This window comes from Girardinichthys multiradiatus, chromosome 4 (assembly GCF_021462225.1).
Source record: "Girardinichthys multiradiatus isolate DD_20200921_A chromosome 4, DD_fGirMul_XY1, whole genome shotgun sequence".
NCBI lineage: Eukaryota > Metazoa > Chordata > Actinopteri > Cyprinodontiformes > Goodeidae > Girardinichthys > Girardinichthys multiradiatus.
This window is the reverse complement of record NC_061797.1, coordinates 41,648,831-41,770,726: the sequence shown is the minus strand read 5'-3', so window position 1 is coordinate 41,770,726 and position 121,896 is coordinate 41,648,831. Positions and strand designations below refer to the sequence as shown.

The following is a 121,896-nucleotide window of genomic DNA, read 5'->3' as shown; positions in this document are numbered from 1 at the left end:
CCCAACGTCTGCCCGCACCTCTTTCACATGTCACGCTAAGGTGACTTTCAGGCAGTTTTTTCCACTTTTGCGCACAATGTCGGAGCGCCACAAAGATGCACATCGAGGACGCAGTGGCCAAGCGGACCGCCCAGGCTGTGCGTGAGGACATACGCGAACTGTCAGGTAGTCTAATTATCGGAATGGGTGTCTCTCGTCTGTTTCAGGGGAGTCACGGCTTTTCTTGTCATGTGTAGCGGGATTTCAGGGATTCAGATTAGCTCCAGTCTAATCGCTCTCTCAAATTGATGCGGGGCGCGGGGATGCTGGCTGTGTTCGTTACAATACAACCTGGATTTATTTAATTTCCTCCCCTGTGTCTCAATGTCATAATGGACAGGCTGCACTCCTCCATGCGTAAAAGGCTCTATAGTTTGCCACAGCACATTGGACATAAAGCAATGGGGGAAGGAGAAGACGCAGACAAGGACACCCGGAGGAAGAGTATCAGGATGAAGCCTTTGCCGTCGCCGACCTCTGGGGGAAGCTGCAAAGGCATCGGCGAGACCAAAAGTGGGGAGTCCGTGATCATGGAGACGGACATGGGGAGACCACTGAAGACTAGCTCAAATGGGGACTGCCGGAGATTTCGAGGCAGCCTCTCGTCCATCACCAGTCGGCATGCGCATGACTCTGACTCGGCCGAGGCGAGACGCCTCATCACCGAAGGGGATGTCACCCCGAGCGAAGAGAGCCCCCCTGGGGCGATCGGCGACGAGCAGCCGGGTGAAGGTGTATTGGGTGCCAGCGGTGGCGCCCAAACCGACCCTCCAGACCAGCAGGCGGGTTTTATAAAGTTGGAAGGCATTGATCAAATTCTACCGGACGACGCTGGATTATATCAAGCCGGGTTCATACACAGGCAGCTGGGAGCAATGCTTCAACCTGGGGTCAACAAGTTCTCCCTGAGGATGTTTGGAAGTGAGAAGGCGGTCGAACGAGAGCAAGAGCGAGTCAAATCGGCCGGATTTTGGATAATTCACCCATACAGTGATTTCAGGTAAATTTCAGAAACCTCGTTCGCTCTTCTGCAAAGGTTTGAAATGAGGCTGCACGGTTGTAATGTCGATGCCTTGCGCAGGCCCAGATGTTTGTTTTGCCCTTTTCTTCAGGTTGCTGTGATTCATCAGTCCAGGTGGAGCGCGTTCATTCTTAAATTCAGGGTTGCACCATCTGCATGCTGAAAACTAATCATTTTCAAAGTTGTTTTAAAACAGACATAAATAAGCCCTCTAACAATTAGGCAGTTGATTTTAGCTCAGTGTCCTTGGATTTGTTATTACCCTCATCTCTGTTGTTCTGGGCTGTATGGAAATGAGTAGCACCTAATGGACTAATCTTTGGTTTCTGAATTGTATTAGAATTTTGTACAACTTGGTAAATTATACGTCCTTTTCAACATGCCGACGCATACATAAATGTTGTAATTTTGTTGGAGAGGCTTCCTAAAATGATTTGGGTTTTTTCTGGAGATAAACTGTAATGTTGTTCTTGAAATCAAGCACATTGTGGGTTAAAATAAATCTGTTTAGAGTCTGTAAAAGCTAATAATGTAAATAATGAACCTTGTTGTTAACAATTGGATCTTGCAATTAATTATTTCATAAAAAGACAAATAGAAATAACTATAGTTGTACTGCCTTACAGACTGCGTCACCCTTGGGATGTAAGGTATTGGAATTATACACACATCATGAAGATGCTATCAAAAATCTAAATTGTGATAACAATTCATGTCATGTTATATTGTCCCTTTCTGTGACGCTGATGTGTAATTCGACAGGACCATCTAATTAATTGGCAATTATAGAATTATAGAATTATTATCAAATGTGTGTTTCCTACCTTATAAAAATTAAAAGCAAAGCCTCAAAGGGAATGTAAGTTGATCATAGGCTAGGAGAGTGTGTTAGTAAGGCAAGATAACCTTGTTCTGAGAATAGAACATAGATACATTTATCTGACCTCTCTAGGTGTTTTCTGCTTAAATCTGTTTAGTGACTGCTTAGTGACCCAAAGCCAAAACGCTAAGGGGAGGATTTTACTTTTATTTGAACAGTATGTGATCAGACTGTAACAGTGCCTTACAAAAGTATTCATACCCCCCTGAAATTTTCACTTTTCTCATGTTACAAGCACAACCAGTGTGTTTTCGTACAATGGGCAAACATAAGCAATACAAACAGCCGGGTAGAAGAGAAGAATGTGACACCACCACATGGTTTTCAGATGTTTTACAAATAAAAACAAAAAAAGTATGGCGTGCAATTTTCGCCCCCTTTTACAATCCTAATTGCCTTCTGAGTCAAAGTCACTTATTAAGTAAATAGAGTTCAACGTTGTTCTGCACAACTCCATAGTTCACTGTGGCTTTGCAGCAAGAAAGTTCCCATTTGAATTCTGGTCTTGGGTGTTTCTGCATGGAGTTTTCAAGCTCTTTTCAGGTACTCTCGCCCCCACAACCTTTGGTCCAAGAACATGTATGTTATATTATTTTGTCTCTCTAAATTGCCCTTAGGAGTGATTGAATCAGTGAGTGAAAATCATGTCCAGGGTTTTCTCCATCCCTTCTCTTAATGACTGCTGGAGATAGGTACCAGCCCCCTAAACCAAACTTTTTGCACTTAACCACAAGACATGTAAAGGGTACAGCTAACATGTGTAGAGGGCTGCTCTAGTCAGATTGGACAAAATTCTATCTTTTTGGTCTACATGCAAAATGCTATGTGTGACAAAAAACAAAAACCCTGAATGAACAATCCCTATAGTTAAACATGGTGCTGGCAGCTCCATGCTGTGGGGATGCATTTCTTCAGCAGGGACAAGAAAGCTGTTCATAGCGGATGGGAAGACAGATGGAGTTAAAAACAGGGCAATCCAGGAAGAAAACCTGCTGAAGGCAGCAAAAGACTTGAGTCTGGGACAAAGATTCACCATTCAGCTGCCCAGTGACCTTAAAAGTACAACCAGAGCTACAATGAATTGGTTTAGTATAAAGCGTATTTATGTGTTATGTTTCGACTTGACGTGCCTACCTAAATCCAATTGAGACTCATTGGCAAGCCATGAAACTGTTTGCAGATGCTGTCTATTCAGTCTGACTGAGCTTGAGCTACTTTGCAAAGAAGAATTGGGAGACATTTCAGTCTTTATAGTACAAAGCTGGTAGATATACCCCATATGACACGCCTCAAAAGCTGCAGCCAAAGTTAGTTCTGCAAAGTATTGACTCAGAGGGGCTCAATATAAATGCACACCACTGTTTTCAGATTTTTATTATTTCTTTAAATTGAATACCATGTGCCATTTACCTTCAACTTCACAAAAAGGCCTTATTTGGTGTTGGTGTATTTCACAAAATCCGAAGAAAACACATTAAAGTTTGTGGTTGTTCCGTGACAAAATGTAGAAAGGTTTAAGGGGCATGAGATTTTGGAGGACACTGTAAGTAAGTGGTTGGTAAATGCAAGAGCATTTTCCCGATATGGAGCTACAGCAGAAAGACGCCTTTTAAGCGAATCTTAAGACTTGAAGTTATAACTAGACTTATTGTTGGCCCTTTTCTTGAATGATTCCAGTCTTCAGTCAGTTTCACATGAACTATCTGAACATGTTCATACTATGTTTGTCTCTGATAAACAAGCTCCAGCCTCTCAACCACATTTGAGATTAACATTAATATATAAAAATGCATAACAAAGTGTGGACATGCCAGTGCAACAAAGAAGTAGAAAACATACATTCTTGCAGGGAAATAAGACATACATCCCATTTCCCTGCTCTCCTCCCAGCTGGTTATGTCTCCTATGTCCCCATCTGTTCCTTTGCTCTCTGTGTTAAATGTCATGAGGAGGGGTGATTTGGGGCTTGGGGAGACTGTCCTGGTACTGAAAGGTCAGAGATTTGGCGCTGGGTTTTGGATTTGAAGTGTCCTCGAGCAACATGCCTAAAAGAGGACATTGTTCAGCGACACATTTAGTGAAACAGATGCTTGTTTAGATTTCTTTCTTAGTTATGCTCTGCAGGAGAAAACTTTAAAAAAAAAACAAGGTCAGGCTCATCTTTGTTTGGAGAGGATACTGTTTATCACCACAATTAGTATTTTGACTATTTTAGTCACTCATCATTATATTTTTAAATCATGCATTTGCACAATGACAGCGGTATATACCGGCCAATATATGTGGTGTAAGAATTTACACAGTGAATGATAAAAAGACCAAAAAATATTAATTTGTTAATTTTGTCAATATATTAAATAACAATGACAGAATTGAAGGCATGAAGAAAAATAATGTATTTCTTGGCTACATTCATCCCAATCTGTCAGAAAAAGAGGCCAAAAAGATAATTACAAATAGAGTTCCCAAAAATAAGAGTGGTTATATTAGACCCTGATAGGGAAAAGGTTTCAGTGAGAAAGTTGTATTTCTAAGTCTGCATCCAAGTTCTGGCTCCATAAGCCCAAATTAGAGTGTCAAAAGGAATCACAGAGTCATCACTGCAAGCAGAGATCAGCAAAATCTCCTCTTGTCAAGTTTTGTATAACGCTAAGAAGCAGGGGAGGAGCAATATCTTGCAAGGGGGCAAAAAAGCAGATTAAACATGGCATCATAATCCAATCTACAGCCTCGATTCCAGATTCAGAGCAGAACTGCTTCTTTCGGTATCCTAACAAACTGCTTACTGTGAGCAGATGTGGTCAACTAAGCAGAGGATCACTTTTACAACAGAGAAATAAAATTAAGACAAGAACGAAGAAACTGGCTGAATGGGCTACATGAGAAATACTTTACACGAGTGCAATTGGTACCTTTGCACTTTGCTTCTCTTATAAATAAATGCAGATGTCCTTGAGCTCTTAGATTTATACTGTCTCTGTTTCAGTGTTTTTTGTATGCATACATCCACAAAAGGCATATCAGTGGAAGTGGAGGGACTCAATTTAGACAACGGGAAAATGATTATTACTACCACAATGACAGATAATAAAAATAATAGTAATTATAATCATCATAATAATAATGATATTTAACATTATCATAAAAAGGCACATTAAAAGTGTGATAAAAGTAAATCTAGTATAATAAAACTAATGCTACTACAGCTACTATCATCATTTTAGTGCTTGATGAGCGGAATGAGGCTCCTTAAACACAGGACTGGCTACAGATCTTCATGATGAATAGCAGGTGATTGTTATTTTCCTACCTGTTTGCACAGAGCCTTTTGAGTGTGTTATGTCAGAGCAACTGCTTTGTGTAGAGTTTCTAGACAAACGATGAGGCCTAATATTAGGATGCAGCCCTCTATTCGTGAAGAGCCTTTTAATTATCTTGTGATACATAGCCCAGAGGACACATCTGTTAGAAAGTCCCCTGAATTTCCCCAGAGTGATTGAAGTGAAGATTTTGCACATCAGAACTTTAGTTTTTTGTTGTTTTTTTTCAGTTAAGGCTCGATCATACTTAATGTTGTTGCCAGCCGTCAGTCAGTTTAATCCCTTCACAGCAGTAACCCTTCCATCCTCTCACTATAAAGTGTTATTTCTCCTAAAAATACAATTTTACATTTGTTTCTAACAATATATTAAGCTAAAATAGAGATGTTTTACCGAGACAGAGATTGAGATATTGCCAGTTTGCAAAACTCTAAGCTCATGTTTCCAATTTTAGGCAAGTCTGATATCTCTTTCAGAACTATAAATAACCAAATACTTTTCCCTGCTCTATGATCGAACTAAAACTTAAGCTGTCTTGACGGTGAAATTATTAATAATAAAATAAAATAATTATTTCTCAAAAACATCCCAAAGATAGAGAGCCTTCTCTCTGAATCACAGATGATCTGCAAGATCAAATCCTCTAGGTTATAGCATAGCAATATATATGTGTATATGTATATATATACATATATATATATATATAGTAAATAGAATTGCAGTATCTCCTTCACTTCTTCAAAAGACAGACCAACTTTTCATACATTTTTCTTTTAGCAAACCTTTTTTTTAATGATCATTTAAGTATAAAGCGGCATCCAATTTAACATATGAGAAAACAGCAGTGTTAGAATGTTTAATCATTTACTAATTTATTGTAACTACACAAGAGCCTTAAGGAGACTTTCTTTTGTAAAGAGTTGTCTGTTATACAGCCCTGCAGTTAAACACAATTTCATTACATGATAACAGAGTTGAAATTTTAAACTGTCTTTAGCATCTTATATTTTCGATTAGCATGTTTAGAACTGGTAAATGCATTTTCCTTGTTGAGTACCTCTTACTTTAAGTGTGAGATTCCAAAAACACCAAATCCTGCATGTTCAAAGCAAACAAAGCAACTCTGGTGTAATACTCTTAGCTTCCTGTTAGCTGCTGAAGTCTCAGCCTGATTAGAAGTAGCAGGCCAAAGGAGCAGCTGACATGTCTCTTTAGAAAATCCATTTTCCTTTCAAGAAGCTTCTTCCAGCTTTTGTGCTTTGTCTGTCTTCTGTTCTAAACATCTCACTGAATACTCAAAATGTGTTTGGGCTTAACTGTAAAGGGCTGGACATTCTCCACTAGAACAGAGAAATATGTTATTTTATTGGAGGTGGCAATAACAACAGCTTCCCTACTGACCAAAATATTTAATACAACACAATAACTTAAGTACAGAACTCCTGGGAAGTTGTCATATATCCCAAACACTGCAGCATTTGTCAGTGTGGTAACCACGCCCACATTTTTGACCAATCACACAACATTTGTTGGACATGATACAATAAATAAATTCTTCCCTGAGGATATAACAAGAACAGGCAACAAGAACTTCCAAATCAAGGCTGCAAGAACAGAATGATGTAATTTTGTTCTCGCAGCCCTGGGAGAGAACATATTTCTCTGTTTTTGCAGAGTGTGTTGTATAACTTAGTATCCTTTATTCAGTCACAATCTCTACTCCGAGAAGTGTTGTCTGTGCGACTTGGTTCACTTATGTATGGCATGTTTTCTAATCGGAACAAAGATCAGACTTTTAGTTTGTGACAATTTGTTCATGGATCAGTGCATAAAATCATGCGATTCTGGTCATGAACCAATTTCTCTGTACATCTCTAATTTTAGAACTATAAAATTAAACTGTTATATAAAAAACAGGGATTTTTTCCATTCATTAGTTGTATTTGTCATCCCTTTATTAAATACTGAGTCATTGTCATTTCTTTAAAGGCAGTCCTTGTGTTCTCTGAGACATTAGTAATATTACTGCCGTAGCCTTCAATAATATATATTTTGCACCCATATCTTGTATGTACAACCACTTAAGGCTACAATGATACAGTAATTACTGTACCAGAATGTTTTTTGTGTGTATGTGTGTTTGTGTGTGTAATATGCTTGTGAACAAAATGTGATCAGTGTCCTCTGTTTCAGTCAGGTTGATTACAGTTGATTCGAGAGTGTTTCTGGGTATTGATTTGTTTGGTTTGCAGGGGGAACATGCTTTCATTGACAGAGCACCATACTCTGTAACAACAATGAATTTCTCTACTTGTTTTTGATCGAGGCAAGACCAAAGGTGAAGTAGGCAAAGGTTAGCATGAGCTCATTGAAAAGTTTAAAGTGGAAAGTATTAGCATGAACCATATTTTCTTGTCATGCAATGCTAATTTACATTGGAAGGGAAAAAAAAGGCAGTTTGGAGCTGCGTAGGATGAATAGCACCCTTTCCTTTTCCATCTCCATTAAATAATTCCTTCTTTAATGTAGCGAGGGCAAAACATGGGGATTACAGATGGTTCTGGCTGGGTCTGAAAGTGGGGTAATCAAAATAGGCTGTGCTCATCTACCAATATTAAGAGCCAAGAGATTATTACAGCACAATTTATTTAATGGAGGGAGCCCAGGGAGAATGTACATGGCCAAAGGGTGGAAGGTTGCCTGTTGCAGGGTGGAAGGATAAATTGTAGCATGTGGCCTTACCAGGCACACTTAAGTGACAGAGAGACATTAGCACACAAGATTAGGATATATTTTCTTTTTTCATCCTTTTTTTATTTCAGGTGCTCTTTTTTATCCCAAGCAGTCTGTCATTCTCTACTGTTTATTTTATTGAGCAGAGAATCTAGGTATAACGTTGACAAAGTGATGGCAATCTCGAGGTGTGATTAATTTAATTGATTAGAACTGATGTGGATTTTGTAAATCGAAATTCCTTCTTTAAATATTTTCTGTGCAAAACGTCACCTGGCTCACATTTTTGATTGATTATGGTCACCTGACAAATGTAATGCTGCGTGTCTTTTCTGCTTCACAATCCTTCGCATTACAACATAGATTTATAATCTCTCCAGGTGGACATGCCGCACTAATCTGCCAAAACCAAATCTGGAATTTTTGCTTTTTGAATATCATTTTGTGATATTATTAATTGTTTAGCCACTGCATAATCTGCTACTGTCCCACTAACCAAGGGTAAACAGTAACTTGTATCATAAATCAGGCAGATGAATAGCAGAGAGTTGGATTGAATTATATTTTTCAACCTACCAACATGCAATAAAACTGCTCAGTAGAAGGGGGATGCAAGTAAACAGATCCTATACACTAAATTTACATTGCCATGATGTTGGTGATTCAATATATTCGTACTCATACTCGTACTCGTCGTCTTCTGCTTTATCCGGGACCGGGCCGCGGGGGCAGCATACTCAGCAGATACACCAAGACGTCCCTCTCCCCACACACCTCCTCCAGCTCCTCCGGGGGGAGCCCGAGGCATTCCCAGGCCAGCCGAGAGACATAGTCCCTCCAGCGTGTCCTGAGCCGTCCCCTGGGCCTCCTCCCTGTGGGACATGCCTGAAACACTTCCCGAGGAAGGCGTCCAGGAGGCATCCGATATAGATGCCCGAGCCACCCCAACTGGCTCCTCTTAATGTGGAGGAGCAGCGACTCTTCTCCGAGCCCCTCCCGGATGGCCGAGCTCCTCACCCTATCTCTAAGGGAGTGCCCAGCCACCCTACGGAGGAAGCTCATTTCAGCCGCTTGTATCCGGGATCTCGTTCTTTCAGTCATGACCCAAAGTTCATGGCCATAGGTGAGGGTAGGAACGTAGACTGACCAGTAAATCGAGAGCTTCGCTTTTCGGCTCAGCTCTCTCTTCACCACAACGGACTGGCACAGCGCCCGCAGGACCACGTCATCTGCAAAAAGAAGAGACGAAATTCTCTGGTCACCAAACAAGACCCCCTCCGGCTCTTGGTTGCGCCTAGAAATACTGTCCATAAAAGTTATGAACAGGACCGGTGACAAAGGGCAGACCTGCCGGAGTCCAACATGCACCAGGAACAGGTCCGACTTAGTGCCGGCAATGCGAACCAAACTCGTGCTCCTCTTGTACAGAGACCGGATGGCCCCTAGTAAAGGGCCCCTGATTCCATACTGATGGAGCCCCCCCAAAGGGCTCCATCACCAGTTGGGCAAACTCCCATGAACCCTTGAGTACCCTGTAGAGGGTATAGAGCTGGTCCAGTGTTCCACTGCCGATACGAAAACCACACTGCTCCTCCTGAAGCCGAGGTTCAGCTATCGGCTGTTCTCTCCTCTCCAATACCCTGGTGTAGGCCTTACCAGGGAGGCTAAGGAGTGTGATCCACCTGTAGTTGGAACACACCCTCCGGTCACCCTTCTTATGAAGGGGGACCACCACCCCAGTCTGCCAGTCCAGAGGCACTGTCCCCGACCGCCACGTAATGTTGAAGAGGCATGTCAACCCTGACACCCCCACAACATCCAGAGATTTGAGGTACTCAGGGCAGATCTCATCCACCCCCAAAGCCCTGCCACAGCGGAGCTTTTTAACCACCTCGGTGACTTCAGCCTGGGTGATGAAAAAGTCCAACCCCGAGTCCCCAGCCTCTGTTTCCACCAGGGAATGCGTGATGGCAGGATTGAGGAGATCCTCAAAGTACTCCTTCCACTGCCTGATAATGTCCCCAGTCGAGGTCAGCAGCCTCCCATCCATACTGTAAACAGTGTTGGCGAACCACTGCTTCCCCCTCCTGAGGCCCCGGACGGTTTGCCAGAATGGCTTTGAGGCCAACCGGTAGTCCTTCTCCATGGCCTCACCGAACTCCTCCCAGGCCCGAGTTTTTGCCACTGCCTGGGCCATGGCACGCTTGGCTTCAAGGTACTCGTCAGCCGCCTCAGGAGTCCCACAAGCCAACCACAGCCGATAGGACTCTTTCTTCAGCTTGACAGCGGCCCTTACTGCTGGTGTCCACCACCGGGTTCGCAGACCTTACAGCCACAGCTACGGGCAGCAGCATCGACAATAGATGCGGAGAACATGGTCCACTCAGACTCTATGTCTCCAACATCCCTCGGAATCTGGTCAAAGCTCTCCCGGAGGTGAGAGTTGAATACATCCCTGGCCAAGGGCTCTGCCAGAAATTCCCAGCAGACCCTCACTATGCGCTTGGGCCTGCCAAGTTTGTCCGGCTTTCTCCTTCTCCAACGGATCCAACTCACCACCAGGTGGTGATCAGTGGACAGCTAAGCCCCTCTCTTCACCCGAGTATCCAAAACATACGGCTGAAAGTCTGATGATATGACAACAAAGTCGATCATTGACCTCCTGCCTAGGGTGTCCTGGTGCCAAGTGCACTGATGGACACCCTTATGTTACCCTTATGAACATGGTGTTCATTATGGACAATCCGTGACTAGCACAGAAGTCCAATAACAAAACACCGCTCGGATTCAGATCGAGGAGGCCATTCCTCCCGATCACGCCTCTCCAGGTGTCACTGTCGTTTCCCCCGTGGGCGTTGAAGTCCCCCAGCAGAATAATGGAGTCCCCGGGTGGGGCACTATCCAGCACCCCTGACAGGGACGCCAACAAGTCCGGGTACTCCGCACCACCGCTCTGCCCGTAGGCCGAAACGACAGTCAGAGACCTGTCCCCAACCCGAAGCCACAGGGATGCGACCCTCTCATCCACTGGGATAAACCTCAACATGAGACGGCTGAGCTGGGGGGCAACAAGCAAACCCACCCCAGCCCGCCGCCTCTCCCCGTGGGCCACTCCAGAGTAGAAGAGAGTCCAGCCCCTCTCGAGGACATGGGCTCCAGAGCCCACGCTGTGCGTGGAGGTGTGCCCAACTATTTCTAGTCAATATCTCTCGACCTCCCGCACAAGCCCAGGCTCCTTCCCCCCAGCGAGTTGACATTCCACGTCCCTAGAGCCAGCCTAAGCCCTCGGGGGGAATCGGGCTGCCGAGGTCTCCACCTTCGTCCGCCGCCCAATCCTCTTTGCACCAGTCCCTCATGGTTCCCCCTGCATGTGGTGGGCCCACTGGGGGATGTTTCTCGTTCTTGCTTGGTCCGGCCGGGTCCCGCGAGGAGCAACCCAGCCACCAGGCGTTCTCCGATGAGCCCCAGGCCTGGCTCCAGGGTGGGACCCTGGCTCCGCCGTACCGGGCGACGTCTTGTGCCTTGATTTAGTAGTCGTCATGAGGGGTTCTTGATTCAATATATTGTGCAGCTCTATTTGCTATAATAATGGAATACTAATGGATGAACATTTTTGTGTTTTCCGTTTCTGTTTTCTGTCTTCTCAATCAGTCTATTGCATCGGCCTACAATAAGTCAGGTTCTGCTGCACATTTATTGTTGTTGACAGGGAGCAATTTTTCTCTGGTGCCACATGCTTCTTTGGGAGGAGGGATTGCAGGAAATGACCTGGGGAAATTTCCCCTTTGAATTGACATTGACCCAACTGATGCAACTGACTGGCTTCCTTTGATAGATAGATATATAACTTTATACCAATTTACATTATATGATCAACTGAATTTGACCGCATTGTAGTATGGTTATGATCAAAATGGATGAAATTGCATTTAACTGACTCTGAGCCGGTCCATAGCATTGTATAAGGTTGTATTGTATAGGTATGAATTGGACCTATTTGATTGTATTTTGTTGGACGCGTTTGTTAAGTGCCTTGAGGTAACAGTTGTTGAGAACTGGCTTTATAGAACTAAAGTAAACTAAATTAAAACAAAATAATTCTGCCTTTTCACATAGTCATAGGGTGGGTAATCATATTAATGAATATTTAGCATGTTGTACTTATCAATGTACAATAATAAAAACAAATTGTGAAAATAACATATACACATTAGCAATCACAGAGGGATCCAATTGCAGTTTATTATGAATTCGACCCAAGACATTTTATGGTAAAATATATCTGGGCATCTCTTGGAAATATTTCATTCTTTTTTCAAGAATGGTCTTTTTACACGGGTTTAGGTGAATTGCAGTTTTTTGCAGTTTTATATTTATTTTATTTTGTTGCAATAAATGTACAAAGTATTGTCTGTTTTAACATATTGTCTTGTATGTCTATTTAAAACAGGTTGCTCTTGAAAAAGGGCTTTGTGCCTCAAAAGATTTATTTGTATAAATCAAGGTGAAAAAATGTCTTCAGAAACTGGGAATTTACCAGTTGTTTGCAACTTTAAATAAGAATTTATTGTATAATAGATTTCAACTATAATTTTTCTTCATCTGGACAAAAAAGGTATATTCAGAGACTGAGCTGTTTTAAGTTCCTCAATAAAACACATCTTTTGGGCTTAAAAGTATTGTGACCTAAAGTTGACCTCTGTATATGTCCTCCAGTCATTCTTGTGCCAAGACATTCTGCTGTATCCAATACATACAAGTTGACCGTTTGCAGGCCTGTCTGTGTTTCAGGTGGAATCCCACACCCTCTGTACTTCTGAAATTGGATTGTTCTTTTTCCTGTCTGCCAAGATGTGAAATTGCCGAGATGTGAAACTGGCACCAGTTTGCTGCTCCAGGGCTCAGACACAACAAGAGGATGATCATATTAACAAGCATTTAAATGTAATCTAACCCACTCAATGTTTCAAAGTAAGCTGCACTTGTAGTTTATTTAGTTAATGTTGGAGCCAATTAGTTGACTTTGCCAAAAGCATGTGTAGGTAAGCCTTTCTTGTGTCCTTGCGTAAGAGTGCTAGTTAAATTAATCTCTAAATATATTTTGTTTAATGCAGACATGTTTTTTTTTATTTATGCTGGAAAGATAATAGTGCTTCTGCATGCAAACACATTTTCCCTGACTGAGTGGTGATAGTAAACCACTCATGCAGGTATAGTGTTGGAGGTTTTAAGTTGGTTGTTGCTCTTTTGAAACGTTCTGGTCTCTCTTTTCGAAGCAGGCATGCTAAAGGTGAGGGGTGCAGTCCTCTTTGGCACAACATGGTTTTCAGTCGAGCACATAAATGATCTCTTTGTTTGTGCATAGAACTGTTAAATGGTCTGTGCAATACAAGGCCAGGAATACCTGCCCAATATTCAGAGAACTTTCTAATCATGTCCCTTTCCCTTATTTTTTCGCTGGTTGAGTGTTGACACAAAACTGTACAGCTGGTAGTTGATCAGTATGTCTTGATCTAATTTGTCTGGAAAACAATTCTCCAGTTTGATGGACATGATGCCTGTTTGGTCAGTTAGCTTCAAAGTTTTGAAAAGAAGCTTCCTTCTGCTGGTTTTATGATAACATCTGTGCCATCATGGATTCTTGCTTTGCAAACTTTGGGAAGAATTTCTTAAGAGCAGTAAAAATTACAGGCCACCTCTAATTTTTACTTGGTTAAGTTTACTGTTTAACCTGTTAAGCCAGGCCGGCCCACCGGCGGGCCGAAAACAGTGACGTTCATCTTTCGCCGTCTCTAAAAGTAGGTCAAATGCCAATTTTTTTTTTTTTAAACCCCTTGATGAAGATGAGTCTTTAATGTTTCTAAAACGAGTCGCCAACGTAGTTTTTGACCAATACGTTCGGTTTTGCAGCAGTTTAAAAACAGAAGATGCTATTTAAAGCTGTCCAACCTCCAAGGTTCCAACAAATGCATCCTTCTTTTCCCCAGATTTGAAGGATGGGTCCGGTGTATCCTCCGTGTCCCACCCTATACCACGATACATTGCGGGTTGGAGTAGATTGTTCTACGGAAGAACAAAGGCTTGAGGACAGAGAAAAGTTGTGAATAAAATTGGATATATTGCGCTTTCTGTGAAACAACTGAACTTTTACAATGTTTTTAGACAAGAATGTAGTTGTGTAAACCTAAAATATCTGATCAGTTTATCAAGATATCGCTTAATTGCACAAATGTGTTCATCCGCTGCCCCAGCAGCCGGCTTGCCTCGCCAGCTATCAGCTGACCGGGTGGTTGAGGTGCGCTAAACCCCGAGAGAACAGCTGACTCCCGGCACATTGTTTTCAAAATCCCACTGGGTTTCCCCAATGGGTGGAAGTTAAACAGATATAATTCAGTTTGATGAAATCTAATATTAATGTTTGGTTTATTTACAATAACAATAATTATTATGCTCTGCAAATAAACTGATTTAAACTTTGCTACTAAAGTTAATATGTTAGTGTTTCAGTTGTTGAAAGCTTTACAAATAAATTAAACAAATGGTATTTGTCATCAATGTATTTTATCTAGCGTTAGATTTTTATATCTATGAAGACAAAAACAATTTCAACATTTTAAATGGCTGAATAATGAACAAGATCATAAAACAATAACATTTTAAAACAAAACAGCATTATAAGCCATCAGCAATATGTAAAAGGGTAAATAAAACCCATGTAGTCATTTAAAGTAGAGACAGTGTTATTAACCTTCAGGCTCCATTTGTTCGGCTTCACAGCTCTGCGCTTCATGCTAGCACTGTTGCTAGGCAACAGAAGTTACGCTGAGGTAAGGGCAAGAGAAACGTAGACCGACGTCACACCGGCGGCACACTATGCTAATCTGGCATGTTTAGCTAATAGCTACAGGTAGCATAAGTGTTACTGTTTGACCATCATTTGTTTACATGACGCTTCTTGTAGATGCTTATTTGACTTGGTGATTGACATCCGCCAAGCTCATAAATGCTGCACTGCTCCAGCCCAACATGCCGTAAAGGAAGTTTAAACTGATGTGAAACGTATATCGATGAATCTGTGTTTGATTAATCTGTGGCTATCCTCTAGGACCCGGATGTGTGACACAAAAAACTGAATTTTGGAACTGAAATTGAATTTCAGACTTGAAAGGGAAAGTAGTCAAACTGAATTTTTAATACAACAAAATACATTTTAAAAGCCAAAGAATTCAGTTTCAAACAAATTCAGTTTCAGTTTAGTGAAATTCATTTTCAATCCAATGCATTTAATTTCAAATGATAAAAAAACAAATTCAGTCAGAGCAATTCAAATTCAGTTTCTGATGGCACACGTTTCTTCCCATAACAGTATGTTTTACGCACGGCTCCAGACAACGCTTGGCGAGTTGTTTTTGACATATCTTTCGGTGGTGATTTTTTTCCCTTGAACGCCAATATTTTTAATGGCACATAAGAGGAAAATGACCATTTTTGAAGCCTTAGAACAACTGTGGAACAACAGTGATGTTGAAATAGAAGAATCATCGGACAGCAGCGAGATTTCTGAAGAGGAGGAAGAAGAGGAATCTTTTCTTATGGACCCAGTTCACGAGTAAGTTATACTGTTACTTTATAATAAATAATAACTTATTACAAAATAATAAATTCTGAGACAATTTATTATCCTGTAATTGCAAAACTTTGCAAAAAACTACCTCCCCATCCCCGCGTGCAGAACAAATTGAAAACATTTACCTGTATGTGGTATTGGTTCAAGGAATGTTATGAAGCTGTTACATCATTGATACTTTACCAATACCACTTTACTGTTACAGCAATACAGACTTGTTTTTGTTTTTTTACGTTGTTTAGTTATGTTTGCTGTACAATAATAAATAATTTATTATCTTGTAATCAGAAAAAGAACGACCCTATTTCTGTATTTTTACAGCCAGGAGCAAGCAGGACCATCTGAAACTCAATGGACCCAGCCTCCCACCACTTCGCTTGAGCCTTTATCTTCTTCTTTGAGGTGAGACGTCTATTCTGCTCACCATTGTAGTTACAAAATAAGCCTGATGTATCATTACAGTGTTAGGATTAGGGTTTTCAACATTTGTTTGCACAGTTTTTTACACATAACTGCTTTTTGCACATTTGTTGACATTGTTTTCCATTGAAAATTCTTGTTTTCAATAAAATCCCGTTGTTTGGAGATGAAACTATACAATTCAACTTGTTTTTATTCATTATATTGATATTATGCTGTGCACAATGATACATTTGATGATACACAGGGTAAATGTCATTCCCAAAGGCTATGTCATATGCAGAATGACTCCTACAATGATAATCAGTAATTTTATTTGACCAGATTCCCTTTTATGAGGTTAAAAACACATTTGGCACAGTTTTGGCACATTTGGCTAAATTGTGCTGAAATCCCAGCTCCACCTGCCACATTGCCCACTAAAACCTTTGTGGAACATAAATGCTTCAACTGATTCAGTCCAAATTTGCTGCAGTTATAGCCAAGATGTTGATGAATACAACCTCCTCTCCTAGGATTTCCAAAGCATTTCCATGGTGTTTTACAATGTTTATTTAGAAAAAAATTAAGGCGAGGGCCAAAAAATAGAAAATAATCTGTGTTTAATCATGAATAAATCAGACATAATAACAGTTGCAACTGTGGTTCCACTGGAAATATATTCATTTAGGTGTTACTTTTACACAGGTACCAAATGTATGCATGTAGTCCTTGTAGTTGTGGAGCTATACGTGATTTATTTAAGGTATGTAATTTCAGGCGGAAATTGCTCTAAAACCTCTTAGGGCTTAACAGGTTATTACTATTGCAGTATGATTAAACTTTATTAATATTAAGAAATCAATAGTTCTTGTAATCTCAAAATCAATCAGAAAAATTAATTCCTGGCCTACATTCAGCAGTCTTTATTACAAATAAAAGAGGCAAGAAGATTTCTGTATGCTTTCAGGATTAAGATTGATTTCAGATCAAGAGTAAAAATTAAGTTTTGACGAAAATTAAATCCGGAAGACTCCCTCCTACCTCAGCCGGTCCAATGGCTCCTCCATGGGTCTCCACCCATTCAATCAGCGTTAAGTCCGCACCTTCTCTTCAGCCAATCATCTCCAAAGTTTCGTTTTAAAGATCCTCATCGGCAAGATTCTCTCACTCTTCCGCTGAGCTTTGACCCACCTCCTCCCCATCTCCTCCTTCTGGACTCACAACAACCCGATCCTTCAGGCCTCCACTCCACCACCAGTTGGATCCCGAGGGGAAGACATCTCTAATTTAATCCTAAAATGCTCATTCAAGCCCTCATCATTTGCAGCGTTCAGGTCTTCCCCCGGAGTCTGAGCGCCAAAGAAATGTATGTAAAAATAAACTTCTCATAGCGCCCTGCGATGGACTGGTGACCTGTCCAGGGTGTACCCCGCCTCTCGCCCATAGACTGCTGGAGATAGGCACCAGCTTCCCCGCGACCCACTATGGAATAAGAGGTAGAAAATGAATGAATGAATGAACTTCTCATAGCCTTTCTTTGTGTTTTCCATTTGTGAGTCTTACAGGATTGAACTAATACTTCGATGATTATAAGAGAATAAAAGGGACTAGTCATCATTTTTAGTTTTTTTTTAATAATTAATGAGCTAATAAATATCCACTAATGATTAGTTAAGCATAAAGAAAAATGAAAAATAAACAAACTAAATTACCAATAATAAAGATAAACACCACTAATTGTTCTTCACAAATATATGTACAGGCTAATCAAAGAGTTTTTATGGCTTGAAAATGAACATTAAAAAGTCTAATCCTCACCTTAATCTAGGAGGGGAAAGAAAACTAGAAAATGAACTTGGTTTCAACCTACTTCAACCCATCTGTTTTCAACACCAGAACGGCCCGTTGCTAAATTGGGCTGTTGTCTAAGTTGGTTGTTGGTCTTTTGAAATGTCTATGGTTCCATGTCTTTAGTTTCTTGGTTTGGATGATGGGAAACCTCAGCCCAAAAAAGTGTTGTCTTTGCTGAAAGGTCTCTCAGACTGGCAGGCTGTTGGCTCTAACCCAGATCATTGCATGTGTTGGTGGTTCCTCATTTTGTCTAAAGAACTGGGTTGGATACAGAGAGGATATGAAATGGCACTCAGAGGTATCACAACAGATCTGTTATGTAAGCAAGGCAAAAAAGGGGTTGAATAATGTTTTTTGTAAACCACATACTTTAGGTTAGGTTGTGAAGGGACCTAGAGAAAAGCAGTTAAAATATATGAAAATGAAAACCTGGTGTTTCTGTTTGCACTAAAATATACCACGATGTTTTAGGCAAGAGAAGGCAAGTTTATTTATGTTGCACCTTTTACACACAAGGGAATCCAAAGTGCTTAAAAGAGAGCTTAATATGTCATAAACATAAAAACACTGCATAAAAGAACAGATGTGCAAATACAGATCTTGAAGGCAAATTTAAGAATAACATTTAATTTAAGTTTTAATTTAGTCATGAACAAGAGGCATCAACTTCAACATAATTACACTAACAATGTGTTTTTTTTTTCATGTGCAACATTCCTAGAAAAACATTAATTGATAGCATGATGTCTGGCTTATTTCTGTGTTCAATTTGTGTTGTTTTGTCTTGAGCTTCTCCTATATTGTTTTACCTTTAAAAAAAACTATTTCTAGTCCTATGTTTTACCCGGTTGTGTTTTCAAAATACACATGATTACAATTAGACATTTCCATTAGGAGAGCTCTTCACAGTTTACATTTTACTAACGTCTGGAGAGGGTGAAATGCTTTAGAACAGTGGGGTCTCCACTCAGAGAAGACCTAAGATCATAGTGCAGATAAATAAAGAGGCGTGTTTGTGTGAGTGTATGTGTCGGTGGGTAGCTGTCGCTGTTCACAGGAAATGCTTACTTGGATCAATGTGTTTGGCCTGGTCATACCACATGCTGGGTGTCTAGTAGACAGACAAATATCCTGATTATTGGTCAAGCAGCGGTGAGAGACAGATCATTCTGTCTCCTCTGCGGCATGGTGGCACTCCTGACTTATCTTCTCCATCTTCATGGTCAATAGTTTGTCCTCTTTTTTTTCTGCATGAAGGTTTCAAATCAAGTTGGGCGGCCACCACAAAGCTGATGTGTAATAATTTAAATCCTGGCTGTGTTCAGCCCCAAGAATCTAGAAATTATAGAGCTAATGCATAAAAAAGTACCTTTTAAGATGCTACCTATGTTTTCAACTTTGATTGCATAAGGAAGATAAATCAAACATGGAACATCTCCTTAAGGAGGTTTTTTTATCTGACTTAAAGCTGAATGAAATACAGTCTGTTTGCCTATATACTTTAAACTCATGAACCTTTAAGAAGGTTCTGTTGCTCTAGAAAAATCTAAAATGCAAAGTCTAAAATTAAACTTTTTGCCCTACATGCAAATTTCTCTGTGTGGCAGAAAACAAACAATGGGAATCTCCTCCATCACACCGATGGCATATGAAACATAATGGTGTCAGCAAGCTGTAGCAATTCTTCATCAGGGGGAGGAAAACCGGTCACAGTCTCACCTTCCAGCAGAGCAAAAATCCTAGACATACATGCCATGCAAGTCAGGTGTCTTCAGTCAAAGCAATACAATACAAATTAAACAGTATAAACATATCTACAATATAATATAAATATATGTGCACAGTTTTAAGTGAGTGAGAGTAAATATAGAGCAGTATAAGATGCAAGAGCAATACAACAGTGCAGATGATCATTGTGCAAGTAAAGCAGGAGTCCAAGCTGAGCGTTAATGTAATGCATCGAGTTACAGTTTACAAGTGTCCTGTCAGCAAAAAAAAAAAAAAAGGGGGGGGGGGGGAAGAGTGTCAGGGTGATTTCCGGGCTTTGTTAACAAGGCTGGTGGCAGATGGGAAAAAACTGTTCTTGTGGCGTGAGGTTTTGGTCCGGATGGACCGCAGCCTCCTGCCAGAGGGGAGAGTCTCAAAGAGTCTGTGACCGGGGTGGGAGGGATCAGCCAGAATCTTCCCTGCCCGCTTCAGGGTCCTGGAGGTGTACAGTTCCTGGAGCGACAGTAAACTGCAGCCAATCACCTTCTCAGCAGACCAAATGACACGCTGCAGCCTGCCCTTATCCTTGGCTGTAGCAGCGGCGTACCAGATGGTGATGGAGGAGGTGAGGATGGACTCAATGATGGCTGTGTAGAAGTGCACCATCATAGTCTTTGGCAGGTTGAATTTCTTCAGCTGCCGCAGGAAGAACATCCTCTGCTGGGCTTTCTTGATGAGGGAGCTGATGTTTGGCTCCCACTTGAGATCCTGGGAGATGATGGTTCCCAGGAAGCGGAAAGATTCCACAGTGTCAATTGTGGAGTCACAGAGGGTGATGGGGGCAGGTGGGGCTGGGTTCTGCCTGAAGTCCACAACCATCTCCACTGTCTTTAGAGCGTTGAGCTCAAGATTGTTCTGGCTGCACCAGTCCAACAGATGTGTCCTGCTACAGTACAAGAATCTTTGAAGTTCTGACATACACAACACATTTGTGGAAGTGCATCAGAAAAATGTTTGATGATCTTCAGAAAAATGTTTGATGATCCTTATCAGACTGGAAAGGGTTAGAAAATGATGTATCTTAAGACAGTTTATGTATGAACTTGCAGGATGAAAATGTAGGACCACTGACATCTTCTACACAAGTGATTGAGCATCAAAACTAATCCTAAGAACAAGGACTCTAGTGGTCTGTTTGGTCACAAAGTGACCCTACAGGCCTAAGTTCAATGTTCTCTTCTCCAAAGAAATGTACACAGTGTGGAATGTGCTTTTATTTTATTTTATTTTTTTGGCTTGTTTTACTACATCATGGTCAGGATGGTATAGAGTTTTTCAGAATGTGAACCTCTAAAGAAAGTTGATACAAAAAACACAAGTGCTCAGGTGGATTTATCCAAACATTTTTCCTGCAATTTGGCAGGAAATCTAATGACTCCAACTCTTCGTGGATTTGAAGGTCGTACGCATCTACTTTACTTAACCACCCTAATTTTTGGTTGCCCTTGCCTGTTGATATTAAAATCTTGCACAGTCCTATTATTCTAAATACTCTTTATTTAAATTTTTATTGTTGCTTTGACGTCTCTTCCATTGTATGTTTCTCCACCTTTGGTATCAGCCTGGTGTTTTGAAGAAATGTGTGGAAAAGCATTGTGTCTGTTGAAAACTGCCGACATCAGCACTGAAGAAGATAATGGACTTGGACTGGTGCAGTTTGCAACAAGGCTATGTGATGATAATGTACACTGTGACCAGATCCAGGTTGTGGGTATTAGCTTAGCATTTAATTTGTATTGAGAGGGCCCTCCATTCCATCTTTCCTTGTCTTGTGTAACAGTTATGTCTGAGCTGCAGCTTGTTGACGGGAAGATTTTTGAAGGGAAAGATAGGCTGATGTTTCCTCAGCAAGACTCGGCAAGAGTCTTGGCTGCCATTAGACAGGTTACATGATAAAGCCTTTGAGCAAGATAAAATGGTATACTAATAAGTTAGTGGCAAGATAATAGGCCATCCGGCAGATAACTGCCACTAAGCAGAATTCTGTCACTCACTGTAACTATACTTTGTTTGCTGACTATATTCTGCATTGTAGCCTGGTTTTGCTCTGCAAAGCTGTGAAAACTCGGTTGAGTTTCAAATTGTCTCCTGAAGAAACTAATTGGTATTCCCAGTTGTAAATGCAACATGACACCAGGACTTAGTTACTACAGAGGCATTGATCTTAGTGAGTTACCTGATTGCAGCTGTTCACATTGCAAAATAAATTTAGTGACTTATACATGTAGTGGTGAAGCTTTAAAGGGCATACCAATGAGCTGTTCAAACATCGTACTGTACCAAATTTAGCCTTGAACTTAAACGTAAGATTGAGACTAAACCATTGGAGTGCATCTTTTGGTTGGCTGGGTTAGAGACTTCTAATTTGCTGCCTGTTCTATCTCTGAATATGAATAGAGTTCGTTTATAATAATATTATTGCTTAAATTGTATTTATAGTTCGGATTTGAAATTTGAGAGCAGAGTGGTGTGCAGGTTAGTTCTGTCGGTCATTTTTCCCACAGTGTTAGGTAAGAAGGTGCTTCCTAATTGACAGGAGGAGTTGTTGCGCCATGACAACTGGAATTGGTTCCAGACTTCCCATGACCCTGAATGGGATAACACCAAGTGTGGAAAATAGAAGAACAGTTCAAATGTTATAGAGAGGCCATTATGGATGTTTTTTGGAATAGGGGAAAATAAATAAACATAATAAAAATTGGGCTTTGTCATGGTAATGACAAACTGTAATTGATGATGTTTGCAACACTGCAAGCATAGTTTGGATTGTTATTTTTTCACATTTTTCTACTGTTTCCAAGACACCATCAGTAATTAGCAATATATTTTAAAGATTGATTAAATGCAATAAATGTGTACTTTTTAGCCATACAGTTGCACAACCTAATGTAACTGGTGTACTGAAGTAGCCTGTTTGATAATGGGTAATTTCTATTTTTAGAGCAGTATTTGTGTTGTGGAGTCTGACTGTATGCATTGAGAGATGTATTGCAAAAAGACTGATTCAATTTGAGGCTTTTAATTGTATTATTATTATGACTGTCTATAATAGAAACTTTAGATAAAACATGAATGTTTTCTCCTAATTGTTAATGTGATTTTCCTGTTGAAAATGTAAATCCTGTTGTAAATGCATCTTAGTAAATTTGTTTGTCATTGATAAATTAAATGAATAGTTATCTGAAAAGAGGACTTTAGAATAGGTCTCCAATGTCCTGGAAATATCTTGTGTGTGGTGGCTCTTAAACCACTGACTGCAGCTGCAATTCAGGCCTTGTGAATCTTTCCCAACCTCTTAAATGAGTTTTGCTTCACAATCCTCTCAAGGTGTCAGTAAACCCTGCTTGTGTATCGTTTTTCCTTCCACTCAACTTTCCACAAATGGGCTTTAATACAGCCCTCTGCAAATAGCCAGCTTTTTTAACAGTGACCTTTTGTGACTGACCCTCCTTGTGGAGGGTGTTAGTGACTGTCTATTGGACAGCTGTCATGGCCGCAGTAGTCCCCATGTCTGTATTGGCACACAGTTCAGCACTAAATATCCTTTTTTATTGGTCTTTTTGAAATTCTAATTTTCACATATACTGAATTTTGGATCAATATTAGCTGTAACCCATCATCATCAGAATTAACTATAATAAACACCTGAAACAGACAGTATCACTATATGTGTAAAAAACCAATCTAATGAAGGAGTTTCACTTTTTGAATTTAGTTACTGAAATAAATAAAATTTGCAATAACATCATGGTTAATTTGAAACTGTCATAGACAAGAGGGCACAAACTGTGTTGAATCATAACCCCCATAGTAGATTTTGCACTTTAACTTTATTGCAGGTTATATTTAATTCACATACAGTATGACACAAACACAACTCTTACCTTAATATCGCACCAGCAGTCAATGTTTAATCTTATAAATGGATCTCTTTAAGCTGTGTTTGGTAAGGTTGGCTCCTTTCAATAAATTTTATTTCTCTTCTCTGGTCTAAGAGCAGTTAGTAAATCCCACTGTTTTCTCTTAGGCTAAGGTTGGGGAGATTTTACTCAACCCCTGATGAAATCTTCTTATCCTAGGTTAGATAAAGCAGTGTGCTTCTCCTAAATATAGACACTTATGACTGCATAGCCCCATTGTCATTGATGTGCTTGCACTGTGCCTGTTGGCTGTGCAGGGTAAAGACAGAGCTGTTATGACAGTTTATTGGAACTTGTGACAAACAGAAATAGGATTAACCCTTTTAACCTGATTTCTTTCAGCTAGACACCTAACTCTTGCTGTTTGTCAGATCACTCATTTCAACCCAATTGGTTGCTCTTTTATTGAAGCATAGAGGAGTTTTTTTTTAAATACAGATGTTTTCAGGTTAAGTGTGATGCTTTATCAAAGATTGCCTCTCGCTGTGGCTAAGTGCATCTTATATAAAATTACGTTATTCCTTTTTCTCCCAAAAAACCCTTTGTGTTTAATTTTTATTGTTCATTTTTATTTATTCATTGTTGTGTGGCAATGGGCTTAAACGGAGCTGTGGTTTTGACCACTATTATTCAAGTTTGCAATTTTTAGCTGTTGTCCTTTGACGTTTACAGCCTACGTACCATTATACAGGAAATCAAATCTGAGAATGCAAATAATTTGATCAAAGTGATTAAAATCATGAACTTATATCTGGATTAGGATTTCGAAAACCATGCAATACATACAGTTCTTGTCAGAAGTTTCCATCCACTCATCATGGACATAAATGTCATTAATTCTGGACATACAGTGAAGCATCAAAATCACAGTTTTTATCAGTGTGGAAAGATTATACAACATGCAACGTCAATGATTTAAAAAACACAACTTGGGCACACCAGTTCTAATTTATTATAAGTTTTATCTAACTGCGCTATGATGCACTGCCGACCTTTTCATGGTATAACCCACCTCTAGCCCGAAGAGACAGGGATACTCAGCAAATCAGAAATGTATTTGTGCAAAAGACCATTTAGTGATTTATAGACCAATAGCAGAATGTAAAAATCCATTCTTTGATAAACCGGGAGCCAATGCAGTGAGTTTAGTACTGATGTGGTATGATCTATTTTGGTTCAAACTTCCTTCGGCAACAGCATTTTGGATGACCTGCAGCTCCATGATTGTTTTTTGATAGAGAACAGTAAAGACACTGTTGAATTACTGTATAGAAAATGGATGAATGGTGTTTCTCTTACGCACACAGTGTGAAAATTAGACATGAATGCTCTAATATGTAATAATATTAATATTTTCTTCAACAAAATGTGAATGATAAAAATGTTCCTTAGTTAACCAAAAAAAAAAAATGAAAACAAAATGCCACGCACCCCAGAGACACTGAGACACTGAATGTGTCTCAGTCGGCCACTAACGGAGCTGTTCAGCTCCTCCACAGTATGGTGTAGTGAGTGACAGGTTATGTACATGATGGATCTGAGCTTGCCTAACATCCTCCTCTCACCCACCACCCAAGGAGGCAGCCAAGGACAGAGCTGGCCCTCCTAACCAGCTTGTTCATTCTCTTCCTGTCCCGCTCTGTGCTATCTGGGCCCAGCAAATGACAATGTACAGGACGGCAGAGGCTACCACAGTGTCATAAAAAGTCCTGAGCAAAGGCCTGCACACTCCAAAGGACCTCAGTCTCCTTAGAAGATGGAGGCGACTCTGGCCCTTCTTGTACAGGGTGTCAGTGTTATAGGACCAGTCCAGTTTATTGTTGAGGTGAACACCCAGGTACGTAAAACTGACTCAATGTCCTCCACTTTGATGTTTACTAGTGAGTGAGGTGGTGTCCTTCTCCTGAAGTCAGTCACCATCTCCTTCATCTTACTGGTGTTCAAGCACAGATTGTTGCGCTCACACCAATCTACAAAATCCATGATGACCGACCAGTACTCTAGCTTGTTCCTCTCAGACACACAGACCACAATGGCTGAGTCATTTTTCCTTTCCATTTCTGTCTCCGTGTCCGTAACAACTGAAATAATCCCAAAGCAGTTTCTAATAAAGTTTATTTTATAAATATCAAGCAGAGCTTCAAAGCGTTAGCTGTAACATTCCACTTGTGAAAGTAAATCTGTTGGGCTTTTTCTTGGCACTCGGACAATTGTGAGCGCTACTCTGCCGGACAGGACAGGGTAAAAAAAAGAAAAAGACTGATACAATGCACAGTCCAAAGACATGCCTGTTAGGTTAATTGGTCTTTCTAAATTGCCCTTAGGTGTATGAATGAGTGTGTGCATGGTTGTTTGTGTGTTGCCCTGCGATGGACTGGCGACCTGTCCAGGGTGTACCCTGCCTCTCGCCCACAGACTGCTGGAGATAGGCACCAGCTCCCCCGCGACCCACTATGGAATAAGCGGTAGAAAATGACTGACTGACTGACAATGCATGATGTCAATAATATGATAATAAGGCACTCCTGTCCCTCAGAGAACCCAGGGATAGCATCTGATACTTTACACGAGTAATAGCTATATGTAGAAGTGATGCAGAATTTATCTTCTTTACTCAGTGCACCAATGAGAGCAAGTAAAGTGATACAGGTCATTTTCAGAGTATGAAAAACCTTTTACCCTGTAAAAAATTTGCTAAAGCAGGGCATGTCCAAAACATATGGATTTGACGATACTCATTACCACTACTGCTGTCACAGCAAGACTCCATTCCTGCTATCTTGGAGTTGATGAGGTAGGCTCTCTGAACTGCCCTGAACTGTAATAGATACCTGCAGGTATGAATTGATGTTGAATTTACCAAAGTAAGGATTTAATGCAAAACACCAAATAGTCTTTTTCCCATGAAAGTTTTTGAACTAAGTTGCTCTGCATAATTTATTGTGAATAAGAGAGATTAGACCTTTGCCTGATGCTTGTAAATTAAGCAAAAGGACCATTAGAAGAATTGGACAGATGTTTTGCAGGTGCAAGAGAACCTCTTTTGTGATATCTCACAAAAGAGGTTCTCTTGCAGAGGGTCCTCCCGAGACCCAGAAGAAAAAAGGTTTTGGTATTTGGATTTTTTTTGATAGTATTAAGGTTGAAAGAAACATATTGCAATATTTGTTTTTCATAAATGTTATTAATTTAGATTGTATCAAATGTCTCTTACACTGGACATTGTGTCTTGCTTGGTATAAATGTTTTCTTCACTTAATGAGCATTTAAAACTGATAAATTCCTTTTCTTATAATTTGCTAAATGCTTAAAACAGATCAATCCTTTTTTAAATGTATAAACATTCAGAACAGTTGAAGGAATTGCATTAATAACTGCTTATAAAACCATTTAGCTATCTGAAACACATCTAAACATAAAAAAATCAGCACCATGATAAATGTGCTGCCTCTAACATGTTTGGCAAATGGAGACACCCATATCTTGTCATTATTCGGTTGGGGTCCAACATGCCTTCTCTTAGTATTTGGAATGTATTCTTCATCTTCATTGCTCCTCATCATCATCACTGGCCACCTTGCCAGCATGCTGACCTAGACTACCCTGTGCCTGAGCAATCAATTATTCAGCCAGAAGCAGCTTGAAGTCAAAATATTGTAGCTTCTTTCTTTCTGGTTTCCCTGACACCTGGTGGTTTGACCTCCAATCCAGCTGTTTGTGGCTGCCAGTTCAAAAACATAATAGTACGAAAAGTCAATTTTTTAATGTGGCTTGACATTGGATAAAAGCTGATCATCCGATCATACAAATCAACCCCACCCATGTTTTTGTTGTACTCAGCTACAAAAGCAGGTCTGGGCACAATAATGTGGCACCTCTCTTTTTCTGACCATCCCCTGCAGGTATCCTGGGGATCCATAGCCACTTGAAGCCATCAGAACCACCTTATTGTCCTGCCACTTTCTCACTGCAACCCCTGATGGTTTTTGGACAACCATTTCAGATGTGCCTCTGCCTTGTTCTTGAAACGTTTTAGTTATTTTTAGTGAGACCTCAACTTCCAGAGGATGTCATTCTTTTTCTCCTCCTCAGAGACATCATTGTCATTAGTGACTTTGATGGTCTGCCTAATTTTGAAGAATCTGTTACGACACTAGCTATAACAGGGACCCTTGTCTTTGCTGCCCAGTACATGTGGATCCTGGGGTATCTGAGACATGCCATATACATGGAGATACCAAAGAAGGTTTTGAGCTCTTCCGGAGTGGTGTTAAGGGTGCTTCCAGAGATAAGCACCTCTCACTGGTTTGTGTATTCCGCCATGTTTTCAAAAATGCAATTATCTATGACTGTTTAAAGTCATTAATCGGCTTCTAGTCTTGATGATTGTGCCTAGTGCTTTCCTGCAAGGTATTCTCCTCCACAACATGGTTTAAACTAAGTTGATGAAAAAAGATGTATAGTGTAACATGATGCAATATTTTATATAATTGTTATTACAAAGTTTTAAATTGTGTGTATGTGTTCTCAATTAAAAAAATATAAGACTTTCCAGTGCAGACACTATTTCCAATAAACTCCACAACCCTAGCTTACACATTGCTTTTCATCCATATTGGTTGGCGGATGTCTTCACTTTGTTCCTGTTCATTCTCCTCAAAAGCTGTTATGCCTTCCTCTGAACCTTCACCTTTCTGCTCTATCTGGCCTTCCTCATCATCATCTCCTGACAGTTCTATGTCTGACTCTCATTCCACAATTCTCTTTGAGATCATCTCTGCCTCACTCAGCCCTTTGTTTCCTGAAGCATGAAAAGTGGTTAAAATAGTCATTAGCAAGTCCCGCAGTCCCCCACAGTTGACACTGGATAAAACTTGTATTTTGACAGGGTCACCATTATTGTACATTTCTTAAATGTCACCAAATTGTGGTGAACACTTTCATATTGAAGAGAAAATTTTATTTTTAGCAACAGACATAATTTTTGAAAGAAAATTGACCACTTACCTCCTCTGCTGCCATAAAATGTGGATGCAGGGATTTCTGCCATTTTGAAAGAGAAGTGCATGTGCTCTGTTAGCCACACCCCCATAACTGTTGTATCAGTAGAAAGCCCAGGATGTCCTCTTTACAGTACAGTGGGACTAACATAGGTTGCAAATGAGATGTTTAAATTATAGGGCTGAAAATCATGTCCCCCACAGAGGACAAAAATGGTCTCAGGAGGATAAACAACATTGGATAAATTTTCGACAATTAATGTATCTGCTGTAGTGTTTAACGTTAATTTACATCCATTATATCAAGTCAAGTTTATTTATATAGTTTATTTATATATATATCAGTGTGAGTACTGACTTACGGCAGTCATTAACAGAGGATTGCTGCGTAATAAAAAGTTACATGTTTTGGGGTAAGGTATTACGTCTTCAACAGAATGACTTTTAGTTATATTACTTTAAGGCTGACTGGAATGGTCTCTAAGGAAATCAGGAAAGAAAACCTGCACAACTGACACCTGAAGAGAGAAGAAAGTACCTCATGTTCTCTAACACAGCAGCAGATTGTGGAGTCCCTTAGTGTCAGTTGGTTTCAGAATCAGAATCAGCTTTATTGCCAAGTTCGTACATACAAACAAGGAGATAATTAAAAGGTAGGTAAAGGTAGTTTGAGGTAATTAAAATGAATTAGAGCTCTGTGAAGCTAAAACATAATATATTTTGAACTATAATGTGTTGGCCCCCTGTGAGTCAGTACTTCTGAGCTGAACTCCTAAAAGCTAATCCAGTCTGGAAAGTTAAAGTGGGAGAAAACAATCTGACACACATACATTGATATTCAAATTTTAATCAAAGCCAAATTCTTATGCAACAAAACTGTAAAATTGCAAACATTTAATGAGGTCAAATTACTTTCACAGTGCTCATATTTTGGCTCTTGTTTAAATGAAAGATACTAAGACATTCATTTTCTTTCCTCATTTAATCAGCATGTTACAGGGACAATGCTGTCACTACATGAGAACAGATGTCTCTGCTTTCTAATCGTTTGGCCAAGAAAACTCCAAACAATTTACATACATTCACACGTGCATTTGCAAATAAAGCATATACTCCCAGTATATTTACCTCATATTTGATCAATTCCCTTGTATTCCCTGCAACTCCTCAGTTGAAATTTAGGCTACTCTAAAAGACAAACCTGTGTCTAGGTCGGGCTGTTTGTGGGAACCCTCATAGTTTATTTCAGGTAGATGACTAGCAGGGTGAGGAAAAGGAGAGAGGCTTATCGTGTAGTTAGAGGCACTCTAAGAGTGGCAACATGTTTCTGCTGTCCCTGGTCACTTCACTGGAGTGTAGAGTGGGCTGTGGCTCTATCTCTTCAGACAGTAAAATGTCAGAGCTATTGAACATCATGGCAAGATATGTAGGAGCTGTGGTCCTATTTTGCAAGCTCGGCCTTTATTATGGTACCTTATTTTATAAAGGTTATTTCTTTAATCATATGATAGTCTTCAATAGGACATGCTTTACTTAGAATGTCTGTATATTCATAAGTATATTCACATTTTTATTTATTTGTTTATGGGTAAATTGTTTAGTGTGTTGAGCACTAATGGAATGAGTAACTTCTGTGTTAAGTCATTATGTTGGTACTGAACAGATCAGATAAAAGTAGACTTCTGTTTACTACCTCTACATTTTGTGTGTGTGTGGTTTTGATTAGATTTGATGACAAGTGGTATCCAGTCTCAATGCTAGACCCTGGGATCTGAAGTGAACTTAAAGATATGGGTTTGTTTAATGCTTTTTTGCCAACTTTTTTCTTGCCCAGCTGTATTTATAGAAGAAGGCTCCTCAGTATCAGGGTTTCACAGCATAATAAAACACAGTAAATGGATCCCAGCTGTTTGGTTGGACTGACCTCCATTAAAAGGTAACTACAAGAGTGAAAAGAGAGAAATCATGGGCATTCTCTCTGTACTGTGTGCAAACATATAGGCACTCTTATATGCACACAAACATGTGGAAGTGAGTCAGCAGGCACACTATAAACACACATAAGCTGCGTCCCAGTTCAGGGGCTGCTTCCACAGAGGGCTCCATTTAAAGGCGCATTGCATCCCAGTGGTCATCACTGTTTTCAAAGCCCCTCCATGTGCAGTCCAAATACATGTTCTTCTCTTCCCTGGAAATGTAGGCAGCACAAGAGAAGTCGCTTGCTGCATAGTACATTGTACTGCATAGTACAATAATTACTGTGCAACTCTGATGGATAGAATATATCAAACATGATACACTTGTTCTCTGTGAAATAGAAAACCTTAAACTGTTTCGTATTTTTTGTATACTCAATATATAATCAGGAACTTAAAAGGACAGGACAAATAAAGACCGACTTCAAATTTTCTGATTTGAAATATTGTTATACTATAAGCTTAAATTTTGTTGTTAACTGTTCTGTTTTGTTCCGTTCAATTCAATTCATTTCAGTTCAGTTCAGTTTATGTTCATAGTGCCAATTCAGCACAAATGTCCTTCCAAAGCACCTTATGAGACAAGCAGGTCTAATTTATGAGCAGAAATGTAAAACTAGAACAAACAAATACAATTTAATCATACAGATAGATTCAAATGTTTGCAGCAAGATGCTGCATATCTTCTATAAGTCTGTTGTGGACAGTGTGATCTCTTCTGCCATTATCTGCTGGGGTAGCAGCATCAGAGCCAGGGACTTAAAAAAGCTCAACAAGCTGATAAAAAAGGTTGGCTCTGTTCTGGGGACTCCTCTGGAGATCATTGTGCAAAGAATGATTCTTCATAAAATGAAGAACATTATGAAAAATTCTGAGCATCAACTTCATGAGACTGTCCTACAACAACAGAGTGTCTTCAGTCAGAGGCTTTTTCAGATGTGCTGTAAGACGGAACGCTACAGGAGATCCTTCCTGCCCACAGCCATCAGCATCTACAACGGCTCTTTGAAGAAACCAATGAGCTAAAACAACATTTAATTTCCCTTTGGGATTAATAAAGTATTTTTGAATTGAATTGAATTACATAAATTCTAATGTGACCATAGTTGTAATACAATCCAGTCAAATTAAATTTATAATAGCAATTGGTGAAAGGTTAACTATCTGAGGAAGCCCATTTTGATTGCATTGAGTTATTGATTTTGCAGCAATCCCTCCTCCTGAACAAACATACCATCTGGGATTGAGAGGAGAGAGCAGACACACAAAAAGCACGGATGCAGGTATCCAGGAGTTCTTTCAGTATTAAAGAAAAACCGTTGTCCTTCTCAGTCATTTTCTAGCCAGTGATTAGAAACTCTCTTGAATGGGTGGTTCTGAATAATGGACCAGTCAGTCAGTCATTTTCTACCGCTTATTCCATAGTGGGTCGCAGGGGAGCTGGTGCCTATCTCCAGCAGTGTATGGGTAAGAGGCACGGTACACCCTGGACAGGTCGCCAGTCCATCGCAGGGCAACACAAAAACAACCATGCACACACTCATTCATACACCTAAGGGCAATTTATAGTTACCAATGAACCTAGCAGGCATATCTTTGGACTGTGGGAGGAAGCCAGAGTACCCGGTGAGAACCCACACATGCATGGGGAGAACATGCAAACTCCATGCAGAAAGACCCCAGGCCGGAAATTGAACCCAGGACCTTCTTGCTGCAAGGCAACAGTGCTACCAACTGCGCCACTGTGCAGTTGTATATTTTAACAATTGTAATTGTATTGAGTTAAAAGTAGCATTGATGTCAAAAATAAAAATTACATACAGTTCATTTTTCCAACTTTTGGCTTGCTTTTCTATAGATTTTACAAGATACACTTAAAGTGTGTAATTCATTGTCCAGCACTTGAATTGGAACACACTATGTACTTGAATAGCTCAGCTGTCACTCCATAAGGTCTTTGTCTCTGTTGGAGTTTTAAGCATCTTTATACCCACACATTGCATTCTGTAGAGAAACTACACCTGTGTATTTTAACTATAGCGAATCAATTTATTTCTCTTGACAGTCAAACATTTAAACATATTAAGGCAGTAAATAAGTTATAAAAACCTTAAAATCATATGTATAATTTCATTCATTTCAATAATATTTTTCCACAATTTCATGTTACACCCTTTTTTCATTTATTGTGGTTTTATTCCCCATCTGGGTTGACACTCTTATAAAGTTTGATAGATATTGACCCCTAACCAAAACCATTCATTGTCTATACCCGCTTGTCTTTGCAGGGTCGCAGAGTAGCTGGTGCCTATCTTCAGCGGTCATTGGGCAATAGGCAGGGTGCACATTGGACTGGATGCCAGCCCATCACAGGGCAAACACCCATGCATACACACACTCACACCTAAGCCCAATTTGGAAAAGCCACTTAACCTAACTGTCATGTTTTTAGACTGTGGGAGAAAACCCAGAGAACCCACGCATGAACGGGGAGAAAATGCAAACTCTATTCAAAAAGACCCCAAGCCTGGATTCAAACCCACCAAACCCCTTCTCACTGCAAGGCAACAGTGCTATCAAAAAATGTGTTATTATGTATTATAATTTGGCAATATGTAAAAAAACGTTTTATGACATTTTTGAAGATATCTGTCTGGGGGCACATACAGGGGTTGGACAATGAAACTGAAACACCTGTCATTTTAGCGTGGGAGGTTTCATGGCTAAATTGGACCAGCCTGGTAGCCAGTCTTCATTGATTGCACATTGCACCAGTAAGAGCAGAGTGTGAAGGTTCAATTAGCAGGGTAAGAGCACAGTGTTGCTCAAAATATTGAAATGCACACATTATGGGTGACTTACCAGAGTTCAAAAAAGGACAAATTGTTGGTGCACGTCTTGCTGGCGCATCTGTGACCAAGACAGCAAGTCTTTATGATGTATCAAGAGCCACGGTATCCAGGGTTATGTCAGCATACCACCAAGAAGGATGAACCACATCCAACAGGATTAACTGTGGATGCAAGAGGAAGCTGTCTGAAAGGGATGTTCGGGCGCTAACCCGGATTGTATCCAAAAAACATTAAACTACGACTGCCCAAATCACGGCAGAATTAAATGTGCACCTCAACTCTCCTGTTTCCACCAGAACTGTCCGTCGGGAGCTCCACAGGGTCAATATACGGCCGGGCGGCTATAGCCAAATCTTTGGTCACTCATGCCAATGCCAAACGTCGGTTTCAATGGTGCAAGGAGCGCAAGTCTTGGGCTGTGGACAATGTGAAACATGTATTGTTCTCTGATGAGTCCACCTTTACTGTTTTCCCCACATCCGAGAGAGTTACGGTGTGGAGAAGCCCAAAAGAAGCGTACCACCCAGACTGTTGCATGCCCAGAGTGAAGCATGGAGGTGGATCAGTGATGGTTTGGGCAGCCATATCATGGCATTCCCTTGACCCAATACTTGTGCTAGATGGGCGCGTCACTGCCAAGGACTACCGAACCATTCTTGAGGACCATGTGCATCCAATGGTTCAAACATTGTATCCTGAAAGCGGTGCCGTGTATCAGGATGACAATGCACCAATACACACAGCAAGACTGGTGAAAGATTGGTTTGATGAACATGAAAGTGAAGTTGAACATCTCCCATGGCCTGCACAGTCACCAGATCTAAATATTATTGAGCCACTTTGGGGTGTTTTGGAGGAGCGAGTCAGGAAATGTTTTCCTCCACCAGTATCACGTAGTGACCTGGTCACTATCCTGCAAGAAGAATGGCTTAAAATCCCTCTGACCACTGTGCAGGACTTGTATATGTCATTCCCAAGACGAATTGACGCTTTATTGGCCGCAAAAGGAGGCCCTACACCATAATAATAAATTATTGTGGTCTAAAACCAGGTGTTTCAGTTTCATTGTCCAACCCCTGTACTTTTTCACTACACTGCAAATGCTTCTCAAAAGTTGTCATAAGATCTCAGGCTACCACCTCCAACAATAAATTGTTTTATGTAGACCTATTGTTCTACAAGCCAAGTGGTTAAATGAGGTTAAAGTTCATATCTAAGGAAGGCAGGCAGGCAGCTCCCATTTATACCCAAAAAAGTCATATATAAAACAACCAAAACTGCCAAAGTACAAAAGGATAACATATGCAGCACCCCACATGCTAACTGATACAAAAATAAACAAAGAAAGTAGAGCACATCCATTATCAAACTCCATTTTAATGTTAACAGGATTTTAAGTCTGTAAGTTTACACAGGCCACATTTAGTGTTACGCAGATTAACTAAATCTGAACACAGCATCACTAAGAAATGCTGTAGTTTTTGGGTTTACTCAGTCTTTCTTTATGCTTTGTTATGTAATGTGCAATGTAATATGCTGTATTTTATATGCAGATAAATTTGGCGATTTTGTGACTCACTCAAATATATCAGTGGTTTTTCAGTTGGATGATTGGGTTTTAATCGGTGCAACATGTTCAGGTGCTTTTGGTAAGGGTCGCCTATATAGACTTATGGACTTAAGATTTTATGATGATTTTGTGGTATTTCTTGTGATAATGATAAAATTGGTGATAAAAACTATTTGGAGCTTCTTTGCTGTCTGTTTTAGGCAATTGTATGGCTGTGATTACATTTCACAGCAATGCTTCTCTTAAAAAATTTACCCATTTTTAAGAAGGCTTCCTTATGAAATCACTTGCGTAAAGAAGTGTGATTTGTATCACTATACACAGTAATTGTATTTAATCATATTTTGGAATTCTTGATATTTATTGATGTTCTCATGGAACAAACAGTGGGGAAAATTGTAAAAATAACGATTCCAACAATACCTTCAGTTTTTGGGGTTTTCAAACATCATTAATTGGATTTTATCATTGCCACAATTAATTCAAATTCTTATCATGCTGAGAATTGTTTTATGATATCAACAAGCGATACGATAAATGCCCACTCCCGGTTGCTAGGCAAGATGCTGGTTCTTCTCTGCCACCCACCTGACACTCATTTATTGTCCTCATTATTCCTATTCACTGCTTAATTTCTCTGTTGTAAGTCACTTTGGACAAAAGCATTGTCAAAAGTGAAATTATTTTAGAAAATTAATTTAAAACGTGAAACTCTGTTAATTTTGCTGATTATGGCTTAGAGCTAGTAGAAAACCCGGATTTCTGAGAAATTGATACGTTTTTCAATGATTTTCCAATTTAGTAAATCCACCACCTGATAGAAATAATCAGTATTTTAACTCTAGGTGACATAGAATTTGTCCATGGCGAAATGCAAGGCAACAATGACAGAAGGAGATTAAAAATATAAACTGGTGATGCTCTGTTTTATTGTAATGTACAGGGGTTGGACAATGAAACTGAAACACCTGGTTTTAGACCACAATAATTTATTAGTATGGTGTAGGGCCTCCTTTTGCGATCAATACAGCGTCTATTCGTCTTGGGAATGACATATACAAGTCCTGCACAGTGGTCAGAGGGATTTTAAGCCATTCTTCTTGCAGGATAGTGACCAGGTCACTATGTGATACTGGTGGAGGAAAACATTTCCTGACTCACTCCTCCAAAACACCCCAAAGTGGCTCAATAATATTTAGATCTGGTGACTGTGCAGGCCATGGGAGATATTCAACTTCACTTTCATGTTCATCAAACCAATATTTCACTAGTCTTGCTGTGTGTATTGGTGCATTGTCATCCTGATACACGGCACCGCCTTCAGGATACAATGTTTGAACCATTGGATGCACATGGTCCTCAAGAATGGTTCGGTAGTCCTCACAGTAATGCGCCCATCTAGCACAAGTATTGGGCCAAGGAAATGCCATGATATGGCAGCCCAAACCATCACTGATCCGCCCCCATGCTTCACTCTGGGCATGCAACAGTCTGGGTGGTACGCTTCTTTGGGGCTTCTCCACACTGTAACTCTCCCAGATGTGGGGAAAACAGTAAAGGTGGACTCATCAGAGAACAATACATGTTTCACATTGTCCACAGCCCAAGATTTGCACTCCTTGCACCATTGAAACTGACGTTTGGCATTGGCATGAGTGACCAAAGGTTTGGCTATAGCAGCCCGGCCGTGTATATTGACTGTGGAGCTCCCGACGGACAGTTCTGGTGGAAACAGGAGAATTGAGGTGCACATTTAATACTGCCGTGATTTGGGCAGCCGTGGATTTATGTTTTTTGGATACAATCCGGGTTAGAACCCGAACATCCCTTTCAGACAGCTTCCTCTTGCGTCCACAGTTAATCCTGTTGGATGTGGTTCATCCTTCTTGGTGGTATGCTGACATAACCCTGGATACCGTGGCTCTTGATACATCACAAAGACTTGCTGTCTTGGTCACAGAGGCACAGGCAAGACGTGCATCAACAATTTGTCCTCTTTTGAACTCTGGTATGTCATCCATAATGTTGTGTGCATTTCAATATTTTGAGCAAAACTGTGCTCTTACCCTACTAATTGAACCTTCACACTCTGCTTTTACTCGTGCAATGTGCAATCAATGAAGACTGGCTACCAGGCTGGTCCAATTTAGCCATGAAACCTCCCACACTAAAATGACAGGTGTTTCAGTTTCATTGTCCAACCCCTGTATCTCATCCAATGTCAAAGCACTTTTAAAGCGGAAATATCCTTCTATCTGAAATATCTTACAAAATACATATATTGTTTTGTATACATATTCATACCCCTCTAATTTATTCACATTTTGTTGTGTTAAAACCACAAACCTCAGTGTATTTTATTAGGATTTGCAGATCTGTGGACTGAAATCTTTGTCCATTCTACTCTGGAAAATAGTTGAAGCTCAGTATTATTCAGTGTCAAGCATCATGAACATGTGACCATTTTCAACTTGTCCTACGGATTCTCAATTGCTTTAAGCTCTGGATTTTCGATTTTGAGCCTTTTTAACACATAAACTTGCTTTGATCCAAACCATTCCATTGCAGCTCTTGCTGTATGTTAAGGGTCATTGTCCTTCTGGAAGGTGAATCTCCACCCCAATCTCAAGTGTTTTGTGCCATCCATCCTCCCATCATGTCTGGTGAGCTTCCCTGTCCCTGTTGAAGAAAAGGATCCCCACAGCATGTACTGTTATATTTCTTCCTCAGACAGTGTTTTGCAAGTAAGCCAAAATGTTAAGTGTTTGTCTCATCTGACCAGAGCACCTTCTTCCACATGTTTGCTGAATCCCCAGGATTGCTTTTGGCAAACTGCAAACAGGCTACTTGGCTGCTTCTCTGAATTAAGCTCTTCTTGCCAAGCCTGTCAGTTTAGGTGGACAGCCATGTTTGGGTAGGTTTGCAGTTGTGTCATGCTCTTTCCATTTTTGGATGATTGATTGAATGCACTGTGAGATGTTCAGAGCTTTGGATATTCATTTTGTTTTGTTTTTTTACCTTACCCCTGCCTTTAACTATATACATGTGTCAATTTTCTAAGTTGATCTTCTTTTCTTTTTATTAACTTAATGTGCATTTTCTTTAATTTTGCTTCATGTGTAATGTAGTCCTGGCCTAAATGTTAGTTCTTTTTTTGTTGTATGTGTTGGTTCTAGTCCATGTCCTTCCTCCTTCTCCGCCTTTTCTGATTTTAGTGTTCTGCGATGGATAACATGCCACAACAAGCATTTTCTGCTCTGTCTACAAGAAGAAAATAAAAGCTTATTTGCTTCTATCCCCCAACCTCTGCCTGAGCTTGAATTAGGGTCCTTATCTCTCAGCTACACTGTTCAGTGACAGTGGGATTCCGTATAGCAGCAGTTCAATGGAAACCCCTGAGTTATTTACTTCAGCACACCATGCATGAACCAAGAAATCAATACACATCAGCTGCACAAGGATGTAGAAAAACAGTAATTGCAAGCTTCATCCTAGATGTATTTCAGTAGAGATATATTTATCACTTATCTCTGGGTTTGTAAAGGCATGGGTTCTCAGTTTTTGCATAATGGTTTATTCTTAATATTAATTTTGAACAAATATGCTTATGGCCTAGTTGAAAGAGAAAATCTCACAAGATCAGTGGCCCAGGGTATTATGCAGGTATTTATCACAGCCTGTTTCGTACACAGAATTGATCATAAATCCTGTTTCAATTACCAGGCCAGCAGAGAAGGCAATTTATATCCTAACTTTCAGGCTCAGAAGACAGACAAGAGCATTTTTCCTATTGTAATTAATAGTTAACCCTAAATTAAATATGAGTTGTATATAACAGTCTGAACTCGGTAAGGAAACATGTAGGTATTCAGAAGTATTTCACTGTGAGCCTATAGGTTGTTTTACCATCATTACACTGTGTACATATAGTGTTTGCTTTTAGCAGATGTAGAAGTGCATATCAGTAAAATTAATAAAGGAAACATATTAAGTAGCTCTCAACAGCCTAACCACTGAATGTTGATAAGTGTTTGTCCAATAGTAAAAGTTTGTTTGTGCATGACTGTGGTTTCATGTATAAAATGTTTGCACTTTGTAAAGATAAGGTGGTATTTAAACATTATCTACAACAAGAACCTATAATTTAAATGATGTAAATACTGTACTCAGTGATAAGTGCAGGACATTTTAGTTCAATTTGTACAAGGCTTTCAATAGTTTTACAAATGAAAATCTCTAAAGTCTGAAGTGTATATGTGTTCAGTTATACAATGTGTTCAGCTGTACAAAGTTAATACTTTGTAGAACTACCACATCTTTGCACATATAGAGACTGAAACTGTTGCCCAGTCCTCTTTGCAATATACCTCAAGCTCAGTCAGATTTGATGGAGAGTATCTGTGAATATCAGTTTTCAGGTTATGCCACAGATAGGCTGTCTTCCAGGATTGCAAAGTATTTACATTCCATCTTTCTATCAACTCTGACAAACGTCCCAGTTGTTGCTGAGGAAGATTATCCCTACAGCATGATGCTGCCATTACCATGTTTCTCCTTGGGGATGTTCTGTTCATGGTATGTGCAGTGGTATTTCCTCTACATGTAGCATTTCAAATGTAGGCATAAAAGTTACATTTTTGTCACATCTAACCAGGGGACCTTCATCCACATGCTTTCACATCTTTATGGCCTGTGGCAATGAACCTTTGTGCAGCTTTCTTTCAATAATGGGTTTTTCTTGCCACTCTTTCATAATGGCCATATTTGTGGGATGCATGATAAATACATGCTTTCTTTGCCTAGCCTGTGAGTTTAGGTGTACAGGCAAGTATTATTAGGTTTGCAGTGCTATGCTATTTACATTTTTTAGATGATGGATTGAACTGTGTTTTTTGAGATGTACAAAGCGTTGGATATTGTTGCATGATTGTTGCAATCCTGTTTTAAAACTTCTACAGAATGGTATTATTGACCTGGTTCCTATGTCTCTTGGTCATCATGATGCTCTCTAACAAGCATCTGAGGCCTTTACAGAAGAGCTTGATTTATAGTTTGTTTAAATTATACACTGACTCAAATATACTAATTATGTGACTTCTGAATGCAATTTATTACACTGGATTTTGTTTAAGGCTAACTAAGGTGGCATAATATAAATGCATGCCACACTTTTCAAATTTTTATTAGTAAAACCAAAATTAAAACTGTTTTCTTTACATTCTACTTCACAATTATACACTGCTTTATGTTGGTCGATTAGACTAATATCCAATAAAATACTTAGAGATGTTTGCTTGTAAAACCTTTGCAGGGCACTAAGCATGCAATGAATAAGACAGTAAATTAACATAAACATAAATATTACAACAAAACACAAATGAAAATGTTATCAGCCAAATCGTTCCATATTCTGCTGGAAGTAAAATAAAACACGTAGATTTTTTCATCTTATACATCCAAGTTTCATCCATGACATCTCTATCCTTTCTGGATTTTTTTATGTTTTCATTATCCACCCGTGAATGTGTGCATTTTATATGGTTTTACATGCAGTAAGTTATTTAATGGCTTAACAAAACCTAACTTAGACTCCTTTGTTAGCTGTTAAAGTTTGGAATCGTTTGACCTCAGTAATCATTATATGTTCTGTTTTGTTTTTCTGAATCAAGGTTTTACTGGGACCTGACCATGCTGCTGCTGATGGTCGGCAACCTCATCATCATCCCCGTGGGCATCACGTTCTTCAAGGACGAGCACACACCCCCATGGATCGTTTTCAATGTTGTCTCAGATACATTCTTCCTCATGGACCTGGTCCTCAACTTCAGGACAGGCATAGTCAAAGAAGATAACACGGAGATCGTCCTGGATCCCCAGCAGATCAAGATCAAATACTTACGGAGCTGGTTTGTGGTAGATTTCATATCCTCCATCCCTGTGGACTACATCTTCCTCATTGTGGAGACGCGCATTGACTCGGATTTCTACAAGACAGCGCGCGCTTTGCGCATTGTACGCTTTACAAAGATCCTCAGCTTGCTGCGACTCCTGCGACTGTCCCGACTCATTCGTTATATCCACCAGTGGGAAGAGGTAGGAAAGTTCATCTTAGTGTGTTCAGCTTGTTTATTGTCCGGTTTCCTTTTTGTAGCTCATGTGAAATGTGTTGAGTTGCTTTTGGGAAATCTTTTGGGTTCTCTGAATATCTAAAGGTAGGCTAACATGATAAAAAAAGCCATACAACGAATAACATTTCTGCAGCTATAATTTGATCAAGCTAGTCAAGATTAGGTTTTGCTTTCTAAATTTATTTACAATCTAAATAGTATTCCTATCCTGGGGTGCTACTGCAAGCACTTTTGCTGTGTACATTCTCCATATTCTCCCCAAGAGGGAATAATATGGATAAAAACTGCTTCTGATTGCATCCCCCCTTGAAAGGAGTGAAGAGACTCTTTTGCTGTACGTGAGTCACCAATAAGTTGATGAAGCTGGGATGTTGATTAGCATTTTACCTCCATGTGCCCATCCGGAGAGCAATGGGACCACAGACCCACAGAGCCAATGCTGCAGTACAAGCATGATTATAATTATAATTGCAGCAATAATTAGAAAAGTTCCCGTTGCTCTCTTTGGGTGGATTGTTGTTTATTCTCCTGGGTAAAGGATGCAAAGCAAGGTGTCAGAATCGCAGTTTGAAGTCAACAACAAGGCACACCATGACATTATTTTAGTTGACATTAGGATGAACTTTTAAAGCAGTACAAAGTAATGTTAGAGATTATTGGGATTAAATAATTTAAGGTTGAGAGCGTAGTAAAGTATGCTGGAATTTAGCATGTGTTATGAAACCTTGCACAGTGTGTGATAATTTGACTTGTGTTTTTTTCATTCCAAAATGGAAGTGCTGATTGGAAACTTTAGGTTAAGTGTCTTGATATAGAAAACTGGATAATCTAGTGCAAAGGCATAATACTGAAGGTATTTTAGCAGCTCTGCAATTGGCATTGTGCTGTACCCTGCGCAAAGCATTATTTTTAGTAGCAAATCAGATTGTGTACCTTTAATCAAAGAATCAATTCTGTAACCTATTTTAGCAAAGCAACTAATGAAATTACCTCTTGCCTCTATTGAATTTTGTGCTCGAAATTATTTTCAGTAATAATTGTTCCACTTATGAAATGACTTTATAGTTGAACATCTTACATAGAAAAGTGAGAGATACAGGTTTAACTAAAGTGAAATTCTATTACCTACTGGTAATGTGTAAAATCATGGGAAATTCTGAAAATTAAAAACAAAAAAATTAAAACAGCAAACAAAATGAAAAAGTAAAAACTGCTTCTAAAAATAATTTTATTTTTCAGCTTTTTATTAGTACCACTTTAGCTGATGTCCTCTGACAGCAATCATTTTATTCTTCCAAACAAAATCTTTAAGTTACAGGTTTTGCATCACTTTCATGGTAGATCAAGTTTAACTGCCAATAATAGCTATTTTCTCTTTTTATTATTACTGACAATTTTTCTATTGATCGCTTTGTCTAAACAGCATTTTGTTCTCCACAAAAAAGTCAGTCTATTTAATTTCAGTTAAATTTACAACAGTGAAATTAATTATTTATTGTATTATTCAAATTATTTGCACATTAAAGTATTGCAAGTTTTAAGTGATATTAGCCTTTATTTCTGGTAATTATGATGATTTTCTACTTACAGCTTCTGAAAACACAAATTTTTTTTTTTTTTATAAAATTAGAACATTACATCTGACCAATCAAAAAAGTCAATTTAAAACCTGCTTAAAAATTGTTATTTTAAAAATTTCATAAAAGGGCCTGTAAGGATGCCATCTAATTTACAAATGACTTGTAATATTTAGCCGTATGTATAATTCATAAGTTTGCCAGGATTAAATTTGATTAATTTAGACATTATCTAGTATGCATGATCATAAGTTGTATTAGTGTTTGCCTGTGGCAAGATGGCGCCTGTGTTTGGCCACGCCACTGCCGCTGCTCGTCTCCTTTGCAAGTTTTTATGTACTGTTACAGCAATATTTGTGGTTATATCAGCACGATTGTCACCTGGATATGTTTCTGCTCTACTGTTCTATGATCGTAGCTCTCTTTTTGGTATAAAGGAGTCTATGGAATCTCTTTTTGGTGATTGGGGAAAGTACAATCAAACTTTTCCTCCTCCTTTTGTTGTTTTGCCCGACTCACCTGAGTACTTGTTGCTGTTTCGGGCACCTGGGAGGAAACGCAGGAAACGTGGCTCCAGGTCTGGCGTCCAGGTAAAATGCAGACATGCTTTACGACTATTTAGTCCCGGTCCCTACCAACATGTCAGGTGGCTGCGGTGGATTTCTCTCCTCGATGTGTGCTGGGAGACCCGCAGCTGATGCTCAGGAGCCAGTGAAATGCTGGGATTGCGACTGGTGGGATGCTCCGGGGACGTGCTTTCCCATGTCCACGGCAGCCATACAACAGCTGTTTTCCCGACCCAGCTGGAGACTGCGTGACCTGTCCTGTTGATGCGAATATTGTGACGTCATCATCGCTTCGCATTGGTCTTCCAAATGTCCGTTCAGTTGCAAATAAATAATTTTTATTGGATGCACTTTTTAGCAGACGAGACCTTGATTTCTTGTTTTTTACGGAGACTTGGCAGAGAGAAGGGGAGTTCAACTCTGTCCTGATGGATGCTCAGTCTTCGGGTTACCCCGCTCGAGACGTGGAGGGGGTCTTGCGGTGGTATTCAGTGACAGTTTCACCTGTAAGATGATGAATATGCAGTCCTTTTCTTCATTTGAATTAATGATGGTCAAAGTGGGCTCCAAAGACTCTTTCCACTGTGTTCTGGTCTATTGCCCTCCTGGCCATGCAGCTGTCTTTTTAAAGGACTTTTTATCCTCGATAATTAAGTTGGATATTGTTGTATTAATTGGTAATTTTAATATTCATATTGATAATAGTGCTTCTAGTGAAGCTTTGGAATTTTTAACATTGACTGAAACGTTTAATTTTGTGCAACATGTCTCTGGTCCCACCCACCAAAAAGGCCATACCCTTGATTTAGTTTTTTCTCTTGGCCTTAATATTGCCAATCTATCTGTGGAGGATGCCCTTATAAGTGATCATTGTTGTGTTTTGTTTGATGTATTCTTTTCTCCGGATCTTAAGCCTACTTTAATTAGGTCCCAGAGGCGTATTATCTCTGACAATTCAGCTACTAGGTTTTCTTCTATATTTGATCCAAAATTGTTTGTGGAATGTCATGATGTGGACTGTTTTCTTCTTACCTTTAACAGTCATTGTGAGGCCATTTTGGATCAAGTTGCTCCTGTTAGATCTAATTTGGCGACTAGGAAGACCATACGCCCTTGGATCAATGACACCATTCGGGAGCTAAAGCATTTATGCCGTAGAACTGAGCGTTTGTGGAAGTCCCATAAACTTGAGGTCCACAGATTGCGCCTCAAGGAACTTATGTCTTCTTTAAATGAAACCATTAAAAACTCTAGATCTGATTATTTTCACCAGCTGATAATTTTGAATAAGAGGAGACCACAGGTTTTGTTTGATACCATCAGCTCTATTGTGTGTCCCACTGTTCCTGTTACCCCCGTTTTTTGCAAAGCAGACAGTAATGGACTTTTAAGGTTTTTTGTCTCCAAAAGCCAGGATATTACATTTTCACCTCCAGCTCAGTCTATGCTTAGCACTGCTGCTGTTGAGCCTGCTTGTCATAACTGGTCCTCTTTTAAGCCTGTATCTCAGGCTGATATCTTAGCCCTGGTAGCCAAGATGAAGCCTTCTTCTTGTCCTTCAGATGCTCTTCTTTTTGGACTATTTTTAAAAGTATTTGATGTTATTGGCCCCTGGGTTACCAAGTTAATAAATTTGTCATTATTCTCTGGCATATTTCCCAGCTTTTTTTAAGCATGCCTTTGTGGAACCTCTTCTTAACAAACCCAATTTGGACCCTACTGTGTTAGGTAATTTACGGCCAATTTCAAAACTTCCGTTTTTGTCCAAACTTTTGGTCTCCGAAAAATATATTGTGTTCTTAGAAAATTCTGAGATTTTTGACCATTTTCAATCTGGTTTCCGTAAGCACCATTCTACGGAAACTGCCCTGATCAAAGTATCAAGTGACATTATGATGGCTGCGGATGCTGGGAAATGCACTGTTTTGGTCTTGCTGGACCTCTCTTCAGCATTTGACACTGTAGTTCATGAAATCCTGTTGAGAAGATTGCGTGATCTGGTTGATCTAACAGGATCTGTACTAGCATGGTTCTCGTCTTATTTGTCCAGTAGGAGTTTTAGTGTCTCGGCTAACCAGTTTATTTCTGACTCTGCAGATTTGGTGTGTGGAGTGCCCCGGGGTTCTGTGTTGGGACCTATTCTATTTTTGTTATATGTTCTTCCCCTGGGTAATATTTTCCAAGAGTTTGCTGATGTCTCCAATCATCTTTATGCAGATGATATCCAGCTATATTGCTCCTTTAAGCCCACTGAGATTCAAAACTGGACTCTTTAAAGAACTGCCTTGTGAAAATTAAGCAGTGGCTTGGCGATAACTCTCTGCAGTTAAACTCCGATAAGACTGAGGTGCTGGTGATTGCTCCAGACGATGTCGTTCCTGGAATCAACCACTATTTGGGTGACTTGAGCTCGTCTGCTAAACCAAGCCTAAGAAATCTGGGCGTGATTTTTGATAGAGATGTCACTTGAGCATCATTCAAAGCAGCTCACTAGGAACTGATTTTTCCAGCTCTGGAATATTTCGAAACTAAGAAGATTTGTTTCCAATGATGATCTTGAGCTGATCATTCATGATTTTGTGTCTACTTGTTTAGACTATTGTAATAGCCTTTTTTCTTGTCTTAACAAAAAGGAGCTGTCTCGTCTGCAGCAGGTCCAAAATGCGGCCCTAGGGTGCTGACTCGCACCAACAGAAGGGCTCATATTACCCCAATTTTAAAATCTCTTCCAGTGGTTTTTTGCTTTAATTTAAAAATCCTGGTTCTGACTTTTAAAGCTCTCCATGGTCAGGCTCCCCGATACATTAGAGCCCTGTTGTGTCCGTATATCCCTTCTCGAAGGCTAAGGTCATTGGATCGGAATCTTCTTAAGGTCCCTTACACCCGTTTTAAGACCGGAGGAGATCGTTCCTTCCAGGCTGTTGCGCCAAAGCTTTGGAACGATCTCCCGCTCTGGTTACGTTCTCTTGATTCTGTGGACGTTTTTAAGAGCAAACTTAAAACCTATCTCTTTTTTGCAAATCTTTTTAACAATTCCAGTGCGTTGGATGTAGTTATGCTACTATAGGCTTGTGACTATTATATTTACCACTACCCTCATAGTGATGGTTTTTATTACATTTTTTGTGCCTTTATTGTTTTATGTTAATGTCTAATTGTGCACTTCTGTAAAGCACCTTGTGACCTTTAATGTCTGTGAAAGGTGCTATATAAATAAACTTTTACTTACTTTTACTTACTTACTATATAGTTAAGCACCGTTAAAATTGGAAGAAGTAACATTAATTCTGCACATTAACACACACAGGTATGGAGTTAATCCTTTAAAAGTACATCTAAACACTTCAATAAATATTCATTCAGCAGACAACGTAGCAGTCAGGCATGTCTATCTACATAGGGAGCCTTCAGCAGCTTTAAAAAACTTATGGTGGCTTTTACTGTCAACCCAGTAGTTGCCCCTGGGTGTCGTCTCTTCAGCTTTTCATCATGTATGTCGCCTGTGCTGCTCTGGTACACAGCAGAGCGTCCAAACCACAGTTTACAGAACTAACACACGCAAATACCCCTATAGTGTGCCGACAGGGGCTTCTCCTCGGACTCCATTCAGCACTCCATGGTAAATGGACTAGTTCTTATTTTCTTATTTTCTTAGTTCTTATTTTGAACAATAGATGGTGCTGCAGATAAGATCTATTCAACAACAGGAAGCAGAAGAAGAGTTCCTAATGCATCTCTAACAACAAAGTTTAGCCTAAGTTTTACATTTTAGCTGTTTTACAAGTCAATAAAACATTTTGCAAAATTTATTTCCTCAGTTTTTTTATATTGAAACACACATATGCTAGTAAAAACTAACATGTTTACAGTTAACCTTGCTACCCATCCTGTTTGATGAGCACCACTCGCATGGTGCGTGGACTCAAAAGCAGTGCACTTGTACACTGATGGTGAAAGACACTGCATAGGCACATAAACGGCAATAATAAACCAGGTACTAGAGTTCATAATAAACTTGTATCTTAACTAAATTAGCTGTCAAGGAACCAAAGCAGGTGAAAGGAACTGAGGAAATGAGTAAAAGGATGGGAAAGGGAAGGAATACATAAAGACCTAAATCCCCCAGGGCCTATAGCCTGTCCTTTTGTTGGAGATAACTGACCACCTCTTAAGAGTAGTGCTTTGTTTTAGAAACAAGGCTAAAAAGAGGGATGTGAGAAGACAAAGGCAAGTGATTCATATTCATACTATAAAAAAATGCAAGGACATTTTAAGACATTGACTGCTCCGCCATGTACAACTGTAGCAACACAACAAAGTGAAGGAGCACTACACTCATAGAGAACGTACCTTTTACATGGTGTGTGTGTGTGTGTGTGTGTGTGTGTGTATGTAAAGGTTCTGATGAATACTAGTTAGGCAGACAGAGTGAAAGGCCCGCCTGCCTCTGAACCATAGCACTTCACATGCAACCTAACATAAATGTCATCTGTCACTGCAAAATAATTTGTCACCAACATTACACTACCTGCCGAACGTTTTGACTTTTCCTGTTAATGCTGTGCTTCAAACATACACTCACTGACAACATTCACTTACAGCAATTTGAGTTACAGGGTCCAGAAGGAATATGGTCTGATTTGGACATCATTTACAGCAATCATGCACTTAAAAATAATTAATTCTCCTGTAGTATTTTCATAGATTTATCAAAGCGTGTGATATTGTGAATCATCCAAATTTATGGAAGTCAATGGAGTATACCAATGCATTTCAATATATATATCTTATTCAACTCATCAGAGTCCAGCGTTCCATCTTCCTAAGTATCAGTACAGCAAAAGTGAATTATTTTCCCACTTAGCAAAAGGCAGGCCTTCTGTGAAAGGTTTGTCTGTAAAAGGCATCTAAAACTGTATTTAACTGATGAGTCGTGATTGTGATTTCTGCTGTTGTTTATGTATTTTATTTCAGAATTCAGTCATATTCATGATTGTAGTGCTTTTATATTTGTTTCATATTAATGCATTTAACAATTTATGACTAAGTGAATAGACATTATTGTATTGTTTGGATTATTTTAAATGAACATAAGTAGAAGTAATACAACAAAGCACCGATGGAAATATATATATCTATCTATATATACAGATAGATATAGATATATATCTATATACATATATATATATATATATATATAAATATATCTATAAAGATATATATCTTGAAAAAAGTTAACCAAACAGTGATTGTTTAAGTGGTTATTTCTGTTAATTTTGCTCATTATCATTTGCAGTCTATGAAATCTTTTAAATTCAGTTTCTCATCAAATTCGAATATTACATAAGACTAATGAAAAAAATTTTTATACAGAAATGTTATCTTATGGTATGATCTTTATCCTTTTAATTATAGTTAGATGAGGAAAACAGAATTGCAGCATCCACTCTAATAAATACCAAAGGTGTTCAAGAAGGTTGAGGTCAGGACTCTGTGCAGGCCAGTCAAGTTTATCCACACCAAACTTCATGCACCTGCAGCCAAGGAAGTGATGGGAACACTGGAATTATTTGATTTGGTGTTGTGATCCAATACTTTTGGCTATATGATATAAATCACCCCATGTGTAAGGATTCCCTATAATTTCTGAGTTTCACTCTTTGAACTTAATTACTGAAACAAGTGCTAAGTATTCCAATTTATTACTATGCACCTGTATACATTGCATTAGTTTATGACAAATTTAGCTTTCATGGTGTTTAGGTTAATCATTTTCTGCTTCACATCCTCACTTGGAGACAAATTGTGCAAGTATGACCTGCACTCTCACAGCGGCAGGCTGCTCAGATGCATCATAAATCTGTTTTATAATCCCTTGGGGACAGTTAGCTAACACACACACACACACACACACACATAGGACTCGGTCACAGACCCAGTACAAGTGAAATAACATTTCTTGGAGATATAAAGGTGCTGACTCCAACTGAAGCCTCCATTAGAAAAAACAAACAAACAAACAAACAAACAAACAACGGTGTTCTAGGAGGTCACCTTAGATTTTGTTTTCAAATTTCCCATACAGGCCAAGAAACAATTTGTGATCTTTTGTAGAGCTGTTCATTTACATGTATAGACATATGTATTCATGCATGTTACAGTTGCCCATTAGTTTGTTTACAGATTTTAGCTGGCGGTGTTGACACTGGCACTGTAATTGGACTTCCTCTGAATATACTGCATCATAGCCAGAGGCTCAGACATGTTGGCACATAACCACCAGTTGATGGAGTGTCCTTCGGTCTGAATATTGATCCCTAAACTGCTCCCCTGAGTCTTCTCAGAAAGGAGCATTGGGGACTGCAGAGCTACATCTTCATATGAATCATCAGCACGCACACTGCAGCTCAACTAAAGCTGGTAACGATGAGGACTCCACATTTAACAGGGGACAGTTTGAAATCAAGATAGGTTGTTTTCCTTCACAAGATCTTTGAATCTCTTAAGGAGCTCATGCTTCGTACCCTTCAGGATTTCTGAGCAATTTCTGATTTTTAAAGCTGCAGTCTTTACAAATCAATCATCGTCTTTACCTTCTTTAATCTGATCACTACTAACACCATCAGTATTTTTTTTTGCATAAGTAAAGCAACGCCCTGATCCCCTGCCAGCTCATGAAATCTTCTTACACTGTTTTTTCTATCAAGGCCATAATTTAGCATTGATTGCTGCCTTCCCCTTCCAAACTCTAGATGTGAGCGTTTTTCGCATCCTGCAAGCTGATAGAACCTTGTTTACAAACAAGAAGGTTTTAGTGGTTGTGGCTTCATGCCAGTGATAACACTGTCATGCATAATGGCGTTCAGCATGGTGTGCAGATATGATCAAGCTCTAACACACAAACCCACACACACACTAAACAGACTGTCAAAATGGTTCTTTTTCCATCTCTCTCTTGTCACTCTTTATCTGGATAAAAATAAGAGTGTGACGGGATATTCTCCTCATTGGTGTTGCTAACTTTAGTGAGATTAGTCATCTCGTTAAATCAGATTTAAGGCAGTCTGCTAATGACGAAGCTAAGAGGAGTTTCCTCCCAACTTGCCCAAAGCTCACAGCAAAACTGTCTGTACTGGCCAACTCAGTAATTGTTGACTTCAGTGAGCTTGGAGAAATGTTTGCGTGACAAGACAAAAAATGCTGGAAAGAAAGATTGAAGGATGTGAGAATAGACCAATGCTAAAAGAGAATGGCAGATCATGACAGCCAGTCGTATCATAATGAAGCTTCACAGGACCAAGAATGCGAGTTTCCCCCAAATAGACAATGTGAGTTATACTTAAATGTTGTATTAAAAAAGAACAAAACCAAAATAAATCACATAATCAAAAGATCAAAAGTACTAATGTCCCCTGTATGCTTATTTGTTTCCAGCAGAGTAGCTGCCGACTCAGGCTGTGAGGTGTTCAGCCTGAGGAAAGAAACTCTCTTTGGCAGCAGATTTCTTTCCACTAGAGTCTATAGACATTAACCTAAAGGTAAATGTGTAGACAGTTTGTGTCCAGGATGTGTGGGATTGGCAGAGACGTTAGGTGCCCTTTCCCTGACCCTAGACTTGTACAAGTCAGGGATAGAGGGAAGGTCAGCCCTGATGATCCTCTCTGCAGATCAAATTGTTTGCTGCAGTTTGGAATTGTCCTGTTTTGTTGATGAGTCAAACCACACAGAGATGGATGAGCACAAAACAGACTGAATGATGGCAATGTACAAGATGATCAGTAGCTCCTGTGGAAGGTTGTACTTTCCGAGTTGACACAGGGGCTACAGTCTCTGCTGGGCCTTCTTCTGAACAGTGTCTATGTGTGATGACCACCTCAGGTCCTGAGAAAGGGTGGAAAATAAACCCAGCCAACTGATTTCAGAAGTCAAAGTTTTCAGTAAATCAAGTTTACCTCTGCACAATATAATGTCAGTATGAATACTGTTGTTCTGTGAAAGCCTCAGGGGTTTGTGAGAGAACATTAGTAAACAAACAGGATCATGAAGACCAATGAACACACCAGACAGGTCAGGGAAAGAGTTGTAGACAAGCTTAAAGCAGGGTTAGGTTGTAAGGCAATATTTCAGACTTAATTTGATACAACTCCAAATCAAGTTGTCATCAACCTCAACCAATTCTCTTTGGTCAGGCAAAGAAAGCATTATTCAGAGAAGCAGCAAAAAAGCCTGTTGAATCAGTCGACAAGACAGTGGTTATTTGTGTACACCACAAATCCATCCTCTATGCAACAGTGGCAAGATTACTTAATTCTTTAAAGAAATTCTTAAGAATTCCCCCTTTGGAGTTTACCACAATCAGTGTAAGGGACACAGCAAACATACGGGGAGGCTGGAAAATTCTGGAAGGTGAAGGTTCCTTTCAACATGATAACAACATTAAGTAGACATCAGCTGCAATTGAATGGTTAAAATCAAAGCTCAAAGTCCTAGCTATTAAACCAATTGAGATTCTTTGGCAAGAGTTGAAAACTAATGTTCACTGAAGACCCCATCTTCTCGAGATTAATGAATTTTAAGAAGGAGAATGAGCAAAATTTTCTCTCTACTATAGATGTGCAAAGATGGTAGGGAATAAACTTGCAGCTTTAATATGCCTAAGGCGATTATTTAAAGTATTGATTCAGAGGGGGCTGAATACACGTGCATGCTGCTGATTTATATTGGAAAAAACTGAATACCATGCTTCTGTGTATCATACTACTTTCTGTTGTTCTATCATGTAATATCCCTATAAAATGCATTGAAGATTGAGATTATAATAGACAAAATGCAAAAAAATGAAGGTATCAAAACTTTCAATAGGAACTGTAGTTAATGATACAATATGCAGCTAAATGAACTGAGATGCATGAAGTGTAGCTAGTTTAACACATCCTGTTTTTTTTTATTTTAAAAAAATATATCTCCATCAAAATTGCCAGTATTGATTATTGAGATGTGTGATGCTGCTCGCCCTAGTGGCTTTGTGCATCGGGTATGAAGAACCAAACAAAACTCTGAATTGCTGAAGTCCATGGTGTCCACAGAGAGAGCGAGTGAAGCGCCTTTCGTTTCCGCCCAGTAATTCCATACAAAATATTTAAATAAGGCAGATCGGCTAATCAGCTCCCCACTCAATGACCCATTACCTTAACTCAAGGACTGGTATTTCACAGATAAGCAAAACAGCAATAATAGACCTAATGGGCTATTATAGAGTTGACAATGAGGCTTTTCAGCTACATTGACAGCTCCTCGACACTTTGAATGAGCTTTGTGTGTTATGAATACCCACAATGGACTTGCTTAAAAAAAACAACTACTACATCCCAATATGTAATCTAGCACAACCCATTGTTGCATCCCTGTTTGAGGTGGAATCTGTGGGTTTTGTGATTTGAACCCTCCAGGCCTGTTTAGACAGATGATGGAAGGGTGTTCCCTGTGGTCCATTCCCAGGCCTGCTTCTCATTCTCCACATGTGCTTCGTCCACAGTGACAGAATGCATGAGTGTGGCATTTACCAAGAGGTATTTACAGTTGGAAATCTAACCTCTGGCATAAGTCTGCTCCATGAATTTACTATAACAGCACATGATTGAAAATAACACTAAGGCATGCATGAGTTTATACTGTTCTTGATCGTGTTTTTTATGAATGCCAGGGAACCTTTGTAAAGAGACAACCATAATGATTAGGACTTCCTTAAGCTGACCATAAGAATAAATATAGGAAATGTAGCTAATATGAACAAATTTTAAACCTTGGAACTTCATGCAAAAAACCAACACAAAGAAGTGTAAAGAAAATCATAGATGGTTTACTTTTGTTTTTACAAACAGAAATCTAACACTTTGATGTGCATTTGTATTATATTGTATGTACTGCCATGGCAATGGCATCCTGAGTAGATCTGCTGGCACGGTATACATGTTGACTAGGGTCAAAGTTGGCTTTTAGGCTGGTTTTGACGGGCTGCAGAATCACTCTAAAAGCACATCATTATCCTGTAGCTGTTAAGATCATTGTCGGTGGCAGGCTTTTTTGGCACAGGTACAATGGTAGAGGATTTCAAACAGGAAGGAAATTTGAATTGTGAAAGAGAGAAGTTTAAGTATTTGTGTGAAGACCACAGCATGTTGGTTTTCACAGTTCTGAAGCACCTTTACGGGTACTAAATTAATATGCTTCTTACTGCCATATTGATTTTTTTATTGGAGGAAACACAAACTTTTTAAACTTTATTGAACTATGAATGAATGATGTACTAGCATTAAGCACACCTGTCTCTCTTTTAGACGTGTTATCTGATAATATCTCTACAACATATATGATTCTCTGCAATATATATGAATAGAAGAATGCTATAATAGATAGACATTGTTGTGCAGAGATATTATAGCAGTTATTTTTCTTTCCATATAAAGTATCATCCAGAAACACAACGACAAAGGGAAGCATCCATCATCATTTTTTTAGGGTCTGAAAATTGTAACTTATTTTGTTTGGTTGCCTAAGTAGCTTACACCTTACATCTAGTTGAATCTAAAATGCTGAAAGATTTAATTTTAACCTCGTTATTTGTTCTGGTCCAAATCTAAACGGAGGCCGCAGTAAAGTTTGGTCTTTTGAAGCTCTTGAAGAAGATTGCAACATAGTTATATGATAATAATGAAAGATGATTCTTTCATAGCCAATTTAGTTTGTAGTATTTGGTTTACAAATTGTACATCAATACACCAACAAGGCTGGTCTGCATGTGGCCAACAGCAGCACAGCCTGTGAAAAAAGCCTAAGCCTAAGCATTTTCTGTCACAAACTGCTGTGTTTATGTCTGTACCCTCATCAATCAAAGCTTGCATGTGAATGCTGATGGTAATATAGCTATGCCCGCCTTGTGTTCTTATCAATTAAAAGAAAGTAGTAAGCAATCCATCATCATCTTTGTGCCGCCATGTTCGTTATTGCATTCCCTTGCAATGTGCATACACAAACTGCATGCAGATTGATGTTATTGTGGTTGTATTCACATGCAGGTTATGTTGTTACTGAAAGACACAAAAAACCTGTGCCTGAAAAAGACAAACTTCCTTTTTTACAACAAAAAGAGTGTTCCTGCAGTATTTGAACTGATTACAGCTTGTTGGGACCACAGCCATGGGTTTCAACACTAAAATTCCGGTACATACTTTCCTGGAACTTTTCAAAATAAAGTGCATTAACCTTCTTCCAGCACAGCCAGGAAAGGGGGTAACTGCGGACTTCCTGTGGCGCCATTACCCAAATAAAAGCCCCCACCTTTCCACAAATCTTTCTCTTCCACGCGGCCTTCCAGAGGAACCGGATAGGAGAGGAAAGCGCGCTGATGTCTTTTAAATTCAACTGTATCCAAAGCCATACGATCATCGATCATATGCAAAGTTAAGTAGATTGAAATACTGTCTGTTTATCCGGTATTTTCATTCATGAACGGGGAAATTAAGGTGTAAGAGTTGCTTACATTTTCTCTCCGAGGCCCCACAGAAGCAAAACTGTATCGAGGAGAGATCCCGGTGGAGAAGCTGTTTCTACAAGCCGAGCCGCAAGGACGGACTACGGCTTGCACTACCGTGTTACGGTACCGAACAGCCGCCCAGCCCTCCGGAGCTAACGCTATTGCTCACAGAGCGAACGCAGAGGTTAGCTGAAAACCAACCGCTTGTTGACTGTGGACGTTTATTCGAACTTCATCGCCCTTGGACAACGTTTACTCACCATGGTCAGAGGTTAGGTGTGGGCAGATTAACAGTTAGGATGAAATGATCTAAACGTTTTCATTCTATGAAGTTTGTTTTGTGGAACCTGGCGATCTTTAGTGCTAGTGGGCTAGCTACGGCACGCGCCGGTTCCGTGTTCTTTGTATGTTTTAAAGTTCAGATAAACTTTATTTAAAGGGTGGTTTTAACCAGAACATTGCTCATAACGCGCCGTCCGCGCTTATGCATTTTAACCCTGGTATTTTAAAGGTATGTGTTGATTTTGATGCTAAGCTATCTTCTAGCTTAGCACTTTAGCTAGCTTCTTTGTTAGCCCAACGGCCAGCCGGTAAGAACACGTGTGCTAGCATTAAGGCCAGTCAACAGAAAGGTTGTTAGTTTTCAAGCTAGTGAATAATAGTCCCTGAACATCATTTGCAAGAGTTGATAACTAAGTAAACACCATTAAGCCCCATTTCTCCAGAAAGATTTGGCTCTTTTCCAAAATACTCCCTTAATAATATTTCTTCAAATATTATTTTAATAAATAAAGGCAGTTAATTAGACACTGTTGAGAATCCAGGAGGTTGGTTTTATTCAGCAGATAATTATTTAAAACATTATTTTATTAAAATAATATTTAATCTGATCTTGCATTGTGAAGGGTTGTCTAAATGTTGCTGATTATTTTCTACTTAACTTCACTTCCAGATTCTTCAAGATAATCCTTGGTTCTCAAACATAAACATTGCATGGTAATGTTGCATCACTCTTTTTGGTCATGATTTCTAATCATCTTTAATCAACTTGTTTATATTGTACATAGCCCATTAGTCTTCATTATTCTTTAATTCTGCTTGGTAGTTTAGTTGGATTGTTTTAGCATAGTAAAGAGTTTGTTGATTGAAATATGTTTGACTTTGAGTTGACTTATTTTTGTTAATAAATTCTTGTATTTTAAGAAATTGTGTGAATTCATTCCATATATGTGCAGAGTTTATGCTGTTCAATAATGCCAGAGCTTGTCTCACACCTTTCTATTCTGTCCTAATACCATCGTCTTACTGGGCTGGTATTCACAGGACAATCCTTAACAGACCGGAATATTTAGATGTTGTTCTGGGTTCTTTTGTGAAACTCTTGAATGATTCTTTAATGAGTTCCTGGACTAAACACTATGAAAAGTTCACCACTGTTCCATGATTTCTCCATTCGGGGATAATGGTTCTCACTGTGGTTTGCTGGAGTCAACTTCATGTTGTCGGAGAGGCTCTATGAAAGAGAGTTCTTAATTCTAGGATTTAAACATGCATTTAGCTAATGAAAGTGAACTCAGCTTTTCAGAAAATGTGGTTAGTGACAGTTAATATTTGATGCAAGAAACGGTGTGGTTAAGTTCTCAAAATTGGCCAGGTTTTTAATATTTTCCCATTATAAACGTAAAAAATAAAATAAAAATATAAGCATCCATAAACAAAATACAAATAATGTTTATATTATTGTTTATCCAAGAATGTGTTATATATGTGGGGCCTATTTCCTCCTCGCCACACCCCGACACCGGTGGCTGGTGTCTCTGCCCGCTGGTGTATTTGTGGTTCTTGATGTTTGGAGCTGGGTGCTTTGGTGTGTGCTGGTTCACTCCTGATGGCTGTTTGCTGGGTCCTGGACTCCCTGGCTCTGTCAGGCCTCTGCTTGAGGGGTGATGTGCCCAAGGGTCTTGGGTCTCTGGGTCCATGGCTGCATCTGCTCCGGCATAGACGACTGCAGGGCCTGTGAGCTCGTCGCTGCAGCACCCTAGTATTCTCCTCATCCTTTTTCTCTGCTCTATTCTTTTCTCCTTCCCTCCTTTTTTTCTTTTTGCCCAACCTCTCTCTTTTTTTTTTTTTTTTTCTTATAAAGTATTTTTTATATTAATTAAGCGCAGCATTAGAGCGTTAGCCGTAATGCTCCACTTGTGAAAGTACAGTAAATCTCTTGGGCTTCTTCTCAGCACTCGGCCAACAATTCTGAATGCTGGACAAGAGGGTCCGCCAGGGATTTTGGGCCCATAAAAAGAAATCTTACTGGTCTTACTCAGGCATGGTTTATAATTTGTAAATAGTACAATTATATTTAGGTTTGACCCACTTCAGCCATTGTGGTACTTAATATTATTGTAGTTCAACTTGAGTTTTATCAACTTTTTCCTGCACTACTTCTTCGAAAACTCTCATTTCTCCTGGTCTCATGGCCAATCAGTGAACAGCAATCTGCTCATATCACATGTAGTCCCTATTCAGCCCTGGTCATACCTGCTTCGGAGCAGGGACGAAAAAAAGTTGGTATCTGTACGGGAAAAACAGCAATGGAAACACTCGCGAAGCGGGTGAGTGGAGTGGAGGCGGCCTAAAAGCCAGTGGAACGGGCATAACTGATGACCTACACTGCGAATCACATTGTCTCATCCACACTCCCAAACACACACACACATATTCAATTCAATTTAGTTTATGTATATAGCGCCAATTCACAACACATGTTTTCTCGAGGCACTTCACAACAGTCAGGTACATACATTCCAATTAATACTAACAATTGAACAGTGCAGTCGGAGTTAACTTTTTATTCAAATTGGATTCTTACAATGATACACAAGAAATGAGAGTCAAATCAACAGTTTTCCTATAGTAAGACAAAACTCTTCCCCTTCTTCCCAAATGAGCTTTTGTACATGAAGTCGGCATCATAGAACCACTGTAAGGAATGTAGTGGAATTCAGCAAGTGTAATATAGAGCGCTACACATAAAATGTGTTGGGCATCTCCCTTTCTAAAGGGTTAAACACAATGATTTGTCTTGCATCAAAAAAATATGCCTCTGTTATTTTTCCTTTTCCCAATGGGCATGTGCTGCTGAGAGAAGCTACAGCTTGTAGTGGCTTTACCGTTTATTTTTTTTCCAAGCATCAATAAAGAAAACTACACATGGCTGAAATCCAGTGATCTGTTATATGTTCTCACACACCTCAGGTCTGTCCAGTGTCTGTTAATTGCGAGAACTGATGTGTGCCAAATGACTCCCTGCATTGTAACAGCCCCGTGTTTTTTTTTTTTTTTTAGTCCAACAGCCAGTTAGTTGCGCAGACCATCTGTCCTCTTAAGTTATATTGTCAAGCTGGCTTACCTCACTTGGTGACTCAGAGGCGTAGTTTGACATTAACCCCACCCTACCTCGTCTTTTCAGAAATCACACAGACACGGACAGAAAGTGTCTTGGTCATGGCTTAAGGTGTTTTCTAAAACAGTAAGGCAAGATACACAAGAGAGCCAGAATTGATACAGTAAGAACATTATCTGTTCCATCCTTGACATCTTTAAAGCAATTAAAAACACAGTCAAAGTTTTCCATATTGACGGTCTGAATCTTAAGCTTTTGGTTCGGAATAGGCCTCAAAATGTATGATGCTAAATGCTGCATTTATTTAATTAAGGCTTGATATGTAAAAATCTTAAGTCCAGGAACAAAAGTATATATATCCAAAAAATGTGTTTTACACAGGAGCAAAGGTTTCTATAACTGGAAGAATATGTAGACCGTTTACAGGCACATTAAATCTCAAATGCATCCTTCCTTAAATCTAACTTACTGCTTTTATATAGAGAAGCATTTTTGTCTTAGAAATAGCTAAGACAAAATAGCTTTTTTTTTCTCCATAGATTTAAAAGGAGAGTGTGTTTCTTTTCCTGGCTGGAAATATGATTTCACAAATGAAAAATGTATCAGTGCACAAGATGGAGAGGGGCACTTCATGTTTTATTAATTTACCACTGAGGGAATTTAACACTTTAATGTTATGGAATTCCATTACAGCTCCTTGAGGAATTTAGACATCACACAACACAGTGGATTAGTGACAATAATGTATTTGTCTAAGTAATATAAGAGGTTGGCTGCCTGGAGAAACAAAAAACAAGTGTACATTTTCTATGCACTCAAACAAAAACTGTGGAAAATTAAGCAGTTCAAGTGTCTATAGTTCAAGTGTCCATTTCCCTGAAAGCACCTCTTACTGCATTGTAGTTTATTACCAGAAATAAATTAATGTGATTTAATGTTGCAGCAGTACCCACACTTAGAAACACTTGTGTCAGCCTTCACACGACCATAGAGAGAACACACAGTTGCTCGTTTACATCTTTGGGAATTCAGCTGGAAACAAAAAATAACCGAAACATTTACACACAAGGACTGAGATTAAACGCCTGTGGTGAGGACACCTTCTCCTTCCTTCATAACTATCACCTACTGCTGAGCAACAAAGTGAAGGTGGAATATCTCTTCTCACTCACAAGCCCTTTAAAGGCACGGAGTGGATTTTAATAAGAAGCAGAGGGGTTCGCAGTGCACCGTGTGGTCTTCAATGGGATTAAAAGCCTTTGAATGTTGTAGGCCATTAAAGTCTAGAAGTCCTGCAGTGTGTTATAAGCATGTTTATCACAAGGATTAACAAGCCTAGCGAAAGCAATCACCCCAGGAGCACATGCACCTCTACTTGTACTATTGTCAGGCTTTGCTGAGCAGCTGATGATAAGAGTGATTCAGCAGCCCTGGAAGGTAAAGCTGTGGTCCCAGAACTGTTTGCCCATCATCCCAAATGTACTCTCCACATCTGCTTTCACCAGCTCATTTTCTGTTGAACAGTTATTTTTTTCTACAGGTTAACTTAACCGTTGTTTAATTAAAGCATCAGCGGTCATCTGTAAAAATAGACCCAGAGGACATTATGTTGCTTGTTGAGATAGAAAAATAAATCTGGTTTAAAGTTGACAATGTTTTTCTTTTTGTTGTATTTCAACCAAAAATAATTTTTGTTGGAGGGGATTTTAGGCGATAGACCAATGTAAAGTAGAACATAATTATGTCTTGGAATAAAAATTATAGTGATTGCATACATCCTGGGATATTTCTCCCTCTGTCATTCTGGCTGCAGCCTTTAGCCAGAACGTTGTGTTATCAGATGAGTGCCAAATATTGGGTGTTTTGTCGCAAAACGCTCTCCTGGGTCAGCAGTGATGAGTAGCTGTTATTTACCCTGCTTCTGGCATCCAACTGGATATGCTGCCTCTTTTACTCTTCGGACCACCTTCATCCGCTCACTTCTGGTCAGTCCCATTGCTGTTGGTGGCTTTCAGGCTGATTGGGCAGGGAAACCTTTGCATCCTATCTCGACTAGGTATAATTCAGGTTTGCCAGCCTATATCTATGAAGTCCTGTATCAGACCTTTGTATCACTCATCACATACTTTCTCCTAAGGTACTGCAAGTCCCGCTACAATGATCTTACTTTCATGTGTGGAGAGGAGAACTGCATCAGGCCTTATGGTAGTATGAACATTGTTCATACTATCCTTGCTTTGTGAGGTTTGTTAGAGGACGTTAGTTTAACATGAAGCATTATGAAGAGAGGTCAGTGATAAGATTGTTTAAAACAGGGTCAGATTATCAAACGGTATTTGAGACCAGACGGATTCACGGATGCACTGTTGAATCCACCATCAGAAAATGGGAACATGACACAATTGCAAAGGCCCATGGAAACTCCGGTTTAAGAGGTGTACAGAAATAAAATATAGCAGAAAATTTCACACAGACTAGATAAAAAAGAAGACAAAAACAACATATTCAAAACCATGTGTCCTCTTCCTTTTTTTTACAAATATGCACTAATTCATCAGTCACTCAAAAATCCATAAAATACACTGGTGTTTGTGTTTCTAATGAGAAAAACATGGAGGATTCAAGGCAATAAAATACTTTTGCAAGGCATGATAACTTTACAGTGTACAGTGGGATTGACAGTCAGCTGTTTGACTCATATCCTGCCTTCATTTTTTTTAGATCTTCCACATGACCTATGACCTGGCCAGTGCCATGGTGCGGATAGTCAACCTCATCGGTATGATGCTGTTGCTCTGTCACTGGGATGGCTGCCTGCAGTTCCTGGTGCCCATGCTGCAGGACTTCCCAGCTGACTGCTGGGTGTCCAAAAATAAGATGGTGGTAAGTGCTCTTCCTGCACAGACTTGTATGCCCTGTTCAAATCAGATTACACTCAAGTCTTATCTTATCCATCACCTCCAGTAATTACTGCACTAAAACCCCTTTAGCTTCCTGGGAAAGACTGCAATGCATATCTATCATGTTAAACCCCAAATTAAATAGGTTTATCTGCTGCACTGGTAGACATTTATTTAATTTGTTGATGACTATATTTTTAGGAGCTCTAGACCATTTTGCGAGAATTTTGTGTTTCTGGAACATATATTTCTCAGTACCGGCAGCCCTTATTAATATAACCTTTACCATTGAGCTGTGCATGTGCTTGTGCCTGCACTTAGTTTTAGTTTCTAAATGTTTTTATAACATAAGAACATTTAGAAATATGTTAAGAAAAAATATAAGACTTGAAATGGAGCCTTTGCTAAAATCTGTCTAGTTAAAGAGCTCCTTTTAAGTAGTTTATGCATGTTCAGTGTCACTGCTGACAGCCCTATGTGAGCACTGAGTGTTATTTTTCAGGTTCTGTAATTAAAGATGAACAGGCCTCAATTTAAACAACATAGGTCCAAGTCTTATTCCATGGAAAAATCGGTATAGAAGAAGAAGACGGAAGGTCCAAGTCTTAAATAAAACAGGCTCCCTGACTGATAACTTACCAATACACATCAATATAAGAGCTATCATGGCCATCTTCAGGTCTTTGTGTAATGGAATAAAAGACTGCATAAGTGAATATGTGCCTTGGTGACATTTCTAGAAAGCATGTGCTGTCTGTTAGCTTGTTGCTCTCTGGCATTCGCTGCAGTGTCCACATATACCAATGGTATCTGTTTTAACCATCTTTTTCACAAAAATGAACATTGTATAGCTTATCCATCTAATCAAATCACTTTGTAAAGCAACATGCTCACTCAGGACAGTTCAGGGAGATCATGTTGATATTTTCGGCAGACGGATGTTAGATTTAGACCAGAAAAAACTCCCAGTTTAATGCAGGTGCACATCACAACATTGAATTGAATGTCATTGAAAGGTTGTTTTGTTTTGGTTATTCAATTCAGAGGGAAACTCATATATTAAATACTGTAAATTTATCACACACAAAGTGATATATTTCTGTTAAGCAGTGTCTCTTTAGCTGCTGTAGTTAAACTCCCTGTACCAGAACGGATGTCACATGGGTAGTTATGTCTCTCAAGGTATGATTGTGATTCACCACACCTCACTGGTTCCATGACAGGCTCGCTTGTTTCACTGAGTCTGCCTCGCTCATGTTCAAGCTGCACAATAGGCGCAAGTAGAAAACTTGTTCCCTTCAGATGTTTCAGACTTTATCTAATTTTGGTTGTACTTCCATTCATTTGTGCAGAGATTTGAAGTCAGGTGGGAGTTGCTGCTCAGGCACCGTTTCATCACTTGAGATCAGACTAGCAACTATTTAATTGGAATTACATAAAACTAAATTGCAGATTTTGTGTTAATCCAGTTTAATGCTCCTTTTTATTTGCCATGAGCACCATACACGTTTACCCAGAGATTGATTACCCAAGTCAACTTGCTGGAAATTATATTAAAAACTAGAAGACGGGATAGATAAACACATACACATACAGAGTAATGTAATATTGGTCTAAAACAATCAAAAAATAATAACATGTTAATTTTCTTGTAATAAATACTGGTGAAAAATCTATACAACTTGTTTTAGATGATTGTTAAGATGTATTATATTTTGATTAGATTAAGCATTTTCTTACAACCTTACCTCATTTTCTTTAACCATTTATGGTAGTGGCCTTCATAACAGGCTTTGCACATCTGATTTTTATTATTTTATGATTTTGTGAAATTACATAATTCGAATCCCTGAACCAAAATGTAGAACATGCAATTTAGCATGCTTTTTTCAGACGTTGCTTGAATGACAGAAACAAAGCAAGAGAACTGATGTTAATTACCAAGGGAGTGTGTTAAAAAATATTTGTCCTTTGTGATGGATTCCAGACAAGGACCTAAACCTATAACCACTAGTCTGGCATTATATACACATGTGATGTTATGAAATTTTAATGTATTTTATTTTTGTGTTTTTGGAAAAAAAAAAATCATTAATTCAAATGTACTATGCACATTTAGACTTAGACACCAAAGTAGCTTAAATCTACTAGTAAATTCAAAGATATGAGTCTGGAAATGTGTAAAATATGAAATGAAAATTATGAAGGAAGCTCTGAACAAAACGCTGTTATTATTTCAGTACATATTTCAGGTTAATAGTTAATATTTGCATTTATGTCTAGAATGTGCATTTTATAAGCAAACAACATTTTCCCATCAAACCTTTTAACTTTTTTGGGAAATATGAACGTATCTTTTAAATGTAAAGAAATATCACTTTTGGAAATGGCTTCAAATGGCACGCCTTTTCATAGGTTATTTTCATGTTGCTATATTTGGAGTATATTGTAGAAATCAACTGTTATCATACATGTTTTCAGAATTTATAGCGCTTATCATATTTAGGTACTTAGAAAGGTTTTGTGTCACAGACTAATTATTTCTAAATATGTCTTTCTGATCTTCTGAAAGGGAGTGCTGATAGGCTCAGTCCTTTTAAGTTCAATTCACATTTTTTGAAGATTTATTTTAAAGATAACTCCCCCGTTGTCTTGCATAGACCATCATTTGACTCTTACCATTTTTAGCTAAGCAATGATAAAATTGCTGTCTGTCTTTGCTTTTCCTCAGTGGAAATGAGTTTGAAAGCAATTTGGACATGTCACACCCAGGAGAGAGTTAATATTGATTTACCATGAACAACCATTGGGATTCAAAGGAAATAGGGGCAATTTATCAACAAATGAGAAAACTCACACAAAAATCTAATTTTTCTAAGTACCTATGCTACTTTATCGCATGTGAGCCTGCAGTGTCTCTCTCTCTCTTTCTGCCCATTCAGGCTTCTGCCCAAACATCTGCTGGCTCCAAATGTTTGCATATTGTTAAGTCTGTATTACCCTGGCAGCTGCTCTCCACTGAACTAAAATCTTTGAAAGTTGCAGCCGCCAGTAGCTCTGTCCCAAGTGAGAGTAGCTGTGATGTTAAAACTGACCTTTCATGTGCAATCAATGCCATCATTTGAGACAGCCCAAGCCAGGAGCTGTTTTAATGTATTCAACCTAGCTCACCTGTCCTGTTCTGTTTCATTTAGAACGACACGTGGGGACAGCAGTACTCTTACGCACTTTTCAAAGCTATGAGCCACATGTTATGCATTGGGTACGGCATGTACCCCCCAGTGGGCATGACAGACGTCTGGCTGACCATTCTTAGCATGATTGTGGGCGCTACTTGTTACGCCATGTTTGTGGGCCACGCCACTGCACTCATCCAGTCTCTGGACTCATCTCGGCGCCAGTACCAGGAGAAGGTGAGTCAAAATTACTTAATTTGCATTCTTGTAGTAGTAAACATAGATTTATCTTTTGCATTCTTATTCCATATTTTTTGGACTATAGAGGTCTACTTTAGAACTCGATCATAGCCAGAATGCAACATTTTGTGTGTTTGCTTCCTTTGAAAAAATCATTTGCTACCAAATGTAACTGATATATAGTGCATTTCAAATTATTCATAACCCCTTAACCTTTTTCACATTTTGACATGTTACATACAAAGACCTATTTGTTTTTGATTAGGTATTGATATCATAGACCAACACAAAGTAGTGAAGTGAGGGAATGCCCATCACTGTTTTCAGGTTTTTAGTAATAAAATTGAATTGAATTGAATTGAATGGAGTTGAATTGAATTGACTGAATTGAAAATCACAATCATGTGCTTCTTTGTGTTGGTCTATTGCATTAATTCCAAGTAAAATATTTTTGTAGTTGTAGTCAGACAAATAGAGGAACAGTGGTATGAATACTTTTACAAAGCACTGTATAAATTGTGCAATGGAGTATGCTGTTTAAATAGATCATCATATAATTACTAGTCTGTTCTGAGTTTATTTCTTCTGCTATAATCTTTAAAAGTAACTAAACTCAAAACCAAAATATTGTCTTTGAAGACACTCCAACAAGCATATAAAGGACTGGGGCTAAAATCTAAGGACACAATTCATTGGTGTGAGACAGTTTTTACGGAGACCAAAAAAAGGTTCTGATGGCTGGCTGTGAAGACCCTAACGTGTTCCATAGTGACATGCCCTCTGTAGGCCCAGCATGGGCAATAATGAGCTGAGCTCTAGGCTCCCTCAATGCCCACTCTCTGTGGCGAGGTGCAGACAAGAGAGACTGACCTCTAGAGAATGGAGGCAGAGGCTCGAGAAATCTCACCTAAATGAAAGAGGGAGAGTGGGAGTGAAAGAGTGCAGGAAAAAGAGCCAGACACACAGCAAATTAGCTGATGTGACAAGTGTGTGGTGGTACATGTTCGAAAGGAGACTATGTCTACTGGAAAAATGCGCTCATCACAAATACAATATGAGATAATGGATTATTATTTTTTTTTTTTTACAGTTACAAGGAAAGAAATTGCATAGGAAATCAAATAAATGGGTTAGGGACTTAGGATGGATATGTTTAATGAGAGTGGTACAAAACAAGCAAGCAGCTCAATATACTACTAATGCCAGCTCCTCTGCTCAGAGATGCCTGTCTACCATAATAACTGAACAGCTGGCCTGTCTCAGCACCAGTCTGTTTGGGCTGATGACCCAGTGGCTTACATTCCCAGGTTTAGAACCCTAACAAGCCTTAAAAAGACAGAAAACAACCTCATGCATGCTCCTTCACAGAGTGTGTGTATGCAGAAAAGTAATTTCTGCAGAATGCAATTAATTTTTAAGATTGTGGACTCTCTTTTTTACAGATCTCAGTGATACAACACAATGAAGCTCTACAATGTCATTTCCTGCTTATTACTATCTATGTTCATCTTTAATGCTCTTTAGTCTCAAACCTTCAAAGATACTTCGTGACCCCTCCCTCAGCTGTGTGACAGTGGTTCCTCTTCTTGCTAAAGATGTCCCTCTGCTTTTCCATCTTAGACAATCCCTGGAGTACTGATAAAACAGGTGGCATTTTTCAAAAGTCCACTAAGCAGCCATTTCAGGGACAGGTGCTTCTGTCTGCAGGAATTTAGACTGCAGAGGAACCTGCTGAGTGAACACCCAGCACAGGTTTCAACAGCCTACGGTATACAAGGTTATAATGCACACCTGTTTGTTTGAGTGAGCCCACACACATTTATTATTAATAAATAAATTGGACTTTGTTAGGATTTTATTAGCATTTTGAAAACACTGATTATATCTTTGTAACCATTGATAAACCTGACGCAATGTTCATATGCCAGCACAGCAACATCAATATTTATGATTCTTCTTTGAACAAACACACGTCTTTGTGACAGTGCATGTGTTTGAGTTGATCTATTATCTCAGCACACACAACAAAGTATGAGTGTTTATGATCTGACCCACAGTCTTACCATTTAATCGAAGTACAAGGAGGCTGCTATACTGACTTGAAATATCATATAATAAGAGAAGACAAATAACCTTTTCACACTTTTTCACATTACCACCACAAACTTCAGTCTGTTATTGAGATTTCTTTTGTGGTAGTCCAAACAAAGTAGCACATAAATGTGAAGTGGTAGGAAAATAATACATGGTTTTCAGATGAATCCTAGTTAGCAAATACAGAGTCCACCTGTGTGCAATCTCACATATCTCAGTATAGATATAGCCGTCATGTGAAGACCTCAGACGTTTGTTAGAGAACATTTGTAAACAAACAGGATCATGGGAGAAAATTAACACATTGTAAATGTGTTAGTTTTGTAAACAGGTAAAACACTGTTGTGGGTAAATACTATGGGGTTAAAGGAGAGATTGGACAGGCTAAATATAGGGCAGTAGTTAAGTAATACCTGCCAGGGGCTGCAAAAGACTCATGACTGAGGTGGAGGTTAACCTTCCAGCAGGGCAACAGCCCATGACATATAATCAGAGCTGCAGTGGAATGGTTTAAATCAAAGCAGATTGATTTAGTTGGGCCATTCAAGTCCAGATCTAAATCTAGATGAGAATCTTTGACAAACTTGAAAATTGGTGTTCATAGGTGCTTTCCATCCAATCTGACCTAGCTTGATCTGCAGTATTTTAAAGAAGAATGTAGAAAAATGTCTTTAGATGTGCAGAACTGGTAGTGACATACCCCAAAGACATGCTGTTGTGACTGCAATCAAAGCTTTTGTGACAAAGTATTGACTCATGGTGTTGGATAAAAATGCACATGACACCAGAAAATAGAAAAACATATATTGCTGTATGAGAAAAAACAAATTTATGAAGATACTTTGTTTCAAAAAATGTTAAATAACACAAAAAAAATCTTTTAAATTACCTGACTGATTTTATACAATGTGCCGTTTTGAATTTAGTTCCCACAACGTTTTAATGTCTAAATGTGCAGTCAAGTCAACCCCTGGATAGTTGCAAATTATAAATGTCAGTACATTACAATGCCTGTTAGTAAATTACACTAGCAGGAAATTGCCATTTTTTTTCTCTGGTTATTTATGAGTTGAAAGGAAGCTTCAGATTTTTATATGGAAGCCATTTATACCCATGCTGTTTGCCATAATGTGTATATTATGCCATAATGTATATACCATATACAGGGGTTGGACAATGAAACTGAAACACCTGTCATTTTAGTGTGGGAGGTTTCATGGCTAAATTGGACCAGCCTGGTAGCCAGTCTTCATTGATTGCACATTGCACCAGTAAGAGCAGAGTGTGAAGGTTCAATTAGTAGGGTAAGAGCACAGTTTTGCTCAAAATATTGAAAAGAACACAACATTATGGGTGACATACCAGAGTTCAAAAGAGGACAAATTGTTGGTGCACATCTTGCTGGCGCATCTGGGACCAAGACAGCAAGTCTTTGTGATGTATCAAGAGCCACGGTATCCAGGGTAATGTCAGCATACCACCAAGAAGGATGAACCACATCCAACAGGATTAACTGTGGACGCAAGAGGAAGCTGTCTGAAAGGGATGTTCGGGTGCTAACCCGGATTGTATCCAAAAAACATAAAACCACAGCTGCCCAAATCACGGCAGAATTAAATGTGCACCTCAACTCTCCTGTTTCCACCAGAACTGTCCGTCGGGAGCTCCACAGGGTCAATATACACGGCCCGGCTGCTATAGCCAAACCTTTGGTCACTCATGCCAATGCCAAACGTCAGTTTCAATGGCGCAAGAAGTGCAAATCTTGGGCTGTGGACAATGTGAAACATGTATTGTTCTCTGATGAGTCCACCTTTACTGTTTTTCCCACATCCGGGAGAGTTACGGTGTGGAGAAGCCCCAAAGAAGCGTTCCACCAAGACTGTTGCATGCCCAGAATGATGGTTTGGGCTGCCATATCATGGCATTCCCTTGGCCCAATACTTGTGCCAGATGGGCGCGTCACTGCCAAGGACTATCGAATCATTCTTGAGGACCATGTGCATCCAATGGTTCAAACATTGTATCCTGAAGGCGGTGCCGTGTATCAGGATGACAATGCACCAATAGACACAGCAAGACTGGTGAAAGATTGGTTTGATGAACATGAAAGTGAAATTGAACATCTCCCATGGCCTGCACAGTCACCAGATCTAAATATTATTGAGCCACTTTGGGGTGTTTTGGAGGAGCGAGTCAGGAAACATTTTCCTCCACCAGTATCACGTAGTGACCTGGCCACTATCCTGCAAGAAGAATGGCTTAAAATCCCTCTGACCACTGTGCAGGACTTGTATATGTCATTCCCAAGACAAATTGACGCTGTATTGGCCGCAAAAGGAGGCCCTACGCCATACTAATAAATTATTGTGGTCTAAAACCAGGTGTTTCAGTTTCATTGTCCAACCCCTGTATGTATGGTCCAGAACTTCAATGTGTTAAATCATAGTTGAAGCATAACCCACCAAGGAAAAGCCAGCTGGTAATAGCACAAACTGACTTGCACCATAGTCCCAATGGTGTCACGTAGAAAGAGTGGTGTGATGGGGGATCACTAATGAGCCAAGCAGAACCATTGCCAATGTAATGCCTCCTTCTGGGTTGGATGTGACAGGGGTTGTGTATTCATTCGTTTCAAATGAGGCGTAACAAAAATAGAAGATAAAGCTCTTACGACTATATGGCCAAGATGAGAGACCATCTGTCCTGCCGGCATGCAGAGGTGATATCCAGGTTACTTTTATATTTAGATGGGAAAGGTTTCAATAAAACCCCTGTGAGGGACGATTACAAGGTAAGCCAGCCTGTAAAGGATTCTCACAAGTGTACAGATGGCGGAAAGAAAAGGTAGGGAAAATAGCTCTTTCTTTTAAAGATAGGGAAACTTCATCTCAGAGCTGAAATGAATAGAATTCTATTAAAATATAACACAAAGTGATAAGTGTCTCAGGCTTTCAGAATCAAGCAAGCAGAGTTAAATGAACTATTTTGAATGAGGCAGCACGTTATGTATTAAACAAGGCAGAAATCCAATCACTCAAACATCTTGATGGAGATGAGGTGTGGCCCACACTGAGATGAAAAATCACTTTAATAAATCGATTTTCACCCTGCTAAACAAATAATACTGTCACAATTCCAACAGAGGAGTTATAAAGCTTGTACTTTCTGCTTGTTTGCAACTCACTTTCTTTCACTTGAATCTGAACTAATTTAAGTTAGGGCAAAAATGTATCTTAAAAAAGGATACAAACATTGAACTGTGATTGGTTTAGGCTTCGCATAAAGTGATTTTACTGTGGAATCTTATTTTAAACTTATTACTTATTTTAGGTGACTTCAATTTTTTAAATATATTTTGTCCGTGGATATTTTTTCTTACACATCTGAAAGGTTCAGCATAAAGTGTGTTTAAATTGGTTGAAGTCAGGGCTTTGGGAAAGCATTTCCTTAAGCTTAATATTAGCCTGCTTTATTCTTGTTTCATTCCAAAACAAAAGTTTTGATGTGTGTTTGGGATTGCTTTCCTGTTCAAATACCTCCTCCCACTTGTCACAATGGGAGTAAGCTTTTTGATCAAGTCTGTGTGCATCAGGCTCTGCAACCCAGCTCCTCCCACCAATGAACTTGCAGCTCCAGTACGGACAAAAAAAAAAAAAAAACACCACACAGACAACAAAGCTCCAGATCCCTCACACTTGTGTCCATATTTCAACTATATCACTCAGACCGACAACCTCAGATGAAATGTGATTGGTTGAGACATTCAGGAACAACCAAAGGAACCATCAAGGCTCAAGCCAGCCAGGAACATAAACCTGTGACAACACCTGTCTCACTGCCCACTGTTAAGGATGTTTCAGTCCAATAGACTGAGACAGTGCTGACCAAGAAAGAAGCAACTGCTCCAAAATCAACATATTAAAGCCTGACTAAAAATTTCAACTACTCACACAAAAATGCCATCAGAAGAAGAGTTTCATTGTCAGATGAGACAACAACTAGATTTTTTGGGCTCAACAATGAGAACTGTGTTTTCAGAAGGTGGGACTCAGAATTCAAAGATCAGGACTCAATTCACAGAACACTGCAGTTACTGTCAAGCATGGAAGCAGCAGCATCATACTGTGGGGGTGTTTCACAGTCAGGGGTGCCTACAAGTGGATAGAATACTGAAGAGGAAGGACTACAGCTAAATTCCTCAAATTAATGGCTGACCAGTTAAAATGTCACATTATTAATTATTTCAATTGGACAATGATTCCAAACAAATATAAAAACTACATTTGGAAAACGTAAACTAATATTAAGCTTTTGGAGTGGCCTCCCCTAAAACCCCTAACTTCAGTCTGCCTTCATGATATTCAATCCAGGTTTACAAAACAGGAGTCTCACCTTAATGCCCTGGTGGTGGATTGTAATGCTTCTCATTTGCAAGCCTATTTTCTTGTTGATACAGTACATTCTTACACACGTTGAATGAGAAAATTTGTTATATTTTATTCAAACATCTATTAGTCTTTATTAACAAAATATGTGCTTTTAAAAAATTAAATGAAATTGAGATGTTAAACCTATAATGCAACACACCATTTGGATGCAGGTATTTTTAAGACAGCTACTTCTTTAACAGGTTAGCACTCCCACTCCCAAACCTACTGTATCAAATACTTTGCCTGCCTTATGTTCTTTTCAAAGATCTATGTACTGCAGATGCAAGTGCCACTTTTAAGTGTCCAAGGCTGTGCACAGATTCTAAGTAGTATTTAAAGGAGTGCAAAGTCGAATTTTAAAAATATTTACAGTAAGTAAAATAAGACAAAAGCTGGTTATTTTTTTATGAAAGTTTAATACTCATACATTAACAAATAACTTACAATACCATATACCAAAATAGAAATGGCAATACATCGTACTCGTACTTGTCGTCTTCCGCTTCATCCGGGACCGGGTCGCGGGGGCAGCAGGCTTGGTAGAGACACCCAGACGTCCCTCTCCCCAGACACCTCCTCCAGCTCGTCCGGGGGGGATCCCAAGGCGTTTCCAGGCCAGCCGAGAGACATAGTCCCTCCAGAGTGTCTTGTGCCATCCCCTGGGCCACCTCCCGGTTGGGCGAGCCTGGAACACCTCCTGAGGAAGCAGTCCCGATGCCCGAGCCACCCCAGCTGGCTCCTCTTGATGTGGAGGAGCAGTGACTCTACTCCGAGCTCCTCCACGATGGCCGAGCTCCTCACCCTATCTCTAAGGGAGTGCCCGGCCACCCTACGGAGGAAGCTCATTTCAGGTGCTTGTATCCAGGATCTTGTTCTTTCGGTCATGACTCAAAGTTCAAGGCCATAGGTGAGGGTAGGAATGTAGACCGACCGGTCAATCGAGAGCTTCACTTTTTGGCTCAGCTCTCTCTTCACCACAACGGATTGGCACAACGTCCCCATTACTGAGACAGCTGGACTGATTCGTCTGCCGTTCTCCCGATCCATTCTTCCCTCACTTGTGAACAAAACCCCAAGATACTTGAACTCCTCCACTTGAGGCAGGAACTCCCCTCCAACCTGAAGAGGGCAAGCCACACTTTTCTGATCTAGAACCATGGGCTCAGATTTGGAGGAGCTGATCTTCATCCCAGCAGCTTCACACTCAGCTGCAGACCGCCCCAGCGCATGCTGTAGGGTTTGGCTAGAGGGGGCCAGCAAGACCACGTCATCTGCAAAAAGAAGGGAGGAAATCCACTGGTCCTTAAACCAGACCCCCTCCGGCCCTTGACTGTGCCTAGAAATCCTGTCCATAAAAGGCACCGGGAACAGATCCGACTTAGTGCCGGCAATGCGGACCAAACTCCTGCTCCGCTTCTACAGAGACCGGGTGGCCCTAATAAAGGGCCCCCGACTCCATACTCCTGGAGCACCTCCCACAGGAGACCACGAGGGACACAGTCGAATGCCTTCTGCAGGTCCACAAAACACATGTGGACCGGTTGGGCAAACTCCCATAAACCCACAAGTACCCTGCAGAGGGTGCAGAGCTGGTCCAGTGTTCCATGGCTGGGACGAAAACCACACTGCTCCTCCTGAAGCCGAGGTTCGACTATTGACCAGACTCTCCTCTCCAATATCCTGCCGTAGGCATTACCAGGGAGGCTGAGGAGTGTGATCCCCCTATAGTTGGAATACACCCTCCGGTCACCCTTCTTATGAAGGGGTACCACTACCCCAGTCTGCCAGTCCAGAGGAACTGGCACGCGTTGTTGAAGACGCGTGTCAACCATGACAGCCCCACAACATCTCATGACAAGTCAACCTCAAGACTTGAGGTTCAGGGCGGATCTCATCCACCCCCGAAGCCCTGCCACTGCGGAGCTTTTTAACCACGTCGGTGACTTCAGCCTGGGTGATGAAAGAGTCCAAACCTGAGTCCCCAACCTCTGCTTCCACCAGGGAATGCATGACAGCAGGATTGAGGAGATCCTTGAAGTATTCCTTCCACCGCCTGATAATGTCCCCAGTTGAGGTCAGCAGCTCCTCACCCACATTGTAAACAGTGTCGGCGAAGCACCGCTTCCCCCTAATGAGGCACTGGATGGTTTGCCAGAATTGCTTTGAGGCCAACCGGTAGTTCTTCTGCATTGCCTCACCGAACTCCATCCAGGCCTGAGTTTTTGCGTCTGCCACGGCCCGGACCTTCCCCTGCAGAGGCAGGGGAAGGTCTCATCCACTGGGGTAAACCTCAACACGAGATGGCTGAGCTGGGGGGCAACAAGCAAACCCACCCCAGCCTGCCACATCTCCCCGTGGCCCACTCCAGAGTAGAAGAAATTCCAGCCCCTCTTGGGGAGAAGGGTTCTGAAGCCCAACTATTTCTAGTCAATATCTCTCTACCTCCCGCACAAGCTCAGCAGGCACCTCCCCCCCCCCAGCGAGGTGATGTTCCATGTCCCAAGAGCCAACCTAAGCGTCCGGAGATCGGGCCGCCGAGGTCTCCACCTTCGTCTGCCGCCCAATCCTCTTTGCACCGGCCCCTCATGGTCCCTCCTGCAGGTGGTCGGCACACTGGGGGATGACTTTGCGTCTCTCGCTTGGGCTTGGCCTCGCCGGGTCCCACGAGGAGCAACCCAGCCACCAGGCGCTCTCCGATGAGTCCCGACCCCAGGCCTGGCTCCAGGGTGGGACCCTGGCTCCGCGGTACCAGGCAACATCACGTGCCTCAATTTTGTGGTCCTCATGAAGGTGTCTTGAACCGCTCTTTGTCTGACCCGTCACCTAGAGCCTGTTTGCCATGGGAGACCCTACCTGGGGCATTTAAGCCCCAGACAAAATAGCCTCTAGGATCATTCGAGCACTCAAACCCCTCCACCACGGTAAGGTGGCAGTTCAGGGAGGGGACTGCAATACATGTATAACTTAATTTGTACTTGAATATAATGTACTTGTTTTTACTCAAAGCAACGCAATTTAAATCTGATATTTTCTTACACCTCTGTTTTAGGCCAGTTATAATCACAAACATTTTTTCTACTTACTAAATGCCTGAATATAGACAGCTTTTTTAATTTCCTTCAATGTCAGAGGTTGAATTAAAATTACTATGTCATTAGGCTATTAGGGAAAACCCAAATAACAATGTCATAGTTCTGTCAACGTCTGATCGGTTTATTCACAACATCTGAGTTAATTTGAGACACACCCATAGATGTAATTTCTAGTAACACGGCAAACAAAATAAATTCATATTCAATAAATTAGAATATGCATTCTGATGAGGCTCCTTTAAGCAGATACCAAACTTTACTTTTCATTAAGCCCACATTTCTCTATTGAAAATGTATATTGGTCTGACAAAGCCCTGATCTCATTCACACAGAGGTGAAAAGGTTGGAAAAATAAGGCAACCTTCAAACCTGACTCAGTTACAGTAGTTCTGGGAGGTGGAATGGGCCATAATTTTAGCAAAATAAGTTGTGTTTGGATACCCCAAAAAGGTTTAAAAGACAATTTTACCAAATACTAAGGAAATATATGTAAACGTCTGATTGTGGCTCAGTAGTCCTGCAGCCGGAAAGCTGGTTTGATTCCATTCTCCCCCTGCCACATGTTACAAGGCACTTAACCCCAAGTTGCCTACTCATCTGCGTATTGGTGTATGAATGTCTGTGCATTTGTGAGTGTGATTGGGTGAATGTAAATGTGTAAAATGCTTTGAGTGGTTGGTATGTCTAAAAAAGTGATATATAAATTCAGTAAATTTACCATTTGTGTTTTCCTCACTTCCTTTTTGTATATTTATGTCTTGCCATATTCAGTTCATTTGCCTGTGTTCATTATTGTTAAGAAGATGTTTCCAAACTAGCTCATTCCTTTTTGTTATTTCCTTAGCTTATTCCTGTGTTCTGTTCTTTGAGCTTTTCAGTGTTCAGTGTTAGTTTCTGGTTTTCATTTGTTCATCAGTGGGTTCTTCCATTATTCCATTGCTCCATTACTCTACCTTTCCTTTCTCTGTTTTTCTGCCTGTGCTTGATGACCTGGACTCCCTGCAAGTTTCCATTTAGGTTCTCCTTATTTTCACCATTAAAGCACTCAGTTTAACCAATGCCTACATCAGCACGTCCTGTCTCAACCTACAATCATGCCATTGTCAGGCAAGGGCTGAACCATTCAATGCCGTGCTTTTATATATAAAGCTAAATTATAGTTTTTGCCTAGCTCTGTATTTACTGTATGAGTAAATTTGCAGTAATTATGCAGTGTCGTTACTTCATTGCTAAAAAAACTGGCTTCAAATAACTGGAATTCCACTTAAGTAAGATTATAGTGCAAATGTTGCATTCACAGCAGTATTTCACTGTCTGTACAATTACGTTCGGTCAGTCTGTAAGAACATTCTAAGTTGAAATTGGTTAAGCATCTGACAATTTTACCTAATAATCCTTCCCTCTTGTCTCAGGCTTGTTGAGAACTATTATCACAGGAGAATTACATCAGCCCAGACAAGGAGCTCATGATGACTGCACAATATATACAGCAAAGGGTATGCCGCTCCAGCTCTCTCTAAATGGCTTATATCTCTCCATAGCTCTTCTCTGTGGTAATGAATACCATGCATAGAGAAGGATAAATGGACACCAAACAGAAGAACTGTTTCCACTTATCTGCAGGTGAATGTGATCCTTGTTGTCTTGCATCCAATACATAAGATTTCTCAGGATATAACTAAACATTGTACTGTTTGCTGTTGGCAACTGGTGATTAAATCAAGGATGCCCAGGAGATAGCATGTTGTGGCAAGCCAATCCCAAATGGCTTCAACAGTAAATGGCAATGGGATGCTGCAGGGCCTCCCATTACATCTCTAATTAACACTTGGTAATTAAACATTACTCTTAGGGGAAAAGTTAATAAGAGGCCCAAGGCGGATTATTTGGGGGTTTAAAGGCCAAAGGGATCCTTTCTACCCCTAATTCAATTCCCCCAGTCAAGCCTCTTTGGGAAAGCAGTAAACAGTTGTCAGAGAGAAACTATTTACTTTATGGGACTGCTTCTCAGATTGGTTGGTCAAAAGGAAAGACAAGTAATACAATTAGGAAAGTAATAAAATATTTCCTGTTGGTGTTAGAAAGTGATTTTGGGCAGTTTGAAAACATTGGTTTCATGGAACAGAAATGACTTGGTGGTTCCCAGTAGAGGTTAAGTCAAGATTTCCCCACACAGGCAGCCCAAGGAGCTGAGCAGTGATTTTGGTCCACAGTAAATGCACTTCTGAGTAGTTTATGATCAGACCCTTCTACAAAATTGTTTGCTAACATTTATTGCTGAGTCAAGAACTGTTCACCTGCCTGATAGAAGTGTGTTGAAAGGCAGTTATCAAGATGTTAATGTAGTTTATTCTAAGTAAACCAAATTATTGCCATGTTTCTAAAGAGTAACAAAATTCTAAGTTGAGCTGATTTATACCATTCATACAAACAAAATTTCCATTACTCTGACTGCAGTGCAGTGTAACTCCAGCCTACTTATTTCATTTCACATTAGCAATGTCTTTTGAACAGAATATACATTCAAAAATTCACATCAAGCTGGGGTTTGGATGTTTTTGTTCATGTTTGCCATGCAAAACGATTCACACTCTTTAAACTTCTCATATTTTGTCCCATTACAATTACTAACCTCAAGACATTTATTTGGATTTTTTTTAATGACAAACACAACGCATAGTTTGATTGTGAAGTGGAAAGAAACACATGCAAACAAAACCTGAAAATGTGCTGTATTCTTTTATTTTTATTCAGCCCCTCTGAGACAATAATATTTGTCTTAGAAACACCTTTTCTTGCGCCTATTTTTCAAGTAACTCACCAACTTAACCATCACTGCTGGAAGAAAAAAGCATTGTCACATATGATGCAGCCTCCTCCATGTTTCACTATGGGAATGATGTGTCATTTTAATTTTTTACTGTGAAGTTCAGTTTTGGCCTTGTCTAACTGAAGCACCTTCTTCCACGTGTGTGCAAGCCCATCTATCTAATCCCTCAAGAGTCACTCTGAGCTCATAAGTCTGTAAAATCTTTAAATAATCTATCTATAGATGTTTATTGGCCCAGTCTTGGCATTCTATTTCTCTTGCTCAGTGGTTTCAGTCTTCCTTACCTTGTGAGCACTGAACACCTTCTACTTCTGAATCCTCCAGGTAGTTGCAGTTCTGAAATATGAGTGCATTGGAGAAGAATGGGTTCCGGGTAGCTTCACATTTGATTCTTTTCAAGTCAGTAAAATTGCATCTCTTTTCTCAAATCTTTCTTGCCAACTATTTGCAACTAAATGTTAGATGGTGCTGTGAACACTACCCAAAATCTTGGCAATTGGTTCTAAAATCCCTGAAAGACGTTTAATGATTTTTGACTTATAAAAGTGAGTTTCTATTTTGGCACATTTTGCCTGAAGAAAAGAACCTGCCTAGTAATTATGCACACTGATATGAGGATGTTGATCTTCTTAGGCCACACCTTCACTCGTTACAGAAATATAAATCTTCCTATAGGCTAAAATCCAATTATCATTCAAATTTATATGACTTGGACTAAGGAAATATGCATAAAATGGTGGCTCTACATTTGCGAAGTAATGATGCGATACATGAACAGTTGTACATCACATTGACTGATTGTTTCCATTCATTTTACTGGAGGAATCTCTTACCCTCATCTTACTCACAGCCTCCTGCAAATACAACAATACAGAAAAAGCAAGGGCAGTTATTACTTACCAGTATAATAAATACAAGACCAAGACATTTCCAGTCTATTTTTTTATATCGTTTTCTTGTACTCATCACCTTCCGCTTCATCCGGAACTGGTTCGCAAGGGCAGCAGACTCAGTAGAGATGCCCAAACTTCCCTCTCTTCAAAAACCTCCAGCTCCTCCGGGGGGAGCCCAAGGCATTCCCAGGCCAGCCGAGAGACATAGTCCCTCCAGTGTGTCCTGGGCTGTCTTCTGGGCCTCCTCCCTGTGGCTGGAACTTCTCCCGAGGGAGGTGTCCAGGAGGCAACCAATCCCTGACCCACCTCAGCTGACTCCTCTCGTTTTGGAAGAGCAGTGGCTCTACTCCAAGCTCCTCCCGGATGGCCGAGCTCCTCCCAGATTGCCAATCTCCTCACCCTATCTCTAAGTTAATGCCTGGCTAACCTGTGGAGGAAGCTAATTTCAGCCGTGTGTTTCCGCGATCTCATTCTTTCGGTCATGACCCAAAGTTCATGCCCATAGGTGTGTGTAGGAACGTAGACCGGTAAATCGAGAGCCTCACTTTTTGGCTCAGCTCTCTCTTCACCACAACGAACCGGCACAGCGTCCCCATTAATCTGTCAATCTCCTGCTCCATTCTCCCCCAACTCTTGAACAAGACCTCGAGATACTTGAAGTCCTACACTTGAGGCAGGAACTCCTCTCCAACCTGAAGTGGGCAAGCCACCCTGGTCGAGAACCATGGCCTTGGACATGGAGGAGCTTCATTCCAACCGCTTCATACTGGGCTGCGAACCACCCCACTGCATGCTGTAGGTCTTGGGGGCCAGCAGGACCACGTCATCTGCAAAAAGAAGAGATGAAATCCACTGGTCCCTAAACCAGACCCCCTCTGGCCCTTGGCTGCGTCTAGTAATCCTGTCCTTGAAGGTTATGGACAGGACCAGTGACAAAGGGCAGCCCTGCTGGAGTCCAACATGCACCATGAACAGGTCCAAATTAGTGCCAGCAATGTGGACCAAACTCCTGCTCCACTTGTACAGAGACCGGAAGGCCCCTAATAAAGGGCCCCCAACGCCATACTCCTGGAGTGCCCCCCACAGGGCACCATGAGGAACACAGTCGAATGCCTTCTCCAGGTCCACAAAACACATGTGGACCGGTTGGGCAAACTCCCATGAACCCTCGAGCACACTGTAGACGGTATAGAGCTGGTCCAGTGTTCCACAGCCAGGACGAAAACCACACTGCTCCTCCTGAACCCGAGGTTCAACTATCAGCCAGACTCTGATAGATGAACATGGTCCACTCGGACTCTATGTCTCCAACATCCCCCGGAATCTGGTCAAAGCTCTCCCGGAGGTTGGAATTGAATACATCCCTGGCTGAGGGCTCCACCAGACATTTCCAGCAGACCCTTACTATATGCTTGGGCCTGCCAAGTCTGTCATCCTCTTCCAGCTAAACAACTCATCACCAGGTGGTTATCGGTGAACAGCTCAGCCCACCTCTTCAGCCGAGTGTCCAAGACATGCGGCCTAAGGTCCAAAGACACGACTACAAAATCGATCATTGACTTCCTGCCTAGGATGTCCTGGTGCAAGGTGCACTAATAAACACCCATATGTTTAAACATGGTGTTCAATATGGACAATGCGTGACTGGCACAGAACTCCAATAAGGAAACACCACTCGGGTTCAGATCGGGGAGGCCATTCTTCCGAATCACACCCCTCCTGGTATCTCTGTCGTTTCCTACATGGGCATTGAAGTCCCCCAGCCGAATGACGGAGTCCCCGAAGCGGGCACTATCCAGCGCCTCCAATAAGAAGGCCGGGCACTTCGCGGCTCAGCCCACAGGCTGAAACGACAGTCAGAGACTTGTCCCCGACCCGAAGGCACGGGGGTGCGACCCTCTCATCCATCAGGGTAAACCCCAACATGAAAAGGCTGAGCTGGGGGGCAACAAGCAAACCCACCCCAGCCCGCCGTGTCTCCCTGCAGGCCACTCCAGAATAGAAGAGAGTTCATCTTCTCTCGAGGAGCTGGGTTCCAGAGCCCATGTTGTGGAGCCCAACTATTTCTAGCTGATATCTCAAAAGCTCAAGCTCCTTCCCCCCAACAAGGTGACGTTCCATGTCCCTAGAGCCAGTTTAAGCATTCAAAGATCAGGTCGTCGAGGTCTCCACATTCGTACAGTGCCCAATCCTCTTTGCACCGTTCCCTTATGGTTCCCCCTGCAGGTGGTGGCCCGACCAGGTCCTAAGAGGAGTAACCCAGCCATCAGGCGCTCGCCGATGCTTCCCAACCCCAGGCCTGGCTCCAGGTTGGGACCCCAGCTCCACCGTACCAGGAGACGTCATGTGCCTCGTTCTAGTGGTCCTCATGAAAGCGTCTGAAACGCTCTCTGTCTGACCCACTGACCCATCACCCAGAACCTGTTTGCCATGGGAGACCCTGCCCTGGATAACATACCCTCTAGGATCATTTGAGCACTTAAACCCCTCCACCATGTTAAGGTGGCGGTTCAAGGAGGGGTGGTTTTCTCTTTTCTCTCCTTGTTTTCTATCACTGAATTACCTTGGGTCTTATGTAAATCATCATCAGTTCCCATTTTGATAATATTACCCTCTTTAAATAAGGGTTTTGTTGGATCTAGATCCATTGCCCATGGATCCAAAGTTTAGGTGGACGAGAAAGATGACAGAGGAGAAAAATACATGTTTAGAAAGTCTAATTAAGTGGCTGACATGTCTTTGGGGAAATGAATTATTCATGTTTTATTTGTTAAGAATTTGCATCTGCTTGGAGATTTTCTTTAGAGGGAACAGAATTGGGAAAAGAAAATGTGTGATAAAAGAGTTTGAGGGCAGAACTGGATGAATGGCTGCCTTAAGAGCAGCCTTGTGGATAATTATCACACAAAGGAAAGAAAAGGCTTTATGATATGGTTAAAAATGGAGAAGCAGTTCTCTTGAGCTCAGGGCAAAGGATGCTTCCATCACAATTTGTCTTTTTTACTAATGGTCAATAGTCAATACTGTATCACACTTAAGGCAGTATATATCTTTATAGTATACGCCCAAATCATAACTCTTTTGAATAAAACAGATACATTTAAAATCTTAAAACATGCCAGAAACAATTCAAGAAATGTAATGTATTGTAGCGAGATTAAGCTTTGTTAAATATTTTAAGCTTGTAAACCAATCACCCTCTGTTATATGAAGAATTAATTAGTCTCATTATGTCAAAGTCAATCAGTAGGATTAATTTGTGACTTACCTTTGGGTGATCTTTATCAGGGATAGTGATATATCTACCAAGATCCTGAAGAACAGGGCTTTATGACCCTAATTTTGAAAAGAGAAAGGAAAAAAAGATAAAGAAGTAAACGTCTCTTGATCATCTGATATTTGGCTAATGTTTCAGTCATAGAATTACAGAAAACTTCTGCTTATTCGATTCCTCATTTCCTGTCTACACCAAACACAAACTGTTGCACAGACATCTGTTGTTGTGGCTGTATGGCCTCTCAGACTGGCAAGCTCTGGCCCAGGTCATTGGATGTCTTACTGGTTCCTCACTTTGGATTCAAGCTGGGATGGACATGAGAGGAAATGCTCAAAAAGGAAGTGACACTGAACACACGTTCAGTGGATGGAGGAAAGCTGGTGCCTATCTCCGATAGTCACTGGGCAAGGGGCAGGGTGCACCCTTGACAGGTCACCAGTTCAAACCAGGGCAACACTGAGATATACAGGACAAAAATCATGCATGCACATACTCACACATAAGGACAATTTAGAGGCTGATGAACCTAACATGCATATTTTTGGACTGTGGGAGGAAGGAAGCCAGAATACCTGGAAAGAACCCACACATGCAAGGCGAGAACATGCAAACTCGATAAAGAAAGAGCCTAGTCTCGGATTTGAACTTGGGATCTTCTTGCTGGAAGGCAACAGTGATGACTACGTCACATTAACTGCACACACAAGCATTTATCAGAATTGGATCTCAAAAGTGTGAAATATTGGAGCAGGGATCTTCATGGTAGAAACATGATGGTGACTTCATGGCAATAAGATAATTTCCTGTCAAAGGGACTTTTATCAGCCCATCACAGAGCTACCCCCATCTGGTCAGACTCTTTGAATCACTGTCAGATTTTCTCTGTGGCTCAACAGTGCTAAGTATATTTGAAATGATTTGGTGAGGCTTAGCTTTGTACCATATATAGTATGAATGGAAGTCAAATTGAGATTGGACAATTTACAAAATGTGGATTACACCTGCCATCATAACCTTGGAGCCAAATGCATAGAAATCTGTGTAGGTTTCATGACTAAAAGTGCTTAAGCATAAAAATATTAATGTTTGCATGTATTCTGTTTTTCATATTTATGAACTGATGCACCTACAACTTGTTTCATAGTCTAAAGGATGCACGAGTTGTGCACATTCTCACTGCAAATTCATCCCTTATAAATACTCATCTACGTGGAGGAAAAGACATGCACATGCTTAATGCATCTGACTGCTAGGATCACATGTAGAGAAGCTCCCTTCTCCACACTGATCAGCAAGAGAGGGCCTGCAGTAAGTCATGTCTCTGTTTGTTATCTAGAGTTTGCAATGTCAGGAAGGAGAAGAGGAAAATGTAATTTCTTTTTAATGGTTGTGTTTTATCATCTTATGAGTAAACGATAATTGTTGTGGCTTTAGGGATAGGAAACGTCCTAAACTATCACCACATGACAAAACTAAGTCAGCTACCCATAAAAACACAGACATGGCACACTTTCTTTTTTTCTTGCTTTCACCATTAACATAATCAATTGGCTTCTTTTACAAATTGTAATTTGTAATATTTTTGATTGTTAGACAAACATATTCATTCTGCCACATGTTCTGTATTTCTTGCTCCCTCAGTACATTTGGGGGCTTGCAGCAGTTTGAGTGATGCCAATATAGGGAGCTGCATCATCAGTATGCACGGAGTGACTCCAGATTGTTTTCTCTGTCTGTCAGGGACTCAAAGGCTCTGGTTAAACACAGACTCATTAAATCCCATCTAAATTTGGCACAGAGGGGAAACAAAGAGAATGTTTTGCAGGATGTCAAAAAGTCTCATGAAGTAAGAAACTACAAAACCAGCCACTTTTCAGAAGGTCAGCGTGAGAGTAGAAGATATTACCCATGTTGGCACTTTGTCTTTCTATATGCTTGATATGGTCTTATACCTCTGCTGATCTCCAGAGAGAAAATATTCCTGTTTTCACAAAAATAATCTGACTTGCATGAGACAACTGTCCTATTTTACCATACTATATCTGCACAAGGCTGTCCATTTGATGATTTCCTCCTACATCAGTGGTGATTAGAAAAGAAGTGTCAGAGAACACTGAAGTAGACTTCTGAGGTCAAATGCAGCATTCAGTGGTAAGACTTTGAAACTGTCAAAGAGCACCTTCAACATGGCACCATGCATGGTTAATGCCTTTTTTTTGCCTTCTCCTTTCTTGTTTTCTTTCTTTGCAGGTCAGAAACTTTACCTCGTATTATTCCCTAGATACTATGTTTACTTTGATCTGTATCACAGCTTCAAATGCTTTAAAGTCTGAAAAAAAACTCGACAGATTTCATATTTTTTTGTTGTCATTTTATAACATAGAAACTAGAAAACACAGATCAACAGTCTTCACTATGAGGAAAAAAATCCTTGATAAGAATCGGGGCACATTTATAGATGATGCTCGTTCATGTTTTAAAGCAGTATTGACGTCATTGCACATTATAACCCTCTTTCATGCTTCTCAGTTGATGTTTTTCTTTAAAGAGTCAGAGTTGGCCTGTTTTGAGAGAAAAAGCAAAACTCCAAGAGACCTGATCATATTCTAGAAAAGTGCTCATGTACTCATCTCTGTTTTCTAACCTCAGGGGCAACTGAACTTTGAGATGGTGCATCTGGGTCCTTGCATAATCTGGTTGCTGTGTCTCTGTGTTCCTGCAGTACAAACAGGTGGAGCAGTACATGTCCTTCCACAAGCTGCCTGCAGATATGAGGCAGAGAATCCACGACTACTACGAGCACCGCTACCAGGGGAAGATGTTCGACGAGGAGAGCATCCTGGGGGAGCTCAATGAGCCGCTCAGAGAGGTGAGGTGGATGTTTCTGTTGTGCTTTGTTGCATGTGCAACTTTGATACAGTCACAAAACATTCTCAAGTTTGACAGTCCCCTCCACTAATCTTGAATGTTCTGAAATTTTAATCTTTCATAAACACACAGTGAGATAGGGGGCTTTTTTTTTTTTTTTACAACATATAGACAATAGATCAGATGCTGTGCCTTGCAAAAGAATTCATACCCCTTTTTTTCTTTTCACGTTTTGTTACGTTGAGTCACAAATTGTTCTGTTCTGATTTTATGTGATATTTTGACAAGAAAAGAGCATAATTGTAAAGTAGAAGAAAAAAAGTACATAGGTTTTCAAACTCAACAAAAATCAGAAAAATTTAGGATGCATTTGTGTTCAGCCTCCTTTACACTGACACCTTCGATGTTACCTAACTAGAAAATTCTATTGACATGTATCTTAGTTTTAGGTTTAACTCAGAGGTTTGTTAGAGAACATCACTGAACAAACAGCTTTAGGTAGACCAATGAAAAAACCAAGGCGCTCAGGCATGCAGTTGATTTGCAGGATTAAGTTACAAAACAGGATCCCAAATGTTAAACATTTTAAGGAGCACCATTTAATCCCTCATCTGAAAAAGGAAATTGTATAGGACAACTACAAACCTACAAAGATATGGCTGTCCATCTAAACTAACAGGCAAGGTAAGGAGAGTATAGAGTATCAGAGAAGCAACCAAAATCCCATGGTGTCTCTGGAGGAGCATCATAAATTCAGATTTGGCCTTTAAGAGTCAAGTCAAGATAAGAGGAATGTTTTTGTCGGAATGATGCCACCAAAAGAAGTCCTTTTTGCAGTTTGCCACAAGCTAGAAGACACAGTAAAAAAGTGAAAGAAGTTGCCCTGGTTAGATAAGACCAAAACCTAACCTTCTGACCTACATTCATAATGCTATGTATGGAGGAAAACTAACCTATCCTCTTGAATCCACAATATTCCTACTGTGAAAGATAGTGGTGGCAGTATAATGCTATAAAGATGTTTTTTTTTCTTCAGCTGGTACAGTGAGGAGTTGATGGGAAGAAATATGGGCAGTCAAAGAAAAAATATTAAAGACTACAAGATTTAAGATTTGTTCACCTTCCAACTGGATCCTGATCAAAGATCAAAGCATAACAATGTGTTGGAATGACAAAGTCAAAGTCCAGAAATAAATCGAATTGAAAATCTTTGGCAAGACTTTATTCACAGACATTTCCCATCCAGTCTGGAAACCATTTATCCTTTTTCTTCCACTTCACAATTACCTTGTGTTAGTCTGTCACATTAAATCCCATTAAATGGAAAATTGTGGTTGTTGCATGTGATCATGGAAAAGAAATATATAAATACTAAGTACTATAAATACTTTTGCAAGGCATTGTATGTACACAGCTGACATTTATTGTGCTCCAATATTCATCCTGTCAGAAATATCTGACATGAAAGAGCTATTCTTAAACCTTTTCACTGTTGTGCTATTTTTGCATTTGTTTTCAACCTATCTCTATCCATTCCAACAGGAAATCATCAACTTTAACTGTCGAAAGCTAGTGGCTTCAATGCCCCTGTTTGCCAATGCCGACCCCAACTTTGTCACTTCCATGCTTACCAAGTTGAAGTTTGAGGTCTTTCAGCCTGGCGATTACATCATCAGAGAGGGAACTATTGGCAAGAAAATGTTCTTCATTCAACATGGGGTTGTGAGCGTCCTCACCAAAGGCAACAAAGAGACCAAGCTTTCAGATGGCTCCTACTTCGGGGGTAAGCTCAGGTGTTGCTCCCTCCAGAAACAACAAACAAAAAGGTCACTTGCAGCCACACACTGCTTTCTTTGGAGCTTCAGGGCATCCTGATGTGCTCTTTTTAAATACTATTTGCAAAGTCAGGACTCACACCTGACCCTCTCCAACAAGTCTTCCAAAACAAAGAGGTATCATCACTGAGAGTACTTACACCTATATACAATATTGCATATATTGGCATAAGTCAATAGGGATGCCCCATCAGTATGCAGAGTATTGAGACAGTGAACAGAGCAGTGTGATTAGATGGTAGCTATATTTTTATTTCCCTAAAATGTGCATGCTGTCCTGCACAACACTGGTCTGCAGAAATCATCCATAACCCCCACAATAGATGAAAAAAAAGAAAAAGCATTGCCTCAAAGAAATGCATCTGTGCACCACTTTAATTAGTCATAATAGTCACTGTTTTATATACTTTGCTTAGTCCTCCAATAAGGTGTAATGTACTGTCATGTCGCACATTAACATGATTGTTTGAGTTTGAATTCAAAATGCAGCTGCATTTCTAAGAAGCTATTCCAGCCCTTATATTAGCTCTTTGTTAGCTTGAAATGGCATTTTGTGCACTGTTAGGCACTCACTAAAAGTTCAGCTTCATGGTTTATGCAGGGCTCTTCCCTTAATGCTTAACTCATAAATGTAGGATGGATTAAAATGACCAAAAAACAGCTCTTGCTGTACTGCAGTCTGACTTATGCATCCAAATGTCAAAGAGATCAAGAAGTTGTGAAAACTCAATGCATGTGTTATAACCCTGAGTTGTTATGCACTTAACTTGCACAATGTTATTAATCAGGGTCAGATAATGCAAAGCCGTCTCATAGTCCCATTGAGCCAGCGACACATGTAGTAGGCAATGTTGCCATACTGCCCTAACCAAATACCAATTAATTTGCCCAGTGACAGCACATCATTTAGACCGCCCTGTTAAGTAATTAGAAGTTGTGGCAAAAGCATTTAACAGCACATGACCCGACAGTGGAAGTTTAATTATGCTTTGCGTGCTTGAGTCCATCTCTATGCCCTCTCTCCGCAGGGGTTCCACAGAAATAATGAAAAGATGGCAGGCAATCTTTCTCTGCATATGTCAAAACCAATCACTGCTCAAGACAACATGGCCACAGCTCTCTCTGAAGAGACATTTTAGCTGCTGTTTAAAACTCTCTTTTTTGAACCCTCATAAGAGAGTAAGTCTCTGGATTCAGGAAAAATTAAACCCATTTTACAGGCTTTTCTCTTTGCACAATGTGTGTTACACCATAAATTAGATACAGTGCCTTGCAAAATTCAGTATTCATTACACTTTTTTTTTACATTTTGTCAAGCACAAACGTAAGTTATTGCTAGGTATATACAAAGTAGCACATGATTATGAATCGGATCGAAAAGGATACAAGGTTTGTAAGGTTTTTTGCTAATAATAATCTAAAAGGTTTTGTGTGCATTTGTATTAAGCCCCCCCCCAAGGTCAATACTTTGTAGACTAAAATCTTTGACAATTCGTACTCGTACTCGTCGTCTTCCGCTTTATCCGGGACCGGGTCGTGGGGGCGGCAGACTCAGCAGCAGAGACGCCCAGACGTCCCTCTCCCCGGACACCTCCTCCAGCTCCTCCGGGGGGAGCCCAAGGCGTTCCCAGGCCAGCCGAGAGACATAGTCCCTCCAGCGTGTCCTGGGCCGTCCCCTGGGCCTCCTCCCGGTGGGACGTGCCTGGAACATCTCCCGAGGAAGGCGTCCAGGAGGCATCCGGTATAGATGCCCAAGCCACCTCAACTGGCTCCTCTCGATGTGGAGGAGTAGCGGCTCTACTCCGAGCCCCTCCCGGATGGCCGAGCTCCTCACCCTATCTCTAAGGGAGTGCCCGGCCACCCTACGGAGGAAGCTCATTTTCGCCGCTTGTATCCGGGATCTCGTTCTTTCGGTCATAACCCAAAGTTCATGGCCATAGGTGAGGGTAGGAAAGTAGACCGACCTGTAAATCGAGAGCTTCACTTTTCGGATCAGCTCTCTCTTCACCACAATGGACCGGCACAGCGCCCCCATTACTGTGGCAGCTGCACCGATCCGTCTGTCGATCTCCCGCTCCATTCTTCCCTCACTCGTGAACAAGACCCTGAGATACTTAAACTCCTCCACTTGAGGCAGGAACTTCCCTCCAAGCTGAAGAGGACAAGCCACCCTTTTCCGGTCGAGAACCATGGCCTCGGACTTGGAGGAGCTGATCTTCATCCCAGCCGCTTCACACTCGGCTGTGAACTGCCCCAGTGCATGCTGTAGGTCTTGGCTAGAGGGGGCCAGCAGGACCACGTCATCTGCAAAAAGAAGAGACGAAATCCTCTGGTCCCCAAACCAGATCCCCTCGGGCCCCTGGCTGCACCTAGAAATCCTGTCCATAAAAGTTATGAACAGGACCGGTGACAAAGGGCAGCCCTGCTGGAGTCCAACATGCACCAGGAACAGGTCCGACTTAGTGCCGGCAATGCGGACCAAACTCCTGCTCCGCTTGTACAGAGATCGGATGGCCCCTAGTAAAGGGCCCCCGATTCCGTACTCCTGGAGCACCCCCCACAGGGCATCACGAGGGACACAGTCGAATGCTTTCTCCAGGTCCACAAAACACATGGGGACCGGTTGGGCAAACTCCCATGAACCCTCGAGTACCCTGTAGAGGGTATAGAGCTGGTCCAGTGTTCCACGGCCGGGACGAAAACCACACTGCTCCTCCTGAAGCCGAGGTTCGACTATCGGCCGGACTCTCCTCTCCAATACCCTGGCGTAGGCCTTACCAGGGAGGCTGAGGAGTGTGATCTCCCTGTAGTTGGAACACACCCTCCAGTCACCCTTCTTATGTAGCGGGACCACCACCCCAGTCTGCCAATCCAAAGGCACTGTCCCCGTCCGCCACGCAATGTTGAAGAGGCGTGTCAACCATGACAGCCCAACAACATCCAGAGATTCGAGGTACTCAGGGCGGATCTCATCCAACCCCGAAGCCATGTCACCGCGGAGCTTTTTAACCACCTCGGTGACTTCAGCCTGGGTGATGAAAGAGTCCAACCCCGAGTCCCCAGCCTCTGTTTCCACCAGGGAATGCGTGATGGCAAGGTTGAGGAGATCCTTGGAGTATTCCTTCCACCGGCCGATAATGTCCCCAGTCGAGGTCAGCAGCTCCCCACCCCCACTGTAAACAGTGTTGGAGAAGCACTGCTTCCCCCTCCTGAGGCGCCGGACAGTTTGCCAGAATCGCTTCGGGGCCAACCGGTAGTCCTTCTCCATGGCCTCACCAAACTCCTCCCAGGTCTTAGTTTTTGCTTCTGCCACCGTCCGGGCCGCGGCACGCTTGGCCCCACGGTACCCGTCAGCCGCCTCAGGAGTCCTACAAGCCAACCACAGCCAATAGGACTCCTTCTTCAGCTTGACAGCGTCCCTTAATGCCGGTGTCCACCACCGGGTTCCGGGATTGTCGCCGCGACTGGCACCGCAGACCTTACGGCCGCAGCTACGGGCAGCAGCATCGACAATAGATGCGGAGAACGTGGGCCACTAGGACTCTATGTCTCCAACATCCCTCGGAATCTGGTCAAAGCTCTCCCGGAGGTGACAGTTGAATACATCCCTGGCCAAGGGGTCCGCCAGACGTTCCCAGCAGACCCTCACTATGCGCTTGGGCCTGCCAAGTCTGTCCGGCTTTCTCCTCCCGTCAGCGGATCCAAGGCGGATCCGGCCGCTGAGGTCTCCACCTTTGTCCGCCGCCCTGCAGGTGGTGGGCCCACTGGAGGATGGTCTCGCGTCTCTCGTTCAGGCTTGGCCCGGCCAGGTCCCGCGAGGAGCAACCCAGCCACCAGGCGCTCTCCGACGAGTCCCGATCCCAGACCTGGCTCCAGGGTGGGACCCTGTGCCTCGATTTTGTAGTCGTCATGAGGGGTTCTTGAACCGCCCTTTGTCTGACCCGTCACCTAGAGCCTGTTTGCCATGGGAGACCCTACCAGGGGCACTTAAGACCCAGACAACATAGCCTCTAGGATCATTCGAGCACTCAAACCCCTCCACCACGTTAAGGTGGCGGTTCAAGGAGGTTCTTTGACAATTCTTCTTTACTAAATAGCTCAAGTTCAGTCAGAGTTTTCAAGTCTCTCCAGAAATTCAAAATTGGATTTATGTCTGGACTTTGACTGGGCCACTCTAAAGCTACAACTGCAGCTCTGCTTACTGGAGAGGTGGGCAACGACCAGTCCACGAGGACTGGTGTCCTAGAACTTTTAGATGTGTTCTTGAACCAGGAGAACATAACGTAAGGCAGAGGTTTTTTAAAATCAGTACTAAGAGGGTTGGTGTCCTGCAAGTTGTAGATGTGTCTCTGCTGCAGCACCTCTGAATCAAATGTTTGGCTCATCAACAGGCCTGTGCAGAACTTGATTGCATGCTGAGAAAGTAATTCAGCCATTTGAATTGGGTGTGTTGGACGAAGGATCACCACAAAGTCAAAGGTGCTGTGCAAACACAACACTTGACTTTGTGATCCTGTGCTTTTCTTCACTGCCACTGTCATTTTTCTGAGAGCGTGTAGTGAGGAAAGCCTGGCGCCACGGGAGTGTGCTACCAAACACAGGTTAGTCATTCATGAAATTAATTGGTGCAGGATCATCACAATGTGTGTGGCTCATGTCACTTTTACTGTGACTGTCAGTGTTTGCAAGCAGAAAGTAAAAACATTCCCTTATATTTTTACATGTTTTCTGTACACAGATATGCAGCTCAGTTCCGCATTGATTGCAGTGCTTTGTAATTGTGTGAACATTTGGATGTGAAACATAAAGCCCTCCAGTCTTCAAGGAGCTTTTGCTTTTGTCAACCCGTTTATAGGATGCCAAATTGTATGCACATCTTCTCATCAGCATCTCGGCAAACTCTTGCGCCATTCTGTTCATTCATTCAAAGACGATCTGAATTATTTACACAATTATAGACTCTGCAGTCTGTTACACTTTGTTAGTTGTTGGATTAGCTCGAGCCAGAGAGCCTAAAGTCTAAAGTGGACTCGACATGTCCTGGATGGGAGCGTCGGCTGGGCACACAGCGATCCAGTGGAGAGGGGGAAATGTAATGTGACTGCAGTGCTCACGCCAAGGGACACATGGATTGCTGCCAAGGCTGCTCTCTGGATGCTGCTCTGGGCTTTGAAAGAAAACATGCACCCTCCACCCCCGCTCTCTCCACTTGCCTCTTTATCTCCTCATAGTTCAGTATTGAAACACTTATCAGAACTGCATTTCTTCAACTCTCTGCCAAGATGGAGGATGTTTTTGTTGTGTCATAGTTCATCCTATGTTGCATACAGTAATTGATGTCCTCCAGTGTAGACTTTGACTCTTAATTAAGGTAGCACTGAATGGCCTTGTGGTGGTCCTGCATGCCAGTAAGAGGTGTTTATTCAATACTATTTCAACCTCTATGATGTCCTACTTTGATACTTTGGTACTTGCTTGGAAATTGCTTAGGATCTACCTGGTTTCCATAGGTTTTTGATAATGAGACTAACATTTTTACATTTTCAGGCTCTTTGACATATTCCCTCTATTTCTGACTATCCTTGTGGTACAAAGGGGGAGTTATAGGGCTGTGAAATGACCTATAACCTATAACATTGTTTTTCAATACATTTATTTTTTACATTTTGTGCTAGTTGCTTTTATTGATGGTTCTCAGACAGAACATGACCAAATATGGTAAAGACATGCAGTAAAGGTCTTAAGGTCAGGAATCAAAGCCCATATGGAAAGGACTACAGGTCCTTCTCAAAATATTAGCATATTGTGATAAAGTTCATTATTTTCCATAATGTAATGATGAAAATTTAACATTCATATATTTTAGATTCATTGCACACTAACTGAAATATTTCAGGTCTTTTATTGTTTTAATACGGATGATTTTGGCATACAGCTCATGAAAACCCAAAATTCCTATCTCACAAAATTAGCATATTTCATCCGACCAATAAAAGAAAAGTGTTTTTTATACAAAAAACGTAAACCTTCAAATAATCATGTACAGTTATGCACTCAATACTTGGTCGGGAATCCTTTTGCAGAAATGACTGCTTCAATGCGGCGTGGCACGGAGGCAATCAGCCTGTGGCACTGCTGAGCTCTTATGGAGGCCCAGGATGCTTCTATAGCGGCCTTTAGCTTATCCAGAGTGTTGGGTCTTGAGTCTCTCAACGTTCTCTTCACAATATCCCACAGATTCTCTATGGGGTTCAGGTCAGGAGAGTTGGCAGGCCAATTGAGCACAGTGATACCATGGTCAGTAAACCATTTACCAGTGGTTTTGGCACTGTGAGCAGGTGCCAGGTCGTGCTGAAAAATGAAATCTTCATCTCCATAAAGCTTTTCAGCAGATGGAAGCATGAAGTGCTCCAAAATCTCCTGATAGCTAGCTGCATTGACCCTGCCCTTGATAAAACACAGTGGACCAACACCAGCAGCTGACACGGCACCCCAGACCATCACTGACTGTGGGTACTTGACACTAGACTTCTGGCATTTTGGCATTTCCTTCTCCCCAGTCTTCCTCCAGACTCTGGCACCTTGATTTCCAAATGACATGCAGAATTTGCTTTCATCTGAAAAATTACTTTGGACCACTGAGCAACAGTCCAGTGCTGCTCCTCTGTAGCCCAGGTCAGGCGCTTCTGCTGCTGTTTCTGGTTCAAAAGTGGCTTGACCTGGGGAATGCGGCACCTGTAGCCCATTTCCTGCACACGCCTGTTCACGGTGGCTCTGGATGTTTCTACTCCAGACTCAGTCCACTGCTTCCGCAGGTCACCCAAGGTCTGGAATCGGCCCTTCTCCACAATCTTCCTCAGGGTCCGGTCACCTCTTCTCGTTGTGCAGCGTTTTCTGCCACACTTTTTCCTTCCCACAGACTTCCCACTGAGGTGCCTTGATACAGCACTCTGGGAACAGCCTATTCATTCAGAAATGTCTTTCTGTGTCTTACCCTCTTGCTTGAGGGTGTCAATAGTAGCCTTCTGGACAGCAGTCAGGTCGGCAGTCTTACCCATGATTGGGGTTTTGAGTGATGAACCAGAATGGGAGTTTTAAACGCCTCAGGAATCTTTTGCAGGTGTTTAGAGTTAACTCGTTGATTCAGATGATTAGGTTCATAGCTCGTTTAGAGACCCTTTTAATGATATGCTAATTTTGTGAGATAGGAATTTTGGGTTTTCATGAGCTGTATGCCAAAATCATCCGTATTAAGACAATAAAAGACCTGAAATATTTCAGTTAGTGTGCAATGAATCTAAAATATATGAATGTTAAATTTTTATCATGACATTATGGAAAATAATGAACTTTATCACAATATGCTAATATTTTGAGAAGGACCTGTATAGCCTCTGTGTATGGATTGCCCACTGCAATGGCACTTGCCATTTCCGTCCAGCAACTGGGAGTTATCTGTAGTAGTTAGAGGATGCCACAGCTGATTTACAACATTTCACATAAAAATGTAATTGTAGATTGTAGTTTGTGGCTAAGATAGTAGCTAAACGTTAAACTGTAATGTTATGAACACTTGTCTAAAGGTGTGTTGGTTTGCCTTTTGTTGCCAAAAAAATTTGACTCATCAGGCATGGATTCCCCTAGACCCCTGGAGGTGTGCTTTGAGATCTGGCACCAAGATGTTGGCAACAGATCTTTTATGTCGCTTAGTTTCCAGGTGCATAGATTGGATTTATTTGTCCAGGATATCTTAAAGCTGCTAGATTGGATTGTGATTTTTGGAATTTAGAGGGCAAATCTACTCTTCAGACTTGTGCTTCTCAAGTTATACCTAAACCATTTTTGCTTTGTGGCAGAGCACATCATCCTGCAAAAGGAAGCCAAAACCCTTCACCTGGCAGGTTGGTGGGTATAGTGGCTGCAGTAATTGTAATAGGATGCTAGAAAATTCAGCAGTTGCCTGAGCGACAGTATATGAAGCAGAGTCACACTGGCTCCTCCGTGGTTTGTTTTAGAGCTTTACAAAAAGAAAATTGGTTCTTTGCAAAGTCTTAGTGAGGATACTAAAGAACAACTGCCCAAAACTTTTTCAAAGCAATGTTGGGATGCTGATAGGCTAAAGCAGCATGTATGTTAAGCACCAGGCTGCAGGCTAGTTAACTGTCTCTATGTGTCCGAGCTCTGGAAAAAGAGAGAATGGACAGAATAAATTTTGTATGTAGTTCTAAACATATTTGCAGTGTTTTTAATCACTTTTTGTCTTCTCCACAATGTTATTTTTCTCTTACAATATCAATTACAATTATATGCAGATGGCTAATTATGCAATTTAGGTCATAATGTAATTTAAGACATTTTATTACAGTAAATAGCTACTCGAGGTACTGAAGAGGTACTGAAGAGGCCACAGCAATGCAATATTTTGTTTCTCTGTTTTAAACAAAAACAGTGTCTACCACATACTGTGAAATTGGAAATTTTCCTCTAGATTTTTCTCTAGATGTCGTGGTAGACTGTGCACTACACTTTTGGAGAATCTTTGACCCAATCTGTTGCCTTTGTTAACCTTTTTCAGATGTTTATGTTAGTCAATTTTACCTGCTAATCTGAAGACAACATATTCACTACAACCTGAACATGTTCAAATTTGTTCCTTACGAAACACACATAGAGTTCCTCAGAAGTACAGTTTGACCTCTTCAGAAAGCAATGAGAAAATAAACATATGAATGTCAGCAAGTGTCTGTTCTTGAGGTGAAAATGGAAAAAGATTAGCGTCAGCCATGATGCTGATATGATTCAGGTACCTCTCCTCTGTCTGCGCATGCCAGCCAAATGGAAGGTGTTTGTGCAGCTATGCTAATTTTGCAAGGGAACGAACATGACATGTCACAGGGAATCAGGCAGCCCGCTGCGGATGTTTCAAAGGTTAGAAAGTGTCCGCTCTGTGGGGCTGGGGGCACCAATGGGGAGGGAGATGGAAGCTGACAGCAGAACTCAGAGTCCAGGTTAGTTTTGCCAAAGCAGGCTGCAGGACACAAACACTTCATCACAGTCAAAGCAGCCCTGCACATATTCATTAATTCACCTTCACGCACACTTCAGAGCATGGAAGAAGACATGTATAACATTCCACGCATAAAACCACATCTAGCTAGAGAGCAAATTCAAATTTTGGAATTTGCATTCTGTCAGACTTGGGTGCCACATGATAACAATAGGCATGTTCTACTTATCTGAAAACTGTTATGGAGGACTGCCTTTTTTCTAATACATAATATATAGTAAGACTTAACTAAATATTAATGTTTTATGCTGTCTAGGAAAATTTACTTATTAGCATATAAAGTCCTGAAAACTCACTTAATTGGGATTCTTTGATGAATTCAACATTTTTCCGTTTTTCCATTTTTATTACTGAATAAAGTATTGATATAAGAATCCCTCAGTTTTTATCAATAATTGGGAAATGCAGTTATTAATGGATGTCATCATGCCTTTTCCTTCCATCAGTTTTACCTTATAAGTTTGTTTTGATTATACTATGCTCAGCCTCCTGCTCCCTTTTTGTAAAATTGTTAAACTGAAGTCCATGCTAAATAATAGTATGGATTGTTATTTGCTCTCCATTTGTCTGTAAAATACTGATATTTTGGAAGAAATAAAGATTAATATTCTTCATATAAGCTAACCCAATATGACTCAATGCGTTTGTTGGAAAAAAAGAAACAAAACAAACTGTTTAAAAAAAACATGTAAAAAGTAAATGTAATTTTTAATTGTGTTTGGGCTTATAGCTCTGGAAAAATAAATTAAATGACAACTCAGAATACAGCCAAAAGTTGCCAAAGAGCAATTATTTTGCATATAGAACACAAAACTTATAGATCAGTACAGATACTAAGGCCAGATTTATATTCATTAGGAGAAGATTTATACCACCCCACCCAGGGATAAAAAGCCCTATTAAGCCCTGATTCATTGCTTATTACAGAAATTAAAACTTGAAAGCTAAAATTCTGGTAGAATTCTGGCAGACTTGTGTATTTCTGCTTGGTTCTGCCCACCATTGTTACCCTTATATACATTTCTTGCAACAGCTGTGTCTCTAGAATAGCCTGCTTTATGTAACGAGCCTTGCAATGGTTGTGGAAAACACAGCAGCAGTAATTGGAAGAAGCTGCACAACAGTAATGTAGCTGACAAAACAAGAACACTCAGTCACATCACAAAAAATCAATTAACCCAAATGCTACTCAACAGGTGGTTTATAGGGAAATTAAAATACTGATATACAGGGTGGGCCATTTATATGGATACACCTTAATAAAATGGGAATGGTTGGTCATATTAACTTCCTGTTTGTGGCACAATAGTATATGTGAGGGGGGAAACTTTTCAAGATGGGTGGTGGCCATGGCGGCCATTTTGAAGTCGGCCATTTTGAATCCAACCTTTGTTTTTTCAATAGGAAGAGGGTCATGTGACACAACTAACCTATTGGGAATTTCACAAGAAAAACAATGGTGTGCTTGGTTTTATCATAACTTTATTCTTTCATGAGTTATTTACAAGTTTCTGACCACTTATACAATGTGTTCAATGTGCTGCCCATTGTGTTGGATTGTCAATGCAACCCTCTTCTCCCACTCTTCACACACTGATAGCAACACTGTAGGAGAAATGCTAGCACAGGCTTCCAGTATCCGTAGTCTCAGGTGCTGCACATCTCGTATCTTCACAGCATAGACAATTGCCTTCAGATGACCCCAAAGATAAAAGTCTAAGGGGGTCAGATCGGGAGACCTTGGGGGCCATTCAACGCTCCCACAATGACCAATCCACTTTCCAGGAAACTGTTAATCTAGGAATGCTCGGACCTGACACCCATAATGTGGTGGTGCACCATCTTGCTGGGAAAACTCAGGGAACGTGCCAGCTTCAGTGTATAAAAAGGGAAACACATCATCATGTAGCAATTTCGTATATCCAGTGGCCTTGAGGTTTCCATTGATGAAGAATGGCCCCACTATCTTTGTTAACCTCTGCGACATGTCAATGGTTGTAAACAAAGAGAAACTTGTAAACAAATCATGAAAGAATAAAGTTATGTTAAAACCAAGCACACAATTGTTTTTCTTGTGAAATTCCCAATAGGTTTGATGTGTCACATGTCCCTCTTCCTATTGAAAGAACAAAAGTTGGATTCAAAATGGTCGACTTCAAAATGGCCGCCATGGCCACCACCCATCTTAAAAAGTTTCCCCCCTCACATATACTAATGTGCCACAAACAGGAAGTTAATATGACCAACCATTCCCATTTTATCAAGGTGTATCCATATAAATGGCCCACCCTGTAGAAAAGGATGGGAGCTGAAGTCAAACACACTCTTGTTCCTTTGCCTGCTAATCATTTTAAGAAGAAGTTGGAATGGTCTCCTATTTTTTTCTGTAATCTGCGGACATTAGCGTATTTTTATACTTTTTTTTTTTTTACCGTGTCGTGTCCAGCAGACAACAGTTATGAGTGCTACTCTAAGTGCCAAGAAGAAGCCCAACAGATTTACTTTCACAAGTGGAGCATTACGGCTATCGCTATAATCAGTGTTGGGAACTTTACTTTAAAAAAAGTAATTGTTACTTGTTACTTCTCCCAAAAAGTAAAGAGTTAATAACTCAGTTACTGCACTATCAAAGTAACTAATTACTAGGCAACGTAACTATTCAGTTACTTTTTAGAGTCTAATATGATGTTACAAGTTGCTGACCAGAAAAATTAAACCTTTTCTGTTTGCACGATGTAGGATTGTCAGAGCTCGCACTGGCCGCAGCAGGATTCGGGCTGTTAGTCAAGTGTTGTGGAAGGGTGAGACGATGCAAGGTGCTTCATAGGGTTGGAGTTGCTGGTCACGGTCGTGAATAATTTCTTTGCTCCCAGACATAACTTGCAAATCACGTGTGAAAAGATTATGATTATTGATTAATTAATATTTATCAAAAATTATAATTAAAAATCATGATTCAGGAAAACAATTTTCTCAAATCATTCCCTACAAAAAGAAATCAGAGTTGTCCTCTGGTGATATGATTAAGGGCTCAAAGCACATATTAATAACAATTAGTTAATTATCATTAATAATTGGTAATTATTAACCAAAACCATCCTAAATGTCACTGTTTAATCAGCCGCTTCAGCAATTGGTGGGGGAACTCAGCAGAAAAACTCTTTCGAAATAAAACCTCTGTGGGTTTTCACCTGCGCTGGAGTGTCGGCGGGGTCTTTGACCGGTATATGAATCTTCTGACCTTCTTGAATCAGACAGAACTTCAGCTTTCAAGCTGTTCTGGGAATGGCCGTATAGAAGAAAAAAGTAACTCGCCTGCGAGTTTCTGTCGCTCCAGATATGCGCCTCCATTGCGTCTGTCAGGGTCGGTGTAGCGGAGGACCCCAGAATGCAGACGAGCAGGAAGCATTGGTGGTGAGTAGAACTGATTTAATTAATAAAACTCACTTCAGAAGGTGGAAGCAAAAACAGGGATGAACAAACTGGCAAGATAGGCTTGGCATGAACAAAGGACATGACCTGGAGAGAGAAGACATGATCCAAAATGTTTCTGCGGAGAATGAACAGGATGAGGGTGTATTTGAATGGCAAGACACAGATGAAAAACTAAACCGATTAACATAGTGCTGTTGGGTCAGATGAAGCTGATTGCTTAACAGACAGGAGAGAACAAAACGTGGTAGGAGCAAAAAAGAAATTCAAACTAAACGGGAAAACATAAACGTGCAAAACATGAACTTCAACACAATAACTAAGCAGAGCCTGGAAAATAATAAACAGAAACCAGATCCAAAACGTAAACTGGAAATAAGAATATCTTGAACCCAAACACCCTGAAATCATGACAGCGTCGTCCTGTGATACACACTGGAAATAGTGGTTTAAAAGTTTATTTCTTCAGCTTTTATAGCTCTGATGACGTCAGCGTCGATGTCCATCACTGCAACGAATACTGAGCTGCGCATGTTGAACTGCGCAGCCCAGTCAGCCCAAATGTATGACCCCAACACATGCAAATTTTTTCCTTTAACTTCAACGAATGTGAAATATTGCCTAAACGTCCACTTTCGAAAGTTGTCTTTGAATTTGCAAGACTCCCCTCCATCGTCATGTTTCTCTCTTGCTGTTCGTTTACTCTGTCTGTGTGGTGAAAACACGCCTACCTGATGCCTTCTCAGCCAATCAGCGTCACGTGTGGCGCTACTTGTCCGTGCCCAGTGCTTTCAATGGAAAATGGAAAAAAATAGTACTACCCTTAATGTCAGGCAAATATAGAACAAAAACATAGGTAATATTTTTATCTAGCCAAATTCAAAGTGTCATAAAGCCACTTTTTATACCTTCAAGCCTCATGGCGTTAACATGGATATGAAAAATATCATTTTAAAATAAAGATGTAAAATAAAAGATCCTTAAAAACTTAAAGAAGTGATAAGTCCCTTTTAGACGTAAGATTCCGATAAGCTTATTACTGTTAAGGTTTCCTTCATTGGCAATAAGCCAATTATTCTGTAAGCAAAAATACTGCTCTTGATCCTTTGACCAACAGTTTGGCTACTTGTCGTCTTGTTTTACATTTTTGTTGACTTCTCTTTCGGCGGCAGGATCGACAGCAATAGGCGTTTGTGCAGCATCAGGTTCCACAATGAATGCACATACGCTAACGCTGGTTTGCCGAGTGAGCCCTTCTTTTTTATGTGTAGAGCCAGAGGACTGTTCGAGAGTGCTACTGCTGTCATCCAGCTCTGCCCCAGTTTGTGTCCTCTCTGAGATATTTTGAAGCCATCCTCTCCTCTCCTCTCCTCGCCCACGAGCATATGCTTTATACTGGCAGCGGACACATAAAAAGTCAACACCGTAGTAAACGTGTTTTATTTTTAACTAAGAAACCTTATGCTCACACATAAAAGCCATAGTAACATTAAGGGTTTTCCTGCTGATTCACTGCTGGAGCTGGGAACTGTGGTGTGAACCTTGTTGTTTTCTTGTCCCTCAGCTTTAGCCTGTTCCGTCCCTTGAAGTCAAGATTTAATTTGTATAAGAAAGGGTTTTAATTTGGTCAGACTGTTTTTACAGATGAGGAAAACTGTTAACTTTCCTAAAGCTCAGTAAGAGTTATTCTGTGATATTCTGCATTACCTTTGAAAAAGAATTGAAAGGCTGACTAATTTCCAGTGATTTATACTTTCAAGATTTTAGTGTCTTTTTATATATTTGACTTTAAAACATAAAGAAATATGTTAGAGATTAGGGTAGACAGTTTACTATTTTCTTACACTAAATGGGATAATTAAGGGATACTTTACTATTTAATCTGTTCTCTTAGCATTTAAGAATTTCAAACAACTCACCAAAGCTGGGTAAAAATATCCATGATTTTCCTTTAAATGTGTTCTTCTGGTTAAAGGAGTATAGCGCAAGATCCATGATTTTTGCAGACGTCTGGCCCCTCGGGGGACAAGTTTAAATGACACCAGTGTTGTGCACACGCATGAAAGAAAAGAAAAAAAGCTGTTTTCTGCCGCTGCGACTTCAGTTCGTTCTTTAGAGGCATAATGTCTTCTGAGGAAAGAAAGAAAGTTAGAAGTATGCCCGTGTTGTCTCGTTCTCTCATTAAAGTGTCATAGCAGTGGAGACTCTCAACATAGTAGTAGAAGGGTAAACTGTGGCTCAGTAGGAAGAGTAGTCATCTTGCAATCAGAAGGTTGTGGGTTAAATTCCAGCTTCCTTCTGCCATATGGCACATCAGTGTATGAATGTGTGATTGGGTGAATGTAGCTCTAGTGTAAAGTGCTTCAAGTGGTCTGTATGATTGGTAAAGTGCTATATATAAGTTCAGTGTGTTTACCATTTAAACAAGAGCGTGCAGCACGTCACACCCTGAGAATTTGGCCCCAATCACTTTCTATTGAAACTGACTAATCTAGCCTGTAGAGGCAACTACGGTAAATAGAAGATAACTCATTTTACATGTCGGGCCATTGGAAGGGCATGTATGGCAAAGAAAATAAATAATGTTTAACTTGAAAACTTGCGGTATGCACCTTTAAATTGCCAGTTTTCTTGAATCTGCTTCCCTGGAATGCTCTTTATATAAAGCGAAGTTCTCCTCTCCACTGGCACATGTACCCCTGTGAGATTAGACAAAACTGAAGTGAAGATTTAGTGCAATGCATGGACTTCCTTAGCTAAACAATATCTTATGAATGGTTATTTTATACTTGCATATTGCTCCAATTTTATTTTAAATACCAAATGTAGTTTGACTGTTGAATAAAAATAAAAAAGTCACACAGAATTTAATTTTGAACTCGTCTGTGTCTAAAGGATAGCGCTTTACACACACCCTCCGATGTGTATCTTTGTTCACAAATATTTACGATATCCCTTTAGTACATAGAGAACAAACACAGATTAGAAGGAAGGTTATGGTGTTGTCTATAATAAACTGTTTTTCAGAGTCACTGACCACAATCACAGTTCACATTTATGGTGCACTATAACTTTGGAAAAGCAAAACACTCCAGATATCATGAGAAGGTCTTCAACCAAAATCAAATAAAGCTGGGATAACGGGAATGAACTTGTGGAGCTCATGTAGCTCAAGTGCTACTGAGCACAAGAACTGAAAGGAAACTCATGAGTAGGTACTACAATACTTAAAATCTTCCCATTTACCAATCTACTTATAGACAAAATGTTTAGCCAATGTCATTTATTTTAAAAACCTGTGGATTAAATTTATATAAAATCCAAAAATGTGTTACTGATTGCGTACTGATTTAAAAATCCAAAGATAGCAGCCTTTTCACCCCTTCCTATCCTGCCTCTCTTTTTTACTCACTCACTCACTCACTCACTCACTCACTCACTCACTCACTCACTCACTCACTCACTCACACACACACACAAAGACTTGCAACCCATTCTCCTTTTTAAGAGCTGATGCAGTGACTCAAGGGAACCATCTTTCCAATTAAGAGCTCAGGACACGTGGGCTGCACAATCATGCAGCGAACCGGTCATGTGTGTTCCTACCAAGGTCACAGTGCCTGATGTCTCAGTCCTCCCTTCCCAGAACAACATCCAATTTTATTGGTGCCATTCAATTTTAATGAATGGATTGTGCCCTAAGTGTGAAAATGAAACACATTATAGTTCATGGTGGAAACATTTTGTATAAAAGGTTGCCCTGTTAAATTGAGCTTCAGGAATAAATATAACTGCTAGCCCTTTTTTCTAAATGCCGCTTTTAGTCAATGAAAATATCACACACTCAATTATATCTCCATTTTATTTACAACCATGATACCATAGATTTCAACTAGCAGAACCTGCAATTTTGGGTGATTGTTAAGTACCTCATCAAGACCATAGAAAAATGGGTTAGTGTTGAAGCAGCTGTCAGTTTCAGGAGAACACACACGCCCCTCTCAGAATTCAGGCTGAGCAACTAAGCCTGTTCCATAATTTCATGCAGGATTTGGGGAGTATTACCATGAGTTGCATGAGATGTGAGCAAGCAGTGGAAGTGGAGCATATGTAAATAAATTGAACATAACTTGTGGTGTCCATAAAAGCAGTTTTGAGCTAAGCAGTGCAATGGGGACAATTCATATATATATATATATATATATATATATACACTGCTCAAAAAATAAAGGGAACACTCAAATAACACATCCTAGATCTGAATGGATGAAATAATCTCATTGAATACTTTGTTCTGTAGAAAGTTGAATGTTCTGACAACAAAATCACATGCCATGCGGCCCTCCAAAGAAATGCCACCCCACACCATTACTGACCCACTGCCAGTCATGCTGAAGGATGCTGCAGGCAGCAGATCGCTCTCCACAGTGTCTCCAGACTGTGTCACGTGTGCTCAGTGTGAACCTGCTTTCATCTGTGAAGAACACAGGGTGCCAGTTGCGAATTTGCCAATCCTGGTGTTCTCTGGCAAACTGCAAGCGTCCTGCACGGTGTTGGGTTGTGAGCACAACCCCCATTTGTGGACGTCGGGCCCTCATACCATCCTCATGGAGTCAGTTTCTAACCGTTTGTGCAGACACATGCACATTTGTGGCCTGCTGGGGGTCCTTTTGTAGGGATCTGGCAGTGCTCCTCCCGTTCCTCCTTACACAAAGGCGGAGGTAGCGGTCCTGCTGTTGGGTTGTTGCCCTCCTACGGCCTCCTCCACGTCTCCTGGTGTACTGGCCTGTCTCCTGCTAGCCCCTCCAGGCTCTGGACACTAGGCTGACAGACACAGCAAACCTTCTTGCCACAGCTGGCATTGATGTGCCATCCTGGATGAGCTGCACTACCTGAGCCACTTGTGTGGGCTATAGAGTCCGTCTCATGCTACCACGAGTGTGAAAGCACCACCAACATTCAAAAGTTACCAAAATATCAACCAGAAAGCATACGTAGTGAGAAGTGGTCTGTGGTCCGCACCTGCAGCACCGCTCCTTTATTGACTGTGTCTTGCTAATCGCCAAAGATTTCCCCCTGTTGTCTATTCCATTTGCACAACAGCATGTGAAATTGATTGTCAATCAGTGTTGCTTCCTAAGTGGACAGTTTGACTTCACAGAAGTTTGATTTACTTGGAGTCATATTGTGTTGTTTAAGTGTTCCCTTCTATATATATATACAGGGGTTGGACAATGAAACTGAAACACCTGTCATTTTAGGGTGGGAGGTTTCATGGCTAAATTGGACCAGCCTGGTAGCCAGTCTTCATTGATTGCACATTGCACCAGTAAGAGCAGAGTGTGAAGGTTCAATTAGCAGGGTAAGAGCACAGTTTTGCTCAAAATATTGAAAAGCACACAACATTATGGGTGACATACCAGAGTTCAAAAGAGGACAAATTGTTGGTGCACGTCTTGCTGGCGCATCTGTGACCAAGACAGCAAGTCTTTGTGATGTATCAAGAGCCACGGTATCCAGGGTAATGTCAGCATACCACCAAGAAGGACGGACCACATCCAACAGGATTAACTGTGGACGCAAGAGGAAGCTGTCTGAAAGGGATGTTCGGGTGCTAACCCGGATTGTATCCAAAAAACATAAAATCACGGTTGCCCAAATCACGGCAGAATTAAATGTGCACCTCAACTCTCCTGTTTCCACCAGAACTGTCCGTCGGGAGCTCCACAGGGTCAATATACACGGCCAGGCTGCTATAGCCAAACCTTTGGTCACTCATGCCAATGCCAAACGTTGGTTTCAATGGTGCAAGGAGCGCAAATATTGGGCTGTGGACAATGTGAAACATGTATTGTTCTCTGATGAGTCCACTTTTACTGTTTTCCCCACATCCTGGAGAGTTACGGTGTGGAAAAGCCCCAAAGAAGCGTACCACCCAGACTGTTGCATGCCCAGAGTGAAGCATGGGGGTGGATCAGTGATGGTTTAGGCTGCCATATCATGGCTTTTCCTTGGCCCAATACTTGTGCTAGATGGGCGCGTCACTGCCAAGGACTACCGAACCATTCTTGAGGACCATGTGCATCCAATGGTTCAAACATTGTATCCTGAAGGCGGTGCTGTGTATCAGGATGACAATGCACCAATACACACAGCAAGACTGGTGAAAGATTGGTTTGATGAACATGAAAGTGAAGTTGAACATCTCCCATGGCCTGCACAGTCACCAGATCTAAATATTATTGAGCCACTTTGGGGTGTTTTGGAGGAGCGAGTCAGGAAACATTTTCCTCCACCAGTATCACGTAGTGACCTGGCCACTACCCTGCAAGAAGAATGGCTTACAATTGGACACACCTTCTCATTTAAAGAGTTTTCTTTATTTTTATGACTATGAATATTGTAGCTTCACACTGAAGGCATCAAAACTATGAATTAACACATGTGGAATTATATACTGAACAAAAAAGTGTGAAACAACTGAAAATATGTCTTATATTCTAGGTTCTTCAAAGTAGCCACGTTTTGCTTTGATTACTGCTCCGCACACTCTTGGCATTCTGTCGATGAGCTTCAAGAGGTAGTCACCTGAAATGGTTTTCCAACCTCGTCTTGAAGGAGTTCCCAGAGATGCTTAGCACTTGTTGGCCCCTTTGCCTTCACTCTGAGGTCCAGCTCACCCCAAACCATCTCAATTGGGTTCAGGTCCGGTGACTATGGAGGCCAGGTTATCTGGCGCAGCACCCCATCACTCTCGTTTTTGGTCAAATAGCCCTTACACAGCCTGGAGGTGTGTTTGGGGTCATTGTCCTGTTGAAAGATAAATGATGGTCCAACTAAACGCAAACCGGATGGAATAGCATTCCGCTGCAAGATGCTGTGGTAGCCGTGCTGGTTCAGTATCCCTTCAATTTTGAAAAAAGCCCCAACAGTGTCACCACCAAAGCACCCCAACACCATCACACCTCCTCCTCCATGCTTCACGGTGGGAACCAGGCATGTAGAGTCCATCTGTTCACCTCTTCTGCCCCGCACAAAGACACGGTGGTTGGAACCAAAGATCTCAAACTTGGACTCATCAGACCAAAGCATAGATTTCCACTGGTTTAATGTCCATTCCTTGTGTTCTTTAGCCCAAACAAGTCTCTTCTGCTTGTTGCCTGTCCTCAGCAGTGGTTTCCTAGCAGCTATTTTAACATGAAGGCCTTATTCACACAGTCTCCTCTTAACAGTTGTTCTAGAGATGTGTCTGCTGCTAGAACTCTGTGTGGCATTGACCTGTTCTCTAATCTGAGCTGCTGTTAACCTGCGATTTCTGAGGCTGTTGACTCGGATGAACTTATCGTCCGCAGCAGAGGTGACTCTTGGTCTTCCTTTCCTGGGGCGGTCCTCATGTGAGCCAGTTTCTTTGTAGCGCTTGATGGTTTTTGCGACTGCACATGGGGACACTTTCAAAGTTTTCTCAATTGTTCAGACTGACTGACCTTCATTTCTTAAAGTAATGATGGCCACTCGTTTTTCTTTACTTAGCTGCTTTTTTCTTGCCATAATACAAATTCTAACAGTCTATTCAGTAGGACTATCAGCTGTGTACTGTATCCACCTCCTGCACAACACAACTGATGGTCCCAACCCCATTTATAAGGCTGGAAATCCCACTTATTAAACCTGACAGGGCACACCTGTGAAGTGAAAACCATTTCAGGTGACAACCTCTTGAAGCTCATCAACAGAATGCCAAGAGTGTGCAGAGCAGTAATCAAAGCAAAAGGTGGCTACTTTGAAGAACCTAGAATATAAGACATATTTTTAGTTGTTTCACACTTTTTTGTTTAGTATATAATTCCACATGTGTTAATTCATAGTTTTGATGCCTTCAGTGTGAAGCTACAATATTCATAGTCATGAAAATAAAGAAAACTCTTTAAATGAGAAGGTGTGTCCAAACCTTTGCTCTCTAGTGTATATATTGAAGAGTGCACATTTTTGGTTATTGTTTTGTAACCTCAGCTTGTTTTAATTCAGTCCCTTACCTGTGTGGTTGTTTGTTCTTTGTTATGTTGTTTGTTCACTAATGTTCTTTAACGAATGTCTGAGGCCTTTACAGGACAGCTGCATTTATACTGAGAATTATTGTACACAGGTAGACTCAATTAACTACTTAGGGGACTTCTACGACACTTCACTTTTTTTACTTCTGAAAACCACAGCTCAAATTATGTTTGTCTATAGCACTTAAACTCACATCAAATGCATTGAACTTTGTGGTAGTAATTGGGTGAAGATTCATTTTATTTGATTAAATTAACTTATAATACTGACGTATATCGTACAAATTTCCATATAAAGTATTTTCACATATAATAAACGTAATTTCCCCCAGTTATGCAATGCAATAATGCCTGGGATTTAACGTGCCCAAGTTTTGAAATTATAGCAATAATCAGTCATCCTCTCAACATGGTTTGTTTTTGACTTCTCTGCTATTTAAAAAGTCAGATTTTCTCAGCTTTGTATTACAAGTAATTTAAGTTAGATGGCAGACCCATATTTTAGGTTTTAAGCATTGTGAAAAATTACCATTGTGATGCAAAAAAGCACATCTAAATTGTGCTATGACATCTCCGTAATTTTCTCAGTGATAAATGTTTAAGGCTTCAGCCTGCATTTTGCTCTATAACTGTCAGAAACATCTACTGATGTTTTTTTGTTTTGTTTACTAGACCAAAACAGTTCAATAGCGCCATGTATTGTATTTTTGGTTCCTATTAAAGTTCACATGGCCCTCATAGTGCGTATGTTTCAGTTGCTTTCTGCAAAGACCATCGGATAAAGCCAAAGGGCTCACTGCAGCTCAATACCTCATCCAGGCAGTGTTGGCTTCATCCAGAAAGCCACGGGACAAGAGGATTTAATACAGAGCTGCAATGCTCCTCTCCAGAGGGGATTACTGGAGCTGTGTGTTGGGAAATGGACCCCCAGCACAGCTATGGCCAAGGCTGCAAGGTCACACTTAGGTTCCCAGAGCACACAGAAAAGTACACAAAGGCTTGTGGTTCTTTTACAGTTTTCACATTTTCAATGTTGTCTAGTTATCCACTCTAAACATGTTCATTTCCCTGCGTTCTCTCTTACACACATAGATATAGTCCAGCAGTGCACATAAGGTTGTGTTTCTTTGATTCGCCTATAGCTGTCCTGTCAAATTGAATATTTTCCCATTATATTATATATATTATTATTATCCCATTATAGTTCCCTATTACAGTTTTCAAACCAGTGAACACAATCCTAAACCCTTTGCACTTGTGGGAAATTCACAAAGCAATGTAACCTGCCCCAGTTTGTGCAGCTGTTTTGCAGTATTTGCTTTACTGCTGAACTGGATTTACAAAGTAGATTGCACTAAATGCTGACAGAAGCATACAAGCCCCTCAAGTCTTTTTGCATCAGGTTTCAGTTATCCATTTAAGCCACAAACACATCAGGTGCTGAAGCAATCAAAAAGACAGAAAAATGCTTTGCTTTTTATAAATATATTAATTAACAGATCAAAGTAGGTCCTGACCTGTGTTCCTAAAAACCTTTAGAACAACATATGACAGGAAAAATCCCATTGGAATTTCTAAATTAAAGCGATGTTGCCGATTGTAAAAAGTGGAATGATGCATCCATTTAACCAATCACAAATAAAAAAAACACTCATTTGTGTAAATGTTTTATCCAAATTATTATATGTAGATATACTTCATAAACTACAGCCTACAGTCCCTTGTCTGCCACCCAGTGCAGCAGCCAAACTGGGCTAAGATCTCTCACTGCACCTTTCTTAAGCTGCACTATAAGAAGGAATCTTATTCACAGAGGTAGTTTATATTGGTTCTGCATAAATATTGCATATGTATATGAGTTCTAGCTTCTGCTTGTGAAGCATCTGTCAGAATTTTCAAAAGCGTTTGTGTGCCATATCTAAAACAGTGACATGATTTTTAAAACAGTTTAGACAGTTTATTCGATTAACCTAATAATTTGTAATATAGTCAGCCAGACCTCATTAGAAGAGAGAATGCATTTTATCTCCTGGGGCTTATTTGACATGTATTTTTTGAACAGCCAACAAAGCAACAGGTCACAGTTATTCTCTTTGTTTTCTCCTGAGCCAAAATTACCACCAGCTTTCAGGAAATGGCAATCTTCCCTGCTATATAAGACAAACAGCTCTGGTTTTTGTTACAGTAGATTATAACTTTGGCTATAATTTACATAAATATGCATAAATATGGGCTGGTGTACCCCTAAATGAATGCATAATGCCATATTTAAATTTAAGCAAACTGTGTCAGTGCTGAGATGCTACTTGCCTATATTAGGACTATCTTAGGCTGTTTTTTTTCTATTCAAAACATTGCTGTAAAGGTTTTCCCCGCAGCATTTAAAATAATAGTTATGTACATCAGCAAATTTAAAAATAAACAATGGTGATTAAAATTTTCAATGAGGGCACACGATCAATCAGATTGTGTGTAAAACGTACTAAGTGAGTTTATACATGTGTGATGGTAGAGTTAAGCAATCTGATTTGGACTTACTGATTTCAATTGAACAAAGTAAAATAAAAGCTACAGTAGTTCACTTTATAGGAATATAAACCCCTTCACCCATAGGTTGGCTCTTAGGAAAGAAGGATAGCATGTGTGTAAATGTTCTGCTGAGAAAGACGATGGAAGATTGCAGTCACAGAAAACAAGGGAAGAGGATGAATGACAGCCAAAATAGAATATAGAAAAATACAATACCGGTCAAACGTTTTTGATACACTTTCTCACTTAATGGGTCTCTTTATTTTCATGACTATTTACATCGTAGATTTTAACCAAAGGCAACCAAACTATGAATGACCACACATTGAATTATGTAGGAAAATAAAAGTTTTAATAACTTTAAACATTTTTATATTTTACATTCTTCAAAATAGCCACCCTTTGCTCTGATGACTCCTTTGTTCTCTTGGCATTCTCTCCATGAGCTTAATGAGGTGGTCGCCTGAAATGGTTTCCAAAGCGTCTTGAAAGAACCTCCCAGAGGTTCACTGAAAAACGGCTGAAGGTTAATATTTCAGTTATGTTTATGTTGAAAGATTTGGCTGACAACAGAAACATGCATGTAAGACCAAACATATGAATCAACATACACACTATGCAGAAAGTTAAATTAAGCAATATATTCAGACCCAAAGCTTTATAAATGGCACTTAGTGCTACCCTGATTGGATTACGAGTTACAATTTTAATGCTGAAAGGAAAATCGAAACTTTATGTTCTTTAATTTCATCAGTAGCGAATTGAGTAAATAACAGATGTATGGTCAATATTCAATAAATGGACGGCAATACTCAGTTTTGTTTAATGCACAGTTTAGCAAATCTGAAACAAAGCTTACCATACCAGATTGTCACACTGTTTGGCGTGACAAATTGCTTACATTTTGTGAAACATTACAATATTTTCTGTGTTAATAGATATAGTGAAACACACAATGCTCAATTTTACAATTAATCTCTCAGTTGCATTGTAAAATCAGTACATACAGTGCCTTACAAAAGTATTAATACCCCTTGAACTTATTAATATTTCATCAAGTTACAGCCTCAGGTGTACCCTGCTCTTTCCATTTTCAAATGATGGATTGATCAGAGGTCCGTCATGCGTTAAAGTTTGGTATATTTTTTTGTAACTTCACCCTGCTTTTAACTTTTTCCTTGCACTTCACTCCTGTTTGTTTACTGATGTTCTCTAACAAATTTTGAGGCCTTCGCAGAACAGCTGGATTTATGCTGATATTAAATTACATGCAGTTCGACTGTTTACTAATTAGGTGAACGTTACTGAAAGTAGCGTTTTGCACGGGATTTTATTTAGGGGTACAACAGTAAAGGACTGTACCACACTACTCAGATTTTTATTTGTAGAAAAAATAAAACCCTCGTACTCGTACTCGTCGTCTTCCGCTTATCCGGGACCGGGTCGCGGGGGCAGCAGACTCAGCAGAGACGCCCAGACGTCCCTCTCCCCAGACACCTCTTCCAGCTCCTCCGGGTGGAGCCCAAGGTGTTCCCAGGCCAGCCGAGAGACATAGTCCCTCCAGCGTGTCCTGGGCCGTCCCCTGGGCCTCCTCCCGGTGGGACGTGCCTGGAACACCTCCCGAGGAAGGCGTCCAGGAGGCATCCGGTATAGATGCCCGAGCTCCTCTCGATGTGGATGAGCAACGGCTCTACTCCGAGCCCCTCCCGGATGGCCGAGCTCCTCACCCTATCTCTAAGGGAGTGCTCGGCCACCCTACGGAGGAAACTCCTTTCAGCTGCTTGTATCTGGGATCTCGTTCTTTCGGTCATGACCCAAAGTTCATGGCCATAGGTGAGGGTAGGAACGTAAACCGACCGGTAAATCGAGAGCTTTGCTTTTTGGCTCAGCTCTCTCTTCACCACAAAGGACCGGCACAGTGCCCCCATTACTGCATCAGCCGCACCGATCCGTCTGTCGATCTCCCGCTCCATTTTTCCCCCACTCGTGAACAAGACCCCGAGATACTTAAACTCCTCCACTTGAGGCAGGAACTCCCCTCCAACCTGAAGAGGACAAGCCACCCTTTTCCGGTCGAGTACCACGGCCTCGGACTTGGAGGAGCTGATCTTCATCCCAGCCGCTTCACACTCTTCACCGCTGCGAACCGCCACAGCGCATGCTGTAGGTCTTGGCTAGAGGGGGCCAGCAGGACCACGTCATCTGCAAAAAGAAGAGACGAAATCCACTGGTCCCCAAACCAGACCCCCTCTGGCCCTTGGCTGCGTCTAGACCGGTGACAAAGGGCAGCCCTGCCGGAGTCCAACATGCACCGGGAATAGGTCCGACTTAGTGCCGGCAATGCGGACCAAACTCCTGCTCCGCTCGTACAGGGACTGGATGGCCCCTAATAAAGGGCCCCCGATTCCATACTCCTGGAGCACCCCCCACAGGGCACCATGAGGGACATGACTCCCATGAACCCTCGAGTACCCTGTAGAGGGTATAGAGCTGGTCCAGTGTTCCACGGCCGGGACGAAAACCACACTGCTCCTCCTGAAGCCGAGGTTCGACTATCGGCCGGACTCTCCTCTCCAATACCCTGGCGTAGGCCTTACCAGGGAAGCTGAGGAGTGTGATCCCCCTGTAGTTGGAACACACCCTCCGGTCCCCCTTCTTATGAACGGGGACCACCACCCCAGTCTGCCAGTCCAGAGGCACTGTACCCGACCGCCACGGAATGTTGAAGAGGCGTGTCAACCATGACAGCCCAACAACATCCAGAGATTCGAGGTACTCAGGGCGTATTTCATCCACCCCTGAAGCCTTGCCACCGCGGAGCTTTTTAACCACCTCGGTGACTTCAGCCTGGGTGATGAAAGAGTCCAACCCCGAGTCCCCAGCTTCTGTTTCCGTGATGGCAGGATTGAGGCAGGATTGAGGAGATCCTCGAAGTACTCCTTCCACCGCCCGATAATGTCCCTAGATGAGGTCAGCAGCTCCCCACCCCCATTATAAACAGTGTTGGCGAAGCACTGCTTCCCCCTCCTGAGGCGCCGGACGGTTTGCCAGAATCGCTTCGAGGCCAACCGGTAGTCCTTCTCCATGGCCTCACTGAACTCCTCCCAGGCCCGAGTTTTTGCCTCTGCCACAGCCGGGCCGCAGCACGCTTGGCCTCACGGTACCCGTCAGCCGCCTCGGGAGTCCCACAAGCCAACCACAGCCGATAGGACTCCTTCTTCAGCTTGACAGCATCCCTTACTGCCGGTGTCTACCAACGGGTTCTGGGATTGCCGCCGTGACCTTACGGCCGCCGCTACGGGCAGCAGCATCGACAATAGATGCGGAGAACATGGTCCACTTGGACTCTATGTCTCCAACATCCCCCGGGATCTGGTCAAAGCTCTCCCGGAGGTGGGAGTTGAATACATCCCTGGCCGAGGGCTCCGCCAGGCGTTCCCAGCAGACCCTCACTATGCGCTTGGGCCTGCCAAGTCTGTCCAGCTTTCTCCTCCTCCAGCGGATCCAACTCACCACCAGGTGGTGATCAGTGGACAGCTCAGCCCCTCTCTTCACCCGAGTGTCCAAAACATGCGGCCGAAGGTCTGATGATATGACAACAAAGTCTATCATCGACCTCCTGCCTAGGTTGTCTTGGTGCCAAGTGCACTGATGGACACTCTTATGTTTGAACATGGTGTTCCTTATGGATAATTCGTGACTAGCACAGAAGTCCAATAACGAAACACCACTCGGATTCAGATCAGGGAGGTCGTTCCTTCCGATCACGTCTCTCTAGGTGTCACTGTCGTTTCCCACTTGGGCGTTGAAGTCCCCCAGCACAATAATGGAGTCCCCGGGAGGGGCACTATCCAGCACCCCCGACAGGGACACCAAGAAGGCCGGGTACTCCGCACTACAGCTCGGCCTGTAGGCCGAGACGACAGTCAGAGACCTATCCCCAACCCGAAGGCGCAGGGATACGACCCTCTTATCCACTGGGGTAAACCCCAACACGAGACGGCTGAGCTGGGAGGCAACAAGCAAACCCACACCAGCCCGCCGCCTCTCCCCGTGGGCCACTCTAAAGTAGAAGAGAGTCCAACATCTCTCAAGGAGATGGGTTCCAGAGTCCACGCTGTGCGTGGAGGCGAGCCCGACTATTTCTAGTCAATATTTCTCGACCTCCCGCACAAGCTCAGGCTCCTTCCCCCCCAGTGAGGTGACATTCCACGTCCCTAGAGCCAGCCTAAGCATTCGGGGATCGGGCCACTGATGTCTCCACCTTCGTCCGCCACCCAATCCTCTTTGCACCGGTCCCTCACAGTTCCCCCTGCAGGTGGTGTGCCCACTGGGGGATGGCCTCGCGTCTCTCGTTCGGGCTTGGCCCGGCCGTGTCCCGCGAGGAGCAACCCGGCTACCAGGCGCTCTCCGGCGAGTCCCGACCCCAGGCCTGGCTCCAGGGTGGGACCCTGGCCCCGCCGTACCGGGCGACGTCACGTGCCTCGATATTTTCGTCCTCATGAGGGATTCTTGAACCGCTCTTTGTCTGACCCATCACCTAGAGCCTGTTTGCCATGGGAGACCCTACCAGGGGCATTTAGGCCACAGACAACAATTGGATATTTGGATACTTACTACTTCTGAAACTTTTTGCTGAGATTTAGGGAAGCTTTTTCTTAAAATCAGGGTGTGTATTTAATAAACCTCAAATGTACCATACATTCCTTAGCAATATGTTAACCTGAGTTACACTAGTACTGTTCAATGAGCCAGAATATGAGCATATAGAAATGTGTGGACTTTTTTTTTTATGTGGAATATAGTTTACTGCACTGACACACTAGCCAAGCAATAATGAAACAACTACCTATTAGTACATCTTTGGTTGAAGGAAAGAGTGGCTCATGACTGGTCTAGTCATCCACAGATATAAAAGTATGTAGCTGTAGCCATTGCACAACTCTTTATATGCATTTTTTAAGTAGCTCTAGAGGGTAATAGTGTCTTATCTGCTGTGTCTTGTTGCAGAGATTTGTTTGCTCACACGAGGCAGGAGGACAGCCAGTGTCCGAGCCGACACATACTGCCGTTTGTACTCTCTCTCTGTGGACAACTTCAATGAGGTTCTTGAGGAGTATCCTATGATGAGAAGGGCCTTTGAGACTGTTGCCCTGGACCGACTGGACCGAATCGGTGAGGAAATTAGCATAACAACACTGAGATTACTTAAAACAGCATGCACATAAAAGCAAGGTTTAAAAAATAATGATATTCAGTGACATTTGCTGTAACCTTCAATGCTTTTGAAGGCTATAGTGGGAAACAGGAGAAATGGCATGTTCTTACTAAAACTTAAAGTCATCTGCATGCTAACATGAAGATAGGGCTTTGAGGTTTTAAAATCCCTGCATGGCTTCTCTTACATATGCAAATGATATTCTCTCTGCATCCATCATTGTTCCCAAGCTCAGTCTGACAGTTGAAAACCTCACAGTAAAAGGCATGCTGGTATTATCATTCAACCAATCATGTCTTGCTCTGTTTTACTTTCATCTAGGTTTTGAATGGAAGATAGGAAATTTGCTTAAGGGGTTTATTTTGTAGAAAATGGCTGCTTTGAAATGATGCAGTTAGCTGATAGTAATATTTTTGTGAAATCATCCTGCTTGTGCTTTTTTACCACTGTGTTTGATACTCATTTTCACTCAGACAGTCTAAAATCCTCTGTTGTCCAGATGGTCTTTACATAATCTGATTTGGGGTATGCGACATGAAAAACGGGTGTGGTTACATTGCAAAACACCTACTGCTACTTGTCATAGTAGAAACTAGAGAAACTAATACAGATGTAAATGTTTTACATAGTTTTTTTTTATTGGCCAGATTTATTTTAATGCCTCTTGAAAACAGCCATTTCAAAGTGAGTAAGTGTGAGTTAGCAGTTGCAATGCCAGTCATAATGACACACATTTTTCCTTCAGGGGAGTAAAGGAGCTCACAGTTAAGAAGAATGAAATTAAAATAGAGCATGCGCTCAGATTGCTTGAAGGCAATTTTGCAACAGAAGTGTGACATTTCGATATCAATATATTTTTTTTCATGTATAACATTTAAACAAGTTTAACACTGAAAACACTTGCAGTTCAGCAGCTCAAATCTGCCTGGTAAATATAATCCTATACCTACTATTTCAAAAGAGCTCATTGAAAACATAGTTACTGAAAAAGTCTTGGAATATCATCTTGTTTTAAACAGCAATTAATATCTACCTACATTCTCTTCTCTTTCTTTTCTCACATCTAACTGGTTATGTTTGCTTTTGTCTCTTGGAATTTTCTTTTAAAGGGAAGAAAAATTCCATTCTTCAACACAAGGTACAACATGATCTCAGCTCAGGGGTACTCAACTACCAAGAGAATGAAATCATCCAGCAGATTGTGCAACATGACAGGGACATGGCCCACTGCGCCCACCTCATGCAGAACGCTCCCCCACAGACGCCCCCATCACCAACCCCTGTCATCTGGGCCCCCCTAATCCAGGCACCTCTCCAGGCTGCTGCTGCCACCACCTCAGTAGCCATTGCATTGACACATCATCCCCACCTCCCACCAACACTCTTCAGACCTCCACCATCTGTTCTCAGTTCTCTAAAGGACCCATCTACCAGACTTCGAAAGTTCCAACCATTTGTTTCATCATCCACAGCACCTGGCTCTTCTGGGGATTCTCTCTCTAGCACACCCACTAAGCTATGCTCTGGGGTGGACATGTCATTGCTTGCCTCTTTTCGGGCTCAGCATATGACGTCTGGTTCTGGAACAATTGGCTCAACCCGGCAAGGCTCTGGCTTGGGAAGCCAGCGGGGACCTAATGGAACTGGGTCTGTGTCAGATGAAGGGGGGACCAACGTCTTCCCTTTTGGTCAACACTCTTCCTCTGGATCTCCCTCTTCTAGTATGGCACAACTTCACCCACAACCACAGCATCAACAACCCTTTCGATCCAGCACCCCACCCCTTTCAAATCTCTTCCACCAAGCACCTGTAGGTGGAAGCACAGGGTCAGGACTAAGTGGAGGAGCAGTTGGGGCATGTGGGGGTGCTACAGGGTGGTCTTCTGGATGTGCAGTTGGAAGTTCTGTTGAAGGAGCCTCTGGTGGAGACACTACTTGGGCTGGGGAGGACTTCACAACTGGTGTAACAGACATTACTTCTAGGGGGCACTTTCACTTCAAAGGAGCCACTGATGGATCTATACATGGAAATACAGGGGATATAGTGGGAGGAGTATTAGAAGGCTCAATGAGAGCAACTTGTGGTAGGTTCACGAGTGGAGCATCCAGTGCATCAGGATCGGGTGTCGCATGTGGTTTAATACAGGACAAAACCAAGAGATCACTAGGAGAAACTTCTAGAGTATCAGCTGAAAGAGCTTCCAGAGGATCAATGAGTGGGACTTCACGAGAATCACTGGTATTTACAAACCCTGGGGGATCATTAGGGAAGATCAGTGATGGGTCATTGGGATCTGTTTTTGATGGGGCCTGTGGGGGAACATTTGGAGGATTTTCCGTTGAAATGGCAATGGGGAATTCGGCAGCATTGCTAGGGAGATCTTCCACTGGATCAGTGAGTAGCCATATAGTAGGAGCCTCGAATGAGCCAGGAGAAACTGCTATTGGAGGACATACTGGAAGAATGATAGGATGTTCATTAGGAAATCAGATAACTTCTACAACTTCACCTGGTTTACCTCCAAGTGGAATTACAGCAGGACTTGTTGGGTCCTCCTTTTGTCAGAGTCCTTTATCTACCAGTCCATCCAATCTTATGTCTAGTCAGATTCTCCCTAACCAACCACATCCCAAGCCTCTGCAGCAGTTTGCTGGAGGAGGTAGGACTACCAGTGGCATAAACCTCTTCCAATCACCCTCACAAGGCTCCCCATCTTGTGTTAGAGGACAGGAAAGTCAGCAGGCTGCTGCTGGTTCCCCACCTTCCATCAGCCACTTTAGCCTGACAGGCCTCCAGTCTGGCTGCTCGCTTCAACAGATGTCACTGGAGAAGTCTGCATTGGCTTCCTTGGCTCAGTATGGTTCAGCAAACGCCTCTCCTTGCCTTACCCCAGTAGCACGCAGTCCTACAGTACAAAGTCCAGTGGCAGGCAGGACTTTTCAATACAGTGACCCTTCAAGTGTTGCGGGATCCCACAGTTCTTTGCTCATGCCTCAGTCTCCTCTCTTTTCACAACTTCCCAGCCTGCCACAAACAGCTGGGAGAGATTCTCCTCTAGCTCCATTTTCTGAGGACCTAAAAGGTTTATCCAGCTCACGCCCATCTTTACCCCAGGAGGTGACGCCTGCCCTGGGCCACCAAACCCCTTGCTCCTCTGTGGAATATAACCCCTCGCCATTTTCCTCACCAACTCTTGTACCCAAACCCTGTAGCTCAATACCGGGGCACATGACTCCTCCAAAACAGGAGTCTCCGGGGACCCTTCACCAGACTCATTCCCCTAGATCATCTCCAGCACCCCCTCCACAGAGGGGCTCTGGTGCCTGCTTGTCAGACCTAGAACCTCAAACTGCTCGATCTAAACTTCCTTCTAATTTGTGAGGATCGATCACACCCTCCTCTGCTCCCCTGAAATGAAACACACAACTAGCAGTACTCATGAGATCCTTTTATGTCGTCAGACTTCATTGTTTTCCACTTCTCATGTTACCAGGATTTTGAATTTGCTGTGAATCCAAAATATTTTACCAGGAAACTCAGAGCTGTAGACTACTCCTTATTTGTTTAATGCATTGTTGTTTTTATTCATATATGCTGTATATAGGGAGATATATTAACTTATTGGTTCATGAAGGGACTGGGAGGGTGTGAAAGTGATCTCAAAGACAGTCCTTTTCTTTATTTGTAAGACTATGCCAAATTCATCTCATACTATTTTGGAAGGGAATCAATGGAATACCTAAAAGTGTTTTTTTATTGCAGGAACCTATGCACTAACACCTGCATGTATAAAGGCTTTTGTGTGTTTTAAGATGTAACTATCAAAGATTTTTAGCTCAAAAGACATGATGTGAGACACATTGACCCTTGTACCTTTTCATTTAGGTTCACATATTGTTGATCCTGAAATGTATTTATTAGATTGTACTTATTTATCCTCTGTATAAACTTTTCAAAACCTTGAAAGATGGAGATGAGATTTTAGGATACCAAAAAAGACTTCTCCAAGTCCCACGATCCCTCTTTTTTACCACTGTGTTGTAGTTACGTGAAAGAGGGGTTTGGTGAGCTACCCTGTGTCTCAGTGTTTCAACATAAGAGAATGTGATGGACGACCTTTCTGCAGAGTCCTCAACCATATTCTAAAAAGTTCACCTTGTCTTCCAAGCTGGTGACACTCAAGTGTATTAAGTTTTTATTGTTTCTCTTCCGGGCCGTACTCAACTGTTAATGTGTGTGTGGCAACAAGTGTGAATAAGTTGGATGCAAGGGAAGAGTTTTGCCAGACTGATCAAAAGTAAGTTTGCCTTTTTTAAACTAAACCTAGGACTTCCAATAACTAGTTTGTGTAATGCATTACGTAGCACTCGAATCATAAAGAAATACTTCTACATTTGATAGTATTAAAGCTCTACGGGAAAGTCACAAAGATTACAATAAAAACTAGATTTTTCTCTCACAATAGGGATCCACACAAAGTTTCAAAACAACATATTAATTCAACAAATAGAATTTATTAAATCAGAAATACATAAATGCTTGAACAAAAATATTCCACTGACAGTTTATTTATTTTAGCATTACTTCCTCTGGTGTTGCTGCATAATGGTCAGCATGAGTGTGTCTCCTTAGTAAATTCTACAAGGTGGTACTGAGTTTGAGATGTTGAATGCATGCATGATGCTTCCATTGAATGCTGTAGCTATGGTTGGTGCACAGAACGCAAATTGTCCCTCAGGGGGTTTAAGAAACTGTTCTGTAACTGAAAAGGCAATTAATTCCATATCGTTGACAAACAATACCTTCAACAGCTATTATTGTAGCCATCGTGTCCTTTAACAAGACAAAGAAGCACTAGCTGAATAGTTCATGAGATAAACCGAACATGCTTTTTCGTAAGCTGCCTGCAACAGCACACTGTTTACTTCAATATTCTAAGTGACACTGTACATTTCTTCAGCTACTTTAAGAAATGTTCAATGTCCAATTTCATTTTTTTTTTTTTGATATTGCTGGCCACTTAGATCTTCGATTAAGCAAATTTTTGATCATATAGCTCATATAGCAAACAAAGTAACGCATAACCACTTTCAGCAGGAAAACCTTAAGTTTCAGTCTAGTTTATGACCTAGCCCATCCGTTCTTTCAAGATGTGCTTGTCTGTTGCCATTATTATGTCATTATCAGGGTTTTGAACCAATTAAGAGTTTGATGCAAGGAAAAATAATTGCCATGTCCACCTAAAGCAGAGTGCTGCTGCAGAGATTATTTCATCTTCCTCCACTAAAATGATAGAAAAAAACATTCACAGACAAATCTGACAGGAATCAGGTTTATACCAAAATACTAATGAAAGAGGTCCTCTTATATTGTATTCGATATTTGTGTGTATTGCATATAAAACAAGGTAAAGGGTGAGTTTCCTTCTGTAACTGCATTAATTGATTTTTAATGGTATTTATCATTATTTGTACAACATTTTGTTTTCATTTGTGTTCACTCTTGTCGCTCATGTAATTATTTCAATCTCAGAAATTGGGAAGTATGTGAATATGTGTCAAAAAGTGATAATGTTACATTTAGAATGCCAAACTTAGATATCAGTGCACAATATAACGATCAGCCGAAACAGAAGCAGTGATAGGAATGTCTGCAGCTCAAATCTGTATTTACAAAAGGCAATATGTATATGCCTGTTTATTTAGTGAGGAGGAAAAAGTTAGCAGAAATATTGTCCAAGAGCAGCCGCTTGGAGACCTGCTAGCTTCCTGAAAACATGTTACTTGGCTCTAAAATGTCATTGGGCGAGAGACGGAGTCTATCAGGACAGGTTGCAGGGCAACATAAAAACACAAAAGGAAAACAACCATGCACGCACACACCTATACTCAATAGAAATTTTGATCAATCAGTTAACCTAGCAGTCATATTTTTGGTCTGTGGGAGGAAGCCAGAGCACCCAAAAAAAACCTACAAATGCACAGGGAGAACATGCAAACTCCATGCAGAAATACCGCAGACCTTGCTGTAAGGCACCAGCTGCGGCACCGTGCAGCCCTACATTGAACCTATTTAACTTAAAAAGGGAAGTGTTTGCCTTTTTACAGCCATGGACATTGACAGGTAGATACAGACGCCATTTCATCATCCATGTATGAAAGTGCATATCTCATTTTAGGTTTTTTAAAATGCTCTTTTTGTGTCAGAAATATGCATTTTAAGATTACTGATTCACATTTTGAAACAATAGAAAGGCTGATTGTGATTTGTTTTTGCCTTATACTTTAACATTATCATTTTTGGACTAGTAGAGTTTAGAAAAATATATATTGTAGATGTTGACATGAAGCCCTGTATAAAAGGGGGTAGTTATGTAAGATCTGCACTATTTCTGGATAATATTTCTACCTGGACCCTTATTGATTTCTAAAAGCTGTCAAATCTTCCCCGCTAAAGCCATATGAATTTGGAATGCAAACGAAGATACCAGAAACTCAAGTAGCAGAATAAAATCAAAGTTCTGAATATTTGATTTATACCTTTTGAGCGATCACTTCTGTTTGAAGCTCAGGAGGATTGTACAACCATTCCCATTTAATTTTGAAGCTCTGCTTAAATTTTCTTGTTTTAAGGCAGTAAAAGATACATTTAAATGGGACATTTTTTGTTTTAACTTAACCAGTCTTAATCTTTATGCCTTTAATTACCTCATGAATATTCATGGATTTGTTGATTTTATATACATCAGCAACCACACAAAGATGATAATTGCTTTTTAGTATATGTCAGTGACAGTTTTACACAATGTAATAAGTATTCCCGTTATACATGATTAGAGACATTCAGATTATGCAGATAATTTCCTGTAAATCTCTAGTGGTGTACAGACCATTAAATGGATGGCCAGACACAATCTTTCAAGAAGTTTTCCGGCAGTCAGGAAAGTGTTTACCAAGCCGAGGGAGGCATCACAAAACTCCCAAAGGAGCGGTGCCGTGTTATGATCTTCATGTTCGTCTGTAGCTCATCGCCAACACAGGCCCAGGTTCCACTTAGACAGCTGAGTCCCCAGACTCAGTCACAGCACTCAACCGCAGGAGCCTAATTTAACAAGACATATTTGTAATCCCTTGACCCCCACAAGCTATTGGAGACTTCCACATAGACGTGGCCATGCTGGCTCCTTATTACAACTGGGTGAAGTCCCTAACAAGGTGCACCAATGCTTGAAATGAAACAGTTTGTTTGCAGACATTCACACAACTGCCAGATCTCACACTCACTGCTCATTGCAATACTACAAATGAAAAAATAATAATGAATAACAAACCATAGTATATTCAATTAACTTAAAATATGCCTAATTTTTATATTAGCAAATCTATGGTCAACTGATTTCCTACTGTCTAGGATAGGGCTCAGCAATAGAAACAAAGTTATCAAATAACTGAAATTCACAGCCATATGACAGGCTTCAAAGCCTCCATCTTCATGTACGTATACCATCTTTATTTTTTCACTTACTATGACCATAGTAACACTTTGCAAAGAGCTTCAATTAGCTTGTTTGTTTCTTCACATGTCAGTGTGAAGACTGACCTGTTGCAGGAATGATGTAGTTGGACATTCAGCCACAGGAAGAATAGGTACACACTCTTGTTCTTGTGCTAATAGGCTTCTTTGGGCATGTTGCCTTGTTCCTGATGATTGTCCCTGAGTGCATCTGAGGGGGTAAGTTCAGTTTGCTGCTGATTTGAAGGATATGAGGTTGGACTTTGTTCATTGTCAGGTAGCAATC

General features: G+C 41.0%; 1 protein-coding gene across 1 annotated transcript; it reads left to right on the top strand.

Moving 5' to 3' along the window:
- Nucleotides 1–371: 371 nt before the first annotated feature.
- On the top strand, nt 372–118,912 carry hcn4 (hyperpolarization activated cyclic nucleotide-gated potassium channel 4). Its single transcript, XM_047362542.1, has 8 exons — nt 372–1,039; nt 40,628–41,051; nt 60,884–61,045; nt 64,257–64,475; nt 83,820–83,966; nt 85,508–85,748; nt 113,890–114,054; nt 115,207–118,912. Exons 1-8 carry the CDS (start codon nt 372–374, stop codon nt 117,477–117,479), a joined length of 4,299 nt encoding a protein of 1,432 aa, XP_047218498.1. The 3' UTR covers nt 117,480–118,912.
- Nucleotides 118,913–121,896: the final 2,984 nt, after the last annotated feature.

Bases quoted from the DNA above. Each gene is read 5' to 3' on its own strand.
- hcn4 (XM_047362542.1), top strand. From the start codon at position 372: ATGGACAGGCTGCACTCCTCCATGCGTAAAAGGCTCTATAGTTTGCCA. The intron at 1,040-40,627 runs GTAAATTTCAGA...TTCTGAATCAAG, and splicing joins CACCCATACAGTGATTTCAG to GTTTTACTGGGACCTGACCA. The intron at 64,476-83,819 runs GTGAGTCAAAAT...GTGTTCCTGCAG, and splicing joins GGCGCCAGTACCAGGAGAAG to TACAAACAGGTGGAGCAGTA.